This window comes from Eulemur rufifrons, chromosome 6, assembly GCF_041146395.1.
Source record: "Eulemur rufifrons isolate Redbay chromosome 6, OSU_ERuf_1, whole genome shotgun sequence".
Taxonomy (NCBI): Eukaryota; Metazoa; Chordata; class Mammalia; order Primates; family Lemuridae; genus Eulemur; species Eulemur rufifrons.
The window spans coordinates 97,550,490-97,689,513 of NC_090988.1; the positions used below are offsets into that span (position 1 = coordinate 97,550,490).

Genomic DNA, 139,024 nt, shown 5'->3' on the forward strand with positions numbered 1-139,024 from the left:
GTGAGATTGAGGACACTTGGGTTGTTGGCTCCTTTTGGACTCTAACATGTCACCTCCCCACCTGTCCACCTCTGAAACCAATAATGCCCCCTGTGAGTGTCATCTCTCCCAAGTGTTGGGCCCCCAGTACTCCGTCCATGGTGGTGTCTCTTGCCTCAGGACCCTCTCCAGGTCAGGGCCAGCACAAGTCCAAAAGGAAAACAAAAGGGACACCTAGGTGCCCCCTCCTCCAAGCCCCTCATTAACCCTTTCCTCTCTGTTTCCCCCGCAGGCATCCCTCTCCCATCTTCTGTCCGAGCCCGTAGCGGGGGAGGGCCGCCGCCGCCGCCGCCCGCTGCCCAAGGAAAGCCCGCACGTGGGCCTCTGCGCACCTTGCCCCGAGGCCGGCCCCATGGCACTGTGAGCCGGCGAGGTAGCCCCGCTCGGCGCGGGGGGCGCCCGGCCCCCTCCCCGCCCCATGCGCCCGTGGCTCTGAGGCCTGAGCGGGGCCGGGGGCCGGGCGGGGCCGGGGCCGCCGGAGGCATGGCGCCCGGGAGTCGGTGGCGGCCGCCACCGCCGCTGCTGCTGCTGTTGCTGCTGCTGGCGCTGGTGCCGGGCGCGGACGGCCTGGAGTTCGGTGGCGGCCCAGGGCAGTGGGCTCGCTACGCGCGCTGGGCGGGCGCGGCGAGCAGCGGCGAGCTCAGCTTCAGCCTGCGCACCAACGCCACGCGCGCGCTGCTGCTCTACCTGGACGACGGCGGAGACTGCGACTTCCTGGAGCTGCTGCTGGTGGATGGGCGCCTGCGGCTGCGCTTCACGCTCTCGTGCGCCGAGCCGGCCACGCTGCAGCTGGACACGCCGGTGGCCGACGACCGCTGGCACATGGTGCTGCTGACCCGCGACGCGCGGCGCACGGCGTTGGCAGTGGACGGCGAGGCCCGCGCCGCCGAGGTGCGCTCCAAGCGGCGCGAGATGCAGGTGGCCAGCGACTTGTTCGTGGGCGGCATCCCGCCCGACGTGCGCCTCTCGGCGCTCACGCTCAGCACAATCAAGTACGAACCGCCCTTCCGCGGCCTCCTGGCCAACCTGAAGCTGGGCGAGCGGCCCCCTGCGCTGCTGGGCAGCCAGGGCCTGCGCGGCGCCGCCGCCGACCCGCTGTGCGCGCCAGCGCGCAACCCCTGCGCCAACGGCGGCCTCTGCACCGTGCTGGCCCCCGGCGAGGTGGGCTGCGATTGCAGCCACACGGGCTTCGGCGGCAAGTTCTGCAGCGAAGGTGAGCCCCTCAGCGCCGCCGGGAGTGAGGGGCGGGGCCTGTGGGGCGCCCGAGACCCACAGGCTCGGGTGCGAGAGCGTGTGCGGCACGCGACGGTTGCGGGGACGTGTCCCAGTGTGGCGCGCGCGAGGACGCGTGTTTGGGGGAGGGAGAGAGGCGTGAGGTTAACCAGTGGGTGGGGAGGGGGTGGCCAATGTGGGCGTGGCCAGCGTGAGTCCTGTAGCGCCCCCTGGGTAGCCTGTCTCATCAGGTTCAGAAGGGGCTAGTGAGGTCCTGGGGGGGCGTTGGGGCAGGGACTGTGAGGCGCTGGTGACGGCTTGTGGGTGCGGTCTGTGTGGGCGGGGACCAGGAGAGGCAGTGGGTGGGGCCTTGTGGGCGGAGACTGTGGGCCCCCTGAAGGACAGTGGGTGGGTCCTGTGCGGGGGGCGGGGCTTGCGTGGGGTCGTGAAGGATTGAGTGGGGCCTGTGTGGGCGAACCCTGTGGGCGGGGCCTTGGGGCGTGACCTATGGGAGACAGTGGGTGGGGCCTTACAGCGGGGCCAGTGTGGGCCCAAGAAGGCTTGGGGCGGGTCTGTGTGGCCGGGACCTGTAAGGACCGGCTTGTGAGAGGCCGTGGGCGAGACCCTGGCCGTGAGGGGCCGGGCGTGGTCCACCGTGGGCCTCAGTCTGTGACGGTCCGCGGGTGATGGGCGGGAGGTGCAGCCTGTGAGGCCTGGGCAGGAAGGGGGATGAGGGCAGAGGCATGAGGGTGACGGCGTGGGGAGAAGGGCACGACGGCGAGGCGCTGGCAGGTGAGGGAGCGCAATGAGGGCAGGTGAGGGAGCGCAGGGATTGCGAGGCTGTGGCTGCACCCCCCCACTCCCGCCAGGAAGGCGGAACCAGATGTTTCTTTCTCACCACAGAATCGGCCTAGCCCCTCCGCGAGTGAAGGAAAAATGAGGGAGAGGGTGGCTGAGGCTTCTCAGGCTTGTGACTGGGAGTTGACAGTTTTGATGAGGGGCAAAGATGGCTGGTAGTGAGAGACGGAGAGTGGAGGCTTATGTTTTAAACATCGGAGCCCTGGAGAGCTGGGGTGGGAGATTCCTGGGCAGGACAGGGGTTGTTAGGGCTCTGGAATATGGACTTGAACTTGGGATAAGGACTTGAAAGGGAGGCTTATGGGAGGGAGGGAGGGGTCTGCCAGCACCCGGGCTGCCAGAGGCCGGCTGTCTGGTGGAGATGAGTGAAGTGACAGGGCCAAGTCGTTGGGTTGGGACAGGCCTGAGGTTGGTCTGTGGTTTCAGTGGGGATGAGGGAAGGAGAGATTTAAGGAACCTCTTTCATTTGCGTCTGGCTGTGCAGTGGGGAAGAAGTTCCCCATCTGTTTGGGGGTGGGGCATGTGCCTCTCCTTCATCCCTTGTCCCTGGCTGCTGTTTGTCCAGCAGGTATGTGCAGTCAGACCTGCTTTTTTCTCCCCTAATACCTCTAGAAGTTGTGGGCCACTCAGTGGTTATGTGTGTGTGTCTGCCCTCCGAGAGGTAGAGCCTTTTGGGGAGTGTGTGCATGTGCACGTGTGTGCCCACAAACCAGTGTGGCCCTGGGACTGCTTTGGGAGTGGGTGTCCTTGTGGCCGTGTGCTTGTGGACAGCCATGGGAGGAGCCGAGTCTGCAGGTGTGGCCCTGGGTATGGGAAGCCTATACTTTGGATAGTAGTTTGATTGTGTATTTGTAGTTGTGGTAGATGAACACGTAAGGAAGGTTTGAGGATTGTTTTTGTGGGGTTATTTAGACAAGGTTGTGGGCTATATCTTCAGGAACTGTGTGTATTAAGTTAATCTGACACCTTCTTGCCTTTTCTCCAAGGAGTTCAGGTGTTCCCTAAACTGTGAAATTGTGTGTTTGTGTGTGTTTGCCTGCATGCAGAGGCCCGAGAGTCTGGCAATGTGTATTTTATGTGTGAATGGGTCTGTGTGAACAGTAGTGTTTACAGATAGGAGCTAGCGCTTAGTAGAGTGAGTAGTACCCACGTGTGTGGGTGTGTGCTCATGAATAGGTACCCATGTGCATGTGATTTAACTTGAGACCTCAGTAAGACACCCAGAATCTATGAGGAATCTTTCTTTCCAGGAACTTAACTTGATTCTCTGATTCCTATGACTCCTCCCCATACGCTTTCCTAAGAAAACAGGATGACCCACCACTCTAATTTGATGGAGGGGAAGCTTGAGCTACAGAGGGGTTACAGTCCCTGGTTCATGGTTTCACTGTGGCTGAATTTGGCCTGGGTGTATCAAAAATGCAGCCAGAGGCACCCTGGTCAACCAGAGCGCTTGAATCTATTCCCTGAAAGGACTCCAGTGAGCCAGACAAGGTGCATGCTTCTGAATATGGCTTGTGTGCTTGCATGTCTAAGATGTGCTGGGGTACATGTGTGTGAGAGGGATGGCTGTGTGTATGATATGAGTGTGCTGGGTTGGTATCGAATGAATGTGTCAGCTGTGTTGGAGCTGTGAGAGACGGCAGTATATGTACATCTGACCCATTGTGTGTGTGTGTGCGCGCGTGCATATGAGATTCAGGTAAGAAAAGGGAAAGTGAGATATGAGGTGGGTGTCAGACCACTGGTAGGGTCAGGGTTGCCTGTGTGTGTGTGTGGTGTGTCTGTGTGATATCTGTTGAGAGAGCAGTGCTGAAGGGTTGTGTCTTTATGCATTTCTGTATTCCCTGCACCTAGTCTAGTACCAGGCACTTAGCGGGTGTTTAATAAAGGATTTGTGGAATGAGTGAAGAGATATTAATACGTATTTGAGGTAAGGGGTAAGGCCGTATGTGTATATGAAAATATGTATCGTGTATTTTCAGATATATGTTGTAGGTGGGCATGGGGGTTGGAGACACTGATTGCACCTGGAGATGACAGGCCCATCAACAACCCTCCTGATTCCCTGCCTTTCTCTCCCTACTCTGCAACCTCATTCCATCTTATATTCGTTTTTTATTTCCTAGGCAGCTTTGGTAATATCCCGTGCTCATTACACTTCTAGTACTTTCTCATCCAACCAAGGGGGAGAGGCATAGGCTCCCACTATTAGGTATTGGGGTGGGTGGAGGAAGACTTTAAGGGGAGCAGGACTGGCTCCTGATCTCTGAGACGTTTTCGGTGCCAGAGTCCCCAAGCTTTCCTGGAAGTTACAGTCACTTCATTACTATCTGCTTTGAGTGGTTCCCAATTGTTTCTGAGACTAAGGACATTTTTAAAAGTCAGTAATTCACAACACCCCTTCCAAAGTAGTTATTATTTTTATACCTGTTTATTGTGAACATAAATGACTCAGAGCTACTGTGAATTCAGAAAAGCTTTTAGATGACTTTGATGTTATATTTGCCATTGTGGTTAATAAAATATACATTAGAAAAATGGTTTTAACTTTATATGCAAGATGTTCCAATCTGCCTTCAGAGATCTGGCGTGCATATGGATTTGTGGATCCTTTGGAATCGCCCCTGCTTTCCTAGGGTCTGGGCTTACCCAGTGACTGAGAATCTCCATGCTAGGAGATTTGCTTGCTTTCTCCTGGGAGTCTGGCCACATGTAACTGAAGACGGAGCTAAGTATGAGGGGCTGAGAGTCTGTGTGCCCTTGCTGATTATCTGCCCAAACCAGGATCGAGTCGACCGGGATTTTGCAGTAGTTTACATGTCAGTGCTTCCTCATGTCACCCAAGTGTGTGGAGAAGGGGCTGAAAAGTGATCAAGAAGAAGGGATGTGCGTGTGTGTGTGGGAGACCTCCCATGGAATGGTGGCCCAAATGTTTAGGACAGAGTGTCAGGTGTGTCACCTTGCTCAGGAGATAAATAGGAAACTAGTGGTAATATGTGTGCTTACAGGGAGGTAGATACACAATGTCTTGTGTGTGTTTTGTAAGTTTGTTAGTGATTTAATTCAACAGGTACTTATCAAGGGCTCCTTTCGGATAGGCTGTGTGTTGGGCACTGCAAGGGAGTCAGATGAATAAAATGGACTCTCTGCTCTGGGAGGTGATTGTTAGATTGAGGCAGCAGATAAAAAAGCCATCCAGCCTGTGGTTAAGAGTGCAGCTCCTGCATCCAGACTGCCTGGGCAGCGATCTTCGACCTAAGTTCTCTCTGACCTGGTTTCCTTATCTGTAAATGGGGATAGTAATAGTACCTACCTTATAGAGTTGTGAAAATTAGATTAGCTAATTAATATGAAGTGCTTAGAACAGGGTGTGGCACACAGAAAATGCTCAATAAATAATAGTGAAAAAATACAATGGAGTGTGGTATATGCCTAGAGATGCAGTGAGTCAGTGTAGCTTAGTGATTAAGCCACAGACTCCTGTGGCTCAGATCTGGATTTATATTTGTCTTCTCTACTCACTAGGACTGTGATATCAGGTGAGTACTTAACCTTGAGACTCATTTTCGCTTATCTGTAAAATGAGGATAAGGCCACTTATCTCATAGGTTTGATGTGAGAATTAAATGAGTGTCTGGTACATAATTAGTGATGAGTAAATGGTAGTTATTATCACAAACAAAGTGCTATTGGAGTTTCAAGGAAGGGGAGAGTTTACAAGTTGGGGGAACTGGTAATAGGTTTATGAAAGGCATGCTGTTTACAATTGGCCTTAAACATTGATTAATAAGCTTGGTTTTGAGGAGGTCACTCCAAGCAGAGGAACTGGTATGAACAAAGGCATGGAAGGGCAGAAATGTATTAATACATCATATCTGTAGACGGGCAGCAAGGAGTATAGGGAAAATAGTGGAATCTAAGCAGGAGAAGCAGGTTGAGGCCAGGTCTTGGAGATCTGCCTTAAATCATTTAACTCACATCTATTGGATGCTGATTGGGTGTAGTGCATCGGCAAATGGAGTCACAAAAGAATTTTGAGCAGGCAAGTGGATAACATAAGAATTGTATTTAGGAAGCTGGCATTGAAGTGTAGAGGGATTATAGGTGGCAGAGTTATGTGGCAGAGAAATCAGTTGGAAGATAGTTCAGAAGCAGTATGGAAGCCCTGAACCCTGTTTGTCTTGGGGAATGGCAAGGAAGGCTGGTGGCAGTCAGGGGAGCAGGTTTGGGACAATAGATCACACACGTGTTGAATTGTGGTGCCCCTTGGTGTTCTAGGCTGTTGGAAATGTGAGACCAGAGCTTTGTGTTGAACGTGGGGCAGGAGACCAGGCCCTGGGAGCCATGTGCGTGGAGAGATAGTATCGGAAGCTCTGGGGTTGGAGGAAGTGGCCAAGCAGAAGGTGGGGAGAATCAAGCAAAAGACTTTAGAGGAGCATGCAGTTGGGAGGAGGCGGAAGAGGAGTGGCCACAGACCCAGTAAAGGAGCAATTAGAATACAAAGAGAATCAGATCACACGGTCAAGGGAGAAGACCGAGGGGACTCACTGGGTGCCTTCTATGTTTTATCTCATTTAACCCTCATGGTCGCCCCATGAGGGTAACTGTCTCCATTTTACAGAGGGTCAAAGTGAGACTCGGGGATGTAGGAGCCGGGATCTGAATCCCAGCAGGGGATTAGCCCATTAAAACACAAAACTTACCAACATTTAACACATTTCAGATGGAAATCTCTTCACATTATGCTACACACCTTTTTGCCTCCCTAAGTATAACATCTGGAATGTTATTTAACCTTTTCCTGATGACTCAGAGCAGTCATGATTCCCCTCAGGTATTACACTGGACTGTCACGCAGTGGTTCCTTTAGTGGGGTTTGTCCTGCCTGAAACGATGCCTGACTGCTGTGCTTTTGAGTTCTTATATTAGCTTTTTATGGTTTTTCAGTCTTTGCCCTTAGGAGGAGTTGTCAGGTAGCAACTGACACCTCTCTGTGTGTGTGTGTGTGTATGCTGGTGTTTGTGAACATGGAAATCAGCATTCCCAAGCACGTCAGGATTGTGTGTCACTAACAGTAAGTGGGCTCTGGTGAGGGTCTGGGAGGCTCTCCTATGAGAAAAATAACAATTTTTTTTTTTTTTTTTTTTGAGACAGAGTCTCACTCTGTTGCCTGGGCTAGAGTGCTGTGTTGTCAGCCTAGCTCACAGCAACCTCAAACTCCTGGGCTCAAGCAATTCTACTGTGCCAGCCTCCCAAGTAGCTGGGACTACAGGCATGCGCCACTATGCCCAGCTAATTTTTTTTTATATATATTTTTAGTTGTCCAACTAATTTCTTTCTATTTTTTTAGTAGAGACGGGGTCTCACTCTTGCTCAAGCTGGTCTTGTACTTCTGAGCTCAGGCAATCCTCCTGCCTCGGCCTCCCAAGTGCTAGGATTACAGGCGTGAGCCACCGTGCCCGGCCTAATAACAATTTTTAATGCCCAGGTGTTAGATGTCTGTTTTGGCTACTTAGACCTCTTTCTTTTCCCTTTTGTTCTGGTCTTAATCACTGTCCTTGATAACCAATCTCCTGAAATCTGGAGTTCATGTTAGGCAGGACATACCATCTATGACACTGTCTCTGTCTTCTGGTGAGGCAGGGAAGACTCATAAGTGTGAAAGTTGAGTAAATGAGGTCATGTATGTTGGATCACTATCAGTTCAGTTCTTTTTTTTTTTTGGGGGGGTGGGGACAGAGTCTCACTCTGTTGCCCCAGGTAGAGTGCAGTGGTGTCATTGTACTTCACTGCAACCTCAAACTCCTGGGCTCAAGCGATCCTCCTGCCTCAACCTCCGCAGTAGCTACAGGCGTGTGCCATAATGCCTGGCTAATTTTTCTATTTTTCGTAGAGATGGGGTCTTGCTTTTTCTCAGGCTGGTCTCGAACTCCTGAGCTCAGGCAATCCTTCTGCCTCGGCCTTCCAGAGTGCTAGGATTACAGGCGTGAGCCACCGCTCCCAGCCCCACTGTCAGTTCTAACATGAAGTATAATGGACATGACAGTTTCTATGGGTGGAAGCCGCTCCAGGCAGAATGGGATGGACTTCTCTAGAGAGCAGTGCAGAAAGCGCCTGCTCTCAGAACCCAGAGACAAGCTAGATGCTCCCAAGCGAAGATGGCAGAATGGTTAAGAGCGAGGGCTACCTGGTTTGAACTTGGCTTTGCCACTTGCTGGATGTGTGAACTTGGCAATTTACTTATCCACATTGTTCTTCAATCTCCTACTCTGTAAAATGGAGGTAATAATGTTGTTGTATGAACTAACTGAATGAATATATAGAAATCCTTTACAATGCACTAGGTATTATTCTAAGTGACTGATAAATGCTACTATGATTATTAACTCTAGCAGTCAGGGAAGGCTTCAGGAAGGAGGTGAGACTTGGCTAGATCTTGAAGCATGACAGAGTGAGAGTCATAGTGGTGGACAGGAAAGGGCAAGGCTTTCCCACCAAGAAAACAGCCCAAATGAGGAGTGTAGGGGCGGTGCGTTGAGTGGGTCAGGGTGTGGTGAGGAGACCAAGTTTGCTGTGCTTTGTGGGAGATAAAATCAGAACTATAGATTAGAGTCAGCTTCTAGATGTCTTGACTGCCAGACCATGAATGTAGCCCACTGGAAGTTTTAAGCTGGATCGACTCTGTCCCTAACCACTGGGGTGACCTTGAATTTCCACTTTCTCAATCTTGTTCTCCTCACTTCTAAAAAAGAGTAATAGTAATATCCATTTACAAGGCAGTAGTGATGAGTAAAAGAAGTAATGCCTGTGGAGAGCCAGGCAAAATTTAAGTGTGCAGTACATGACAAGTGTTATTTTATTATTCACTCAACAAACGTAGGAATGCCTTCTTCTGAGCCAGGAACTGTGCAAGCAGCTGGATATGGAGAGATGAATGAGACATTGTCCTTGCTCTGGGATATTTCATAGTCCAGTCAGGAGGCAGACATATAAACACGACTGCGATATAGATTCAATAAGTGAAATGCTACTAGAATGTACATGCCTGGAGCTGGCACACAAGAGGGCGGCTAGCTCTCCCATGTTCAGAACATAGACGGGCATGTATTCACCTGAGTCTTAAAGGAAGTGTTGACTTTCTCAGGCAGCTGTGGGTGGAGAAGAGTGTTTCAAGAGCAGGGAATAGTATGTGCAGAAACATGGCATATTAGGGAAACTGGAAGAAGGTGGGCAGTGGCTGGAGCCTGGATTGTCGCAGGAAAGGAGGGTGGAGGGAGGCACAGTCAAATTTCCAGTGGACTTTCCTGAGAAGTTGGACTTTTTCCTGTAGGCACTGAGAGCCTTGAAGAAGTTTCCGTAGGGTTGTGACATGGCTGGACCACTTTGGCAGTGTGTGGGGTATGAATCGCGGGATGAAAAGACTGGCCGTAGCAGGGATCATCTCAGAGATTATTAATGTTCTGAACAGAGGAGCTGATGAGGGCCTGGTCTGGGCTGTGCTGGGGGGTGTGGAGGGATGATAAGGGTCTCTAGCAGTTTGCTTTCACTTTTAGGGTTTTAGCAGATGGAATCGACAGGGCCTAGTGATTGGCCTGACGAAAGAGCAGGGCAGCTATCTGGGTGCCTCGCTTGATCAGGGAATGCAGGCAGGAGGAGAGGGTTTGGGGGGAAGGGTTAGGATCCCCACCTTGGACACATTGAGGGTGAGAAGCCTGTGAGACTGCTCTGAGGGCAGATGGGTACCTAGGGCGGGAGCACAGGAGAGAGGTTTGTACCAGAGCCACTGAAAGGTTCTGAGCGTGTGTGTCACTCACAGCAGTATTTACTAAGTACATAAGGTACCCGTGCCAAGAGGACCAGGCTGGGGATGGGCAGAGAGACCAATCAGGAGGAGGCTATTGCAGGAAACCAGGGTGAGGCTGGAGGCTATGGTGACCTAGGATGGCTCTGGAGAAGGGCAGAGGTGATTTTGTGCTCGTAGGCATGTTTCTTTTTCTGCAAAGAGGAGAGAGACAACACCACTGAGCTCATTAGGGTTGCAGTGAGGCTGACACATGATGTCGCACGTTGAGGGTCAGTATGGTGCCTGGCACATGGCTGATTAGCGGAATCTCTGGGGCCCAGTAGTGTGAGACATGTCGTGGGTGCTCACAAACTGCTGGTTGAAAGTGCTGGCCTAGGAGTTTGAGACCAGCCTGGGCAATATAGTGGACCCCATCTCTACAAAAAATAAAAATAAACAATTTAGCCAGGCATGGTGGCATGCACTTGTAGCCCCAGCTACTTGGGAGGCCGAGGCAGGAAGATTGCTTGATTCCAGGTGTTCAAAGCCACAGTGAGCTATGGTGATGCCACTGCATTCCAGCCTGGACAACTGAGAGAGACCAAAAAAAACAAAAAAAAAACAAAGTGCTGGCGTTTGCTAACACAGGGAAACAGGCACTTGGTTGTGGGGGTGGAGGTGTTGAGAATGGCCTCAGTGGAGTTTAGATGTCAGAGAGCTGGCCAAGCAATTGCTGAGCGGACAGGTGGCCAGCAGGCCTGGCACTCAGGGAGGAGGCTGGGGCTGCAAATGTAGTTTGGGAGTCCCTAAGCCATGAAAGTGAGTCGTCGCTGTGGAGACCAGGGAGAGGTGTGGTGGGCAGGTGACCAAACCTGAAGGGGCCCGTGTGGCAGGTGAGGGGCACAGGTGAGTCAGCAGAAAGCAAAGAGCAGCAGGGCAAGAGTGGTACCCGAGTCTCTCAGCACTGTCTCTTTGAAAACAAAAGCAAACCAAGCTTGGTTGTTTCACCTTTCTGAGCATAGATAGCGTGACGCATATTTCTAGCAGGTGAAAATACTTTTTGAAATATCTGCCTTGTTGGATTATCTAGAAATCACCATGCTGCCTTATTTGCACAGGTGCTAGCGAGATGATTGTGCTGACTGGCCAGGGCTTTAGCACCCTGGGACCAAAGAAATCCCGATGCAGCGGTCTGCACGAGAGCTGAAGGGTTTTCCTGAAGGCTCCTTTAACTAGCCAGCTCCCCCTCAAAATGTAACGTGATTCAGTTTATTTAAGAAAATTGTTGTATATGCAGCTTTTGGGGGATGCAGCTGCAGATAAAAGCAGCTCTGTGTTGTGAGGAAGTGTGTTTGTAATGCATGCAGACGTGGAAAGGCTGTGTGTGTAGGTTTAGGAAATGGCAGATAGATCGCAAGGGAGCTGTGTTCATCTCGGGGTGTGTGTCTGTAGCCACCAGCGGCAGTGTGGGGTGGTGGCAGTGTATGGTGTGCGCATCTAGTGTTATTTATTGGATCGCTGCAAGTCTTGTGTTTGCATTCAGCCTCTGTGTGTATGTGTGTGTGTGTGTATGTGTGTTATGGGGATGGTATAAGGTATGACAAATGACAGTGTTTGTTTTTGGAGTATAGCTACTTCCCCAAGAACAAATGAACAAATAACACAAAATGGGGTTGGAGGTGGGAGGAGACAGTGTGTGTGTATGTGTGCGTGTGTGCATGTGTGTATACATGTGTATGAAGGGGCCTGCGCATGTGTGTGTGTTTTCCCACTGGGTTGTATGTTTGTAGCTTGTGCTGTTTGTCTCTTCCCGCCTCTTGCTCCATCTGAAGGCTCCCAGAAGGTCAGCAGGTGGGCACGTGGCAGATGTCTGGAGCTGGGGCTGCCTGGCTTCTCTTACAAGGCAGACCAGAGCTCAGCCTGCTTGAGGAGTGGTAGCCTAGTTGAAGGAACTGCCTCTGTCCTCCCTTCCTTCCATCTTCTCTCTTGACCCATTTGGTGAGCCCCAAGGCCAGGCCTAGGCAGGCCTCCAGCAGGTAATGGCCGCTGGCCCAAAGGGCGTGGCATGACCTAGGGCTGGGGCCAGTGTGCCCCACCCCCCGCCACGCCCATGGCAGTGGCCATCCAGCCTGGGGCCCTTTGCCTCACCCAGCTGTTGAGAAGGACTTTATCCTAAAATCTGAACCACAGTCCGAAGGGGGCTCAGAAACTATCTAGTCCCCCCTCACTTTTTGCAGGAGAGGCACCAGAGGCTCAGTGAGGTTAGGCAAATAGGATGGAAGTCACACAGCCCTTTGCTGCAGAACTGACTGTGACCTGATGCCTTTTCTCCCTCGGGTGGGTGGGGCGATGCAGGGTGGTTGGGTCATTGTGTGCAAAGGCTTCAAGTGTGAGTTGTGTGAGAGGCTCTGTGTGCCACTGGATTGCTAAGTGCCTATGTGTGTCAGTGTGTCACCGAGCGTGAGTGTGTCTTGGGTAAGCCTTACAAGACAGCTACTGGTGTGAGTGTGTCCCCATCTGTCTCTGAGATGCAATGGAATGCCTGGAGGAGCCTCTTTAGAGGAGTCGGGAAGCCTGAGGCCACCCCTGGCCCTGCCCCAGATTCTCCAGGTGACCTTGAACAGTCACTTCCCTGCTTTGGGCCTCAGTTTCCTGAAATGTCACATGCGGGTTGGGCCCTCTCAGACGGGCTGGCTCTGTGTGTGCAGAGCTGAGTTGGGAACAGCTCTGTCTTTGCCTTATCCCTAGCAAAGCTATTCCTTGAGATTGTGCCTTCCAGGTTAGGGTATGCATGTCAGGGCCTGGGTGGGCTTAGGGATCTTGGGCCCCTCATTCCCCTTGGAGCCCCTACCCAAGGCAGCCTTGCTAACAGCCCTTTTTTCTTCTCTCTCTGCCTCTCCCTCCTCTGAACCTTGCTGCCTGCAGAGGAGCACCCCATGGAAGGTGAGTGAAGCTTCTCGGTCACTGGGGTAGCGGATCTATCGCCACGGGGGTCCTATGCGAGAGGTGTCAGTGGCCACCTGAGAACTCCTTTCCCTGCCATGTTCGGGTTTCTCCAGGGAAGAGTATCTGGGGACCTCTATTGGCTGCCTTAGGCCCCCCCGTGCCCATCCCCTCTTTATTGGTGTGGTGGGGAGAACTGCCAGGCAGAGGGCAGGCCCTCCCCTCGCCTGCTTCGCTCCAGGTGCCGAATGGCCTTTCTCCTTCGCAGGAGAGGGAAAGAGAACTCGAGGGAGGGGGTAGGGAGTGGTGGGGGCAGGGGCTGGCAGGATTCCGAAGTGCTCAGACAGGAGGGGTAGGGGTAGGCCCCGTTTTGCCCAGCCCAGCTTAGGGAGCTTAGAAGGGCTATGCTGCCCGGGGCTGGGGTGGGCTGGGTGTGGGCTGCTGTCCCAGAAGCCTGTGCTTGGGGAGAATCTGCTCTGGGCTCTGGTGCCTCTGTTGTAGGGCTTGGGTGGGCTGGAGTGCAGTGGAGAGCTCTGGCAAAGTGGGGTGCCGGGTCCCTGGCTCAGGTGATGTGGGGTGGGGGCTGCTTCTCTGCTCTGCTGTGATGACGCTTGTGGCAGGCCCCTAGCCCCTGCCCCATGGGCTGGTAGGTAGGGGTCGTCTGCTTCTTCCTTCAGCCCAGCTGGAGGGTAAGGTGGGGAGTGTGCCTCTCTGGGTCTCTCTGTCCATTCTTTTCCTATCTTCTGTTCTGTTTACCTTTCTCCCACTCTGGGTTTTGTCGTCTTCTTTTCTCCAGGGCTCTGTCCCTGGACCTCTTTATATCTGTTCTTCTCCACACTCTTTCCGGATTTCTGTCTTTCTCTGAACTTTCCCTCTTGCTTGGTTTTCCCCTGTTTCTTTCTCTTCTTGGGGTGGCCTAAGAGCAGGGAGAGGGAAGCCTGCGCTGGGCTCCGGGCTTGAAGGCTGGGCTGAAGGTGAGCTGTACAGCCAGCACGGGGGAGGTAGCAGGGCCCGTGCCTCCCTGGGAAGGCAGGTGTGGGAGGGCAAGCCTCAGCCAGGGCCCTGGCCCAGGCCTGCTGGGGAGGAGCAGGGAGAGTGCCGAGGATGCAGGATCCAGGGAATGCAAAGCGGCAAGGGACTCTTGGCCCCATTTTTGACTGGAGCCCATTTTTCCTTGTGGCGTCCATGGTTTGGCTTGTCTCTCTCTCTGGATGTCTCTTCTCCTTGGGGTCTCAAGTCACTGGTCCCAGCAGGCAGCACGTGTGTGTGTGCGCGCGTGTGTGTCTGCATGCACATGCATTCACATAGCTGTGCGTCTCTGTGTGCCTCTGTGCACGTCTGTGGACATACACTGTATACGTGTAACCCAGTTTTGTGTCTGAGCGTTTGGGTGTGCTGTGCACCTCCACCGTTGCGTCTTCCGTGGTGTGGCCCACATCTCTGTGTACCTCTGTAAAGTGTCAATGTCTTTGTGTGTCTGCATCTGTGTTTGCATCTCAGTGTGTCAGTGTTTACCTCTGTGTGCGTGTGTCAGAGAGAGAGAGTCTGCGTGTCTGGGTGGGTGCAGCCTTCTGAGGGCTGGAGATAAGATTTAGTGCTGATGTGACTTTTACTTGCTCTTGATGTCATGTCTCCTCTGAACAAACGGAGAGATGGGGGGAGGAAGAGAGAGGGGGGGAAAAAGGTGGAGGAGAGAGGCTTGGGGGCAGGAAGGAGGGAGCAGAGAGACACAGGCCAGAGAGGGAGTAGGTGAAGAGGTGGGAAGAGAAAGACTCAAGCCCGAAGCTGGGGCAGCTTGGCCAAGAGAAGAAAGCAGGAGGGCGCTGTGGGGAGAGGGGCATGCAGGGAGGAGGGGACAGGAAAGGGAGAACAGGGACAGGAAGGGAAGCCAGCTTTCCGGGGCTAGTGTGAAGGAGGCCTGTGGATGCCGCCTCTCCATTTCTTTGGGTGGCGTGCTGGACTGCTGGTTTAGATGGCGCACGGTGTGTGCTTGCACATCAGGGGCTGTGCAGGGGTGTGTATTTGAGGCCATGCATGTGTGTGCGTGTGTGTGTATACACCCAGCGTGTGATGCATCTCTGTGTCTCTGGGATGTGTCTGTGTGCCTGCTCGTGCATCTCAATCTTGTCCCCAGTAACCTGTCTTCCTCTGCTGGTGGTCCTCTCCCAGGTTTCCGCAGGAGAGTTGGGGGTGAGACTGAAAGTGGGGAGGTGGGTTTGGGAGGTGATGATTCCATGGAGGTGGGCTGGGGTCTCCTCTGTGGCACTGTGCTCTGGACCCTGCAGTTCCCCTTCAGATCTTTAAAGAGCCCTCTGTGCCTTCACTCTCTCTTCCCAGCACCCGACACTGTGGACACTGTGCCTGAGGCTAGCTCTCTCCAGGAACTTAGACGTCCTGCTCCGCAGCCCCTGCGAGCACCTCCTGTTTCCTCTTAGCCTCTTGTAGCAGGGAGAGGAGACCCAGAAGCAGCTAGCTCAAGTGCCCTAGGAAGGGAGCCCTGGCGATGTCATTCATCACTGCCAGCCTCCTCTCCAGCGGTGGGAGGAGGGGCTGATGCTCAGGTGGCCGTGGTGAGGAGAATACCCCAGTGGGGCTGGGGCCAGGAGGAGGCAGCAGAGACTTCAGATGGGGGCAGACTTTAGGGAGAGAACCCTCGGGTTAGCAGGGGCCAAGCTGGGCTAGACAGGAAGGGACTGGCCTCCCCTTCACCAAGATGGCTGGTGCTGTCACGCCTGAGGGAGCTGAGCAGCTGGTTGCCGTGGTGACAGAGGGAGACTGCCGAATGCTAATGAGGCTGTCGAGGAGCTGGGCAGTGAAAGGGTCTGGGGGGGGGACATGTGGCTCTCCCCACAGCCACAGTCAGGCCTGGGCAGGACAGACGGTGGGTTCCCAGGGCACCTGGCTCCTGGGCTGGGGTGGATTCCCAAGGGTGGGAGCCTGAGGGTGAGGCTGCTTCAGACAGGGAGAGTCTGCTGAGGGTTTAGGGCTCTGGGTCTGGGTGCTGGGTTTAGGGTGTTTGCAAGAAGATGCTGGCAGTTCTTGGGGAAAGAGTTGGTAGGAGGCATTCAGAGCAAGGAATGAGGAGCCTCGGTTCAAATGCTTGGGTCCCTGCCTGTGTTGTGGATTAAAACCTGTGTCTTCCCAAGAGCTGTTCTGTCCTGAGGCTGCCCTCAGCAGCGGTGGCCTCCTCCCCAACTGGCCTCAGAGGTGGGGAGAAACCAACGCCACCCCAGAGAGCTGGGGAGAAGAGGGCAATGTGGACCATCTGGCCACATCTGCCACAGGGGCCAGGCCTTTGGCCCCTGGCTGTGCCTTTCCTGGCCCCCTCGCTGCCTCTCCTCCTGGGACCTAGGGGTCCTGGCCCTCAGCTTCGTCTCAGAGACACTTGTAGCTCTTTAACCTTGATACTTCCACCTGGGCCCCAGCTTTCTCTCCCTGGGGCCCATGTCTCATCGCCACAGCAACTGGGATGGTTTCCAAGGGCGACAGTGGTATTACAGGGATGTTCTCTTCCCCACCCTGTTGGCCAGATGCCACAGGGGAGGGTGCTGTTGGGGGGCCCTGAGGTTTGGTGGGGTTGGCTGGTCACCTCAGGGAGCCCTCAGGGAGCCCTGGGGTCTCAGCCCAGCTGTGAGGCCTGGGCTGCCAGCTTCTCATGAGGGAGAGCTTTCCTTGGCTGGTGGCCTTTGGGGCCAGAGGTGCTGATCTAGTGGGCCAGATTCTCTGCCACTAAGGCTGGGGAGGGTACCTTGGGTTAGGGCTGACAAGGCTCTCTTAAGGGGCCCAGGGAATCCGGGATGGAAATCCCAGCTGATCTTGCTCTGTTTTCTATCTTCAAAATTCAGCTTTTGGGTCATCTTTGTGAAGTTCTGGACGAAGAAAGGGGATCCATAGAGTAATTTATTATGAATGAGGTGCTTTAACTTCTCTGACAGCTGGGCTCCCTCCCGTGGGCTGGGCTGTCTTTTTTGGACCTTGCTGACTGAGAGCTCTGAGCCGGGGCTCCCACTGTTCCCTGGACTCTGCCTTCTCCTACCTGCTTTCCCTTTAGCTTGTCCTCCTGAACCGCAGTTTCCTCTTGGAACCCAGGAGTGTAGGTTCCCTACTATCCATAGGGAGGGAGTAGCTGGGAGGATTGGAACTGGACAGATATCTTTCCGAGTCCCACTGTGGTGGGGGATTTTTTTTAGGCCCGGGTTCCTCATAGTCCGCTTCCTCCCCACTTCTCTGCCGGGGCCAGAGGGGTCATTGGGATAGGGGTGTGGGGGTGGGAGGCCCCCTTGCCCACTCAAGCCCACGCTAACAGGACACTCTCTCTCTCTCCAGGTGGCTTTGATTTTTGTGTCGTGTTTTATTTTCTCCTCCATCTGAATCGTTTTTCTCGTTGACCGTTTTTTTTTCTCTCCGCCTCCCGGAAGAAAAAAAAAAAGAAAAAAAGAAAAAGGAAAAAGCAGCCCTCCCAGCCTCATGCTTCTCCTCCTTTTCCTTTTTTTTTTTCCGGCAAGAAGAAAAAAAAGAAACCAAAATCTCCTCTCCCCCCTGCAGCGACTCCCTGCCCCCTCCTTCCTCGGTTCCACCTGCCCCTCTCACCCCTCTGCCCCCAGTCTCTCTCTCTCTTCCCCTGTCCTGCCCTCACCCTCTGTCCGGCATCGGGCCCCTCTCCTCAGCTCCCGGGCTGGGGCTCTCCCCGATGTCTGTCACAAGTTAAAAAGGGTTTTTAAATTGTGGCAGCAAAAGCTTTTTTCTCCCTTCTCTCTGGCTGATTTTGATGACTCGTGTTTTCTTTGTTTTTTTCCCCCTTTTCTTTCTTTTTTTCTTCTTTCTTTTTTCTTTCTTTCTTTCTCTCCTTCCCCTTTCCAAGGTCCGGCTCACCTGACGTTAAACAGCGAAGGTATGGTTTGAAGTTTTGGTTTGATTTGGATTGGATTGGATTGCCCCCAACCTACACCTGGATTTTCTGTTCTTCTCCCTGTCCCTGTCCCTCTCCTGTCCCCATCCCTTTCTCCACTTGTCCTGCCACCTTCCTTCCTTTCCCACCCCTTTCCTCTTCCATTTCTTAATTTTATTTGGGGGGTGTTGGGGTCAGGGCGGGGGGCTTGTCTGGTTCTGTGCACTCCCCCCCTCCCGCCTCACCTGCCCTGAGACACTCCATCCGCCCTCATCTCACCTTGGTTTCTGACATCAAGAGATGTTTGAACTCCTGCCGTTGTCTCCAGTCAACCTTTTTTTTTTTTGCGTTTTTCTAGTAGCGTACCTTGCTTTTTTTCTTTCTCATGGTGGTATTTGATTTCCTTCCACTCATTCTGATCATTCTTTCTTTTCTATGAACCCAAGTAAAAAGAGAAAAGCATGATCTGGAGAAAGAGGATCTTAGGCAGCCTCATCCCCCTCACTCTGCTGCTGTGGGATGTCCCATCCACACCAGGAATGAAGAGAGAAAACAGGGGACAGAGGTGTAGGGTCCCTCCCTTCCCGGGGTGCCTCCCCACCCCGCCCCACATGCCTTCACCCTTGTATCTTTTGAATGTCTCTTAATCCTATTTGACAGATGTTGACGTTGAGGACCAGAGATGAAGTGACTTGCTAGTGACTACACAAGACTTAATTGGTGGTGTGGTTGGGACTAGTAATTTAATTTTAGTCCCCCCTCGAACAAGTCCCCACCATGTTTGAAAGCCCCGGTGTTAAGCAAAGTTAGAGACAGAACCCAGAAATTCTGACTGCTCTCCTCCTGCTCTGGCCTCTCTCAGCCCTCCTCCATCACTGAGCTCAGGTTTTTGGCCTTCCAGACCCTTTTGGCACTGCCACACCTGCCCTGCTCAGCCCTCTGTTGGGGGTAATCTGGTGGAGGGACAGGGTGGGGTCTCCGGCCTGTAGGCAGGGAGAGCCTATAGGACCAAGACCGGGCTGTGGGGAGAGACTCTGAAATTTGGGATGGATTCACGTATGGGGAGGGAGAGGCGTGGGATTCTTGTAGGGATGTGAAATTATGGCAAGAAATGTGGGCAAAGAGGAAGTCCTGAGTGGGGAGTTGGGAGCAGAAGTGCTGGTTGGTTCACTCACATCCTTCTTGCCTCTCAGTACCTGGTTCTGGCTCTTGATCTGTTTGTCATAGGTGAAGGCCCCCGCCCCAAAGGACCCCAGAACTCCCCCCTACCAAAGTTCTGCAGCTCAGGTGTCGTCCTGGTTTTAGTTCTATGGATTTGGGATTAGGGTTGGAGTGATAACCCAGGCAGGGACTCCCCCCATCCCTGAGTTCCCTCATCCTGAAGCCATCCTGTGGATCTGGCTATGGGGTGAGTGCCCTGGTGCTGAGCACACACATTCACTGGCAGCGGTGGGCTCACTGGCAGGGGTGGGTGGAGAGTTCTGGCTTGGAACCCAGACGTGGTCACATGGGGCGGAGGCCTGTGTGCTGAGGGGTGGATGGTGGGGAGTGAGAAACAGCCCCTGAGAAAGGGTTTCCCACTCCCAGGCTGAGCTCCAGCTAGCCAGGCCCCCGCTTGGTGTGCACAGCCCTTCTGTGGGCACAGTGCAGGGGCAAAGAACAAACAGGAACCACAGGAAGCCCTGAGAATTCCCTGGGAAGTCCCAGGGCCGAGCTGGCAGAGAAGTGGACAAAGGCGACTTTCAGAGCCCTCCCTGTAGTGAATGAAGGAAGCAGTGTAGATGGCAAGTGAGAGACTTGAGGACAGGCAAAGAACAGAAGAGAGGCTTGGTGTGCGAATCCAGGGAAGTTTCTAGAGGAGGGGTACCTGTGTCAGGCTTTTGAGCAAGCTGAGCGTGAACTCTGACCCAGCAGAAAGGTGTGAGCAAAGGTGTGGAGGCGGGGTGGGTGTGGGGGAGGATGAGCCTCATGGAGGAGGCGGCCAGGAGAGTGAGTGAGAAATTGGAAGGGGGAGCTCAGGGGCCATGGAGCGCCAAGGGCCGGCCTGTGTGCCTGCTCTGGGGAAGACAGGCTCCGCCTGCAGTGAGGCCTGGTCTCCCCACCTCAGGCAAAGTGTGGGAGCTGGTGGTCATGAGTCTGATGGGGTCTGTGGGGGCCCATGGTCCTTGGTTTGTCAATTGGGTCCTTACCTAGAGGTCTCAAAGGTAAGGGAGTCCCCAGAGAACCCCCCCTCACCTGTATCTCCAAGCAGTGCCTCCATCCTGGAGAGGGCCTTTCATCACCTCAAGGCTGGGGAGGGACTGGCTGGGTAGCCCCCTGTGCCTGACTCCCCAATTCTGCTTCTCCAGTAGGGTCCTTACTGTTCTCCGAGGGGGGGGCCGGGAGAGGAGGAGCCGGCGATGTGCACCAGCCAACAAAAGGTTAGTGACCCCACAGTCCCCAGAGAGCCCAGCCCTCGCCTTGCTGCAGGCTAACTGCTTCCTGGGGGAAGCTAAGTCAACACAGGCGCATCCCCTTGCACCCCCCAGGCCTATAGGAACTGGTGGGTCTGCACCCCCAGTGCCATTCTAAGGGCCCCATTTCCTGCCCTGGTGTGAAGGGCCACAGACCTCCATTTCTTTCCCCAAGCCCAGTTTTCCTGATGGCCTCTTTCTAGAACACAGGTGCCTTTTTCTGTGGCAATTGTTCAGGCCAATCCCTAGAAAATATGTTTCTCTGGTAGAGCGACTGGGCAGCAAGGCAACCCCCCATTAAACCACGAAATTCTGGAAGCCTGCTAGGTGTCCAGCCCAGGGGGGCTCTGGTTGGGAGATGTGGCATCTGTCATCTGTAGGCATCATACATATCCTCTAAATGAGCCTTCACTGCCCTTTGTGGTGTGGGTTGTTGCCCTCAATTTACAGATGGGGAAACTGACACTGGCCAGAGCCCCCAAGGCCAGCACTGGGCACTTCAAGCATATCTTAGGAGTCTACCTCCTCTATCTGTACTGTGGCTGCCTCTTTTAAGAGAATGTAGTTCCCAAGAAGTTTACAGGCCAGTTTGACGACTCCTTAGGGAAGTACAGTGGGTGACAAGCACTGGGCTGGAGATGTTCTTTAGTCTGAGCTCTTCTGTCTGCCTGGATTTCGGCCACCCTGCCCCCTTCCCCAAAGTCTGGCATCTCCTCCGGCTGACCCTAGAGACAGCAGCCAGGCCATCCACACTGGCTACCCTGGACACTTCAGTGTTTCCTCTGTCTACACCTCCATTAGATGGCTTGTCACACTGCATCATAACTGTCCCTTCACCTGTTTGCCTTCCCCACTAGACTGAGCTCCCTGAGGACAGGGATTGGGTATTGTCATTGTATACCCCGTGCTTTACACAGCTCTTGGCACATACGTAGGCGTGTGCTCAGCAAAGTTACTTAATATGAGTGAATGGTCTCTGTTCCCACGGGGCTCACTGATGTTCTAACACATGACTACAATAAAGCGTGGTCCATGCAAAGTATTTGGAAAGTACAGACTCTGTTCAGAGGAGTTAATTTATTCATTGAGAGGGAGACAGAGAGACAGAGAGGCAACACACATAAAGTTAAGTACCAGTCCAAGAGTACCAGTCCATTTGAAGCTTTTCTCTTTCTAAGAGGTCCACAGAAACCTGGGAGGTGGGCTGATGACTAGCTCCATTTTCCAGAGAAGAAAGCCGGGCGCTCAGAGCCCAGCTTTGTGACCAGCCAAGGTCACAAAGCTGGTGGTGGAGCCAGCACGAGCGCCCAGGTCTTTCTCACATCACATTTCCTCTCCAGGGAGCAGTACAAGATGTTACTAGGCAGTAAGTGCCAAATGAGCAGAACAGACAGCTGTAGCACTCCAGCGGGGGAGGGGCGGGCGCTGGAGACCTTCCCAGAGGGGGCCTTTGAGCTGGGCCTGCGAAGGCGGCAGCTGCTCTGTCCCTCATGGTGCTGAGGCCCAGGCCCACAACAGCTACTCTCTAGCCACGTACAGTTTCACCGGGGGCACTCGAGGGGCTACAGACTCCCCAACTGTGGCGGGGAAATAAGGATCTGTTATTACCCCGCTTCCCGGGGCCAGGCGCTGTCAGCAGCGGCGCTGTGTGTTGCTCCTGCGCTGCTGGGAGTCGTAGTTCCCCGCTCGGCCGGCGCGGCGAGGATGGGGGAGAGCGCCCCCTGGTGCCTCAGGGCTTGTGCGTCCCAGATCGGGTACGTGCTCCGCGGAGCACCTGGCGGCCCCCACGCCCTAACCCCAGTAGAGTCCCCGACCAGTCCCTTGAAGTCCTGCCTCCGCCCCCACTCCGGTTTTCTGTCTCCTCGCCATGCTTGGGTTTTCCTGCCCACACTTGCTCCTCTCTCTTCTGTCTGCTTGCTCGAAGGCTTCAGGCGCCTTTGGGCTGCTGCTGCCCCTCCACATCCCTGGGCCGACCGGGGTCTTTGGCGGCAAAGGGACGAGAGCTGTGGAGGCTGGGGCTCCAGAGTGGCTGGTTTCGCTTCCACTCCGAGACCTGAGGCAGAGCCGCGGGGTCAGGGAATGGCCTCATTTCTCCACTTGGCCTTGGCAGCTATGGTTGGCCCCAGACTCGCCTCTCTCTTTTTTTCTGGCCTCTTTTGTTCTGTCCCAATCACTTTTTCACGTGGTTGCCTTATTCTTCCCTTTCTCTCTGTTTGACTCTTTCTTTAATGGTATTTTCTTTGACTGCAGTGAAGGTGAGGGAGTGGGAGGAGTGGCTTCTGGGAGGGACTAGTACGTGCTGCAAATCCAAGGTCAAACTCGGTCCCTTTTCTGGTCCTTGAGCCCCCTGGCTCTGCCGGTGCCTGGGCAGCAGGCCTGGTTGCTATGGAGATGGCAGGGCCCCAGAAAGCCTTGACTTCCATTCCCCAGAGGTCCCTGTCCCCTTTCCTTGCTGGCCCTCTTCCCCTCTCCTTACCTGTCCCCTGTGGGGCCTGCTCTTTTTCTTTATCCAGGTAGGTCCCCTTGTCCCCTCCTGTTCCTTGTCATCCCTGAGCCAGCTCCACTCATCTCTTGTTCCTGCGCTGGTCCGCCCTTCCCCCTCTCCGCCCTCCATTCTTCCCCACCTTCCCTTCTTGTCTCTGCTGGGGTCCTCACTTTGGCTTTCTGGCCCTTCCCCTGGCACCCTAAGTAGGCAGAGGGAGGGATGCAGAGTGTCCCAATGTTGCCCGGGCCCCCACCAGCCCTGCTGCCCTGTGGCCTCAGGAAACCAGGCCTTGACAGCTGCAGCGAGTGCTGTGCCAGGCTCTGGGGCAGCAGCTGGTGCCTTGGCATCCGGAGGCAGCGAGGACAGAGTCTGTGGGCAGCCTGCCCGGAGGGAAAGAAGCAGCTTGTGTGTGGAGGGGAGGGGATCTGCAGATTCTGTGCTCAGAGACCCCCCACCTCGACACGGAGCCTCCCTGCCCCCCAGGGGAAGGCAGGGGCCTGCTGGTGGCCCTGCATGCATCGTGCCTGCTCTTGCCCAGGCCTTGGGGGCATCTGCTGAGACCTCCTGCACTTAGATAGCTTGGTTTCTTCAGAGAGACCCTCAGGGACACAGTCTTGTCTGCCCCTCATCCACCCCGTGAGGTAGGCAGGACCACGTGTATGTCAAGGGTTGCTGGCCAGGAGAAGCATGGCCCTCTGGTCTCTCCTGACTCCATATCCAGTTGTCTTCCCTCTGCTTGTGCTCTGGCTTTTGAAGGTATGGGGCTGAGAACCCAACTTCCCGGTACCACTGAATCATCGTCCTGTCACTTGTCACCAACTCACAGAACGCTAACAATCCTTCAGGCTCTCCCAGTAGTTTTTGTTTTTGCTTAAAAAGTGCCAATGAAAGGGCCCTGTGTGGGGTGCCTGTGTGCACATGTGCACACGCATGTAGGGGCACACGCACAGAGCCAGGCCTGCCCTTGCACTCTTACCCCATCACCCACCGGGGACACACAGGTCGCATACCTGGCGCTCGGGCTGCTCAGAGGCTCTCTGCCTAGGGCCTGTCTGCGCTGTCCTTCTCAGGCTGGAGTGAGGAGTTGGGGTGGTGGTGATAGCAGGCATGATGGCCACCTCTGAAAGCGCCACTCTGCCACCTGCTGCTGCCTGGTGTCTATCCCTGTCAACTGCATTGTGTCTTCCCTGCCCGTCCCCATTCCACCACCTCCCATTCTCCTCCTCTGCCCTCTGCTGCACGACAGGCCTACTTGTTCCATCCCATATGGTGAGGCTGAAACTGTCCCAGGGCCCTGAGATTGGCTGTCACCAAAGGAGGGGTAGGAGTCCCTTGGTGCCCAGCCATGGGGGAGGAACTCCCAGGGAGAAGTCAGCTAGAGCCTTGTTTCTCTTCCATGTCCCTTTGTTAAGGGGAGTGGCCAATGGGAAGGCTGCTGGGGAGGGGATAGTGAGACCCTCTGCTTTGCTTGGGCCTGTGGCAGCGTACTTACCAGCAGTCGGTGGGAGCCACTTAACACCCTCTTAGTTTGGAAATGGACATGGGAGAAATTGACATTTTTACTTTTTTTTTTTTTTGATAGAGTCTTGCTCTGTTGCCCAGGCTAGAGTGCAATAGTGTCATCATAGCTCACAGCAACCTCAAACTCCTGGGCTCAAGCCATCCTCCTGCTTTGGCCTCCCGACTAGCTGGGACCACAGGCATGTGCCACCACGCCCAGCTAATTTTTCTATTTTTAGTAGAGAAGGGGTCTCGCTGTTGCTCAGGCTGGTCTGGAACTCCTGAGCTCAAGGGATTCTCCCACCTCGGCCTCCCAGAGTGCTAGGATTATAGGTGTGAGCCACTGTGCCTGGTCTGAAGTTGACTTTTGACAGCAGAGATGGCAGGGTCCCTCTGAGAGGAGGGTTGACAGGCTGAGGGCTGGGAGCCCAGGGCTCCTGGTGTCCAGGACCCATGCCTGGGTTGCTGGAGGGGGCGAGGGAGGCACTGGCATACCTTAGCCCACTCAGCCTTCCCCCGTCTTCCCACACTGCGGCATGCAGGCAAGGAGGAGTTTGTGGCGACCTTCAAAGGCAATGAGTTCTTCTGCTACGACCTGTCACACAACCCGATCCAGAGCAGCACTGATGAGATCACGCTGGCCTTCCGCACCCTGCAGCGCAACGGGCTGATGCTGCACACGGGCAAGTCGGCCGACTACGTCAACCTGTCCCTCAAGTCTGGGGCCGTCTGGCTGGTCATCAACCTAGGCTCGGGTGCCTTCGAGGCCCTTGTGGAACCTGTCAACGGCAAGTTCAACGACAACGCCTGGCACGACGTCCGGGTTACCCGAAACCTGCGCCAGGTAGGGGGAGCAAGAAGAAGGCCGGGGGTCAGCTGACCTGGTGTGTAGGGGAGTGGCGAGAGGGGCCTGCGGGGTGCAGGTTGGAGGGGTCAGTGCTGGGCAGTGAGATGTGTTTCTGGAGAACATGGCTTAGGGCTGTGAGGGTCCCAATGTGCAGCTGCAGTGTCATTCGTCACAGGCTTCAGAGACCAGGCAGCAGTTCGAGGAGGAGGCTTCAGAGCTGCCCGTGGGCAGAGTTGCAAGGGCAGGGGAAGGGCTGGGCTCCGATGGGTGGGAGCAGCTGGTGTCTCAAGGGTGGGGGCCAAGAACTTGGGTGACTTGGCAGGAGGGTGATTCAGGAGATGGGAGGAGTGAGTCAGAGCCTGAGTTGGTGGCCCGGGGTTCCATGGGGTGGGGATGGGGCTCTCGGGAGTAGACAGGCTCTGGCCTGGTGGAGCAGGTGTGGGTGTCCTGACACTAGGGCAGTAAGGCAGGAAGGCAAGCCTGAGCTATGAGTGGGGGCAGGATGGGCTCTGCCCTCAGCCACGGCTTTTCTAGGGTAGAGGCCGGGGGTGGGGGGCGTCAGAGTGAGGTGGAGACGCAGCAGGAAGAGAGGGAGAGCAGGACCAGGGAGGATGTTGGCCCTGTGTCTCCTCTGGGCAGGACACGCCCTTCTCTTCCCTCCCTTTCCTTCAAAGGAGCCAGGCCCTCCAGCACCCCATGGCTTGCATCTGCCTCTCTGGCTGCTGGGCTGGCTCATTCAGGTGCTGGAGGAGACCCTCCTGGGTGGGCCACTGCAGACAGGACAGGCCTCTTCCCTGCAGTGTCCCCTCGGCTTCTGTTCCCAGATGCCCCCACTGGACAGGTCCTCTTAGCAGTGACCCTCTTCACCTCTCACGAGGCCCAGGGAGGCTACTGCAGTTGCGGCCATCTCTCTGGCCAAGGTTTGCTTGGTAGGAAACCTCCCCAGCTTGTTTTTAGCCCGAGAAGTTCCCTTTCAGGCAGGGTCCTGACCCTTCTTCCCAAGCAGGAGAGGCTGCTGTGGCTCCTGTGGTGGCTCCTTTCTCTACCTTCTGACCCTGGGTCTCAGGTGCTCGGGCATTTGCTGGTTCTTCTTTCTCTTGGGTGCTGGTGGCTGGGAAGATCTTCCAGCTCCATCTCTCGAGGTCTGTGGGAACCAGGAAAACCTGAGAGCCTTGTCCTCAGAGGCTCTGTCCTGCTCTCTGTGGCCATTCTCTTACTAGTTTCTTCTCTGGACTTCCTGGTTCTGGCAGTGTGGTGGCCACCCTTCCTTGTCTGTCCTCTTCGTCATCATCTTTGTCTCCCTCCTTCTCCTCCTCTTCCTCCTCCCCTTCCTCCCACTGAAAGGCTTGTCAGCTAGGCTCAGCATCCTGGCTCACTGCCCACTCTTTTTACCTGGACTTATTTGACACCACGGGAGATGATCTAATGGGGATTCCTCCCCGGTTCCTGCTGGCCCCGTCTGGGAGGGCGTTCAGACTGATCCAGCCACTCCCCCAGCCTGCACTCCCAGCTGCAGCTGGGCTCCTGCTGCTGCGCCTGTTCTTCGTGGCCCTGAGTTCTGAAGAGTGGCATGCTTGGTGGAGGCCCTCTCCTCCATGCAGTGCCCGTCTTCATGTCACATCATCCCTTTCCCCATTCAGAGGGCTGTATTGTGTTGTCACCACAGTCTGAACACACCTGAGTGTGTCATGTATACATTTGTGATACTTTCAGGTACCCCACACATTTTGTTGGTGCTTCTTACTGTGTACTCTCCCCTAGGACCAGTGCTGTCACCTGGTACTGCCTTTGGCTAGATGTTGCAAGCCCAGAGTCCCTATCCATACATCATCTGGCCAACGAATGTATGGTGCATCCATTCTGAGTACAGAGGGAAAAAAGACATGGTCTCTGCCCTCCCAGTACTTCGGCTCTTGATGAGTCTGTTGAAAGTGAACACAGCAAGGCCATGCAAGTGCCAAGTGAGCAGCAGAAACCTTCAGCATGCTAGAACTCGGGAGATACCCAAGAGGAGGGAGAGGTTTGTGGCTGGGTGAAGTGGGGAAGCCACACAAAGGAGGTGACACATGGCCTCGGCTACTCTGAGTGTAGACAGTGACCCGTGGTCAGCTTTTCCTGGGGCTCATAGGATCACAGGTCCAAGCTGGTAACTGACGGAAACCGCTTCCCCTTGGAATGTTCTACCAGGTGGCTTAGAGCAGAGGCAGGTCATGCTGACCCCAAAGCAGGTTTTCAGGACCACAGACTGCTTAAAGCCTTTGATTGAGAACTCTCTTTGAAGGGTTTTTAGGGGGATTTCTTTGACACCTGTCCATGCCCATAAATGTGAGGTGTAGGAACTGCAGATGGGCAGCTCTCTTTTGGTCATCGTGGGCCCTTGCTCAAGGCCTTACCTGTGGCCACATCCATCCTCGCCAGGCCCTTTGTGTGCCTGTTTTTCAGGGCTTCAGAGAGTAAGTTAGTGGAGTCTGTTGTCCCTAGAGCAGTGTTTCTCAGTCATTCAATTGTGTTGTGCCCCCCGGGGACATTTGGTAGTGTCTGGAGACATTTTGGGTTGTCATAACTTAGGGGGTGCTGTTGGCATCTCGTGAGTATAGACCAGGATGATGCCAAATATCCTACAGTTGACAGGACAGTCCTCACAACAAAGAATCATCTGACCTCAAATTTCAGTGGTGCCGATGTGGAGACACCCTGCTCAAGAAAGTTTATGCAGTGTCCAGATGACATCCTGGGATTGGAAAAGTCCTTTATGTGACTTGAGGGGTGATTCTAGGTGGAGTGGTTTGAACCAATGTCCGGTCTCCTCCAGGTTTTGTGGGCCAGGAGATAGGACAAGGAGGTAATGTGAGAAATGACATCTGTTTCAGCCTTACAGGAGAGATGGCCAGGATCTGAGGACACTTTGGCTTCCATGGTGTTTTCCCCTCATGTGACCAGAATGGCTGGGAAGATGATCACCTGGGTAGGGCCTGGCCCAGAACCGGCACTGAGGGGTCTCCCTTTCCTTTGCTTCTGCAGCTGTGGAGTGGGTCAAAGGCCAGCTCCAAGGACTGGAAGGAGGTAGAATTTTTCTCCCTTTCCCCCTGAACTAGGTAATTATCCCTGGAATCATCTAGAAGCCCTTAGAACATAGCACTTAGGACCAGAGGGGGGCTGATGTGATAGTGCCTTGCTCTTTCCTTTCAAGCAAACCCTTGAAGCCACTGTGACCAGTGGTGTCTTTTGGGGGATCTTGGCAGGAATGATTATCTCTGAGGATGCCCTGAGGCCTATTTTTAGTCCTGGGCTTGCTTTCCTTCCATACCCAGTGTGCTTCCCAACTGCTTCCCGCCTTCATGCAAGCACAGTGTGCAAACCCATTTTATCATTAGCCAGCACCAAATTTGGAAGACAAGCTTGCTACCAAAATATCACATGGTGCTTCCTCCTGCCCAGCTTGAATGAATCCTCTCCTCAGTGCAGAGACTCTCAGGAGCTCCCCAATGCCCCAAGGATCAAGTCTGCAAGGATGAAGTCTCCAAAGATGGAGTCCTCCAAGGATAGAGTCCTTCAAGCATAGAGTTCCCCAAGGATGTAGTCCCCCAAGGATGTAGTCCCTAAGGATAGAGTCTCCAAGGATGGAGTCCTCCACAGATGGAGTCCCTTAAGGATGGAGTCTTCCAAGGATGCAGTCCCCAAGGATGCAGTCCTCCAAGGATGGAATCCCCTAAGAATGGAGTCCTCTATGGATGAAGTCCCCTAAGGATGGAGTCCCCCAAGGATGCAGTCCCCAAGGATGGAGTTCCCCATGGATGGAGTCCCCTAAGTATACAGTCCCTAAGGGGAAGATGGAGTCCCCAAGGATAGAGTCCCCCAATGATGCAGTCCCCAAGGATGGAGTCCCCCAGGATAGAGTCCCCCAATGATGCAGTCCCCAAGGATGGAGTCCCCCAGGATAGAGTTCCCAAGGATGGAGTCCCCAAGGATACAGTTCCCCAAGGATGGAGTCCATCATGCATTTAGGGCTCCTCTCCCTACTTCCTGCCCAGGTCTCTCACCCTCTCTGGCATGGCATACACCTGTCTCTGGGCCTAGCTGTGCTGCTCTCCATGTTCATTTAGGCCAACTTTCCTAGTTTTTCCCTTTGTTCCCACAGTTCTTCCATGGACAGCACCCATCCACCCTTCTTTTTGCCTGGTGAAATCCTAGAGCTAGTGTTTTAGTCAGACAGACTGGGTTCAAATCCCAGCTCTGCCAGTAGTTGTTTGAGTGACTTTTAGGCAAGTTATACAACCTCTCTGAGCTTCATCTTCTCATCAGCAAAGTGAAAACGAGCCTTTTGCTAACTAATGAGGAATGCCTTAAAGCACTCAGCACAGCCTGGCACAGCGTGAGCAGCGAAGGACTCACTGCCGCCATTATCATTAGTTGTGTTTTTTTTCAATCTTTCAGGCCCAGCTTAAATGCCACCTTCTTCATAAAGCCTTCCTCGATCCATCCCCTTAGCCAGCCTCCTCCTTGGCTGTGTTCTTCAAGTCCTTGGGAACTTGTATTCTAGCTCTCTCATCACATTCTGCCTGCATCAATATTTATATTCATTCCTTGTCTCTACTTCTAGGTGGTAAGCAAGTTGAGGGCTTAATGCCTGCAACTATTGAGTGTTTTTAGTTATTTTTCTAATAGTTTTTTCTGATTCATTTATTCTTTTTCTTTTCTTTTTTTTTTTTTTTGAGACAGAGTCTCGCTCTGTTGCCCGGGCTAGAGTGAGTGCCGTGGCGTCAGCCTAGCTCACAGCAACCTCAAACTCCTGGGCTCAAGCAATCCTCTTGCCTCAGCCTCCCACGTAGCTGGGACTACAGGCATGCGCCACCATGCCCGGCTAATTTTTTCTATATATATTTTTAGTTGGCCAGATAATTTCATACTAATTTTTGGTAGAGACGGGGTCTCGCTCTTGCTAAGGTTGGTCTCGAACTCCTGACCTCGAGCGATCCACCCACCTCGGCCTCCCAGAGTGCTAGGATTACAGGCGTGAGCCACCACGCCCGGCCTTTTATTCTTTTTCTTGAAGGCAATTGGTAAGGTTTTGGACATGAGGACCCATGCCCCAAAGTAGTAGACCTAACAACTTCATATGAGCACTGAACTACTTCTCGTCCTCCTGGAAAAAACTCCAATTTGCTTTACAAGACCAGAAGAGCACCTCTCCTTCCTGCTCCCTGCTCTGAATATCCACAGGCCTCTGTCCCTTTGTCACAGCATTTCTCAGGTTGCACTGTAACATTTCTCCCCAGCTAGCCCCTGGGTTCAAAGGTTTCATTTCTCTTTAGTGTCTGACCTAATTATTATGACAATCTGGTGAGGTGGGAGATAGTATTCCCATTTTGCTGATGAGGACACTGAGATCTGGAAGATTAAAGAACTTGCTCAAGGTTATCTAGTTAGGAAGTAGTGGAACTGGAAGTCTGACTTCGAACCCACTCCATTTCTTTGCCTCCAAGCAAGGGACTGGTTGTTGTCATTGGTGCAAAATGCAAAGGAGGCTGTAGTTTGTCTCGTGGTTCTGTCATTCTTGGATGTTCTCAAATCTTGAAGCCATTTGAGTGTTCTGCTCATGTCTCCGAAAAATGGGTCCCTATTATGTCTGAGTGGAGTGGATTCCTCTTTTCTTTACCCTGAGATTCTCTTGCTCAAGCTCCACAGATTGCCTTCATCCCAGATTTTTGTGATTTGTGCATATGATCCGCCTCTTGGATTTTGAGGGAGCTGGAGCTACACTCAGATTTCAAGGTGGAGATGGGATATAGTTCTGTCCAAAGGCCCTTGGCCTTGGTAAGTGACCACTTGACATGATGACTGGCTTCTCCCCTCTATGACTTTGATGCCGTTCTTACTCATTATGCATTGTTATTCTTGTGCCCCCAGGCTCCAGGAGCTCTCTACCTGCTTTATCTCACTGCTCATAAAGCCTTCATTGCTCATCTGTTAGTCTGAAGCCTCAGCTCTCCAGATCCTGGGCCTTTGGGGAGGCCTGGGCTGCCAGGTACCCCTTTTCCTGTGCCACCAGGAATGGGCTCCAGTGGAAGCTCCATTCTAGTATTTGACCACAATTGTCCCCTTAAGCACGGTCTCCATGGACTGGGTTCTGGATGCTCGATCCTTAGGCCTGGAGGGGCCCTGTCTCACCCACTCTAACCGTGGTGTTGTGCAGAGGAAGCCTGGATCTCTTGACAAATTAGTGGAAGGCCCAGGCTTTGAATTCACATTTCTTCCCTCTCAATCCTGATTCTTAATTTACTGTTCTGCTTGTTAAAAATGGAATCTTCTCCATGAAAGTTGAAAGCTTTTTTTTTTTTTTCTTATTTTATTCTCCACAACCAGTTCTAATTCAAAAAGAGTAGTAATTGGATCTTTAACGCCAATGCCTTTTCCCCCTGCCTGTTTGACTAGTGCAGTGATACCAGACAACTCTTACCCATTTGGGCACAATTGGTTTAGCTGCCCTGAAGCTAATTGTTCCTTGTTCTGACTAGTTGGCCTCTTTATTTTATGATAGTCCTACCAGCCGGCAGTACTAATCCTCTTATCACACGTTATCCCCTGGCTCCAATCACTGCACCCACAATTAGACTCTTCTCCTGCTATGTAAACTGCCTCTGCATCACTAATAATTAATATTGGTTATTCAGTACTTCTTCTAGCTGCTAAATATTGAATTCTGTTATTTTTAATTATACAAGGCCCTTATTAATTATGTTACTGAATTAGTCCTGTGCCCACTGGTTATAGCAACTCTCTAACTAATGGATCTGTCCCTAGAATACCTTTCTCACAATCACATTCTCGGGCATGCAGTTTAGTATTTAATGGACATCAAAGAATAATGTGCCTCTCTCTCTAATACTCTTAAGTAAAGCTGCCTCAGTACCTTTGACATCTCCTCCCCAAAGACCAGGGTGATTTGGAAGGTGGTTGTTGTTGCTGTCTTTGGCAATGAGAAGAGAAAATGAACTGAGAACCATATGAGAGTGGGGACTCTAGAAATTGGGGTAGAAGAAGCTGGCTTATAGCTTGGGGAGGAGGGGGAGGAGTAAGGGGTTTTAGAGGTAGGTGGCCTTCTGTGTTGCTTTTTATGGGTACGGGGGAGTGGATTTCTGGAGCTGGCTGCGGGGAGTGGAGGCTCAGGGTTTATGGGTATACCTGGAGATAGGCGGGGCTGCTGGGACCAATTCCAGGGACTTGCAGGGATGGTGGGGGTAGTGCTTAATTCTGGGAGGGATGGGAGCGCAGAGGAGAGTAAGAGAATGGGAGTGGGGTGATTGAAGAGCTTGGAGAACTTTTCAGGAAATGTGGGCTCTGAAAAAGTCAAGGTGGATAGGTGGGAGGAGTCAGCTATGGATGGGAGGACGGGTGTGGGGGGGGCTGATTAGATATAATATGAGCGTGAACCCTCTGCCAGCCCACGGAGGGCAAGGTTTCCCTCCAAGCTTTTCTGGTGGCGACTCACTCTCTCTTCCTTTTTCAAGGATGAGGAGCAGGAAAAAATAAATAAGAGGAGCTGCCCCTCCCCTCAGTGACTCCCTGGATCTATTTGCCTACCCTCCATCCGCAGGAAAAGCAGACACCCATGTTCCCTCCTGTTCTCCTTGGGAACCCCTTCCTTTGCCTCCAGATGAAATTGCCTCTCATTCTCACCAGTCCCTTTGATTCTCCAGGGGTGTTGCCCACTCTTCTCCCAGCCTGACAGCCAGCTGGCCCATCACCAACCTGTTAATCCATTAACCTGACATGGCCACTGGTCAGCCAGTTGGCCAGCACCAACTCAGTTTTTAGCCAGTTCTTTGGAAGGCCATCTGGGTGATCAGTTAGCCAACACACTCGTCAGTCCGTGACTTGACTCAGCAGTCCAACCCTTCTCACACCCCTGTTCCCTCCCTCCCTTCCCCTCGACTCCCTAACATTTCAGCTGATAGGATTTACTAATACTGCATAATTGGGTCTGCTTCTTAATCCCCTGCCTTCCCTTTCTCACCCTCTGTTGGAAAACCCCGTTGCCAACTCTGTGTGTGTTACTAACACGCTTATAACCCAGGGGACCAAGGCATGGGCAGGGACAGGTGGGGCAAGGTATGAGTGAAAAACCGAACTAACCTTTCTGTCTCATCTGCGGAATGTCGACCATCCTTAAGTCTTTGCTTTCTTGGTCCAGTTCTTTTGTTGTTTTCTTCTCTACTAACCAAGGTCTCTAACTGTTCCCCTTCTCTGCAGACGGCTCTTCTGGGAGGGGATGGGTGAGGGGAGAGGAATCCAGAGGAGGGATGGGCGAGGGATGGGGAGAAGGGACTTAATTTTTTTGTGTGTTTTATTTCTCCCTCCCATTATGATTTAATTTTCTTTAAACAAAATACTTCCGCTGAACCTAAGGTGGGAGGGTTTGAACAAACAACCAAATATATATGGATATATATTTTTCCTCCTTCCTTGAGTTTCACAGTTGGTCATTTTATTTTTCTTTTCTTTTCATTCTGTTCTTTTGTTGTTGTCTTTGTTGTTTTTTTTTTTTTTTTGACACCCCCCTCCCCCCTCCCCCATATCTCCGGTGAAGCACGCAGGGATTGGACACGCTATGGTAAACAAACTGCATTATCTGGTAGATATCACTCTAATTGTCTTACCGTTTGGTTTGCCGTGGGTTTTTTTAACTGTTCAATTCTCCCTCTTTTGTTTTCTTTCCCTGTTTAGTTTTGGTTGTTTTGCTCTTCCAATTGTTTTTTGCGTCCTGGACAATCTTTAGATTTTGCTTCTTTCTCTTTTAGTTTTCTTCTTTCCCTTTTCTTTCTTTTTTGATCCAAACTCAAATCCAAAAGACAAATGGAAATCAAGGAATTTGGCCTGTCCCTCCCCTAATCCCTGACTCTTGAATTTAGTCTCCTGGCCAGAGAGACCTGGGGGCAGGCCCCACGCTCATTGGCTCTGGTTAGACCAGCCCTGATGCCAGGTGGCTTATTTCTATTGCTTTATTTTGTTCTTTTCTTCCCTCCCTTGTTTTTTTCTCTTTGATTTAGTTTCTTTCTTGGTCTCCTGAAAATCCATGGAAAACACCATCCCATGACATGCTCTGCTCTGCTCACTGTCAGCTCCCTGGAAGGACCCCTCAAGTGGGGGGAGGGGGTTGGGGGTGAGACCCCTGGTGGCAGCCAGCTGGGCAGGTTCCCCAGGTGGGGGGTGGCCTTGGGAGATGCAGAGCTAGCTGGGACCCATCTGGACCTCATTCAAATCACCAGTTCATGTGAGTTTGGGGGCTGCCCCATGCTGGCTGCCAGGAGAAAGGTGTCACCCCGTCCCTCACTTCTCAGCCTTGAGGGTTCCTGGTTCTGTCTCCCCTACATTTTGCATGGCACGAATGGTCTTTTCTCCCCACCAGGGATAGCGTCCAGTTCTCCCCAACCGCTCCGCTGCTCTGACTAACACTGATTCTCACTCTCTTCCTTCCCCTCGCCCCTCCCCTCTACTCCCCTGCCCTCCCGCATGGCCTCTGACAGGGGTGGGTTTCCTTCCCTAATCAGGGCAGTGAGAGGAGTCGTCCCCGCAGGGGTGGACCTGGGGTATTGGTTTTTTTTAGTGTGGTTTTTTTTGTTTTCGTCCTTGTCACGAAGCATCTCTGTTTGGGTTGGGCTCAGTCCCGGTGAGTGTCGGTGTGGGTGTCTGTGTAAATGCAGCTGGTGTGTGTTGGTGTGTGGGTGTGACTGTGTGTAAATGTTGGCGTGACATTTCGGGGTGTTAGTGGGAAACTGTACTCTGTGTGTGTGAGACTCTGCTGGTGACTCTCCATGTGTAAGCGCTGGTGTGAACTGGGGGCTGCGTGACTGTGTGGGTTTTTGAGCCTGGCGAGGACTGTGCGGGGGCGGGCTGCGGGGGCCGGCCCTTCAGTCTAGGTGCCATGACAGGCGGGAACAGGGGAGGAGCTGGGCCTGGCCCTGTGCTCCTCCCTCACCTCAGAGTGTGTGCCCGCAGGCCCTGCTGCGCGCGATCCCCTGGGATTCCCTCATGCCTGCCCAGTCCTGGCTCTGCGGCAGCAGCCGGTTAGTCATCGCCTATTAATAATGCAGAGTGATTGAGCACCAGGCTGGGGACCCTGCAGATGGACGTGTCTGCTCTCATGGGGCCAGTGCTGCTTGGGACAGCTGCCTGGCTGGCCCAGCCTCCTGAGTCTGTGTGGCTGTCTGGCTGGTGAGGAGAAGGGAAGGGTAGTTGGGGCTCTCAATCTGAGTGGCTCCCCAACTTCCCCAGGAGGTTCTACCTCTGGGGCCAAGCCTGGCCTTTCTGGACACTTTTGCAGGCCCTTGTTTTCCTGTACCCATGTAGACTAGTGCTCACAGCCAAAGCCATCTCAGCCCTCCCCAGTTGGAGGCCTCGTGTGGCCACTCCCAGTGGTCCTAGTGTTCCAGTGGGCCATGTGGGGGTCCCAGCCCACCCCTCCACAGGCTCTGTTCCTCCAGCTGCTGCTTCTAGGAGTTAGCTGCCACTACTCTGTTCAAGCCAGGCCATTGAGTACCTGTCAGGAGCTGGCCATTTGGAATTTTCTTTACAGAGTGTCACTGGATAGCCAACCTGTGAGTTTGGGGACAGAAGGGAGGCCACCAGATCAACCCATGTGGTACACCCCAAGCCCCTGGGGAATACCATCCTAGAATTAGCACTCAACAGACCTTCTCAATTCAGTTAAAAATTGAACACGTGGGCTGGGGCTGCTGAAGCTCACTTCTGCCATCTGCCAAATGGGCTGATAACATACCTGTATCACCCATGTCATGGGGCCGGTATGAAGATCCAGTAGGGTAATGGAAGCAAAAGCATTTGTACTCTGTAAAGGACATTAGAATTTTATTAAGCTTTATAAAACATTAACTAATTATCTCAGTGTTTCCAGGGCACGGATGTTTTGTAAAGAAATGATTCCCTTCCGATAGTAAACCCTGGAGAATACAGCATCTCTGGCCCCACAGGAGATCCTATTACCATCCCTTCTTAGGAATCAGTCCCAAAATAACTACACGAAACCCCAGACTGCTTCAGGAATTGGGCTGGGGAGGAGGAGGAGGAAAGATAAATGACTTGGTTAAGTTGGTTAAGAAGCAAACAACCCTGTATGGTTTCAGCCCTGGGAAGGAAAATACCTGCTAAATTCTAAATCTCTAAAGTCCATACTTTCCTGCCTGAGCAACACTGATTGGTAAACAGATCCAGTTGCCTCTTGGTGGCCTCATGATTGTTCATAAACCTGTGCTGGGGATGAGTCTTTCAGGCCAAGACTGGAGTCAGAGTGGGCACCAATAGCATTCAATGTGCTCTGATTTCCAAGGCATCCGCCAGAGAAGTTCTGTTTAGTTTTGAGTTTATTTTTACTAACTCGTTCATATGGACTCTTTTCTTGTTGTTTGAGTACTTCTCCTTGGGGGACAGGGTAGATATAGACCAAAAAGGCCGACTGGTTGAGAGGTTTGGATTAGGTGCATTCAGGCTGATGGAGTTTGCTTGTAAAAATAATAGTTCTCTGTGTACACTCGGGTCTTTCAATAGCTTTCCCATTTTGAATATCATTTAAACTTGATGAATGCCTGGATGGCAGGCAGCAGTCAGAGAGTGCTTCCAGTTAACAGATGGGGAAACTGAGGCCCAGAGAAAGCACCTTGCCTGGGGTCATATAGCGAGATATGGAGGAGTTTCACTTCAGTCGTCTCACTTGATGCTCAGAGTAAGCCTGGAAGAAGTGGAAGTGACAGAAGTCGCTAAACTCCTTTACAGATGGGAGTCAGAGAGGAGAAATGAGATTGTCCTGGAAAACGGAAAGGGCTAAATGACAGCCCAGAATTTCTTTCTTTCTTTCTTTCTTTTTTTTTTTTTAAGGCAAGCACGAAAATGAGGTTTATTGAGGAGAGAAAGATAGGATCATAGAGCAAGAGTAAGGCACAGGTTTACAGAGTGTGATACATACGCCACAGATGACGACCAGACCTGTTGTCACAGAAAAGTGAGAGCAAAAGGAAGGGCAGAAAGGGAGAGCCCAGAATTTCTGACCTGAAGTCTTTCCTCTCGGTTCCCAAACTGTATCAAATTTAGACATGGAGACTCACAGTCAGTCTGTAACTTCTTGGTGTGTCTTTCCATCTTGTTTCTCTCCTTAGCTTCTGTCCCCCACACAGAACAGGTGGCTAAACCACTTAGTAGCGCAAGCTTGACCTCGCTCAGCCTGGGGACCCTCTCTGCCTCTTGTCTTCATCCTCTGCTCCCACCCACTCAATCCTAAGGGGATGCCAGGACCTTTCCCCGGGCTAGTTGCTCTTAAGCACCTTGGGCCCCTGGACCCCTTTGAGAATTTGATGACAGCAATGTACTCACAGGAAAAAAAAAAAAAGCCCTTTGTTGCAGTTTTTTGTACAGTGTCAAAGGTCTTGTAATTCCCGAAGCCTAGCCACCGGCCCACAAGCTAAAAACACTTGCCCCACAGTCTTATTCTCCCCAGAATGAACCCCCCTCCCAAGGAGGTCAGTGGCCCTGTGATCACTGCAGGCAACTGGGAGAGGTTCCAGAAGATGGCAGAAGGGTACCCCCCTTTTCCTCAACCTCTCATTCTGGGGCACATTGGCACGCTGGACACGGTTTCCTGCCCGTGTGGGGCTATTTATGGCCAGGACCTAGTCTCATACCCTACCCAGCCTGCTGCAGGGGAGCAGAGCACAAGAGAGGTGGGCTCAGCAGGGAGGGCTGGGAGCCCACCCAGGTCACAGGCTGCCCCCTGCAGCCACCTCCAGCCTGCCTCCCTGCCCCTGGGCAGGGCAGTGGGCTCCTACTGCCTGGTGTTGCTTCCCCTGTCCCCTGCCTGAACATGACTCTTCCAGGGTAGAAACTCTGGCTCCTTCCCCTTGGCCTACGCAGTACCCACTTGGCCTGGCTTGTCTGTGTTGAGGGGGTTGGCAGGGCTTGGGTGTAGACCCTCTGCTGTGTCCCGATAATGCTGTTTGGAGAGGAGACAGCCAAGACTTCCTCCCCACTGCCTTGGTTGTGGTGTGTGTGCAGGTGTGTCTGGGGCTCGGTGATTGGTGGCAGATCAGTGGTGGAATGAATGTACGGGTCGCTCGCTGGTGAGGAAAATAGAGTCTAATGTCCCTTCCCTTTCTTTCCAAACCCCTGAGTGTCTGTGTCTTAGTGGTTGTTCCTCTCTGCTCCTCCATTGGAAGGAAGTTCCCCCCTTCCTGCACCCTACAGCTCTTTAGCCTCCATCTCTGCTCCTTCCCAGGCCCCTGCCCTGCACGCCTTCTCACGCTGCCTTTCTGGCCTGTCCTGCTGGGCCTGGCCCCACCCTGCTCCTCTAACCTGCACGGGTCCCAGTGGCCGCTCTGTGTGCCTTGCATGGCCCCCTCCCTTCCCTCCTCCCCCGCCAGCCCCACCCCTTCCAGAAGCTGCGTGGGGCGGGGTTGGGGGGCAGGGGCATCATGAACCCTGGGGTGGAGGGGGACCGGGGGAATTATTCCCCTGTTTCCTGCTTTTACTAACGAACCTGCCATTTTTGTGTCTGGACTTTGATTTGTCTGAGGGAACAGTCGGGTTTTACTAATCTAAGTCATCTCCCTCCCTGCCTTCCCCAGAGACCTTCCTCCATTCCCTCCACCCTTGGCTTCCTTTCCACCCCGTGCCCGTCTGCCCTTAATCCCTCTACTGCCCTCTCTGGCTGCATCTCCTTAGTTATCCTGCCTCCTGCTATCCTCTGCCCCGACCCACCCCTGGGCCACAGGGGGGACTGAGGCCACCCCCTTCCAATAGGGGGCCATGGGAGTTACTTGCACAAATCCACGGAAGCCGTGGGAATGCACCAGCCTGGAGGGGAATTGAGGAGGGTGTCCCCACTGCCCACCAAGTCAGGTCCTTCTAACTCTGAAACGGTGAAGGGAGGGCGACCTTGGCAAATGGAGTGGGTGAAGAGAACCCATAAGGTGAGGGAGGTGGCCAGTGGCTGGTGTCCTGGCTTCTGAGGCCAGGGAGGAGAAGACATAGCTGAGGGGCTCAGGTGGGCTGGAGGAGATTCTCTTCCTGGGGAGCTTTGGGGCCAGCAGAGCCTTCTCCCTGCACAGAAGCAGGGGTGCATTTGAGGATCTGTTACCAAAGAAAGTTACAGGCTCCCCAGGCATTAGGTTTATAGATGGAGACACAGGCAGTGTGGCCCAGTCATAAGGCAACTTGCAGTTGACCTTTAATGACCATGTACTGTATCCCCTGGACTGTGCTGGGATTCGTGGGGTTACAGGGACACATTGGGCTGGTGCCTGCCCTTCAGGAGCTGACCAGTTGAGGTGACCACACTTGGGCTCAGGAACTAATCAGCCTTGTCCTACCTAAGGCCACTTCTGCCTTCTCCAGAAGGTTCCTGGTCTCTCACTACAACATCAGGAGGGGCAGAGCTGGAGGCCTGGATGGAGCTGGGTTTGCCCCAGGGAGGTCCCCTCACCCCGTCACCCTTTCCCTGTCTTATCCCTACCCCTTCATCCTGGTCCCCTCTTCCCTTTCTCCAGCCTCTCTCTGCCCAGTCTAATCTTGTTTGCATGTTTTTGTGACTAATATTTTGACCCTTCCCTTTTCTACCCATACCCCTACTTCCCAGCCTCAGGGTAGGGTGGAGGGGAGAAGAAATAAACAATAACGACCAGTCCTCCTCTCAAAATAAGACTCAGAGCTTTCACACGGCCCCCTTCCACAAGGACACCCCATCTACCTTCTGCCCCTGAACCTAGTTACCCTTGGCACAAAGTTTGATGGTTCTCAGGAGGTGGCCAGTGCGGCTCAGCTCTGCCCCACCCACTGCAGGCTCCCGCTGAGCTTGAGGGGACTCCAGGGTCCTGGGAGTGCGAAGCTCCCCTTACCCAGGTTCTGCTTATGTCCCTTGGGAGTTCCTCCCCCTCAGCCTCAACAGTGGAGCCCTGGAGACCAGTTGCTGGAAGATGGCTGGCGGCATGTGCGTATGGACTGGTGTGGGTGGGGACATCACAGGATGTGACTAGGGGGTCCCAATCTCCAGACTTTGCCAGAAAAGGAGGTACAGAGGCACATCTGGGGAGTAGGAAGTAGGGGTGAGCTGTGGCCTGTAGAAGGACAGTGTTGGGCTAAGCATGAGCCAGCTTCCTGCTTTCTCTCTGGGGGTCCCCCCTCTTCCCAGCTGGCCTCCCTCAAACCACTGCCCTCCCAGAGTGGGGGTTCATGGTCCCACAGCCCCAGCTCTTACAGACTTGCTGGGTGTCTTGAACCCTTATGGGCTGTTCATAAGGCTAGACTTTTCAAGGACCAGGTGGGCATTTCCCTGGGGCATTGGTGGGGTCAGAGAGTTTCCTGTCCTTGTCATGCCCTGCCCCACCTAAGGTCACTTGTGCCTTCTCTAGCCCACTGCTGAGCACTTCTGCCTTGTGGAACACCAGGTACTCCCCGATCCCTATCTATCTTCCTGTCTTACTGAATTTTCAGCACCCAGGGGCAAGGTATTCGTGAGCTTAGCCCTGTCCCCCTCTGTTCCCTGACCTGGCCCGACTCCCTAGCGTAACAGTGGTAGTGTCAGTAGCGAAGACAATGAGATAGGAAGAAAGGAAGGGCTGCCCTCTCCTTTGGAGGCAAGAGAGTGACCTGAATATAAGGGGACCTGAGGAGTGAAGAGATAGCCTCAGGAAGGGGCTGGAAGTGCCAACCCTGGAAACTTGGGTGGCAGGGGTGGGACTTGGCCCTGTGGGGTTATGCAAGCCCAGGAAGTTCCAAGACTTGCCAGGAATATGTGAGCTCTTGGTCCTCACACTGCTGTCTTCCATCTCCCTACTGGGCTCAGACTTACAGGCCTTCTCAGTGCCCAGAAGGAAGGGCTGCAGGGAAGTCTGAGCCACCAAGACCCAGGGAGCACTGGTATTCCCTAACTCACGTGAAGCTCTGCAATCACGTGTGTCCACAGAGAACCTGCAAGAGGAGGAAAGTGAGGGCACCATTTGCACTCCCCCTATGTCCCAGAATGGGGCCCTGTCCTGGAGTCCCTATTCCCGCTCAGAGCGCATTCCGGGAACTATTCTTGAGGCTGCTCATGGTGAGCTCTGCAAGTACCCTCCAGGCTCCTGCCTGCTGAGCTGGGGCCACTGGGCAGGCCTTAGCCCACCCTGAAACCATCAAATCTTGTGCTGCCTCCTTTTCCTCCTTCCCTCTCTTCCCCCACTGTTCCCCCTCTGAGACAAGCAGACATAAAAATGAGGGGTCCCCCTCCCCTGCTGCCCCCTGGCCCCTCCCTTGCCCAGCCTGTGGTTCTTCCCAGGGAGTTGATGCCAGTTGTCTCCTGTCTCTCCCCCTCCCTCCTGGGCTGGGCAGGTGACCATCTCAGTGGACGGGATCCTGACCACCACAGGCTACACGCAGGAGGATTACACCATGCTGGGCTCTGATGACTTCTTCTACATTGGGGGCAGCCCCAACACAGCCGACCTGCCGGGTTCGCCCGTCAGCAATAACTTCATGGGCTGCCTCAAGGATGTGAGTAGGGCTAGGAAGGGGCTGGGGTAAGCCCAGGAGCCCTCTGGCCCCTGTGGTCAATGTGACTTAGCCTTAGCTGGCTGACTGCCCGGGTCCTCTGTTCCTTCCAAGTCCACGGTGGGAGACAGCCCCTCTTTAAAACCTAAGGCCTGGGCCGGGCGCGGTGGCTCACGCCTGTAATCCTAGCACTCTGGGAGGCTGAGGCGGGTGGATCGCTCGAGGTCAGGAGTTCGAGACCAGCCTGAGCAAGAGTGAGACCTCGTCTCTACTAAAAATAGAAAGAAATTATATGGACAACTAAAATATATATATATACAAAAAATTAGCCGGGCATGGTGGCGCATGTCTGTAGTCCCAGCTACTCGGGAGGCTGAGGCAGTAGGATCGCTTAAGCCCAGGAGTTTGAGGTTGCTGTGAGCTAGGCTGACGCCACGGCACTCACTCTAGCCCGGGCAACAGAGTGAGACTCTGTCTCAAAAAAAAAAACAAAAAAAAAACACAAAAAAACCTAAGGCCCATTGACTTGGTCAAGAGGCTTCTGCCTCTTGTTTCCCTGAGCCTTGGAAGCCCCCATCCTCTCAGAGGACCCTCAAGGCAGCTGTGGTGCAGAGGAAAGAATGGTGGATGTGAAGACCAAAGACCTGGGTTTGAGTCCCTGCACTTCCACTCTCTAGCTCCGTGACCTTGGCCAAGTCACGTGACTGATGCTTAGTCTCCTCATCTGTAGATGAGCGGTCAGTACCTACTTCTTAAGGGTGTTGTGAGGAGTGGATGAGAGTGAAAATACTTTGTCAATTAATTAGAAAATGGCACCAGGTATTGGCGGTGATTGCCGGCCTTGTCATTGTCATGAACTGCCATACAGCACCCCTGAGAGCCCTCAGGGCTAGCCGCCTCACTGGTGCTGGGCCAGAAGACAGGACAGAGGAAATACATGGGGCAAGGGAGCCTCTGAGCAGGAAGCTGTAGAACCAGGCCCAAGCCAAGTGATCTGGTGGCACTGAGCAGGGGCTACCAGGGGTGGTGGCCGGGTCCCCTGGTGCTGGCTGCTACTAGGCAGGAGTAGCCAGGCCCTAAGCTGCTTTGCCTCTTATCCCTGACCCCACCCTCCCTGCAGGTGGTCTATAAGAACAACGACTTCAAGCTGGAACTATCCCGCCTGGCCAAGGAAGGGGACCCCAAGATGAAGCTGCAGGGAGATTTGTCATTCCGCTGTGAGGATGTGGCTGCCCTGGACCCCGTGACCTTTGAGAGTCCTGAGGCTTTTGTGGCACTGCCTCGCTGGAGCGCCAAGCGCACTGGCTCCATCTCCCTAGACTTCCGCACCACGGAGCCCAATGGGCTGCTGCTCTTCAGCCAGGGCCGACGGGCTGGGGCTGGGGCCGGTGGCCACAGCTCCGCCCAGCGGGCCGACTACTTTGCCATGGAGCTGTTGGACGGCTACCTGTATCTTCTGCTGGACATGGGCTCCGGGGGCATCAAGCTGCGGGCGTCCAGCCGCAAGGTCAATGATGGCGAGTGGTGCCATGTGGACTTCCAGAGAGACGGGCGCAAAGGTCAGGAGCCCTCTGGGCCCTCCCCCTCCCCCGGCCACTGCTCTCCACCTCCCCGACATCCTCTCCAGCTCTCTGCAGCTGGTTTGCTGCTCACACCGTTTCCTGTATTCCTCCCCTGACACTTCTCCTCCACCCTCCTCGGGTCCTCCCATTGTCCTTTCTGTCATCACGTTGGCAGTCATAGTGTTTGACATCAGCCAGACCTGGACTCATACCTCAGCTCTCCTACTTGCTGCCTGTGGGACTCAGTTTCCTTATCCGTGAAAGGAATACTTACGTGAGGGGTGTGAAGAGGAGAGAGTCAGGGCACATGTGTAGAAGCATTAGCACGGTGCCTAACACAGAGTGGACATCCCATTGTCCTTTAAGAAAATATCTTCCCAGCCACGCCTCCCTTCTATCTGGAGCCATTAAACTTTCTCTTAGTAGCGTACTCAAATATTTACTGAGCACCTACTATATACCAGGTGCTATCCAAGGTGCTGGAGATAGGGACAGCAGGAGCCCCTGTTCTGGTGGCAGGGGGAGAGAGACAGGCAGGAAGCAACCAGGCACTCCTGCCTGGCAGTGAGGGCTCTAGAACATAAAGCAACAGGGCAGAGAGTGCTGGGGTGGGGCAGGTGCCAGTTCTCGAAACTTCTGTCACTTGTAGCCACCCTCTCTCCTCCACCATACTTTCAGTCTTTCTTTCCAGTCCTCTTCTTGTTTTCTGTCTGTGAATTCTTCTGTCTTTATTTTCCTCCACCTTGTTGAACATGAGAGAATTATCCAAGAAAGAGAGAATTGATGTAAATGGGAACTGACACATCATCCAATTTAAACGCTTATCAACATTAGCTAAATTTTTGTGCTCCTCAGCTGTCACTGAGCTGGGCTTGTGAGTCTGGGTGAAGTGACCTTTCCTCCACACACAGGAAGGGGGGGTGCTGTGGCTCCCAGAAGTGTTGGCTTCTCATGGGCTTGCTGTTTCTTCCTCTTCCTTCCTGAAAGAAATGTTGTCTTCCCCGGGCTTCACATTAAATGGTTTCACCCCCAGGTTGTGTGTCAGGACAGCAGCAGGGGTCCTTCACAGAGCCCAGGGTTTCCACACAGGTGGTCAGTAACTCCCCAGGCTGGGAGTCTGCCCTGGTCTTGCAGAGCACGCCCAGGCTCCTGCTCCTCTGTGCCTGCAGGAAGTGGCCCTGTTAGCCTCACAAACCGGTCTCTAGAGCCCAGACGCCAGGGACCATCGTCTTAACCAACTCCAGACGTTTCTGATGGCCCTGGTTCATAGGCACACAAACACAGACTTGGGGCAGCCATCCCAACAAGGCTCTCTTAGACCTTTTCCCTGTTTTTTTCCTCTCTTTTTTGGAAATTGTGGTAAATTATGTATAACATAAAATTTACCATCTTAACCATTTTTAAGTGTACAGTTTAGTGGCATTGAGTACATTCACATTGTTGTGTAACTATCACCATCATTCGTCTTCCCAAACTGAAACTCTGCACCCATTAAACACTGAGTCCGCATTCCCCCTCTCCAGCCCCTGGCACCCCCTATCCTACTTTCTGTCTAAGAATTTGATGACTCTAGGGACCTCGGTTAAGTGGAGTAATATAGTTCTTGTCCTTTTGTGACTGGCTTATTTCACTTTGCATACTGTCAGAATTTCCTTCCTTTTTAAGGCTGAATAACACTCCATTGTCTGTGTATACAGCCTGTTTCCATTGTCTGTGTATACAGCCTGTGTTTATCCAGGCACGTGCTCATGGATGCTGGGCTTGTTCCTTTTCATGTTTGGTGGGACCCTGGAGTAGAGGCCTGCTCTCACTTTGATTTCCTCTCACTGAAGCTCCATTACACACCCCTTTCCCCACCTCTTCCTTTCCCTCCCTCCTGCTCCTCCAACATTCGGTTCTTCTGTTGAGAGCCCCAGGAGTCCCCCCGGTGTGTGGGCAGAGCTAGCGTCAGGGGAATCTGGCTATAAACAGAGGAGTGGGTGATCCAGTGCACCATGTTTGGGGCCCTGGTGGGGAAGTGACCCCCAGCCCTGGGAAGTGGGTTTAGCAGCGGGACCCTGGGGCATCTGACACCTTGTACAGAGAGAACAGGCAAGGGACCATGTTATTAAACAGGGGCACAGGGGTTAATGGCGTCCCTCGTTCAGGTCAGATTTTGAGCAGAGGAGAACACATCCTAAGAATGCACTGTGTCTGTAGAGAGGCCCTGATTCTGCCCCTTTGTTTCACACCCCTGTATTCACACTCTGATCTCCTGTACCACCTCCCGAAGCTCCCTGCCAAATTCAGACCTAATGTAGACCCAAACCCTCCTCACCTCTCTTTAACCCCATCAAGATAGGCAGAGTTCTTTCTTTTTTTTAGGAATTCTTCCAAATTGGAAAAAGGAAAAAGGAAGGAAAACATATGGAATAAAAAATACAAAAATGCAGTTTCTAGTGTATAGTTTTCTGTAGCTTAAGATGTCAGTAAAGGCTTTGAAGCTTCCCCCGATCCCAAATCTTTCTTCTAAGATAACCACCCTCTCCTTCCAAAGAACTCCTCCAACTCAAAAGCCCCGTGTCTGCCTCCTTTCTCCTGGCTGCCAGCCTGCCTCCCAGCTATAGAGCCGATCGGCCTGCGTGTTCTGTCCACCTGCATAGTGCGGGCTCCAGGCCGAGGTGGACGGCCAGTATGGGCTCTGAGGTCATGCTGCCTGGGTCATGCTTTGGCTCTGCTCCTTCCCTGCTGTGGCACTTTGGGCAGGTTCCCCAGTCTCTGTAAGCCTTGCCTGCCATTTCAAAATGGGATCGTAAACAAATAATTTCATAGAGTTATTGTGAGACTTAAGTGATATAATATATTTAAAGAGCTAGGTGCCTGGCATGTAGTCATAAAAGCTCAATAAATGTTAGAGGGGAAAAGGCCCTTTGGGTTTGAACGCTTCAGCTTCCTTAAGGTTCTCTGCCTCCAGTTCCGGGTCCAAGGGTCTGGCTGGTAGGAATGACCCAGAGAATGATCCAGCCCTTTCTGAGCTTAAGCTTTTGGGCATGTCCACCTCCTTCCTGAACATCCTCTGAGGACTTGCTCTGGTGGGGAGGAGGGGTCTGGACGGAGGCCCACAGCTTACTGCAGCTGGGCTGGGGCTGGGTCCCACGAGCTCCTGAACCTGGGGACTGTGTCAGGCGGTTTCTGCAGCAAGGCGGATGAGGCTGAGCTTCCAGCCTGGGGCGGCTGCTCATCCTCCTGAGCCTGCTGCAGGGTGCAGGGTGGAGGGGCGCAGCGGGGATTGGGGGCCTCCCTGGCAGAGTCAGGGCACCCCTTCTGGCCTGTGGCTTCATTCCAGCCTGCCTTCTCTTGGCCCCCAGGCTCTATCTCAGTGAACAGCCGCAGCACACCGTTCCTGGCCACTGGGGAGAGCGAGATCCTGGACCTGGAGAGCGAGCTGTACCTGGGCGGTCTCCCTGAGGGGGGGCGGGTGGACCTGCCCCTGCCCCCAGAGGTGTGGACGGCGGCGCTCCGGGCTGGCTACGTGGGCTGCGTGCGGGACCTCTTCATAGACGGGCGTAGCCGAGACCTGAGGGGTCTGGCCGAGGCACAGGGGGCTGTGGGCGTCGCCCCGTTCTGCTCCCGGGAGACACTGAAGCAGTGTGCCTCAGCCCCCTGTCGCAATGGGGGCATCTGTCGAGAGGGCTGGAACCGCTTCGTCTGTGACTGCATCGGGACCGGCTTTCTGGGGCGAGTCTGTGAGAGAGGTGAGGCTAGTCTTCGTCTTGGGTATCCTTGATCCCCACCCCTGTGCCCCTCCTTCTCAGGGTAATCCCCACTCTTCACTCCTGTGCCCCTTCCTCCCCAGGGTGCCCCTCATAGGCCAGGCCTAGCCTTGTCACCTTGTAATGATCTCTGGTTTTCTCTCTCTCTCCACTGGCCTTTGCCTGTCCCCCTCTTCCCTCTTTCCTGACTCCTGGGTCAGAGGCCACGGTCCTGAGCTACGATGGCTCCATGTACATGAAGATCATGCTGCCTAATGCCATGCACACAGAGGCAGAGGATGTGTCCCTACGTTTCATGTCCCAGCGGGCCTACGGACTCATGATGGCCACCACCTCCAGGGAGTCTGCCGACACCCTGCGCCTCGAGTTGGATGGGGGGCAGATGAAGCTCACTGTCAACCTTGGTAACCACCCCGCCCTGCCTCCTAGCCCCCTCCCTGGCCCTGTCTCTGACCCATACCCCTCTCTGTCTGGAGAAGCCTGTGGTGGCACCAGCAAGAGGTTCCCTCAGCAGAGTTTGGAGGTGGGGAGGTGCCAGCCTGGGTCAGAGCCCCTGAGAGCTCTGTCCCCGGTGAGAGGCACAGTGCAGGGCAATGCTCTATGCTTGACAACACTGTGGGGGTGGAGCCCGGAGTGGCCAGGTATGTCTGTGGTCTGATGACTGTCCTCCCACGGCGCTCACGTGGAGTCTTTTTTTTTTTTTTTTTGAGACAGAGTCTCGCTCTGTTGCCTAGGCTAGAGTGCCGTGGCATCAGCCCAGCTCACAGCAACCTCGAACTCCTGGGCTCAAGCGATCCTACTGCCTCGGCCTCCCGAGTAGCTGGGACTACAGGCATGTGCCACCATGCCCAGCTAATTTTTTTTATATATATATTTTTTAGTTGTCCAGCTAATTTTTTTCTATTTTTTTAGTAGAGATGGGGTCTCACTCTTGCTCAGGCTGGTCTCAAACTGCCGAGCTCAAATGATCTGCCCGCCTCAGCCTCCCAGGGTGCTAGGATTACAGGCATGAGCCACCATGCCCGGCCTCACGTGGAGTCTTGGTGGCGTCTGCCCTGCACACTCATGTAATGGTATAGCTCATTCTTGGTTGTGGGCTCATCCACTTGCTCATACGTTGGTTCATTCATTTGGGAAGCACTCACTGACGCCCAATGGTGCTGAGTCAGTGCGTGGCAGATGCAGAGATGAGCAAGACCTGGCCCCTGCACGCAGCCGCCCTTGTCTGTTCTGCTCCGTTTAAAGAGCCGTCTCTGTGTTGGCGTTTATAGGTGCACATGTGTACACTGGACACATGGGACATGCCGTCTTCCCCTTGTCATTCCATGTACTTTCATGTTTGAGCCCCATAGCTACTCTATGAAGACACAAGATCACCTGGCAGACCTTACTATCCGTGTTTATAGATTCTGAATTTCATATATTGACTTGTCCAACATTGCAAAGCTAGTGATGGCAGGGGGAAGAGCTAGGACTCAAACCAGTTCATTTGCCTTAAAGTACAGTGCTTTTCCCATCGCCTCTGACAGGGCTGGGGGTGGAGGGGCATTAGGCTGCTGGCCCTCCGTGCCCATGGGTGAGAGCAGGCCTCGGCCCCACTTCACCTGCAGTCCCCAGGGTGTCTATGTGGGCCGGACCATGAGGCTTGGCAGGCTCTCTCCATGGGCTTCGGCTCTTGTGGTCAGTGCAAAAAGGAAGCAACAGGTTCACTTATGCAGCTAATATTTATGGGACACCTGATAAGTGCCACACATGTTCCAAGCCAGGGCTACAGCAGTGAATAAGCAAAGTCCCCACCTGTATGCAGCTTTCAGAGCAGGGGAACTCTGGGAGTGAGAGGTCCTAAGCTGTTCAGGGTAGGGTCAAATCTGTCCATTTCATACTGGCCTCTCAAAGAATACGAAAGTGTAGCACTGAAGGACCTGCCATGTGGGAAGTCTTCAGGCCACTACAGTCACCTCTGTGTCCTGGGCCTAGAGGAGAAGGAGGGTTTTTCTGAGTAGATTAGAATCCTCAACTGGAGAGAATACAGAGATTTGAGCTTTTAAATATTTATCCAGAGTCCCAGCCTAACACTGGTCTCTAGGGCATTTGGGGGACAGACTGTGGCCTTTTGGGGGCCCATTACCTCATTATTATATTTATACTGTATCCTTTCCTTTTTCCCTTTTGGCCACATGGCCTTGGTATTCCTTGGACAAGGACTTGCCGAGAGAGGCGGGGCTGGAGGTGGGGAGGTGTGCAGGTGGCCAGTGCAGAGTTGGTGTGAGGGGTTCCTTGCAGCTCTGCTTCTAACCACAATCGCAGCCTGTAAAGTGGGTGGAGGGAGGCAGCTCTGCAGGGGAAAGCAGGCCAGGACACGCCCTTTGGCCGAAGCTCCACAAGTCTGCACAGGGTCCCCTGCATCCCTGAAACTGTCCAGGGAGGAAGGCCCAGCCCAGGACCCCATGAGTGGCTTATGCCTCTCAGACTGCCCAGGTCTGTGTACCCAGCATTCGATGCCCCTGCCTTCACCCCGGCATATGTGTGTTCTTCATGTGGCTAAGCCACATGGCTCTGTGCTTGATGGGGACACAGCAGGGAAAATCTGGGCCTTTGATTTTCAGGGAAGGCAGATGCTTCTTGCTGCTTAGATTGTCCTGGGCCCCTGGGAAGAAGCTGTGTTTCTTTAGATTAGACAAGAGGAAGCATCCTTGGCCAGGAAAACTTGTCCTGGTGGGCCCTTGGGACCTTTCACCTTAGGACGTACCCTCTCCTCTCTGTGAGCATGCTTTTCCTCTGTGCCACACGAGTACTCAGAAGTCAGAGAACAAGGTGGCCCTCTTGGAAGACCCACTGTGTTAAGAATAGGCTTCCCAGACTGACAGCCAACAGGACTGTCCTTCCACCTACCCCTCACCCCTGGCTGTGCCCCTGCCCCCACCCAGGGAGATGTATGTGCTGCAATGCTATCGCATGGTTCATGACAAGCTGTGACCAAACATTTGGTGCAGATGCATCTGTCTACAGACACCTCCTGATGCGTGTACACAGAGGTGTGTGGCCACTGTGTAGGTGTTGTGGACACACGGGTGGTCCCTACCCAGCAACCCAGCCTTGGGCTGTAATGGGAAGAGTGCTGGGCTTAGGACCAGATGACCTAGGGTCTAACCCTGGTATCTTTCACTGCTGGGTAAGTCATTTCCCATATAAATACTCTGGGTTTTTTGTTTTTGTTTTTTTTTTTTTTTTTGAGACAGAGTCTCACTCTGTTGCCCAGGCTAGAGTGCTGTGGCGTCAGCCTAGCTCACAGCAGCCTCAAACTCCTGGGCTCGAGCGATCCTACTGCCTCAGCCTCCCGAGTAGCTGGGACTACAGGCATGTACCACCATGCCCGGCTAATTTTTTCTTTATATATATTTTTAGCTGTCCATATAATTTCTTTCTATTTTTAGTAGAGACGAGGGTCTCACTCTTGCTCAGGCTGGTCTTGAACTTTTGAGCTCAAACAATCCGCCTGCCTCGGCCTCCCAGAGTGCTAGGATTACAGGTGTGAGCCACCGTGCCCGGCCTGTTTTTTTTTTTTTTTTTTTTGAGACAGAGTCTCACTCTGTTGCCCAGGCTAGAGTGAGTGCCGTGGCGTCAGCCTAGCTCACAGCAACCTCAGACTCCTGAGCTCAAGGGATCCTCCTGCCTCAGCCTCCCGAGTAGCTGGGACTACAGGCATGCACCACCATGCCCGGCTAATTTTTTCTATATATATTTCTTAGCTGTCCATATAATTTCTTTCTATTTTTAGTAGAGATGGGGTCTCGCTCTTGCTGAGGCTGGTCTCGAACTCCTGAGCTCAAACGATCCGCCCACCTCGGCCTCCCAGAGTGCTAGGATTACTGTTTTTTTTTTTTTTTTTTTGACAGGGCTAAAGTGCAGTGGCATCACCATAGCTCACTGCAACTCAAACTCCTGAACTCAGGCGATCTTCCTGCCTCAGCCTCCTGAGTAGCTGGGACTACAGGCATACGCCACCATGCCAGGCTAATTTTTTCTATTTATAGTAGAGGTGGGGTCTCAATTTTGCTCAGGCTGGTCTTGAACTCCTGAGCCCAAGCGATCCTCCTGTCTCGACCTCCCAGAGTGCTAGTATTACTGGCATGAGCCACTGCGCCCAGCGTCTCTGTTTTTTTAATCTGTCAGATGAGGATACAAATCTCGTGCCTGCTTTCTGTGGTGGTTTTGAGGCTCCAATGTAATAATGGGAATGAAGACATTATACAAGACATTATATGCAAGGCACGCATGTAGAGACCCCCAGCCGCCTTAGAGGAAGACCACACTGAGACAGGGACCTAAGCTTGGAGCCGGGCCTGGGGCTTGCTTCCACATAGCATAACCCAGTCTGGCCCCCACCTCGGGAGCCTCATTCTGATCCCCACCTGCCTACTCCCCAGGGCCTCAGGGCCTCACGGACAGGAGCAGCGCCAAGGCCCCTGTCCAGGCTGCATCTGCTGGCGAACTGGGAGAAGCCTGGGAGGCTTGGTCTCCGGCTGTGCGGTCTGGTGCTGTAAGGAGGCACTTGGTGGGCTGAAACAGACTCAGGGCTGGGCCTGAAGAGAGAGTGGAGGCTGCCAGTGACCACTTGGCAGGACAGCTGGGAGGAGGCCTCAGTGACACCCTCAAGAAATGGGATATTTGCGAGACAAGAGAGGGCCAAAATGGCACTGCTGCCTCTTTCCAGACAGAGGATCCAGAGGAACCGGATCGTGCCTCCAGCCCCCACCACTCCTGCAGACACTGAGCGAGGTCCCTGAGCTCTGCTGTCTCCAGCCCTGAGCAGGGCAGTTGATTTTCTGTCCCTAGGGGATGGTAGAGTCTCCTGGATTCTTTGCCCTGTTCCAGTGTGACCTTGGTCCCTACATTCTGCCCTGTGTCTGGTCTCTGGGGTCAGTGCCCAGCCTGGCCTGTCCCCTTCTCCCCTCCCTGGAGTTGTCCATCACTAGGTGTGCCTGTGGGGTCCCGGCTGCTAGTGCAGCTGACATGAAGGGTGCAGTGTAATTAGGAAATCTTTGAGTTGCAAGGGGTCACCTCTTTCAACCCCCTTTATGTGAATTGCCTGTGCATTTCCCACCAATGTGGGGAGATCCACCCCCCACTTCTATGGCCATTCTGATCATTGGGTTGTTTCTTAACGTCACCCTACCTTTCTGAAATTCCCACTAGTTCTGCCCTCTTGAACCAAACAGAGCAAGTGCGACTCTTCATGTTTTAAATCAGGTTAAATACACATTGTATCCCAAAGCTCTTTCCCCCAGGGGCCATGGGAGCGTGCACTGCCTTCCCACCTGGTGCTGGTCAGTAGTCATCGAGATCGGGCTGCTGGGAGCTGGCTCTGAATGAGGGCTGGATCTGGAGTGCATGTTGCCACTCTGTGATGTCGCTTAGATGTACTGGAGCCGTGGGCCCACCCTCTCCAGTCTGTGGGGTGGGGCCGGGAAGCCCGTGTTCTTCCCCCGAGTTCCTTTTCATGCAGACTGCTCTCTGCCATTGGTCCCATCACATGTTCATATGACAACCCTGGTCTCTGTGTCCAGTCAGGCCTTGGTGGGTCTGTCTCTGCAGACCAATCACTTATGCCCATTCCCTGCACTTGAGGCACAGGTCACTAGTTAACAGGTTACTGCTTAGTGTTCCCTGAACTGTGCTTGGGTGCATGTGTGTGCTGAAGGGGCTGGGTTTCTCCCACTCCTGCTGGGCCCCTGGCTTTCCTCTGGGGTGGGGCTGTCTCCCCCCACCACCCACCTGTGCCACCCATCTTCAAGGTGTGTTCATTCTCCTCAAACCCCACTGGAGTGGGGGCTTCCAAGGGTGGAGTAACTGCAGGGGTGGGCCGAGAGCTGACACCTCTTCTCTAGACAGATGGACCCCCCCCATTCCTGGTGCTCCCCTGATGGGGAAGGGAGAGAATTGAGCTCCTCCCTCGGGCCTTTTCCCAACAGGGGCCTGGCCTGCCCTTCCAGCCCCCTTTTTTCTTTTTTGGACCCTTCATTGGTGAAGACTCTGCTGGCCCTGAGAGAGCCGCCGGGACCTGACTCCAGGGCCTGGCACTCTTCCACCCTCACTCCGATATCCTCCCCTTCCCCCACTGTCCAGCCTCTCCTCCCCTCTGCTCCCCTGTTCTTCCTCTTTTCTCTCTGCACCCTCTCTGCCTCCTTCCTCTCACTGTGACTTCTCACTTCCCTTGTGTCTGCCCTTTGGCCTTTCTCTGCCTCTTCTGCACCCCCATGGTGCCAGGCTGTGGTTCAGGGTCCTGGCTGCTCCCCCCACTCTTCTGCTGCGGTTGACAACGCGTGTGGAGCTCAGCTGTACTGCCCGAGGGGCCATGGCCCCCAGAGCCACAGGGGCCATTGGTTTATCTCCACTGCAGGAACCTTCAGGGGCCCAAGGGATGCCAGGTGCCACCCTCCTCTGCTTCCTGGGCCATGGGGCATGTGGGCAGAGCCTGTTCAGGAAGGAGTGACAGGAGGCCAGAAGATTGCTGTTAATTGAGGGCTAGAGACAGCCCCTTTCTGAAAGGCAAAGGCTGGCCCAGTGCACACCTGCTACCCTCTCCCTGCTCAGGATCCTCCTGTTCCAGCCCCCCAACTCACAGGGAGGGAAGTCAAGGCTGGGAGAGAAGTGCTCTGCTGGAGGCCACACAGCAAGTTAGTGAGTGTCCTGTCACTCTGTGCAGGGGTTTCTGCAGCTACAGCCAGCACCTCTCCCTCGGGCTGAGTCAGGTTCTGGGTCTGGTGGAGCAGTGCAGGCAGCCTTAGGGCCTTCAGCCTGAACTCTACAGGACCCTAGTTCTCTGTTCCCTCTGCAAGGGCTGCCTGACTCCCACCTTGTGGGTGGTGTGTTCAACCAGAGGGATGGCCAGAGGCCCCGGGGCCTTGGGCTGTAGGCTCTGCATAGACATGTGCTTCCTGATCATCTCTTGAAATCAGAGTGCAGCAATGCCGGGACTAGGCAGGGGCAGGAGACTGCCTATGGTGCCTGCTTGTCCCTGACTTGCTTTGTGTCCTCAGAGAAGCCATATTTTGGGAGCCTCAGTGTCCCCATCTGTGAAGCCTGGGCTCCTCCCTAGGAAAGCAGATTAATACTAGGTCCTCTTCAGGGTGAATGACCCCCCCCATCCCTAGGGACAACCTGGAATCCCCCAGGATGGGAAGTGGTAGGAGGAAGATTCCTGCAGGGGTGGTGCCAGCCCCTGGGGCTTTGGGAGGTATATGGCCTCGGGAAGGGGGCCCTGGGGCAGACCCCTCCATTTAGCTCAGAGCCCAAAGGGGCACAGGAAGTGACTTGTCACACCTGCTCTGAGCAGGGGGTCGTCCCAGAGCAGGGGATGCAGGGACTCTGGCCATCCCCATCCATCTCCCTCCTGGAGACTGGGGAGATGTGGGGTTGGTCAAGCCCCTAGCCCCTATGGTCCCCTGTATGACTGGGGTTCCCAAGGTGCCCGTCTCCTTCAGACACCAGAGGCCTGGGCCCTTCTAAGAAGAGGGATGAAAGTCCTCCTCCCATCACCTGACTGCCTTGCCTCCTGGCTCTGGGGAGGGTTGGAGCCCTCTTGGGGGCAGGAGGGACGGGGGTCCTACTGAGGAAGGGGAGAGGGCACCTGGGCACGCGTGGTCCCCGGAAAGTGGCCCTGGGGGGGAACCCCCGCCCGCAGACACCCCTCCCTGTGAAGGATGTAAAAGAAAAAAACTTGTTCTGCCTTTTTGTCTCCCCTCCCCTCCTCTGCCCGCCCCATGGCCCCCCCAGACTGCCTGCGCGTCGGCTGCGCACCCAGTAAGTGGCTTCCCTCTTCTTCTGCAGAGACCCAAGGGAACTGGGGTGCTGGACGCTGGGACTGAGGGAGGAAGGGTGGGGGAGGGGAAGCCTCAAATGCTGGCTTGAGTGGGGATTGGGTGGTGGGTGTGGGGAAGGGGACGGTGTTGGGGGCCGGGGGGCGTGTGGTTGTGGAGGGCAGAGGGGACCAGATGAAGCAGCACCTAGGAGAGCTGGCGGAGGGTCCATGACTAGGACGCTCACTGGGTTCTGGGAAGGGGAGACCAGGAAGCCTTGTCGCCCAAGGCCGCAGAAGGGGAGCAGGAGGTAGAAGTCCAGGGCTGGGGCAAAGACTTGGGTGGCACCTGCAGTGGTTGCTCCCTGTCCTATTGGCTGGCAGGGAGGAACCTGGGAGGGGCTGGGGATATGCCGCTGCATCTCCAGAGGTGGCCACAAGGGGGAAGCCGAGGCACATGGGAAAGAAGATGAGGGCAGGAGGGGAGCATGTCCAGGGCCCTGGGAGTTCAGCCCTCCACGGCTCAGCTTCTGTGTCAGCTGAGGGACAAGTTTCTGCCAAATGGGGGCTTGCTCACGGGAGGGAGCACGTGAACATGGTGGGCACAGGCAGAGAGGCTGTGTGTGCTCGGCGCCCCTTCCGTTATGTGTGTGTGGTGTGGTGTGCTGTGTGCCCCTCGGACTTCCTTCAGCCCCCTCCAGCCCTTGCAGGAGGGAGCCCCAGGGGGTGGCCCAGGAATGACCTGGGAGTGCCGCAAAGTTCAGCAACATTTTAAAGATAAAAGATAAGTATGTTTTGTTTTAGACTCTGGAAGCTGATAATCCTGGTTTGAACAAATGGTCATAATTCCTAGGAAACAGAACATTCCCCTTTCTAGCTGTGCTGCACAATTATGGGCTACGCATGTGTTTGCATGACCAGTGTGTGGAGTTAACCAGGCAGAAAGGTCACATTGGGTCCCACCGTGGATGGGGGAGCTGGGTGTTTGTGGAGGATGAAGCTGTGGGTGCACATTTACTTTTGGGTGCATGGTGAGGCTGTGTAAATTTTGGGGAAAGTTTTAGGTCTGTGCTTATACGCTGCGAATTTAGCTGCTAGCTACGCACACTGAAGGCCCTTAGGAGTCTGGGGGAAGAGTGTGTTGGTTGTAGGTAGGAGTGTCTGGGTGCAAAGCCTCAGGGCACAGCTGCAGGGGCCCCAGTCACTTCACATTCCGGGTGCCTGGCCCCCTCTGAAGTTGGACAAAGGGCGGTACGGAGCATCTGGGTTTAGGACTGGGGGTGTGAAAGCTCTGAGCATGCACACACTCTGGGTAGGTGTGAGGCCAGGCTGTGGGTGTGTGTACTTGTGTGCACAGGTGAGGTTGTGTGTGGATATGTGTGTGCACACGTGTGTGGGTGGGGAGGCTGTCTGTGTGCCTGGGGTGGTACCGGAAGCCACCTGTGAGTGTGTGTAGGTGCCATACTCACTCCCCCCTTGGTGCCACAGGTAAAGGCCCGGAGACACTCTTTGCGGGGCACAAGCTCAATGACAATGAGTGGCACACGGTGAGGGTGGTGCGGCGTGGCAAAAGCCTGCAGCTGTCTGTGGACAATGTGACCGTGGAAGGTAGGTGGTCTGGGCCTAGGGAGGTGGACACATTTCTGTGACTTGTGCTTAGCCCCATTCTACTTGGTAACCACAGCCTGGACAGTGTTCTGGCGAGCTGCCTCTGCCATTTCTCCCTCAGGGGTGGTACATTATGGGGGTCTGGGGCCCAGGGACCATTTCAGTGCCCTGCAGGCAGCATTTCCCTGGTAGCCTGCCGGCCCTGGACTCCTCCGCGAGCTGTGCTTGCTGCTAGCACTTAGCCGAGGGCATCTCTGATGTTGCTCACGTGTGGCCCTTGTATGGAGGGGAGGTTACTGGGAACCTGAGGCTCAGCCCTAGAAATGATCCTGCGGCCTGTGCCCTAGAGCCATCCCCTTCATCTCAGTCTCCTGTCCCGAGCAGGACAGATGGCAGGAGCCCACACGCGACTGGAGTTCCACAACATTGAGACGGGTATCATGACGGAGCGGCGATTCATCTCTGTGGTGCCCTCCAACTTCATTGGGCACCTGAGCGGGCTGGTGTTCAATGGCCAGCCCTACATGGATCAGTGCAAGGATGGCGACATCACCTACTGTGAGCTCAATGCTCGCTTTGGCCTGCGTGCCATCGTGGCCGATCCTGTCACCTTCAAGAGTCGAAGCAGCTACCTGGCACTCGCCACGCTCCAAGCCTATGCTTCCATGCATCTCTTCTTCCAGTTCAAGACCACGGCCCCTGATGGGCTTCTCCTGTTCAACTCGGGCAACGGCAATGACTTCATTGTCATCGAGCTGGTCAAGGGGTGAGGGGCTGGGCATTGCACTGGTGTCAAGGAAGTGGCCCCCTTCCCCTGCTGAACCAGATGTATCTCCCCCAGCCAGTGGTGAGGGTGTCTAGTCCCCTCGAGCCACAGGTCGTGATTGAGGTCTCCAACCACCAGCCAAGATGGAGAAGCACCCCCTGTCCCACTCTGCTGACTCCCCGGCTGCTTCCTTGCCCGGGCGTCCAGTTATGGCTGTTCTCTCCCCACTGTCCTGGCTCAGGCTCTCCACCCTCTGCAGGCAGAAGTCAGCCTTGCTCCTCTCTTGCCTTAGAGGACCCCACCCCAGAGCAGCCCAGTCCCTGCCTCCAGAGGACCCTGTTGTCCCATGAGCCTCCACCATCCCCTCTTCTGAGCCTGTGTCACAGGAGCCAGCTCCTCAATGGCCCTCCCTCCCCACATTCTCCCCATGACAGGATCTCACACCATAGCCCTCTTGCCATTGGTTTTGGTCCCTCTCCAATGGGGTCTCCCTCTCAACCCCCTCTTCCCTTGGCCTCTAGGACCCCTGCCAGCCATAGCTCCTCTTCACCCCACCTTCCCAGCATCACCCCCACCCTGACCCAGTGTCTCCTCCCTACTGTGGGGCAGGTACATCCACTACGTGTTTGACCTGGGGAATGGCCCGTCCTTGATGAAGGGGAACTCAGACAAACCAGTCAATGACAACCAGTGGCACAACGTGGTGGTGTCCAGGGACCCAGGCAACGTGCACACGCTCAAGATTGACTCCCGCACTGTCACGCAGCACTCCAATGGCGCCCGAAACCTCGATCTCAAAGGTGGGGCTGGGGCCTCTGGAGAAGGCCTGGCCCTAGCCCAGACACCCCCTCCCCCCAGCAAGATTGACCCCTCCCAGCTGCTGCGTCCCTCTCCCCCTGCCCCTAGCTTCCACTTCTCTTTCCCTTCTCTGCTCTGCCCACCTGACATTGTCCTGTCAAAGTTCTGCTCAGCGCGCCTGCGAGTCTGCTTCTCAACACGGAAAGCCTGGTTGCAGGGGTGCTTGGTGGCGTCCTAGAGCTAGGAGTAGGTAGCCCAGGCCTTCCAAGGACCTCTTGGACCTCTGAGGTTGATAATCCTGCCTTGGTGGAGGGCTGCAGTGAGGAGGGAGCTCAGCACCTCCCTGGGCAGACAACGAGAGGCAGAGGGAATCCCTGAAGCAACTGTCCTGGGCACCGGGCTGGGTCAGCTCTGAGACTTTTTGGACCCAGGCTTCCCTGGTGTGTTCAGGGTGACACAGGGTCCCATGTTCCCCAGGGCCTCTTCAGTAGCCATTGAAGCGGTCATTGCCTGCCCCCAGAGTGACTGACTGAGTGAGAGCAGGGAAGAGGAGGGTGAGCTAAGAGGTCTGCAGCCTCTCCAGGGTTCTCCACTGGGGGCAATGTGAGCTATTCCTTGCACATGCCCAAGGCAGCCCTCAGCCCCATAGGGACCCCTGGGTGTCAGTGTGGTTCAAACTGTTAGAGCTTGGGGAGGGTTCTCAGAGACCCCTGAATTCCATGCCCTGCCCTAGTCAGGTCTGAATCTGTTGGATTTTGCAGCATAATGCTGCGACTTCTCCTTGCTCCCAGAAGGGGGCGATGTGTCACAGAGAATCCGAAGTGGCAGCGAGCCTAGGGGTTATCTTGGCTGGTCTTGTGTTGCACTGAGCCAGTGACCAGTGTCTTAACTGAAGCTCTGCTCTGGGCTGGCCAAGGCTTCCAGGGAGTTCAGCTCCATGGAGGTGGCGGGTGTCAGGTGTCCCCAGGACAACTTCTTCCCAGAGTCCCCAGGACAAGCCCTAGTTGTTGGGGGAAGGGAGCTGGGCTTAGAACTCCCTAGGAGAGAACTCAGAGTTGGGAGAGGCTTGAGGGAGTTCTGAGAATGGGAGACTTCAGGAGGGAGGGAGTGGAGGTGGAGGGGATGGGGCTCTGCATCTATGAAAGGCCCTGATTACAGGCCGGAACTGGAATCAAATGTGTGGGAGAGAGCACGGAGCAGGTTCCTTCAGCTGTCCCCCCACCCCCCATTCCCCCAAGCATCTGGGCTTCTCTGGGAGGGGAGCAGACAGATGGCAAAATGAAGAAAAAAGAAGGAAGAGGTGGGGGGCGGGGATCTGCAGGTCGCTGGATCTCTGCAAGGGATCTGGAGTCTGGACTGGGAGCTTGAGAGGGCTGGGAAGATCTGACGGCCAGATGCCGGTGCCCTGGGAGGGGAATGAGGGCCTGGATGCCTCAGTTGACCCCACTCCCTTTGCAGGGGAGTTGTACATTGGCGGTCTGAGCAAGAATATGTTCAGCAACCTGCCCAAGCTGGTGGCCTCCCGGGATGGCTTTCAGGGCTGCCTGGCCTCCGTGGACCTCAACGGGCGCCTCCCAGACCTCATCGCTGACGCCCTGCACCGCATCGGGCAGGTGGAGAGGGGCTGTGACGGTAAGTGGAGGGTGGAGGAGTTAGGTGTGACCCTGCTGGCTGCAAGAAGGCCAGCTGCAGAGGCAGAGAGGGGCAGGTAGCCTCTGCTCGGCAAAGTGGGCTTCCTTCTCAGGCCTTGTGGGGCCTGTGCCACAGTTCTGGGGCAGGGGTACAGGCAGGTGAAGGGACACTTGCCCTCCCTCTTACCTCCCACCCTGTAGTCCTGGAGTTCCTCCCATTCCCACCCCCGTCCCCCTTATCAGTACTTGGCCCTTTCAGCCTGGCAGAGCTCAGAGTAGGACTTCTCCACCTGGTCCTGAAGCTTCCGCACCTCCTGGGAGGGAGGGGGCTTGGCTGAGCTGGGGGTGTTCCCTCTCCTGCCCCTTTCAGGCCCCAGCACCACCTGCACCGAAGAGTCCTGTGCCAACCAGGGCGTCTGCTTGCAGCAGTGGGATGGCTTCACCTGTGACTGCACCATGACTTCCTATGGAGGCCCTGTCTGCAACGACCGTGAGTGCTTGGAAGGGTTGGGGGGTCAGGGGAGATCTGGGCCCATTCCCAGCCATAGAGACTGCCAGGGAGGAAAGAGGGTCTCTGGGAGCCCAAGAACCATGCTGCTTGCTTCCTTCTCACCCCTTGTCTTGAGAGGCCAAGGGGAGCTGCTGGCTGCTGTCCCTTTTCGGAGTCTCCTGGGGCTGTGCAGGATTGCTGCTGCCTGCATCTCTGGGCCAGTCCATTGATAGATGGCCTTTCCTCCTCACCGAGCTGGCGGGACTCTGCTCCCTTCACCCACAGCCAACGGTGTCAGCCTCTGTGGGTGAACTTGTTGCTGTCCTGTGTGATTTTGGTGATGGCTTTACATGTTGTACCTGTACCTCACACAGACACACTATTTACAGGGAGGGGGCAGTTATCAACCTGCACCCCCTCTGCTCTGGTGCCCTCAGAGTGTGCAGTGGGAGCCCGTTATTTCCTACCAGGAGCAGGCCCACACCCCAGAGGGCAGGCTTGGGAGGTTCCCAGGAGGCCAGGCTGTTGGACATCTGGTTTCCCTGGACATGGGCGCTGCTGTTCCCTCATTCTCCCCCTAGAATCCTAGCTGCAGGTTGTCCCTTTGAGCCACAAGGACATTGGTGGTGTCCTTGATTGGTTATTCTCCCTGGCTGGGCATCTGCTTGCTAACTTGCGTATTGTTTTAGGCCCCTCCCAGAGAGGGCAGCTTCAGCAGCAGTTTTCAGTCCCTAGTGGCTGGTGGCCGGCAGCTGGTCAGAGCCTGGCAGAGGGAGGGCAGCGGGGGCAGGAACAGGGTGGGGGGAGGAAACCTTCTATTTTGTGGGGTGCTTTGGAGTTTCCCTCCAATGATCGGGTCACTGAGCAGAATGCAGTCTCCTCAGACATCGCTCAAATTGTCTTCCCCGGGGTAGCCTTGCTGCAAGACCAAGCAAAAAAGTCAGCTGCCTGGGAAAAGACACACACACACACACACACACACACACACACACGGAGGGGGTATGGAGCTTCTCCATTGTACAAACATGGACTGAGGCCTGGAGAGGACAGTAGGTTTCTGGAGGGTAGTGAACAGCAGATCTAGGGTGAGAACCCAGGCCAGTGCCTTTGCCTCCATACCACACTGCCGGACCTTCGTCACCTGGGTGAGTCTTGAGTTCCTTATAGGAGAAGCCTATTAGTTCCAGGGATTGGGGCTCTTGGTTTTTCCTTTGCCTTTGAAAAAATGTCCAGCGCGTCTCCTTCAGCACTTTCCTGGCACAGTCAGCCCCGTGTACCACCACATTCTACTCTGTCCCCCAGGGTTTTCCTCATCTCACCTGCTGCTCTCTGTGCCTTCCAAAGCTTCCCAGACAATGGCCAGCTCAGGGGCCCTCCAACCCTGGCTGCCATGGTGTAAAGATGGGGCTGAGGTTGGGCCTGTTCCCAGCCAGGTAATTCAGCTTTGCACAGATCTGGAGATGATGGTAACTTTGGAACTTATTAATAGTAGTAACACTCCCCACTGATAGTTTAGTGTTTGCAGCTTATAATGCCCTTATAATTTGATCCTCAGAGAAGGGAGTGGGATGGAGACCTCCTCCCTGGTTAATTGATGAGGAAACCCGGGTCTCGGGAAGAAGCAGGACTTGCCCCAAGTCATGGGGGTGGGAGGGAGAGCTCAGCTAGGACCTAGGTGCTCCCGACTCTGTTGTTCAGCTCTGGGTGGTGGTGGTGCTGCCCCTGGTGTGCATTTCTTGCCAGGGTGGAGGGAATCAGCATCCAGAAGTGCTGCTGCCTACCTCACTGCTTTGCTCCCACCCAGTGGAGCCTTCCAGGAAGGGGGCATAGAAATGGATGTGGGGAGGTGGGGGGGCGGGGCTGGCTCTAGAGGGACACGCTACCTTTTGGCAGGGGTGGGAAGAGCACCTCCTCCGGGTTCCAGGCTGGTGGGAGGCAGGGATAGTTGGGGTCTTGGGAACTGTCACCATCCCCAAGCACTGGTCTTCATGCCTGGCAGCATAGCCTGAGCAAAGCTGTGGAGCTAAGACAAGGTGGGTGCAACCTGGGAGCCTGCAAGGGGCTTAGCGTGCTGATCCTCCGAGTGGCGCTGAGCCTAGTGACCCTCTGAGATCTCCACCCCTGAAAGGCAGGGCAGGAATCTGGGGAGCAGGGCTCTGCCAGGGCTTTTCAAATCACACCCCTCTGCTCCTGGGGCTGCTCGTCCTTTGAACTTGCCTCTGCTTGACATTTCGTGCTCTTTCTATGGCTGGTCTTCTTGGGGCCTTGGTGATGGACAAGGCCATGCAGGACCCCAGCAGAAGAGAAGGAGGGGGGTGGGATCGGCCACGGTGGAAGGAGCAGGACCGGCCCTCTGAAGGTTGGGGTGGGGTGTGGAGCTGTCTGGTCTGGGAGGGCCCAGGGTGAGGCGAGGTCAGACCTTCCGTTTCCTGCTTATGCCTCAGTTTCTCCGTCTGTGACATAGGGACTCCCCATGGGGATGAAGGGATTTTTGTGTTTCTTCAAGGCTCAGGAGCCTCTGCTCTGGGAAGAGAGGAGAAAAAAAAATCAGAAGGACAGAACCCATCTCTGCAATGAGAGGCAAGTGGAGAGAGAAAGAAAAAGAGAATATGAAATGAGAAAGAGGGGATAAAAGGAGAGGCACTTCCTGACATGCAGCCGAAGCCCCAGGGCTGAGGCTTGGGACCGAGGTGCTCCTTTCCGGCTCACTCGCCCACTGGCCTACTCGAGGCTCCCGCCCTCCCAGGGGGTCAGCTCCTCACCATCTCTGCCTCCCTGTCTCTGTTTGTCTCTGCAGCCTCTATTGATCTCTTGCACACCTCCATCTCTCCCTTTTTTCCTACCCTCTATGCCTCCCTGTCCCTCCCCAGCCTCACCCCCTCCACCTCTCTCCAGTTCCCACTCACTGGTATTGATTGGCCTCTAGGCGGTTTCCCTTCCTCTCCTCTCGCCACCGGCTCCTCCCTCCTTCCCTCTGGGACCATAAATTTTCTGCCTTCTCAGAGCTGTGTCAGTCTATATTCCAGATCCAGGGGCACAAGGATGGGACAGAGAGAGCAGGAGGACACAGCGTCCGGGAGCCCCCGCCCTGCTCCTCGGCCTGCAGTCTCTCTTCCTTCGTGGGGCCATGCACCGCTCCAAGGCTCCTCTTGGGTGCCTCTGAGGACCTGGTCCTGGCATCTAGCAGGGGTGCAGGGCTGGCAGCAGCACTGAGGGAGCTGTCCTGGGTCCTGACCGTATCCTGGAGCTGGGGGCAGCACACAGGGCTCTCGGTGACAGTGTTTGCTCCCAAATGGAGTTCAGAATCAATAAGCAGGAGCCAGCTCTCTCCTGCCTCTCCCACCCTCCTCTCTCCCAGCCCTCCCCTTTCTCACATAACCCCCCCCTTCTTGCCCCTTCGTTGCCCGCCCTCCTCCTCACTGTGCTAGAGGTTTCTTTGGCTCCCTACAGGTGCGCTCTGCTCTCCGCTTCTCTCCCTCTTCTCCTCTGCTCCCTCTCTCCCCACACCCTGCCCCTGGCCCCAGCAGGCTGACATGGGCCTCAGACGATGGCTTCCAGATGAAGGGAATGGAGTCTCCCCACACTTAACCTCTGGGGCCATGACAAGTGCTTCCTAGAGGCCCCCAAAAGTTTGGGGGTGCAGATCCCAGTTGATGGGGTACCCTGAAGTTTTCCTCAGTTGGACATAAATGGTCTGGGAATGGTTTTGTCCTAAGTAGGACGCTCAGTGGACAGGTGTCCTTGAGACCCCTCATGGAGGGAGAGGTTGAAGCTGGGGCAGTGGGAGTGGAGAGTAAGGATTGGAGGTGTCGGGGAGAGCATTGTGCAGAGAGGTTGGGGAGCACCCTTTGTGGGGAGGTGGTGAGGAGAATGTATGTGTGTGTGGCCTGTCTCATTCTGAAATACCTTTGGGGCTCTGGGTGCATTGTTTGTATGCTATGGATGGCCCTATTTCAGAGGTGAGCTTCAGGGGAGGGGCAGGGGTGTCTATGTGTGTGTTGGCCATTCATTGCCTGGATCAAACATGTATGTGTGCGCACATATGCGTCTGTGAGCATGCTACACACTCAGCTGAGAGTGATTCGGTGTGCCAGTGTCTGTGAGCACATGCATGCATATATGTGTCTGAGCCTGTGTGCGTGTGCCTGCCTGCACACTGGTGCCTGTATGGGCACGTGGGTGTCTCCATACCCAAGCCGGTCCACATCCCAGCGTGCACGTGTGTTCCGAGGGGTGCGTGCAGAGGTGGCGGCCGCATCTCCGCGCTGGACCTGCGAGCGCTATTGGGGTGCGTCCAGGTGGGAGGGGGGAGTGGAGGAGGAGGAAGAGAGCGGCCTCTCTTGCTAACCTCAGTCCCGTTCAATTATTCAGCAGAGCCCCTTCTCGGGGAGGGGGTGCGGGAGGAGAGCGCGCGCCCGGGCGCGGGGGAGGGGCGGGGCGCACGCAGAGGAGAGGCGAGCGCCGAGCGGGCTAGCCAGGTGCCGCGCGGTGGAGCTGCCCAGCGCCGCCCGCCGATCGGGAGCCGCTTCGGTCCCTCCGCCCTGCCCCCTCCTCCTCCCGCGCTCCCCTTCCCCTCCCTTCTCCACTCTCCTCCCTCCCTCCCTCCCTCTCCCTTCCACCTCTCAGCCTCTGCAGCAACACTCCGCTGCCTCCATCTCTCCGCCGGAATCTCTCAGGCTCGCGCCTTTCCTCGGCTCAGCCCCGCTCCCCTCCTCTCCCCTCCTCTCCCCTCCTCTCCTCTCCCTTCATTCCCCCTCACCCGGATTTGCTTCCCTTCCCCCTTCTCCCGCCCCCCCCTCCCCCGGCCGCTCCCTCCTTTCCCCCCGGCCTCCGTCGGGCGGCAGCGGCAGCAGCAGCGCGGCCGGCCCTAGTCGCCGTCGGTCTCCCGCTTTCCGGGAGCCGGGCCTCGGTCTCTCTTCTCTCCTCCAGCCGCACCGCCCCGCGCCCCGGCTGGTTTTTCCGCAGGATTTCCCCGCTCTCCCTTCCCTGCTTGGCCCCTGCTTTCCCCTCCCTCCCCACCCAGCACCATGCCCCCTCCCCCGGGCGCTCCCCCGGGTTTCTGACGGCCCTCCGCTCCGACCCCGCCGGGATGCGGAGAGACCCCTAGCTCCTCGCGATGGACCCAGGCGTCCTGGACCTTGGCATTGCCGCTCCGCGGACCCCCGATTCCCCGGCGGGATCCAGTTGATTTCGTTGGCTCCGGACCGAGGCTTGGGCTCTGGTTTTCCTTCTCTTCACCCCTACCCCCCTCCCGGAGTTCGGAGCTGGAGGGGGGCTTCGCGGGGCTACGCAGCCCCGCGTCCCCGCCCCCGGCCATGGGGCTGTGAGGCGGCCGCCCCCGGGCCGAAATGCCCCCCGGGGGGAGCGGGCTGGGGGGGTGCCCGCACCGCCCCCCCACCCTGGCTGGGCCCCTGTCGCCGCCACCGCCGCCGCCACCTCTGCTGCCGCTGTTGCCGCTGCTGCTGCTGCTGCTGCTGGGGGTGGCCGAGGGGGCCCGAGTCTCCTCCAGCCTCAGCACCACCCACCACGTCCACCACTTCCACAGCAAGCACGGCACCGTGCCCATCGCCATCAACCGCATGCCCTTCCTCACCCGCGGCGGGCACGGTAAGTGGCACTGCCGATGCCGGCTGGCCCCCCCTCCCCCCGGGCCTCCCGTGTGCTAGTCCCAGGCCCCCCGCGGGCCCCACCCCAGCTGTGCGCCGGGAGCCGGCCCTCTGCTCTGCAGCCGGGAGCCCCCTCACCTCCGGTAGCCAGCTCCCATCAGCTTGGCCCCACCCTCGCCTCCATCACTCTACTCCCGCCATCACCCTCATCTCCGTCTTCATCACTTTGCTTCTTTCTGTGCTCACCGTCACCTCCTCATCCCCCTGTCTGGTTTGTAATCACCTTCCTATTTCGGTCCCCCCATTGCCTCCCTCTCTGTCCTTTCAGCCTCGGTACAGCTCTGCCTTCCATCTCTCTTCCGCATCACCTCCTCCATCTCTGCCCCTTGTCATTTCTCCATTTGTCTTACCTCCACCCCTGCCTTACCCTCACCTTCCCACTGCTGGTCTGTGGTCCTCCCCCTCCCTCTCACCTCCGTCTCCTCTGTCATTTCTGCCTCTTTCACCTCTTCATATATGTCTCTATTTCTCTTCTGTCCCAACAGCAACCTGCCCTTCTTTTCCCATTACAGGTCTTCCACCTCCTCGCAGATGATCACGCTCCACTGTCCCGCCATTCTCCCATCCTTGTCCTCTCATCTCCTGTTTCACCCCTTCATGCTGCCTCCTCTCTGCCCGGCCTGCACCTCTGACCCGCACATCTCTCACCTCTGCTGCCCTAGCTCTTCTAATTTCTGTTCCCAGGCTCCCCTTCACCTCCTATGTCAGTCCTCTGTCACTGTCCACTGACTGTCACCTCTCATCTCAGCCCTTCATAACCGTCCGGCTCAAAACTGACTTCACCTTCCTTCTCACACGCCATCCCCTTCCGTGTCTGGCTTCTGTCTCTTCTCATTTCCACCCTTCATCACCCCCATCTCAGGCCCCTCATCACTTCATATCTTAGATGTTTAAGATTCCCTGGATGCCGTCTCTTCCCACCTGCACCTGTCCCCTTCCGTGTCTGTACCCCCATCACTTCCCAGGTTTGCACTTGTCCCCTTCCACCTCTGTGCCCCCATTACCTCCCACGTCTGCCCTATCACTTCCCACCTCAGTCCCTGCTTCACATGCCATCTTGGAGCTTCCGTCACCTCCCATCCCAGAGACCCCATCACCTCCCATTTTAGTCTAGTCATCACTTTCCTTCTCTGTACTCCACATGGCCTCCCATCTCTGTGTCTTGTCATGACCTCCCGTAGGTACCCCATGGCTCCCATATGGTTCCCCTCATCACCTCCCATAGCTGTCCTCCCGTCACTCCCCTCTCTGTGCCCCCCATCCTCACCTTCCATCTCTGTCACCTCCCACTGGGGTACTCTGACACCTCCAAGCTCCCATCACCTCTCATCACTGCCTTCGTCAGTTCTCCCCTGTACCCATGTGTCCTACATTTCTGTACCCCCATCCCTTCCCTTCCCTGTACCTTTCTCACCTCCTGTTTCTGTCACCTCTCATTTTACTTCACTTTTGTCCTCTGTCATCCTCCTCCCCTGTATTTTCATCCCTTCCCATCTGTGCTCTCTCTGCCTCCACTTACATCATTGTTCTACACGTGTCAATTCTTGCTTCCCAATCTTTGGGCCACCATATCACCTCCATTTTTTTTTGCTTCTTTTCTGGTCTTCTTCCCTTTTCTCCTACTTCATCTTATCTCTGTTTTCATGCCTTTATTTTCTCCTCATCTAATTCCCCCTGGAGCAGCCTGTTCAAACTCTCTCCCTTATGCCTTTCCTTGCTCATCCCCAGCATAGTTTCCCTCCTCTCTTCTCTGAGAAGTGGGGATCCTCTCAGCAATTATCTCCAGTTTCTTCCTCTTCTTCCATGTCGCACCCCATACTTTGCTCCTGATCTTAGCTCCCTCCCCTCCCCAGGAACTCTGGCTCTCTCTACCTTCCTCCTCCTTTCATTGTCCCCTTATGCCTTCCTTAAGGCCCAGTGTTGCTCCCAAAAGTACTCAGACAGGCCATGGTCTTTCTGAGCAATGAGGCATGAAGGGGCGAGATGGGAAAGGGGAGTCAGGTACAGGGGGGCAGCCTAATTGGGTGGAGAGGAGAGAAGGTGAAAGAGGAAGGCAAAGGAGAGAGGAGCTGGCCCGGGGACACTAAGCAGGTTGGGAAGAGGGTTTGGAGCTGGAGTGCCTGAGGAAGGTTCCACGAAGAAGCAAGAGTTAGGCAGAGGGAAGGCAAATGGATAGAAGAGCAAGGGGAGGGAACCTATGGAACGCTGGCCTTGGGACTGCCTTAGAGATGGCCACCCCCTTGCTGTGCAGAGGAGGAAGAGGGCCGGTGACTGCCAAGTGCCTCACGGAAGTAGAGGAGGAGCTGGTGGGGAGGCTGTTCCAGGAGAGCAATGGTAGGGGGTGGCTGGTGTGGAGGGGCCTGTGAAGGGTGGGGCAGCTGAGAGGAAGAAGAGGGCCCAAGGAAAGATGGAAGGGTAGGGACGAGGCCACCTGTCCAGGCTGAACCCCACCTCTGCTCGCCTTAACCGTGGAGGTGGTGAAAGGACAAATTCCTATGAGACCGCAAGCTTGACTGGAGGAATAGGCCAGATCTGGAGGCCTTTCTAGGCCAGACTTCCTCTGCCCCAGTGTCTCCCTAGCATCCCCAGTGTGAGGGAGCCCCTCTTCCTTCTGCACCTGCTTCCACACTTCCTTTCTCTTGGGGTCTCCATCTGTTTCTGCCTTCCCTCCCCCTTCCTCCTCTCACACTTGACCCATTTACCCTTCCATTCCCCAGCCCCTCCTGTTACATAATGTCCCTACCTGCCAGACACCCATGGACACTCCTGCCCCTGATGTCTGTCTGGGGTGTGGAGGACTGGCATACCTGGGTCCTAAAAATGGGCCGAGGGGGTGACACTCCTGGACTGACCCCCAATTCTGGTTTCAGAGTCCTTGAGGGTCCTCCCCACCCCCAATCTTCATTTCTGGTACCTTCTGGAGCCAGGAATGGAGTGGTCAATCCCAGCTCGATTCTGCGCCAGTGTCTTCCAGGGGTTCTGGGTTTATCACCCCGCGCATAATGGGGGCTAGCATTTATTTTGATTCTGAATATGGATGTGTTAACTTGGATTTCTGACAGGATGGTTTTTGGCCCAGCAGGGGGTTAAGAATTGAAGAACTATGTTCTGGGATTTTAGATCTAGAGAGCTGAGTTCAGGGATCTGGCCCTGTAGAGATCTTTCCCTCTGAGTTGTGAAGGTCCATATACAAAGAGCTGGCGTGGGCTGTGAGCCCTGGGACCAAGGCTTTTCTGGATTGTGCCAGAGGTTCTATCCTGTCACAATTCTAGATCTTCCAGAAGGCTTTTGTCATGGCTTCTGATGCTGCAGGGATACAGGCAGACAGAGGGTGTGCACGTGTAGTTTTACCCACAGGGGCATCACTGCATGGGTGGGTTTTTACATGGGATGATTATGTTGTTTGGTCTGGGTTAGCTAACCATTATTAATTGTTGGTTGTTTTTTTTTCTAGAATGCAAGTGTAGTGTGGGGCTCTATGGAAGATTCTTGATCATTTAGAGTGTTTCACTGGATTCAGTGAATTTCTCGGTCTAGGAGGCATTGAGGAGATGATGTTGGGTGTGGGTAGAATGTGGCACCTCTGGTCCTGGGCTTCAGGTGTGTAGCATTCCCTGAAATGTATGCACAATTCAGCTCACTAGCAGCTTCCTAGGGCGGTCAGAAACAACTGGTCTGGAGCCCCCTTGGGCAACATTTTGGGCTTGGCTTAGGCCCCTTTTATCTCTGAACCCTTTCTGGAGCCTGTCAGAGATTCTAGATGCAGTGCCCTATCCTGGGCTTCAAGTCTCCTAGAAGGCCGGCCATGCTTTCCTTGGGGGAGTCCGTGGGCAGGGCAGAGGACAGCTTGCCTGAGAGAGGTGGGAGGTGTCTTCAGAGCGGGCTGTGGAGGGACCTGGTGGAGGCCCCGCCTCCCGGCCCTGGTGTCTTCCCCAGCCTCAGCCCTGTGCGCCCTCGGGTGGCAGCTGTGGTGCTGGGGAGAGAAATGTCTCCCCAGGGTAATTACTGCCACCCCAGTCCAATAAACCATTCATCCTTCACCTCTTCTGCTCAAGAAGTGTCTCTCCGCCCGCCTGTTCCGGTCCGGGCCCCCCCCCCACCCCCGCAGTGTGATAAACGCCCTTAGGCTTTAACAGGCCCGCCCAGCATAGTAAACTGGCTGCAGAGTGAGCACAGCTGGGTAATATACACGGGGGAGGCCTGGGCTGGCCTGGGCTGGGAGGGCTCGAGGGTGGGGAGGCCTGGGGATGTGTTCGCTCTGTCCTGCTCTGAGACAGCCCCTGCCCTTGGGCCACCTGCGATGGCTCGTCTTTGTGCGCTCGCCGCCAATTCCCAGCTGCTTCGTCTCCTGTCGGGGTCTGCCTCTCCACGTTGGGTCTTTGTGTGCAGCTGGGTGCGTCGCCGCCTGTGTGTGGGTGTGGGGTCTGGCTGTGCGTCACTAGGGACGTGTCTGCTGCGAGCCTGGGTGGTGGGCACCACCTCTGATCACCCCTGCCTCACTGCCCAGCGGGCATCAGGCCTGCTTGTGCCTCGGCCCTCTCTGGCACAGACAGGGCTCTGTCCCTGGTGATGTGCTGTCTGGGATTGTGGGTGGGAAAGTGAGGAGAAAGGAATTCTTTCCCCCTAGATCTGGGGGACTTGGGGGCAGCCTCCAGTCTGGGGTTTTCTTCCTTGGACTGACGGACCAAGAAACCCAATAAAATCCTCCTCTGACTGGGAGGCCCTCAAGCCCGGGGTGAAGAGGCTGCGGCCTCTGGTCAGGGAAGCATGGGTCCAGGTATGTGAGGAAGGTCAGTGTCCCAGCTCCCCTGGCCCTCCCCACCTCCCAATTCAGACGTGCAGTTTGTAAGCCGGAGGGGGGGAAGGAGGACCCTGGGTATTACGGTTGCCATGGAAACAGCTGATCTGGAGTGCTGCAGTGTTGGGAGTGGAGAGACTATTGCCGGCTGAGGCCTACTGGGTTCCCCACCTCCGGGCCCTGCCCTTTCCAGGCAGGTGACCATACTGGGTGGGGGTGGGGCTCTCTGTGTATCCTGCCACCAGCCACCCTCAACTTGGGGCCCAACCTGAAGGTTCAAGGCTCACCATTCCTTCTAGAACCCCTAGGTAGAAAGGACACCTGGGGCTGGAGGGGGCAGAGACAAGCTCCCTTTGTCTGCTGGGGGTGGTTCCCCAGCCACAGGCTGGGGTGAGATATCACTTATTAGTAGACTTGTAGGTGGCTCTTTCCCCCTGCCCTGCCCCCCAGGGGACATCTCTGACTCTCAGGCCCTGTCAGGGGAGGTGGAGAGCGTTGATGGTGGGTGGTGCTCTGGGGAACACAAGGGGACTCATGGCTCTGCTTCCGGGAGCCCCAGCCCCCTGCTGGTCTCATCGCCTCTCTGGGACTCAGGCAACAGCCTTCCCTTCTCTCCGCAGCTCCTCCCTGTGCCTGTAGGCAGTGCCTCTCTCCAAGGCATTCAGGAATCCCCCTGTCCTGTGGGGGCCTAGGAGCTCCTTGGGAAAGAGCCCCCTTAACCCTGATTGCCTGAGTCACTGAGATGAGGCACCTCGAGGTAACTGAGGGGACCTGGCCCCATGTTACCAGCTGGGCCACCATCTTGGCTGAGGCAGATTGCTCCTTGGAAGTGCAGCGGGCACCCCCAGGACTCCCTGTGCCAGTCCAGAGCTCCCCACCCCCAGAGCCGAACTTTTCTCCCTGCCATACTCCAGGCTTTTGCCCCCAGGCCCCATCTACCCGTCTCCTTCTCTCCGGCTAAGTCCTCCCTTGTACCCCTCTCCCCCCAAGAAGTGCTTTGAGAGGAGTCGTTAGTGGCTAATTATTTAATTAAGAATTTTATGAATCTCATCTGCTCCATTTATGTTCTAAAGAATGAGAGAGTTTTCTCTTCCCTTTCCTTCTCTGCAGGCCCCAGAGTGCTAGTTCTCCAGGCCTCCCAGACAAGGCTCCCTTCCCAGAAACTGGGTGACCAGCCCCCCACCCTCACCACCAGGGAGCTCAGTCAGCCGCAGGAGGGAACATGGCGACTAATGGGGTTTATTTTGGGGCTGAGATCGTTAGGGACCTCACACCGCCCCCAGCAGCCGGCTGGCAAAGAGGAGAGGGAGAAGGGGAGAGAGGGTGGGGTGGGGGAGGGCTAGGAGAGGGAGCCTTCATCTCAGGCTCCCACTCTCCCGTTTCTCTCACCTACACCCCTCTCTGTCCTTCTCTGTCCATCTGTCTCTGCCTCCTTCCTCCTCTGGCTGTCAATCTCCCCCCCACCCCATGTCTGTGTCTTCCTTTCTGGGCAGGGCTCCAGGTCCTCGCTGCTTTGGTACCCAGGCAGCCCCCTGGTTGGGGTGGAAGCAGTGAATCCTGGTCAAACCAGGTGGGGATGGCAGGGCAGATGTTGGGGGCACCAGCTACACAGCGTCAGAGCTGCATACAGCCCTGCTTATCTTCCTGCTGTCGCCTAGGGCTCCTTTCTGCCTTGGTGCCTGCTCAGCTCTGGCCCCAAAGAAGCACACACCTTGAATCTGTCACCCATGCCAGCCCTGGGAGAAGTGGAGCTGGTCAGGACCAGGCCCCCTGGGTCCTCCCTGCCCAGGGCACTCTTGTCTTCTCCGTCTCCTTGCAGCCTCTCTCTATTACCTCTCTGTTTTGCTGTAATTAAAGCTAGAATTCTTGATGAGGCAGCTACATCTGTCTGTGCGTGTGCACAGGCTCTCACCCGGGCACCCGCCTGCCAACTGTTCCCTGGGGTTGCAGGGCTGGTGTCTGCCATGGGTATAACAGCCCAAGCCCCACACCTGGACCCGGGGGTCCCAGTGGCACTCTGGTCACAATCCTGAGGACCTGCTGACCTCGCTCTCCTGATATCATTTCTCCCTCTCTCCCCTCTCTCTGCAGCTGGGACCACATACATCTTTGGGAAAGGGGGAGCGCTCATCACCTACACGTGGCCCCCCAATGACCGGCCCAGCACGAGGATGGACCGCCTGGCCGTGGGCTTCAGCACCCACCAGCGGAGCGCTGTGCTGGTGCGGGTGGACAGTGCCTCCGGCCTTGGAGACTATCTGCAGCTGCACATTGTAAGGACCCAGGGCCCCGGCCCTCTGACCCCCAACCTTCCCAACCCCAACTGCACTCAGTCCTTCACTGCCATGGCATCAGCACCCCAAGTCTTTCCCTCATGGGGAGCCCTCATAACCTCTGTTCCCCCATCCCTGGAGCTTCCTAAGAAGTTCTGCTTCTGAGACCCATTCCCCTCCCACTTATTCACTGAGACTCCCAGAGCCACCCTCCCATGGGATTTGAATATCCCCCAGCTCCCCGAGACCATTTGTGTCCTCTGACATTCCTGAACGTAGTCAAGGGCCTCCTCGGGCCCTCCAAGCCATTCTCCTGCAGCCTTCAGAGATGTCCCACACTTGTGACTACCCCTAGGCTGCTGTCTGCTCACTCCTAGACCACCTAGGGTGGCCCATGGTGTCCCGTACCTATACCTGCCCCCTCCTGCATACCTTCCTGTCCCAGGGCAGACAACCCTCCCCATCTCTGCTGCTGCTTCATCCTGCCTCCAGATCCTGCCCCTGCCTCTGCCCTACCCTTGACCTCTGCTCCTATGGCCTTTGCCCTCCCAGCAGTCTCACATCCCTACCCTGGCCTCTGGTCCCACCCAGCTCTGCCTTCTCTCCTGGCCCTGCTCCCTGACATGACCTTGGCCCCATCCCAGGGCCTCCCTCTGGGCCTCCCATCTTGGCTGTCCTGTCTAACTCTAGCCTGCGGCAGGTCCTCTTCTTTCCTGGCCGTTTCCCCCTGCCCCACACCCTTCCCTATGGCCTCTGGCCTCAGCCTCTCTCCTGACCCCTCCCCATGGTCTTAAATTCTGGGCCTCTGCCCCCATCTCTAGCTACATATTTCTAGTTCCTAATAGCACCTCATTTCCCTGCCTGCACCCACATGCCAACCCTGGCCAGGAGCCCTGTGCTATGAGGGTCAGGCAGGCTGGCTAGGCTCTGTGGGCTGGAAAGGTCTGGGTGGGTGGCCCCAGGCTTTAAGGGGGACAGGTTTGAAAGGGGAGAGAGGAAGCCAGGGGAGAAGGCTTGTTTGTTTGGGCTCTGACTCCTCTGAAATGCTTGGGAAATGCTATGGGCCCCTCCTTACACAACAGCTTTTCAGCATCCCAGGTTTATACCCCCAGCACCAGGGCATGAAGGAAGGAGGTGAGGGGAGATGCCCTGTGGGCAGAGCAGAGCTGGTGGAAGTGGCACCCGATGGGCTCTGGGCAGGGAAGGGCGCAGAGGGAAGAGTCACAAGTGGGGCAGCGGGGCAGGCCTGGGGAAGAGGCCTGGAAGTTCTGTGTCTGTGTGAGTGAGCTGGACAGTGTCTGTATTGGTGAGTGGTGGCCCGAATGTGAGAGACAATGTGGCTGTGGATGACAGTGTGGGGCTGGGTACATGATGACAGTGTGTCAGGAGTGACGGCTGTGACTGGGTGACAATGACAGAGACTGAGTCTTGGATCCGGTGTGTAGGTATAGATGTATATTTCCCAGCGGAGTGGTGTTTGCTGGTGTTTTCAGTCACTGTCTGTGTGTCAGGGTGTGACCGTTTCCCTGTGTCCTTCTCTGAGTGAGGGCTGCTCTTCCTCCCTCTTCACTGTCATGAGAGGCTATGACGGTAGCTTTGGAGCAGATGGCCTGGGTTTGAGTTCCAACTCTGCCATGTCCTTGCTCTGTCTCTGTGCAAGTCCCCACAGCTCTCTGAGCCTTACTTAGTTCCCTCATCAGTGGGGTGGCATAGTAAGAGGACAGAGGGATGCTATGAGGCTGCAATGAGATCAGGTATATAAAGCACTTAGGGCCTGGCCCACCTACAGGAAGCACTTGGTGTTAGCTAGTATCTTGATCATCTCTGATTGGCCCCCTGGGCAGCGTCTGTCTGTGTGTGCCATGTGTCTCTGTGTCCACTGGTTTAGGGGACAGGGTTCCCTGGTGCTGAGGAGAAAGGGTAGGGGACCAGGGTGTTGGGAGAAGGGATTTCCTCTTTTTCCTTCCCAACAGCCACTCACAGGCCTCACCTGGTGCTGGTGCTGCAGAGGGCAGGGTGGAGGGGCAGGCCTGGCCCTAGGATGGGGAGGCCTGGCAAGGGTGGGGGGCACGAGAGAAGCCAGCTCTGAGGGGGAGAGTTGGGCACCAGACGGGCTGCAGCCCTTGGGGGCAGCCCCAAGCCCCCTCTTCCCCTGGTGACACATCAGCTCCCACCACAGTGTCATTAGCAGCTCTCAGAGAGTGGGGAGGCGGCAGCAAAATAAGAGAAAAGCAATTTGACGTTTCTAATAAAGCGTCGCTCCACTTTGCCAAATTAATTTTGACTCCCATAATTATTTGCTGTAGGAGCGGCTGCGTTCTCCCCACCACCGCCTAATGAGGTAATTGGGGAATTAGGAATTAATGACTTTAACAGAAGTGACAACTGACTTCACATTGGGTGAGGCTCTGGGGAGCTGCCTCTCCCCCGGAGTGCAGGGCTCTGAGCTTGGCTGCCTCCTAGGAAACCCAGGTGTCCTGCCTTCCGGTTCCGCAGGCCAGCTCTCTTGGCTCCAAGGCTGTGTGTGCTCCTTGACCACTGTCACTGCCCAAGCTGAGCCTTGTGGGGAGAAACCTCCAAGGGGCAGATGCTATTCTGGGTGATATTATTACTAACAATAGTAACGAGGCGGATTGGCTGTTCCCTTCCCATGTGTGGGGAGCAGATGATCAGCCCGTCTCCCTGGGGATGTTGTCAGTCTGTGGGTGGTGGTGGGTGGGGTTTGCTAATACTCTTTGTTAGGCAAGTCCAGCCTCAGTTTCCCTGCTTTACTGCAACTGAGGAGAGACACTGCATGTGTGTGTGTGTGTGTGCATGTGTGTGTGTGTGTGCGTGTGTGTCTGTGAGGGTGTACACGTGTGGATGTGTGTGTGGCTTTCCCAGGTTCCAGGAGGGGGAGGACTGGATGCCACAAGTGGGAAGGATAGAACATGAGTCTCTAAGTAAGCCACAGCTGCACACCCTGCCCCCCAACTCTCTCTGCCAAACCCCAACCCCCGTAAGCCACCCCTGCCCCCACCCCCAGTGCCACCGAGCCTCTCAGCTCCATTAGATGCAGGAGGTGGCAACTGCATGGCTGCTCATGCCCAGGCCGGAATGGGGCAGTCTTTCAGGAAGACCCCAGGAGTGTAGCATATTTCTGTGATGGGCTGGGTCCCTGTGACTATGTGTGAGCAGGGGGCCTGAGGGAGCCTGTGCGAGCGTTCTGTGCAGGAGACCTGGGTGGATTCAGGAGGCTTCGTCCAGGAGTGCTGCTGGGAGGTGCAGGGGAATGAAATGGGGGCTCAGCCTTAGTGCCCAGTGGGCCTTTGCTGGTTTGGTTAGATGCCTTTGGTCTTGAAGGTAGCTCGGCCAGCAGCCTCTCAGATCACTCCCCACCCCCACCCCAGCTCTTTGAGCCAGGGTGGTGGGCAAGGGGACAGAGCACAGGCTTTGGAGTCAGGCCAGCTGGGGTTCAAATCTGGGGATTCCCTCTCATGAGCTGTGAGATTTTGAGATGTTACTTAACCTTGCTGAGCATCAGTTTCATCCTCGATAAAAAGGGAAGCTATGAGCTTCCTCAGCGGGTTGCTGTGGGGACGATGAGAGCACGTGTGCACAGTACCCACACAGGGCCTGGCACGTTTTAGGGCTGAGCGAAGCTCTCCCTCTCACTCCAGCAACACCGGCAGAACTCTTCCAGGGCTGGATCCTGGGTGGCCTCTGCAGGGTCCCCCATGGGCCTGGGTCCCAGAGATTGTTCAGGCTCTTTGTTTCCTGTCTCCAGGCCTCAGTCCCTGTCTGTTCTCTGCCTGTCCTTCCCCAGCCCCACCCCATACCCCGATACCCCGTGCTCCCCTTTCCTTATTAAGCCTAGCATAGTTTGTCCCTCATCTCTTCCCATGCCCATCACCCCCAATCACACAGTCCAGACCCCCGTCCTCCACCCCCATGGCTGCAGAGGGGCCGCCCCCACACTCAGAGCCTGACCTACTTTGGGTCTGAGAGGCTGCCAGGAGCAGCATGCGGATGCCCTGGTGCCGGGGCCAGGGGCCTGCTCAGTGCTGAGTATGCAGGGAGGAGAGGCTGGAGCTGCGATTGGGGAGAGGGTGTGGGGTAAGGGGTCAGACCTTCCTCAGGCAGAGGCTGGCTTCTCTAGACTTCTCTGTTGGTCTGTGCCTTGGTGAGGCCTCTGCCCTCCAAGCCAGGGCTGGCCCCAGCTTGGTCTGATATCCCTGTCTGGGCTCAGTGGCCCTTGCACAGAGTAGGCATTCTATAAATCTTTGTGACTATTCAAGGCAAACCAAAAGGCAAGAGACAGGTGCTGCTCCCCAACCTCTGAGCTTCAGGTCACTCCCTTGCTGCATACGGGGAAGGGAGCGAGCCTGCCCACTTCCTTGAGCGGTTGAGACCTGGGAAAGGTGCCTTGTAAAGCTGTAAAGTGCCGCGGAGCTGCGGGCCGCTGATGCCCACAGGAGAGTCCGCTAGAAGGGCCGAATGGCTGCTCTCTCCAGTCGCCGACCTCTACCTCCCTGTCCCCAGGAGCAGGGCACCGTGGGGGTGATCTTTAACGTGGGCACGGACGACATTACCATCGACGAGCCCAACGCCATCGTAAGCGACGGCAAATACCACGTGGTGCGCTTCACTCGAAGCGGCGGCAACGCCACCCTGCAGGTGGACAGCTGGCCGGTCAACGAGCGGTACCCAGCAGGTAGGCGGGGCGGGCCCGCGGAGGAGGTGCGGCGGCGGGGCGGGGCAGGTGGCGGCCTCTGATAGGAGCGCTGCCCCCACAGGGGCGGAGCTAAGCGGAGAAACTTCTGGCGTGTGGTAGGGCGGGGCTATGGGGAGGCGAGGCTTGCCGGGGCGGGGCCAGGGTGGGGGCGTGGCTAAGGAAGTTGGGATTTGCGGGGCAGGGCGAGAGTGTGGTGGTAGGAGTGCGCCAGCTAGCGGGAGGATGTCAGGCATAGAGGGGAAGGCTGCAAGGCCAGGGTACAGTTGAGGGGGGGGGGGTAGAAGAGGAGGGAGGGTAGAGGTAGGGAGAGACTGATGCGATTGAGGAAGGGATCAGTTTAAAAATGAAGGACAGGCAGAAATGGGGAGGCAGATGCGGAAACCTAGGAGAGGAGATCCAGAAGTAACATAAAACGTACCGTGGCAAGGAGGCAGGGCTGTTCCCAAGGACAGAACAAAGGAAAGAACCAAGGTCTTTAAAAACAGCAAGTCAAGGATCCATGTTAGAAGATCTAGTTAAGGAAGAGAAGTAGCTCTGAGGCCCAGAGAAAAGGAACCCCAGTGTCTTAGGGAGTAAGGGACACAGTGAAAGGGAGGGAGAGACAAGGAGACAAGTGACAAGAATGAAAAATAGGATCAAGTGCATTCATCAACCTTCATTGATAACCTGCTAGGTATCAGGGCCTGTTCTAGACCCTGTGGACACAGAGGTGAGCAGGACCTGGCCCCTGCTTGCAGGGAGCCTCAGAAATGCAAACAGACCCAGTTCAAAGGGTGACAGCTATGGTGGCCAAGGGCAAACCAAGGTCTGAGGAGCACAGGGGAGGGATGGGGCTGAGGACATGAAAGAAATGAGGAGGCAGAGACAGAGCCTCAGAGTGAGAGGAAACCAGAGGAGCCGAGTTGGAGAGATATGGAAACGGTACTGAGACATGCAAAGATAGAGGAGAGATGAGAGAGATATATCGAGATGGCGCCATACAGACCCAGCCAGGGAGGGGAGAGGTGGACAGGGCCTTGGGAGAGCGTGGGGGAGAGCCCACTGCAGGAGATAACGAGGGAAGGAAATAGAAGCACTGCAGGGAGAACTGCAGAAACCCAGAGATGCCGAGATACAGACTGAGCGACACTGCAGTCATACACAGGGCCTGACGGAGAAGCAGAGTGAACATCTGTGACCTCCCTTTCTCTCCTAGGCAGAGAGGCAGCCAGGTAGAGGCAGAGAAGCTGCCCCATGCAGATTGCAAAGGGGGTGGGCTGAAGGGCAGTGTGCAAACCCTCGTGGGCTCACCTATGCTCGAGTAAAGATGCCAGTACAGGCTTACGACTCCCAGTCATGCAGGCTTGCACCCAAACATTTTTGGGAATCCCCCTAATAAATACAGAGGCTGACGTACATACAGCCAATCCCAGATATACAGACTACTGTAGACATTCATATGGTCAGACAGACACATGAGAAAACAGCTCTGCAGAGGGATGCCGGCCTATGCCAGGGCCCCTGGGCACACCAACTCCCCTATACTAAGTCCCCTACTCAACCCTCACCCCAAGCAGATACTGACAGCTCAGGCTGTGTAGGCATGATTGCTCTATGGGCATCAAACTTCTCTCTCTTATCAGATGCATACACACTAGGGTAACCTTTGTAGCCATGATGACATCAGTCTATGTAGGACAGGGCTGGGATTGGGGGTCATGAAGGCCTTTACCCTGTCAAGCCAGGACAGGGTCTAGAGCTTCTCCCCTTGGAGCCCAGCAGGCTAGAGGCCAGGTTGAAGGAGTTATACCTCCTCCCTCCTGCTCAGGGACCCCTGGCTGGCGGGGGAAAAGGCTGCTGGGTGCCCCTTACCTGCACAGCAGAGTAACCTGAGGGCCTGGTGGTTGCCTGTGTGCACTTGAGGGCCGATCCTGAGCAGCACCAGCAGGTCAGCTCAGCAGTTTGTGGGGCCCAGAGAGTGAAGACAGTCTGATTCTTAGGGTGCAGAGACACAGCCCGTGGATTCGGGTCAGCAGGACCTGGGTTTTAGTCTTGGATCTCCTATTGGCAAGCTGTCTGACCTTGGACGAGTCATCCAGCCTCTCTGAATCTCAGTTTCCACCTCTGAAAGGTGGTAATGACACCTACCTCATAGCAATACTGTGCGAATTCCATGAGATAATCTAAGGAAAGCGCTAGAACAGAGGTGCTCGATAAATAGGTCTTTTGTTATTTTTATATACTCAGCCTCCCTCCAATGGGGCAGATATACATTCGTCTCCTCCTGTCAGGACACACATACATGAGCATGCACATGCGTGATTGAATGATCTGTTTTCAACCTAAACACGAGTGTCCTGAATCTATAAGGAGATTATAGATTATATATCTGTAAGCAGATAAGGAGGCACTATCCATGCACACATGAACACATGGTGTGCACCTTCATGGGAGGTGTGCACAGGTAGGCCCAGACCTGCATTTCTCTGGGCAGGTGAGCACAGCTGTGCAGTGGGAGATGGGAGGGAAAGCCTCTTGGCCCCACAGGTGTGAGCTGAACAGTATGTGAATGGCCAGATTCTCCAAGGAAGTCATTTCCCTTTCCACTAGTGTGGATTGGGATCACCCTCAGCCCACAGAGGAGCACACAGATACTCCCAGGCACAAGCGCGCACACACACTCTCACGTGTTCTCCCTCCCCGTCTCCAGGGGCTGGAGATTGGTGAGCGGAGAGAGGAACAGGTGGGTGTCCAGATGGACAGCTGAGGATGGAGGGGGATAGAGTTGTGGGGAGGAGCATGAGGGAGAAAGGCTGCCGGGCTGGCAGGGGAGCAAGATGAGCGAGATGAGTTGGGAGCTGGGTCTGGGTGCAGGGCAACAAGGAGAAGAAACTGGTCTCTGAGCAGAGAGGGGTCAAGGTGAAGGCCAAGGCAGAGGAGGAAGCAGAGGAGGGCTAGGGGTGCCTGCAGGGGAGGAAAAAGGCCTCTGAGACGGCCATGGGAGAGAAGTGGGTGGTGTTGGGAGATGGTCCAGCTCCCACACTGGTCACTGCACATGATGTCACTGATAGTGGCTGCCAGGTAGAGAGGGAGTGGTGACCAAGGTGAGGAGGCCTGAAGTGCCTTGCAGGGAGTGCAGTGAGGGGGTTAAGGTGGAAGGTGGTGGTGGAGTCATGGTGTGAGGTAGGGACCAAGGGGAAGCTGGGAGTGGAGCATGAAGGCAAAGGGAGTTGAGGTGGCTGGAGAAGTGGTTTAAATCTCACTGTTCACTGCGTGTGCCTTGCCGGGTGACCCCCCTAAATGCCGCATAAACCCTGCTTAACCCATCCCTCCCACTTCTAAACGTCCTCTAAACGCAGCAACCAGCTGGGCCACTGATGCCTCCCACCCCCAACTTAAACCTGCTAAATGCCCCTCCCCCACCCGCCCCCACTTTGGGATGGGGAAGGAAGGAGGTCAATAGCTTGACCACAGAGAAACTTGTTTAACCTCTGACCTTTGACCTTCCAGCTGCCTTTTCTTTTGTGTCCCTTTCTTTTTCTTCTCTTTCCTCTCTTTTGCTTTGGGTTGCTCCTGCCCCAGGGTGGGGCTGGCTCTGGGTGGGAGCCTAGGGAGGGGGCCCAGGGAGAGGAGGGACCCGGCATTTCTTTTCCTACCTTCCCCTCTTGCCGTTGGATGTTGCTGCTTACTCTGAGTCTCCTGAGAAATGCATAATTACTTTTCTAACTCCTTTGGACTTCGCCGCCTGAGAAACCTACTGTCTTTCTAAACTTTTCCAAGGAAACTTTGATAACGAGCGCCTGGCGATTGCTAGACAGAGAATCCCCTACCGGCTTGGTCGAGTAGTAGATGAGTGGCTGCTCGACAAAGGTAATTAACCAGAATTAATTAATTAATTAATTAACTTTAAAAATACTATCTTAAAGGTGCAGAGCTCTCTCTTCCCCCTCCGTGCCTTTGCAGGCGCCCACCCCTCAGTGAAGGGATGATTGTCCAGCCAGGATGCTCCTTTCCCCTTTGTAGTCAAGGGTCTGTGCATTTCAGAGTAGTGGTTTGGGGGCAGCAGTGGGGATTTTTTAGAAGAGGGAGAGTTCTTCTTCTCTTTCTAAACCTGGGATTGAACTAGGGTAACCCACAAGATCTCTGAGCACGGCAGCTCCCCAGTGTGTGCCAGGCTGTACACCACCAGCAGGCTGGGAGGGCAGGTTGGTGGGTAGGTTCTTTTTGCCTGAGGCTCATCTCAGAGATTTTGTAAAGGGCCAGCTGAGGGCCACAGGCCTTTGGGAAGCAGGAAGGGCTGATCTAAGGATCCAAAGGAGGGTTAGGAAGGCTTCCCCAGGGTCATGTGAGGAGAGAGGGGAAGAGTGGGGGCCTCAGATCCTATTGGAAAGACCCCCAAAGAGAGTGCCTGTGGGGCCACTATATCTGGAACAGGCCCACCTTAGTCCAGAAGGCTCCTAGAAGCAGTGGAGGTTGAGGAGAGACTGAGAGAGACAGGGGAGGAGGTGGTGGGCCCACAGGGATTTCTATGCCTGCCTGGCAGAGGAGGGGGATGGGGTAGACTCCCTGTGAGGCCTGCATGTGGCAAGGTGTTACTGGGAGGGAGAGGAGAAGGAGAAGGCTCCTTGTCACTAAGGGAAATTGGGGGCCAAGGGCAAAGCCATCCCATTCCCTTGGGGGGGGGGGGCGAGCTCTGTACCTCTAAGGCTAAACTCTAGGGGGGAAGTAGAACTGTTAAACCTCCACTTAACCAGCTGATAACTGTGCTTTTAAATGTCCACTGGGGCCTTCCCCAACTAAAACCCCCAAATGTAACTTCCAGCCCCCCACACTAGCGGGGCCTAAACATGCTGATAACCAGATGTGATAAATCCATAACAGGACAAAAAGTTAAAGGGACTGTAACAGACATCGCTAAAACCTACAGCCCCCAGCCACACTGGGCTGCTCTCTCCAGCGGGGCGAACTTTAACCCTTTGAGGAGTTCATGGTGGGTGGGGCCAGGGGCAGGGGCCACAGGGACTGTGTTTGCTAACACTGTGGCTTCCTCTCCATTACCCACCTCCCTCTCCTGGAATCAGAGAGGCCAAGGGAGCAGCCTGGGCTGAGGCTGGGACAACTTGTGACCCCAAGGGTAGGGAGAACTAGACAGGCCCTGCTGGGAGGCAGGGGAGCTGTGACAGGTGAGGAAAGAGCTCAGGTTTTCCTTCCCTTTCTCTGTAGGCCTGAATTTCCTCTTCTAGAAAATGACAGATTGGGCTAGATCTGCAGTTCCCAAAGTGTGGAAGGAGGAACTTGCTTTTTGTGTGGCCTTGGCCAAGTGCTTCCTCTTCCTGGGTCTCAGCTCTGTCCTCAGTGAGCCGGGCGGGCACAGGGGTCCTCGCTCAGCCCACTCATAGCCATGTTATGAGGATGAGATGGAATAAAGAGCAGAGAAGTGTTTGAGAGCAAGGCCTGGGGCTTCTTGGAGGGAACATTTTATTGTCAGTGCCTGGCATATGGTAGGTGCTCAATAAATATTTATTGGATGAATCCATTTTCTAGTTCCAAAACATGTCCTATGGAACAGTATCATGAGATGCTTGACAGTGAAGAGGTTTGTGGTAAAATGACTTTGGGAAGTGCTGAATCCTGTTTCTTCCTCTTGGAAATGCATACATACAGTAGTTTAAAAGAAGCTCCAAGAAGTCCTTTAAGAAACAACCTGTTCAGTTGTGAAACGTTTGCTTCCCAAACTCATTTCACCACTGTGACCCTTCTCCCTTTCGTTTTCCTCAGAATTCTTAGTCTGGGAACAAAGTGGGATGCAGAGGACCCGTGGCCTAGCCCAGAGCTGCCGCCACTAGTCCTTTACCTCCTGGGTGCCGGCTCTCCCATGGAAGGTTGTGACACTGGTCCAGGGGCTGTCCTGTCCTGGGGAGGCAGTGAGAGGGCACTGGAGGAGGAGGAGAGGCTGAGCCGGGGTCTGAGGAGACACACCAGTGGCCCGTCATTGGTCAGAGTCCGGACAGCTGGGTGGGTGTCCCAGAGAACCTGTGTTTCCAAAGAGTGGGCTTCACAAGTTGGACTGTCCTCAGCCCAGGTTTGGGGGCAGGGCTTCCAGGCACCTAACTCTAAACCAGATCTTTAACGAGGCACTAACCAGAGGCTAACAAGGGCTAAGCCAGGTCTAAACCCCCCAGCGCCAGAGCTGAAGGTCCGGGGAGACGAGGGCAATGTAGTAGGCCCTCTGCCCAACCCCTCTCCCCTCAAAATAAGCGGCACCAAACCAAAGTTAAATCTAAACTTAAACATAATAAATATCTTTTCTAAAAACCAAACCAAAACAACAAACTCAGAGGGTTAAACTGACCCCCAGATCCACTAAAAACAAACGGAACAGACAAACCCCACCCAGGTGGGAATTCTGAGGTGTAATACTGCCAAGTGCGGAGCGAGTTTGGAGCTGGAGCGGGTTTTTTGGCTGTCAGCGAGCAAAGCAAGGTCCCTTTAACATTTGCCATTTCTGTGCTTGCACGTCCAGGCGGGGAGGACGGGCTCTTTTCTAGGGCCTGGTCCCTGGGCAGTGGCTGGGCCTTGGCAGGGGAGGAGGAGAGAGGGGAGCCTGACCAGGGGTCGAGGGGCCTGTCATGGGCGGGAGGCCAGCCTGGAGCAGTGCTGCTCCCACACAGTCACACTGTCACACGAGTGCCCTCAGTCTCACCTCCTCCTCTGCTTTCACACGCACTGACTCCACCTTGGCCCGGCAGCCGCCTCCTCTGTCTCTGCCTCTTTGTCTCCTCTATCTGCCGCTTCCCAGGGCTCCTTGGCTCTATGGCTCCGGCTGGACACTGGGGTGGGATGTTTGGGCAGCAGAGGAAGAAGACGGGGGCCGAATTAAGGGAAGAGGAAGAAGAGGGGCGATGACCCTGGAGCAGGAGAGGAGAGGGGATGGGGAAGGTGGAGGAGGCATGTGCATGGTGGGAAGGGGGGCTGGGCTCCCTTTCCCCTGCCCATGTGTGCCCTGGGCACCCTCCCCTTCTGGGGGCCCCACCTTGCTGCACTAGGGGCTGTGGCTGACGAGGACTTTCCCTTTGGTTGTCTGCCCCTTCCTCATTCCACCCCCCACTTGCTGGCTTCCTCCTCCGTTCCTCTTTCCTCCCCTTGGCTTCTGTCCATTCTCCCCATCCCTTCCTGGTCCCCCCCACTGCCTGCCCCTCCTCTGTCTGTCACCCCGCCTTCCCCTCCCCCCAGGCCGCCAGTTGACCATCTTCAACAGCCAGGCTGCCATCAAGATCGGGGGCCGGGATCAGGGCCGCCCCTTCCAGGGCCAGGTGTCCGGCCTCTACTACAATGGGCTCAAGGTGCTGGCGCTGGCCGCCGAGAGCGACCCCAATGTGCGGACCGAGGGCCACCTGCGCCTGGTGGGGGAGGGGCCGTCCGTGCTGCTCAGTGCAGAGACCACGGCCACCACCCTGCTGGCTGACATGGCCACCACCATCATGGAAACCACCACCACCATGGCCACGACCACCACGCGCCGGGGCCGCTCCCCCACGCTGAGGGACAGCACCACTCAGGTGAGGCCCCCTCCGGCTGGGGGACAAGGGCGGGGCTTCAGGTGGGGGATAAGGCTGATGTCTGCATTGCGATTGTGGTGCCCCCATGAGGGTCTGAGGGGTCTGGTGGGATCCAGAAGGATGCTGTCCCTGCTGTTTTTGTCATGGCAATGGGCAAGGTCACCTTTCAGGAAGTGGCCTTCACCCTGGTGACAAGGGAGATTATGGATGTGGGAGTGGTCACTCTTTCTAGAGGAACCATTCTCAGAGTTGAGGGGAAATTTGGTACCCCAGCTACACCAGGGAAGACCGCGCCACCTACGAGATGGGAGTCTGGGCTGGGGGCAAGGGTGGAATGGCCCTTTCTGTCCCCGAGTAAAGGCCATGCCTAGTGCTGTGTGGGCAGCGGGTGGGAGATGGATGGTACCAGGATGGCCCTGTTCTGGGCAGAGGTGACAGCACTGGAGGGGCTGGATGCAGTCACCCGGCCAGAGGCTGGAGGGGGCCAGGAGCAGCCTCTCCTTGTTGCTTTCTCCCTGGCCTCGCTGTGCCCTGGGGGCAAAGCCTTCGGATCCCCTCAGTTCTTTGGCAGAGAGAAAAGGGGTACAGGCTTGTCTCTCGGGGATGACCCTGGCTCCCTGCAGCACAGACTGCAGTGGGAAAGGCCCTGGCTGCAAGTCCATTGCCTTCACCAGTCCTCCCCCTGTGACATTGAGCAGGTGCCACTGCACAGTGGGCCCCGGTGTCCTGCGTGTCTGTGGGTCTGGGGGCTGTCGGTGCAGACAGTCCCCTGTGCTTTACGCTGCCCCAGGACTGGCCCCTGCTCAGGTGCTTCCTGGGCCAGGTCAAGCTGAAGGGATGGAGGAGGACATGAGGGGCTGCACTCGGGAAATGCAGCTCTGCCGGGGCAGGATGGGCCTGGCTTCCCTGGTGGCCAAAGCCAGTTGAGCATGTGTGACTTCCTAAGGCCATCAGGGGCTGGGCTGAGCTTTCTGGTTGGTTGTTGGCACCAGTGCCTGCTCTGGTTGTTGGCCTGGGAGGGCTCACACCTGGCACGTGGGCCTTGCTCAGCCACCTGCCACCAGTGCTGCTTCCTTCCCCACCCCCCATCTCACTGCCTATGCTCCCAGGGGGAGGGAGGGACCTAGAGATGGCCGTGAGGACGTGCCCTATCTCTACCACCAGTCCATCAGCTTTGCCCACTAACTGAAGGGTGGGCTTCACGAGACCCCAGGCCCCTCCTCCCTGCCAGTCTGTGCTGCAGGGAGCCAGGGTCATCTGGGAGAGACAAGCCTGTACCCCTTTCCTCTCTGCCAGGGAACTGAGGGGATCCAAAGGCTTTGCCCCTAGGGAGCAGGGAGAAAGGCCTGGGCTCCACCCCAGGCTGGGCACCACCATGCCCAGTGCCCTCCAGATCACAGGGAAGGAAGGGCTATCTGGCCTCAGGTGGACCACCAGCTGGAAGAGCGGGGTGGGCCCAGCAGTCACAGCTGTGATGAGGATGCACCCAAGATGGAGGCTGGTGGCGAGGGGGCAAGAATGCAGAAGGGAAGGTGGGTCCTCCCAGCTCTACCTTGCCTATGGGTGAGGGCTGCAGTGTGTGAAGATGAAGGGCTGGGGAGGAGGCAGGATATGACCCTTTGACCCTTCCTGTCCTTGGCCTTCAGCCTGGTCCTCTCTTCCCCACCTGCAGTCCCTCGGACTCCCTTCCTGCCTGGACTTTTTTTTTTTTTTTTTTGAGACAGAGTCTCACTCTGTTGGCCAGGCTAGAGTGCCGTGGCATCAGCCTAGCTCACAGCAACCTCAAACTTCTAGGTTCAAGCAATCCTCCTGCCTCAGCCTCCTGAGTAGCTGGGACTACAAGCATGCGCCACCATGCCCGGCTAATTTTTTTTTTCTGTATATATTTTTAGTTGTCCAGATCATTTCTTTCTATTTTTTTGGTAGAGACGAGGTCTTGCTCTTGCTCAGGCTGGTCTTGAACTCCTGAGTTCAAATGATCCACCTGCTTTGGCCTCCCAGAGTGCTAGGATTACAGGCGTGAGCCACCTCGCCCGGCTGCCTGGACTTTTGCTTCCATCCGGGGGTCTCTTCCCTAACACCGCCCAAGTGCCCCACCCCCCCCTTACGCTCACTCATCCTGGGGATTCTCTTTCTTTGCAATCAGGAGGAGAGAAAATGCTGACAAAGTCGACTCCTGTTGTCATGGCAACCATAGCCCTAATTATTGTGTGCAGCCCGTTCCCTTCTCTCAGGCTCCAGGAAAGGGGGTGGGAGAGAGATGAGGGGTGATGGGGTGGTGAAGCTGGGGCCAGGAAATCCCTCCAGGCCTGTCCCCACTCTGCCCTGCCAGTGCTGGCCTTCCTACGCCCCAGCCTGGGGCATCCTGGGCCCCCTTGCTCTGGCCCTGCAGACCGAGGTCTGGTGTCTGGTCTCCTCACTTCCCAGAAGTAAAAAGCACAACCTGTGCTGTTTCATTGATCCTCGGAAGCCGGGGCAGCTGCAGGGCTGGCGCTGTTAAGTTTCCTTTGCACAGGAGGAAATGGAGGCCCAAGGTCACCCAGCAAATGAGGGCAGAGCTGGGACTTGGACCCTGTTGTCGGTCTCAGCCCAGGGCTCTGTTCCCTGGACCATTGCGGTGCCTCAGGAGGCAGCTGTGGGGTCTGCTGACCTCTCTGGACTCCTCTTTCCCCACCCCTCCTCTCGCCCCAGAACACAGACGACCTCCTGGTGGCCTCGGCCGAGTGTCCGAGTGACGATGAGGACCTGGAGGAGTGTGAGCCCAGTACTGGTGAGTGCCTTTCCCCCCTCCCCTGCCCCGGGGCCCTCCGTGACGCTGCTGGGAGGGGGGCGACTGTCCCTGCCACCTGGCCCAAGCCCCAGAGCCTGCTGCCAGGCCTTAGCTTTCCTTGATCGGTCCCCTTCCTAACATCCCCCAGGTCCCTCAAATGCCCTCTGGCAAGGTGCCTTCTTTGTTCCCCACCCCTCAGAGGTAGTGAGGTCCTTAGCCTGGGGTCCTGGGTTGATAGCCAAGGGATGCTGGGAGGGAAAGAGGGAGACTTTTCCTTAGAAAGATGAGTAACCGCAGCTCCCATGAGTCCTTGGGGTGGGGGTGGGTGGACAATGCAGGCCTAAAACTCCCATCAGCTCTTGGGTCCAGAACTGCAACTCCCATCTGCTCTGGGGCCTGGTGCTCTGTTGGTCACCAGAGAGGAGGCCTCTACTGGATCCTGGACCCTCCTTATCCCCAGTCTCAGGGAAGTGTCCAGTATACTGGTCTGCAGAGTTCCCAGGGTGGATGCCGCCAGGACTGCCAAGGCAGGACAGTTACAGCACAGCTACTGCTCTGTGCCGGGCAGTGTGCTGGGTGGGAGGTGCCCCTAGGCCAGACTTGTGGTCCCCTGGGAACATGGGGGCCTGAGGTCTGGCCCAGGTTCTAGTGGGGGCCTGCTGTAGGAGGACAGCGGGGCTGGGGGGGCCTTGCAGGCCCCTGCTTGATGCTTCCAGCTGGAGTCAGCAAAGTAGGGGTGCCCTGAGTGCTGCCTGAGAAACACAGGGTGTGGAGTGGAGCAGCGGGTGCCAGGGCTGCTCATCTGAACAGGTTGGGGGTGGCCGAGAGCAGCTGGGGAGGGTGAAGCACTTGAGGCTGGCGGCTGAACTGAGAAAGGACTGGATGTGACCAGATTTCCCAGTGGGGAAGCACAGGCCTTGGTGGCGGCCAGACGAGTTCACTCGTGGGAGTGCAGGGCCGCCCACAGGTCTCGCCTGGGCTCCCGGACACTTCTCGTTACCTTGCAATGGGTGGTGCCTGGGCTGTTGGTAGCAGAGGTTGGAGGTTGAGGCGGTACCTGCAGGGCTGGGGGAGGGCATGTGGTCAGGAGGTGGGCAGTGGGCCCTGGGTACATCCTGTGGCCTGGGGGCCTCTGAGCTCCAGAAGAGGCATTCGAGCTGAGGTGGGTGGGCCATGACCTTGCAAGGAGTGTGGGTAGAACAAGAAGGGAGCAGGACCTAACCATGGACCATGAGCCTTGGGGCAGAGGCTCAGCTTCAAGGATAAAGGACAGAGGGATTTCTGGGACACATGTCCTCTGCTCTGAGAGGCTCCTCTGCTGGGGCTGTCCTTCCATCTTGGTGGGCAATCTCAGCTCAGGGATGTACACTCCGACCCCTCCCTTGTTTTGGGAGGTTCTGGGCATCCGCACCCCCCAGGCCTGCTTCACCCCTCTAAGCTCTAGGTACTTACTGAGGGCTCCTGTGGCTGACAGGCACTGCTCTGCTAGCCCAGGCCTGCGGAAGTGGCTGTGGTGGATGGCCCCCTGAGAACCCTGGATGGGGCTCTGGGGACAAAGGTCTGTGTGGGTCATGAGAAAAAGATGCTGTGTGGCCCCATCACATGTGTCTGCACACATGTGCCCATGTTCACATGCTCTGGGACAGGAACTCCCAGGTGACAGGAGTCTCTGTTTTCCCTGGACCCTGCAGAGGGGCATCTGGGGCTAGAAGGTCACCACACAGAACATGCAATGCACACTGGACCCCATCAGGGCCACATTCTGTCCACCGGGTTCCAACCTCCCTCCCAGCCCTGGCTTGGAGTCTCGTCAGGGGCTTCGGTGTGACGCCAAGTGTGTGCCCTGGTGGTCTCAGCTCTTTTTGGCTGCATTAGGGCGGGGGGGTCAGGAGAAGCTGGAGCCAGCAGATCAGCTGCTCCCCAGTCAGGGCTCTGTGAGGTCACCAACTGCTGGGCCATCCTCCTGGGAAAAAAGCCAAGTATGTGAGGAGCGGATGGAGGGTGTAGGAGAACTAGAAGCCAGGAATAGGGAGGGACTGGCGGCCTGCCCAGGACCCAGCTTTAAAAATAAGGCTAGGAGGGAGGGCAGAGTGCACACTGGAGCCCCCAGAGGAAACCGCCGGAAGCCACAGGCTCTTCCCCAGGCCTGTGTTGCACATGTTTACACGTCTACACTCCCATCACTCTGAAAGGCTTATCACTGGATCCTTTTCATCCCAATGAGAGGCCAGGCAAGGACCAAGATGACTCCAGGGTCCCCCAGGCCATGTCCCCCAAGCCATGCCCCCCAGAGGCTCTCTAGCCAGAGCCTCTCATGGGCCCCCATGTGATGAGGCTTCTCTCTAGCAGAGGGCCGGGCATCCCTTGGCTACAAGGTCAGTGTTAGAGGTGGGGGCAGCCTGGGTGGAGGCAGTGGCTGTCCAAGGCCTGACCCCACAGGTGTTTGCACCCCTCCCCCCTTCCAGATTGATCCTTGTCCCTGGGTCCAGGTGTGGGGTCTGGGATCATCCCTGCCGACCTTTCCACCCATCCGCTAACTGGGCTTCCCCACCGACCCCAGGCCCCACACCTCCTCCCTTGCTCGGTCAGACCATCATCTACACAGTCATTTTACCTGAGGTTGGCAACCCAGCCAAAGAATATTGTTTAAGTTCTTTTAGAGCGGGGCCGCCTTTAGGGGCAGGCACCGTACAGCTGCTAATGTGACCCACCACCCCTTGTTGTCTCATCTGGCCTGACCCACACACTGTGTTCTGGGCCTGGCCCCTGTGGGGATCTGACTTTGTACACCCTGAGACACATAGGAAGATTACACACAGGCTCAGACCACAGAGGCACACGTCTGTATACACATGCATGTGCTTTGACCAGAGGCATGCATACATACATCCCTGCACACACATCGACGGACCCACCGGCAAGCTCACGTGGGCCCACTTCCACTTGCACACATACGTTAAAACCTAGAAGAGCACACACCATTCATGCCCAGACCAACAGAGGCACACACATGCTTAGACCTCAAGAAGCACGTGTGTGCTCATACCCCCCAAAGTCCATACACACAGATACATACCTCTTGAGACCCAACACATGTACACATGCACAGTCTCACAAAGGCACACATGTGTACTCAGAGACACTGAGTCTTGCATGTGTGTGCTTAGAGCTCCAAAAATACCCACAGAGGTGCTCAGACTCACAGGTGTACACCTGCTCAGCTCCCAGAGGTTTACACTTAGAAGAGTGCTCAGTCACACAAAGACGTGCACACACTCAACCACTGTGTCTCAGATTATCAAGGTCCTTGCATGTGCTCTCAGAGATATGCACGCACGCATGCTCAAACCCATGGAGGCACTCACACACTCACAGCTATTGACATACATGCCACATGTTCAGAGTCACAACACATGCTCAGTCACATAGCCACACTTGCATATTGCAGACACTTGGAATGCACGGGTGTATGTTCAGACCTGATTGTGTGCACATATGTGCTCAGACCCAGGGAGGCACATGCCTTGTGACACGTCTTTGGGCTCAAAGAATTACACATCCATGCTCAGTTCACAGAGGCACACACATGAATGTACAGATCTCCCCGTGTAATGTACATTCACACAAGTGCTCAGACCACAGAATCCCACACCTGTGTTGAGATTTAAAGACACGTGTTTTAGAACCATAGAGACCTGTATGCATGTTCAGATCAGGCATGTACACAATGTGTTCTGACCCACTGAAGTGCATGGGTGCACATACACACAGGTATTCACCGAAGTGCAGATCCATGCCCGGACTCACAGAGGCGCATGTGTGTTACAGCTCTACCCAAGCATACTCACCAAGGTGCACATGTACATCTTTAAAGGGATGTACTCATGCACCAACGTGTGTATTCAATCCCACACTGGCATGCCCACACACATACAAAGGTGGATATATGCACTAAGACTCACAAAGGTTCAGGTGTGCACATTCCAGGGAGGCTGTGTGTGCTCAGCCCCAGGGGTCCACACACATGCACAGTTTGTTCAGCCTCACAGACCTGAGGGGTCAGCTCCTGAGAGGCCCACTGAGCTCATACCTGCAGAGGCTCATACTTTCACGCATACTCATGTGCTCAGACACACACATGTGCTCAGACTCCTGCAGGCATGCACACATGAACTCAGTCCCACAGTGGTGTACACACACGCATGCTTGCCTGCTGAGACGTACATATTGGTTCAGACTCACAGAATACATATGTACACACAGACCCACAGAAGCGCAGGTACATATGCTCAGGCCCCCATAGAGGTGCGTGTACACACACACACACACACACACACGCTTAGGCCTACATTGGCTCACACAGGTGCTCACAGTATGGGTGCACTTCTGTGCTCCAAGGTCCCCATGCAGCAAGGTACCCAGGTAGTGGCACATAGAAGGGTACACAGATATCCTCAGACCCATGGGGCATGCACACATGTTCAGACCCAGTACAAGGCATGCCTGTATGTTCACACTCAGCTGAGTACACACAGCTGTTCAGACCCACACGTACACACATATGTACTCAGATTCACCCATGCCCATGTGTGCTCAGACCCACAGAAGCAGCCTCTTGCTCTCACCCCAGGTACACACCCCTACTGAGGCATCGCCCCATGCACACATGAATGAGACCCTCAGAGGGACACTTGGACTTAATTCCACAGACAGAATTTGCTCAGACCCACAGAAGCACAAATGTGTTCAGATTCCCAGAGGGTCTCAGGTAACACTAGTTACTGTAGTAGACAAACCCACACATCCATGGTTTAACACACACAAATACATTTCTCATTCACCTAAGTTATAAATAAGGGTTCCTGATCGGTGGGCAACAGTGACTCAGGTGACATCCCAAGTTGCGGCGGAAGGGGACCCAGCATGGATTCATGAAGGGGAGGTTTTTACCGGCCAGGCGTGGGAGAGGTGCCCATTGTTCCTGCTCACATCTGTCGCCTGGAGCTCAATCATGGGGCCCAACCTAGCTTCAAGGAACGCTGGGAGGGACGGCCTTGCTGTGTCCCCAGAAGGAAACAGAAACAGATTTGGGGACCAGTTAGCGAATTATTTGCCAGTCTGGCCTTCGGGTCATCAAGAATCCATTTCACTTTTCCTCCCACCCCTAGAACATACCCACCCCTCCCCAAGGGAGACAACCCAAATTCCCACCCCGTTAGGGCATTCATCTCAAAGCTGAGGGTGTCTGGGAGGTGGCAGCCCACTCCATCCCATCCAGACCTGGCTCCTCTGGTCTGGGGACCTGGGTGTGGTGTGGAGACCAGTGAACTGCAAAGATGATTTATCTCACTGCCCCCACTGCCCAGCACACACCCAGAATACAGTGGCGGGGAGACAACGACCCCGACTCGGCCTCCCGTTCAAAGAAGGGAAAGATGGAAGACACCCAGTGGCCTAGATGCGCACAGGCCGCCAATGCTGCCAGCATGGAGGCTCTGCCCCTGCGGTGGGCTGGCTTCCTCATTAAACCCCTCTGCTCTCTGGAAACTCCCTCTCCTGGCTGGGGCCCCTGGCCCTGTCTCTGGGGTGTTCTCCCCAATCCTCCTCCTCCATGGCCATCTCCGAAGTGGGCCTCCTTAGGGGTGCTGTCGCGTTGCAGCCCACCGCTACTCATGGTATATTTGGGGTCCCAAAGGAGGTTTTACAGCCAAAGTAGCCCCACCCAGAGTTCTTTCCTAGGCACAGCTCTCAAGGCCCGTTTATTTCCTTGTTGCTCCCCCTGTGCCTCTTCGTCTTCGTGCAGTGATGACTGTCTTGAGGACTTTGAAACAATAGGTGGGGAGGCCACACCCTAAGCTTGATCCTTGAGCAAGGCTGAGTGCCCTTATGAGAAGCTTTGCTGGGCCTCAAACCCTTTTTCAGTTTTTCCTCCTTACTGTTTAGGGTTTGGAAGTGGTGGCTCTTCTGACTCTTGCAGGACCCACGTTTCTGGGCTGTCTAGTCCCTTCCTTTCTGCCTGCAAACCAGCCAATTCTGGCCACAGTCTGTGTCTTTCTTGTATGATGTTGCTAAAAGCAGGCAGTGAAAGCCAGCATGGTCACCGGGCCCTTTCCCAGCCCTTTCCCTCGGCGCCTGAGTAGGTGCGCGCCCACCCTCTAGGTCGTCACAACCAAACGGTTTGCCACTGCATGACATGGGTCTGCGTCTTCTCAGCCTCCACACCTGGCTCCTTGGATTGTCACATGAGTGCCAGAGGTTTTTGTTGCTGTGACATCCATGTCTGGGGCCGGTGCCTGTATCAGCTAAAGTAACTTTTGTTTCTGTAATAGCTAAGCCGCACATCTCAGTGGTTAATTCAAGAGAAGTTTCTCACTTGGGTGTGCCCTCCCTGCGTGCTCCGGCTCAGCAGGTGGCTCTGTTCCAAGGGGCACTTTAGGAGCCCACACCCCTTCCAGCTGTGGCGCCTCTGTTGTCAACACATGGTTTCCAAGGCCCCTGTAAAAGAAGGAGTGTGGAAGATGGCACACAAGAAGCTGTTGGGGGCGGGATGGCAGTGCCCGCTACTCAGTCACATGGCCATGCCTAGCTGCAAGGGGTGCTGGGGAATGTAGTCTGGCTGCTCAGGGGAAGGAGAAAATGAGTTTGGTGAAGGACATGTTCACGGGTGCGCACCCCATGTGCCCAGACCCACGGTGGTGCAGTCACGTGTTCTCAGGGTACATTCACACGTGCACGCTGAGCTCAGACCCAGGCTCAGGGGCCAGCGGGCCATGCCAGAGCCGGGGTTCCCCTCACTGACATGCACACTCGTATGCTCAGACCTAGCGAGGTTCACGTACACACTTGCACACATGTGCTTAGGGATGTATGCCCAGGTACACAGAAATACAGCCCCTCAGGGTGTGTGTGCCTGTGTGCACACACCACAGTGCACCTCCCTTTCTCTGACCTTGAAACTACCCTGGCCTCTGCCCTATGGTGCTGGGGTTTCAGGGTAGGGAGGGCCACCATCCTTCAGGCCACCACACACAGTGGCACAGGTGGTTCTCTGCTCGGACAGGTGAGTAGGGGCTGAAATCTGGCCAGTGCTCTGCTTCCCAGCCATGTGTCCTGGGTCCCGGGACAGGGCTGTGTCCACTGGGAGGAGAGAATGGTTCTTTCCAGTTTTGCAGAGGTACTGTTGGTCAAGGTGTGCACCGCAGGGCTGTGTCCGTATTGGCTGCCTTTTCTCTAACCCATATGAAATGTGCTGTAGGCTAGTGGCTGTCTTGCCCCTCACAGCCCAGCCAGGGCTCCAGCACTGGTGGATGGGGCCTAAGCTAGCTAATTGCTTCGTCTTGGACCCTCTCAGCCTCGGTCCTAGACTCCCCCTTTGTGGGTGGGCACACCTTGCTTGGGTGGGAATGGGGTTCTTGGGTAGATTTCTAATTAGGGGCCTTGTGTGCCCTAACAGCAGAAAGGGCCCAGCTTGCTGGGCCAGCAGCCCCCAGAGGAAGGAGAGTTGGGAGGAAGGGGTGCCCAGGAATGGCTGGTGGTCTCCTTGGTCAGAATGGAATTCTCTAGCAAGTGGGACGGATATGCACTGAAATTCAGTTTTTCTTAGGATGCAGAGGAAGGGAGGGTGGGTGGCGTCTGTGATAAGTGTGCACCTGTGAGGATTTTCCAAGTGCTACAGCTGCCTGGAGTGGGGGAGGGGCAGAAGGCTGCCTGGGGTCCTTTCCAGACTTTGGTGGCTCCTAGGAGCACCCTATCCCAGTGTGCATCCTTGGCATAGAGCTGGACCCCAGGCACCATGAGTCATCCCGAGTCTGTACCCGCAGATCCCAGCGGGAGGGACAGCAGTTGGGCTTTGGGCAGTGAGAAGTCTCTGAGGGGTCCTCCCCTCCTCCAGGCCCTGCCGACTCCTCACCAGGCACCCTCTTCTGACGCTTCCTGAACCGAAGGTGTGTGACCCTAGGAGAGCCCAGCACCCGACACTAAGTGTGACTTGGCGGCCCCAGAGGCCAGGCCAGGTTGGGGAAGGAAGGCTGCGAGTGTTCTCATGGGCTCCCCACAGCCTGGTGTCTTGTAGAGAGGGAGTGGAGTGCAGGACGCCTGAAGGACACAGGGAGGAAGCAGGGCGGGAGACAGGCTGTCATAAGAAGGGTGCACCGGTAGGGGGAGGTAAGTGAGGGCAGGACACCTCAGGAGATGTGCTGTCGTAGCGTCGGGCAGAGGAGGGCTCAGGGAAGCCCCAGAGGAGCTGCAGATGCAGGGACAAGGCTGGGACCCAGATATGGAGGCCAGACAGGCAGCGGCTGGGGTTGGAGGGGCAAGAGGTCAGTGTGAGCAGGCCTGGGAGGGCTCCGGGGGTCCTGAAGGCTGCACAGGAGGATGCAGGGAGCCTCTGGTCCCAAGGGCCATCAAGTTGGGGAACATGGTTGTGGGGGACTCAGGCTGGGCAGGACTTGTCTGTGGGCCCAGGCCTGAACCCCCCACGTGCCCTGGCCCTGCTAGGGGTGAGCAGTTGGTAGAGAGCTGAGGTTTGTGCCCTGATCAGCCTGTCAGCCCCTCTAGGGCAAGATGTAGTCCCAGCAAGGGCCTCCTGGTCTGTGCCCTGGGCCTGGCATTTCTCTGGGGCCCCAGCTATGGCCAGCGGTCATGAGGCAGCTAAGGCCAAGCCTTGACCCTGGAGTGTCCAGGAGCAACTGATGGCTCAGTCTAAGATGGAAGGTGGGGGTGGCAGTGGGTGGCAGCTGGGCCGCGGAACAGGCTCCTGCCAGGCTGAGCTCTGAGCCGTGCCTGCCGCCTCGGAGGGTGGAGGGGGTGGGCTGTTCAGAACTCAGGGATTCCTTAGCTCAGGAATCATGTGGCCCTGCCCAATGCTTTGCTCTGGCGTAGGAGAGAGGCTCCCACCCGCTTCCCCAGATACCTAGCCTGGCCTGGCTCAGGGGAAATGCCTGAGGAATATCGTTCCTCTTCCCCTGGAAAATCATGATGACCCCAGCTCTGGGCCAGGCCCACTGCTATGTGCTAGGGAGACAGACAGATGGGACTTGAGCCTTCGGGCCTTCCCTGGCGGTGAGTCCAAAGATGTACCTCCAGGACAAAGTAGGGACGTGGTGTCAGAGGCACCCAAGGCAGGGAGCATCCTTTCGAGATCTGCATGGAAGAGAAGATGTTTGGCTGGACGCTGAGGTGTCAGCAGGGGAAGGTGTTCTGAAGAGAAGGCAAAGGTCAGGGAAGAGGGCAGGTGGTGCGGGCCAGCAGGGAGACCCCCGATGCACTCAGGGTCCATGCAGGAAGGAAAATCCTGCCATGGTTGGGCCAGGAACACCCCCCCTGGAGGGACCACTGCCCTCCTCCGGAAAGCTGACAGTTGAGTTTGCCCCTCACCCAGGGACCAGGTTGCTGGGCTGTCCTTTGGTGGGTCTGGGGCATCAGGTGGGGATGGGAGGACACACTAGGTTCCTCCACAGGATAGAGGGCCCATGGGGGCAGGCCTTGGCCTCACCCTAGGACTGGAGCACAATATCCTAGTTTTACAGATGACAAAATTGAGGCCCAGAGAGTGGAAGAAACTTGCCCACAGTCACACAGGAACTCAGGGACAACAGGTGTGCGGCCTCCCAGATTAGCATCTAAGCCAAGCATCAAGCAGCCCCTGCAGCTTCCTGGAGGCATGTGTCAGGGGAGGATTCAGGCTTTCCTGGGCTCCTTGTGAGACTGGCCCTTCGCTGGCCTCTGAGACCCGCAGAAGGGAATGGAGAGTCCATTTGTTCACCTTGCCTGACACGAACACCTGGTGACCTTGGGAAGTCCTGCCCATGCAGGTCTAAGCATCTGCATCCATGGCAAGCCAGGGTGAGACAGTCCCAGCACCACAAAACATGCTTCTCTGCTCTTGGCTCAGTTTTCCACTGTGGCTGAGTCTGTGGAGGGCCAGGCTGGGGCTTCAAATTCTGGGGTGTAGGTGGGCCCCAGCCCAGGAGATTGGAGCCTGGTAGGAAGAGCAGCCTGGGGCAAGGCTTTGAGTTCAATGGCAAGATCTTGGCTGTGGGCTGGCTGGTGTGGCCAAGGATGGCTCTGCGAGATTGCTGGAGCTCTATCTGAAGGGTCAGCATAGGTGTTTGGCTGTGGCTGGGTGGGTGGGGGAAGGAGAAAAGCTCTAAGATGCGGAGGTGGAATGCAGCTGGCCTGGCTGTGGTGGGGCTGTGGTGGGGCAGGGGGGACCTGGCAGTGGAGGCCCAGGGATGCTTTCACCAAGGGGCTGGGGGACCTGTGGGCATGATCTGTGAAGACCACACCCTGCAGAGACCAGAGGGAGGCTCTCAAGTGTGGGCAGAGCTTAGGCTATGCTGGAGGGAGAGCCAGGGAGGAAACCTGCAGCCCCACCAGGCCCAGAGGTGCCCCGCAAGAGGAGTGAGGCCTCCTGCCAGCCACCTACAGCCGGCTCTAACTTCCTTCTACCGAAGGCCAGGGGTCGCACTGTTTTGATTTGAGAGGAGGCCCAGGAGGCTGATGGGAGTTGTATTAATAGTTGTTGACCTAGGGACTGATGGGAATTGTGGTCCACACCCCTTCAAGGGCTAATGGGAGTTGTAGTTCTCACCCTTTGGGGGCTGATGGGAATTGCAGTTTCTGCCCAGTGGACTCCAGTTATCAGACCCAGGGAGGGGGAGACCTACTCTCCCCTTCACACAGCCCTCCACGCTAGTTCCCCTGGGCCCTGTTTTAGCAAGTGCATCCCTCCCAGATGGCTGTGTATGTATTTTCTTTTCTTTTTTTGCTTTCTTCTTCTTTCCGTTGTTTTATTATTGTTTTAACAATAATAAGAGGGCCAGAGGCCATCAAGCCCTGGCCAGGTCCTGGCGGCCCATGGGGGTTCTGGGGAGGGGGAGGGGGGAAGTCAGTGGGGGTCAGAGGTGGAGGGTGAAGAAAGTTGGGGAGTTAGGCTTAGCTCAGGAATCTCACGGCCCTGCCCACTTTCCTCCCTTACTCCGTGCCCCTTCCCCCCTCCCTGCGTCTACATGGCTCATCGCTACCGCTCCCAGAGTCCTATGGGACAGGACCCTGCTCCAGTGTGTCTGAGCCCTCCCCGTCTGCTCTTCCTCAGGGGCCTCCTCACCTCCCACCTTCACTGTCCTCTCTCCCACAGCCTTCCGCGCCCCTTCCCATGGCCATCCCCTCCCAAGTCCTCTCACTCATGTAGCAGTCCCTACATAGCTGCCTGTCATGCACCTCCACTCCAAGCCCTCCTGCCCACTATTCCCTCCCTCCCCCACATGCTGACACCAAGTGGCGGTAACAGTTCCTCGGCCCCAGCCTGCACGGTGCAGATTTCAGCTTTGTGTGTAATGAGGGGAAGAGGGCGCTAGTGAGGGAGGAGAGAGTGTTCAGGAGGAAGGAAGATGGCCAGGGAGACAAGAGCGAGGGAGGGAGATACCAAACAGATAGAAAACGTTGTACGGAAAAGTTGTTTTTTCTTATTTTTTTCCGGGAGAACCCGCTTACACAGCTCTGTTTGTAATTTTTTTCTTCATGCTAAAATCACACGGCCTATTTGTTGATGTAAGTTGCCTGAATTCCGTGGTATGCTATCTTCTTTTTTAAAAAAAAAAGCAAAAAAAAAAAAAAAAAAAAAGCAAAAAAAGAGAAAAATCTAGAAAAAACCCTAAAAGATATTGTTGTTAGGTTTGTTTAAATGCTGCTGTTGTATCTGTTTTTAAAGCCTTAAAACAGTAGAGTTTTTTTTTCCGTTTCTTTTCAATTTCCTTTTCTTTCTGTTCCTTTTGGTTTCTTAAGACAAACAAAAGACCAAAACCCAGAGTCACAGAACCCGTGCGTGGGGTGCCCAGGGCATCCGAGCCGCTGCCCGCTTAAAGCGCAGTGCTCCGGCCGGCTGGCGGGCGGGCCCGGCCCGCTCTAGTCTCCGCCAAAGCCAATTGGAACCGATTTGGGTGTGTGAGGCTGTTGTTTCTCTCTCTGTGCCGGCCGCCTGCGCCCCGGCCCTCGCTGACGCCCTCTTTTTTCTCTTCTCTCTCTTGTTCTAGGAGGAGAGTTAATATTGCCCATTATCACGGAGGACTCCTTAGACCCCCCTCCCGTGGCCACCAGGTCCCCCTTCGTGCCCCCACCCCCCACCTTCTACCCCTTCCTCACGGGCGTGGGCGCCACCCAAGACACGCTGCCCCCGCCCGCGGCCCGCCGCCCGCCCTCCGGGGGCCCGTGCCAGGCTGAGCGGGACGACAGCGACTGCGAGGAGCCCATCGAGGCCTCGGGCTTCGCCTCGGGGGAGGTCTTTGACTCCAGCCTCCCCCCTACGGACGACGAGGACTTTTACACCACCTTCCCCCTGGTCACGGACCGCACCACCCTCCTGTCACCCCGCAAACCTGCTCCCCGGCCCAACCTCAGGACAGATGGGGCCACGGGTGCCCCTGGGGTGCTGCTCGCCCCCTCCGCCCCTGCCCCCAACCTGCCGGCGGGCAAAATGAACCACCGAGACCCGCTGCAGCCCCTGCTGGAGAACCCGCCCCTAGGGCCCGGGGCCCCCACGTCCTTCGAGCCGCGGAGGCCCCCTCCCCTGCGCCCGGGCGTGACCTCAGCCCCTGGCTTCCCCCATCTGCCCACAGCCAACCCCACGGGGCCTGGGGAGCGGGGCCCGCCGGGCGCAGTGGAGGTGATCCGGGAGTCCAGCAGCACCACGGGCATGGTGGTGGGCATCGTGGCGGCGGCGGCGCTCTGCATCCTCATCCTCCTCTATGCCATGTACAAGTACCGCAACCGCGACGAGGGCTCCTACCAGGTGGACCAGAGCCGGAACTACATCAGTAACTCGGCCCAGAGCAATGGGGCAGTGGTGAAAGAGAAGGCCCCGGCTGCCCCCAAGACGCCCAGCAAGGCCAAGAAGAACAAAGACAAGGAGTATTACGTCTGAGCCCCCGGCACCGCGCCCCACTGCCATCTGCCCCTCCCGGGAGGACCCGGGAGAAGGGTGCGGCCCTCTCCCTGCCGGGGGCCTGGGAACCCTCTCCCTGGCTGCCTCAGGCTTCTCTCACGAAGAGGAAAAGCAAAAAAAGAAAAGGAAAAACCCCGTACTCTCCCCTTCCTCCTGCCGCCTGCCTGCGCCTGTGGCCGGCATCTCAGTCCTGGGGCTGACTGTCCCTCTCAGCCCTGCGCCCGCCAGGCAGGGCACGTGCTCACAGCCCTGGGTTGATTTATTTTTTTAAGGGGGGTAGTTTTATTTTGGTGGGGTTGGGCGGGAAGGAAGGCTGGGGGTTTTGTAAAGTGTCCGCCACTTGTCCTGTTAATTTTCCTCAGTTTTTCTTCTTCCTCCCTCTGTCCCTCCTGCCTTCCTTCTCCACCCAAGCCCTCCAGCCCCCATCCCAGGCTTGCTGTCTCTGTCCCCACCCTCCTTCCCCACTTCTTTTTTTGTGTGTCTGGTTTCTCCCTTCCTTTCCTCCCTTTGGGTTTCCAGAGTCGGTGGGGGAAGGGTGGGAGGGTGGGCCCAGTGGCCCAGTGGGCGGTCAGGGCGTGGTGGGGCAGGGGCTGTCCCCAGTGCCCCAAGTCTCCTCACCAGGAGTGGCGCTGCCTGGTGCTGCCGGGGAAGGGGCATGGGCTGAAGGCCTGTTCTGTGTGTGCTGCCGGGCGACGTGCATTGATGGGAAGCTGCTGGAGGAGCAGGGGTGGGGGGCGGGGGGCGGGAAAGGCAAATGCAGATATATATTAAAGACAAATACTCTAGATACCACGAGCAGTGGCCTGCGGCACCTGTTGGGCACGGACAGCAGGGAAGAGGGAGCGAGGCGTTGTCCGAGGACTGCTGGGGTCATTCTCTGCCCACAGGCTCCCTGCTCCCCCAGTTTTTTTCTCTCTTTGTTAACAAATGTGTCTGAGTCTTGGAAAACACCCCAACCCCGGAAATGTGTGGGAAAAAGAAAACAAAAACTTTCCAAATTCCAACGGTCCTGTGCAGTTTTTGGGGGTGGGTGGGTGCTATTAGGTCCTGGCTTTGGGCTGGGGTCTGGGCCCACACTGGGGTCTGTGAGAGCTGGTAAGTGACCCCAGGCCTTTGGGCTGAGCATGACTTTGGGCTCCTGAGGTAGCAGCTTGTCTTTGTCTCACCCCTGTGTCCTTGCTGGGTTGAGGACTGGGACAGGAAATATGGCTGGTCTCTGGCCTGGTTCCAGAGACCTTAGCTTCTCAGGAAGGCAGACGGATCCCCAGGGCTTCGTGTTGCCTCCTGGTGGCTGGACAGGGCCCACGCCTCTGGGGCAATGTATACCTAATCCTTGCCACAGCCCTTGGAGGAGGTGGTGATTTCTGGAGTTATGACAGCTTCAGTGGCTGAGTCCAAGTGGCCTCCAGTTCTCCTGACTCCAGGGTCTCTGCTCCTTCCCCTGAGCCTCTAGGCAGTTTGGACCCTGGGACTCTCCCTGCCCCCATATCTACTCTGTTGACTTCGAGCTGCTACTGGAACTGAAGCTGGAGGCTGAGCTGGCCACCTCGTCCACGGTGTTCACTCCTTCATGGAGACCCTGACAGGTCCATGGTCCCGGACATGTTGAGAGATTGGTGTATGTTTGTTAAGCCCCTCAGTTGTAAGGAACAGAGACCCACATTTGCAGCACAGAGAGTGAGGTTGGGTCTGGGTCTCAGGGGTGGCAGTGGTGGGCTGTCACGCCACTGGACACATGAGATGCAACTCAGCCACACTCTGTCACTCAGTACTTCTCCCTGGATCCACCTGTCCCCCGACCTTCCTCCCATCGCCCTGGCCTCCCCTCCTGGCTTTGCTGCTGGTGCCCCTGGTCGCCATTGCCCTGGGCTGCCCAGTTCTGCATCATGATCTTCCATCTGTAGGTGACTCTCCAGGCATTTTCCACGTCTGAAGCCTGGTCCATCTTTAGGCCCAGACCCCTTGATGCCCACAGGAGCCCCACCCTTCAGCTGGGGGCCGTCCCTTAGTGGGCGTGGCAGGTGCCAATCTCCAGAGGCCCAGCTTGCCCTCCTGTCCCTCTCTCCCCTCCCTGCACCCCAGACACCCAAGACAAGCTTTTGTCTTGGGACCCTCCCCACCATGGTGCCCTCTAGGATTTCTTGAGGTTCTTCCCCCAAAGTCCTATCAAGAGTGAAAGAGCAGGTCCTCCCCGCCTGGCCCCAGCTGTGGCTTTCTGTGGACTCGGCCCCTCCTGCCCTCCTGAACCAGCCTGGGGTGAGGTTCGGTCCCTGCTTGTCCTCCAACTGCTCACGGTCTTGGTGCCCAAGGTCAGTGCTACTGAGGTCAGCTCTAAGCACCTGTGGGAGTCTGGGAGAGGCCCTGACTTGGGGCAGTCTTGCCAGAATGTCCTGTGCCTGTGCTGGGGATGGGGACCTCTGGGGTCCCCTGTTGCTGTTCTCTCTGCCCAAGGGACAGAGACTTATCTCAGGTTCCCCTCTTCCCACCACCACTAGGCAAAGAAAACAAAGACAGGCAGGCAGGAGCTCCTTGGTATCAGGAAAGGAAAGAACATCCTTACTCCAGAAATTTCTAGAATGACCCTGAACAGGGTGGGGGGAGTCTATCAGGGTGGAAGGGCAGAAAGATGGACAGTCTGGGAGTTGGAAGGATGGGCCTCAGTCTTGCCATATGACTGTGGGACGTGGTCTTTCTCTCTGCGCAAGGAGGCTAAGAGCTCCTGTCACTCAAGGGCTTGGTTGTAAGAGGAAAGATTCCTGGACCTGGTCATGGACTCAGTTTACCCATCTGTAGGAGAGAGGCACCTCAGTCTCAGTTTCATCGTCTTGTGCTTCTGCTGTTGAACTTAGCACCTGGGCCTGATCTGAGGCCCTGGCAGTGACCCAGGAGAGTCCCAACAGCCCCCGGGGGTGGTTGAGATTCCGGGCACCCTGGCTCCTTGACAGGCGGTCCTTGAAGGAATATGGCAGGAGATTCCACCTTGGGGCTATCAAGGACAGGGGCTTGGGGAGGAAGTTCACAGACCTGCCCTGGCCACACAGGCCCCCAGGGCAGGGAGCACCAGCCCGGCCAGTGTGGGACTCTTCTGGGTGGCAGCCGTCCTTCTGGAGGCAGATATGGAGCCGAGGGGCCTGGTGCTGTCCCCTCCCCACACATCCTCCCTCGTGAGCTTCAAGCTTGGAGGGAAGCAGGAGAGTGGACAAAGTGGGTCCCAAGCCACTTGCCTTGTTCTTGCTGCCTAAGGCCTCCACCGCCATGGGGGGAGACTGGTGGGGTTGTTACGGGCTCGTCTTCCCCACACCCAGTTCTCTTGGCTCCTTCACTGTAGGGGGCCCAGCAGCCTCTGAGGTCGGGAGCCCCCATGTTGGGACCAAAACAAAGGGTGGTCCTGCTGTTTGGGTGGGCAGCACCCCTGGGTGAAGCCTGTGGCTACTGCTGAGGGAGACTCCTTATCCCTTGGCAGGAACCCACTCTGCCTCAGTGATGCTCACTCCCAAGAGCCTCCAGGTCCTGTTGAGCTGATTGAGGGGTGACATGTTGGAAGCCAGTAGGCCCTAGGTCCTGGAAGGGCTGGGAGCAAGGCCACTCGGAACATGGGCAGAGGGGCAGCCCTGACCCACTAGGTGAGCTGGAGGGATGCCCTGGGGGAGAGGGGGAGCCATTTCCCACCAGCCCTGGGTTCTGCCTTCTGGAAGCTTCTAGACATCCTGGGGCCCCAGGAATGCTGAGCAAGGGTGAGCAAGGCCCTGGGGCTCAGCCGGCAGCAGAGAGACAAAAGATGGGCAGGCTGGGACACCTCGCCTTCGGACATCTTTACAGACAAGATCCCTGCCCCTACCCCTTTGCCCTGGGGTCTTCCCTGAGGGGTGACCATAAGCGGATGGCCGAAGGACATGACTCCACAGAGGCTCAGGGGCTGCAGCTGACAAGACCAGGCTAGGGAGTGGTCCCCACCTTGTGGGGGCAAGGAGCTGCCTTCTATTTCCCCATCCTGTGTGTGCGCACATTGCAGGTGTGTGGGGTGGGGAGGGGACAGCCCTGCACTGAGGTGCCTGGAAGCAGTGACACAGGCACAGGTGAACCCAGAGACCATCTGAGCGTGGCCCCAGGGTGGCACAGCTGATGGGGACCTGGCTAGGCAGTGGGTGGCTCCTGCCTGCTCCCACATCTCTGCCGCACTGCACTGTGCTTCCCCGTGAGTGCGGGTCCTGGCTCAGTTGAGAGGAGCGAGGAGGCCCTGCCACTGCCCTGGAGGAGCGCTGCTAGACACCAGATTGTGAGGCTGGTGAGGGGAGCACAGCGGTGTTGCGGCCGGAGTCGGGCTCTGGAGACCTACCGACTACAGTTGGAGTCCTGAGACTGCCCTCTCCTAGCTGTGTGTGTTGCAGGCAGTGGCTCCGAGCCTCAGTTTTTCATCTGTAAAATAGGGGCAATATCTACTTTACAGGGTTCAGAAAAAGGTGAAATGAGAAGATGCTTTGAGGTGCCTAGCACGGCCCCTGCAGCCTGGCATGAGGGGCAGGAAACTGGCCTGGGAAAGGCGCCCCTCCGGCAAGGAGCCCCCGCACAGTCCTCCTTCCCCAACCCTGGGGGACCCCGGTGCGCATCACTGGCATGGCTGGAGGCTCGGGGGTCATCTGCTCATTCGTTCCTTTATTCACTCTTTAGTCCGTCCTCGCACCAGTGTGACTCTGGCCTGGCTCCCTGTGGGAGCGGGGACATGGGGTAATGGGACCACCCCAGCTCTCTGGGAACTCGCAGGCTGGCAGGGTGGGAGGAGACAGTGCGAGGCGGTGACCATGGGTGATAGTTTCACTAGTGCCTCCAGCCTGGTCCTGGACCCCTGGACGAGGGTCGCTGTCCTGGGTCTGGGAGGCTGAGTGCCATTTGTCGGGCATGAAGATGTGGCGGACGTGTGGCTGGGGTGTGGAGAGGCGTGGGGAGGGGCCGGAGTGGCTGGGGCCAGGCTGCCAAGGGCCTCCGCGTGAACCTGAGGAGCTGAGACCACTGCTCGTGTGGAGCCAGGGGAGGTCCTGACTGCGGGTGACGGTCCGTTCCCAGCTCTGTGCAGGCGGATGGGTGGCCGTGGGCAGTGAGGAGGCAGCACGGGGCAGGGTCCATGGGGCTGGCCCCTTCCCTAGGCCTGGGCCCTCTCCTCTTCACACAAGGGAGCGTCGGGGTGATGGCGCACCAGGCGCCTCCTGCCAGCCAAACTGCCCGTCGCCCCGTCGGTGTTGAAGGGGGCTCCTCAGACAGTGAGGGGGCAGGAGGGACATCCAGGTGGGAGAGTGAGGGTCCCAGAGGACAGCCACTGGCCCCCTGGAGATGAGACCTTTTGCTTCCCCTGCCCTCTCCAGAGGACAGAAGAAGCCGCCGCCTCCTCTTCCTCCTCCTCCAGCTGGGCTTCCCAGGAGGCTAGAGCTGTGTGGAATGCAGGACGGGGCACCCCTGTGTGCGGTGAGCCGCCTTCTTTACCGCCCTGTTCAGGAAACACAGCCGGGTGTGTCTCAGGGTGCGGAGTGACCCTACCCTTGCCTGCGGACTCAGGCTCTTAGGGGGCCCAGGAGTCAGCTCCCAGAGCACAGGATGGTGGGCAATGACAGCCCGTCAGCCATCCGAGGGCTTCAGTGGTAGAGTCTGGGGCTGGTGAGGGCTCCCGACAACAGCCATCACACCCCAGATCTCCCCTCACAAAGGGCTACCCACTCCCTTCCCCTTGGCCTCTCTGGAGGTGGACCTGTGGGTGGCTGGGCCACTTGTGCCTCGAATGGTGGAGTGAAAGTCAGAGAACAAAGCCACATTGTCAGCCAGGGACCCAGCTCTGAGTTTCCACTTTCCCAGAGATATGCTGTGTGACCCTGGGCCAGTCCTATCCTTCTCTGGGCCTCTGCCGCGCCCCCCTGTCCACTGATGAGGGTGGGTGGCCAGACCGCCCTGGAGTGAGAGAGGGAGGGAGGGGTGGTCCGGGGCCTGATCCACTCACTGGTTCTGCACATCTTGGATGGTGTCGGGCAGTGGCAGGTTCCGGGTCTCAGGCAGCAGCAGTGTGGCCAGGCCACTCAGCACTGGCACCGTCCCATACACCAGCAGGGGCAGCGAGGGCCCGTGCGTGCTCAGCAGCCGGACCAGAGGCCCCAGGCAGGCTCCCCCTCGGGCTGCCATCTGGCCCAGGCCCACTGCCCTCATCCTGCGGGTGCAGATTCGCCTGTGAGCACTGGCTCTGCCTGCCCATGGCCTTGACCTCCCACCCTGGCCCAGGGAGGCCCAGGCAGCCCTGAGACCACAGGGAAGGGAGATGCAGGACATGAACATCCGGGTCTGGGGAAAGCCACGCCTATCTGGCATCCCAGCCCAGGGCGCCCCTCTCCTGGGGCCCAGGCACAGCCTCACCTGAGCACCGTGGGGAAGAGCTCGCCATTGTAGATGGTGATGCAGGTGAAGGCGGACCCCATGCACCCCAGCCCCATCACGGCCAGGGCTGAACGTAAGGCCCCCAGCTCTGTGGATAGGCATGGGGTTGGCAGGGCAGGTGGGGGCCCAGGGCCATACGGGGGCTCCCTGCAGCCCAGGGGCTTCTCTCCTAGTGTTTGTGAGTCATCTCCACTTGGGTGTTCCGGGCCCCATGTGTGCACCATCTTAAGTGACCTCATGCCTCCCATCTGCTCCGACCCAGATGCCCTCAACCCCATGTCCCTCCCCTGCAATCCATCCCTCAGTTCTGTCGTATCTCCACACCCTTTCCCAATGCTGCCCCCTCCACTCTGACCCGCAGCCCCTGCGCAGGGACCGCCATCTCTCCCTACCGGCCCCAGCAGGCTCCTTCCCAACTGAAGAGGGGCCAGGGGTCTCTGTTCCCGGCTCAAGCCCCCCAGGTAAGGGAGCCTTGGGCCGGGCGCTTGCTCACCGTGGGGCACCAGCGTGTTGGCCAGGATGCAGGCCCCCGACAGCACCAGGGACAGGGCCTGCAGGGGGCGGCGGCCCAGGCAGCCCAGGAGCAGCAGGGCGCCCGCCTTGGCTGGGATGTCCACCACCCCGATGAGCACCTGGAGCAGGAAGATGTTGCTGCCCAGGCCCTGCAAGTCCATGACCAGGCCGTAGAACGTGAAGCCAAAGGCGAACCTGGGGGCAGCGGGCAGGGGGTCAGGGTGGGGAGCGGGCTGCTCACTTGATTGTTTCTTCTCAGACCGGATTCCCTGGCCCTTCTGCTGCCGGCTCTGTGTGGTGGGGGAGGGTCTCCCAGGTCCCCTCGCCAACGTGGCTTTCCGTTGGGTTTGGCTGATGGAGGCACTGGTGAGAGGCCAGGGCGGGAGGCGGGGAGAAGCCAGGGTGTTTCTCCCTCCCTCTATGTTTGGGAGCTTTGTCTGGGAGTGACTATGTCCCCTCCATGGTTCCAGCTGCCACTAAACAGGCCCTCCCTCCGTGGTCTTTGCTGGGTGGCCCTGAGACCTGGCTCTGATGACTCCCTCCCTCCTCCACGTCCCTCCAACCAGTGTGGATGTGCCTTTCTGCAGACGCTGTTCCCTGGGTCTCGCTAAGTCCTGTCCGGCTTATTAAAGCTGCCTGCTGAGCCCCGGCCTGGGCTGTCTCCTGTCGGGGTCCTCCTTGGGAGGCCCTCTCAGGCCGGGGGGACCAGCAGGAGAGCCAGCAGAGGCCCAGGCCTCGCAGCCAGCCGATTCCAGGTCCCCTGCTGCCAGCAGCCCAGGGCAGCCAGAGGCGGAGGCTGTGGCCTGGGTGGGGCGGGGCTGAAGGGCAGGTACCAGCACAGCATGGAGACGCAGGTCCGCAGGCGCAGTCCGGGTGTGCGGAACAGGGTGCCCAGGCTGGAAGGAGCCTGGTCCACACTCAGGTCCTCCTGCATGGCTGAGAGCAGGACCTGCGGGGTGGGGGCGCTGTTGGCACTGGGGGTGTCAGGCGGGCCCTTCCTCCTGAGACCCTCTTCCCAGGGGGCCCCGAACATCCAAGGGGCCGGGGGAAGGGCCCAGCCCCACCTCACCTCGATGGTCAGGGTGTCCCCTGCTGCCCTCTTCCCGTTGATGGCAGCCACCCTCCGAAGCTCGTGCAGGCCACGGTCAAGCCTGCCGGTGGTGAGGAGCCATCGTGCCGACTCTGCCAGCCACCTGCCATGGAGGGGGCATGGGATGGCCACTGCCTGTGGCCTCTAGGGCCTGGCCTGCACCAGCCTCACTGCCATCTCCTCTCTGCCCACAGGGGTGGCTTCCCTGGCGCCCACAGGCCCCAGGCTCGGGGAGGCTGAGGACCGGACGGGCAGTGAAGGGTGCGGTGGCCTGTGGCAGCCACTCTGTTGGCCCCCTCTGCCTCCCTCCCGACACCACAGCCCTTGCCCCGCCTCACCAGGAACCGGGCCCACGTGGGCCTAGGTGCAGTAAGGTCCCCCACCGGCTGCGGGACCACAGTCTACAAGGCCGCCAGGGTCCCCCACTGTCCTGGGGCTTGCAAAATGGGTCCAGTGTCGGTGTAGGAGAACCAGGAGCGGTGCCCTGGAGTCTACATCACTGACCTTTGCCCTCCACCCTCCACCCTCCACCCTCTTGGCGATGGGGGTCGATCTGCCATGCCAGAAGGCCGCTGGCAGGCACGATGGCCTCCCTGCAGAGCCACCGCCTAAGATGTGCTTGTCTCCTGCTCTGAGGAGTGTCTGTAAATTAATGGTTACTCCTTTCCAAGCTGTTGGGTTGGGAGAGATTTGTGAAGTCAGCCTTCCTCCTGGTGCGGGTACGGGCGCCTGCCCTCCACTGGGCCTCAGCTGTGCTGCTTTCTGCGGCGGCCACGACGGCCGAGCAGCTACTGAGTGCAGGGAGGCGAGCCGAGCTCAGCCGGCTCTCTGTGGGGTGGATGGATCCAACTCGCTCTTCCATCCACCCATCCACCCACCCATTCACCCATCCAACAAATAGTTTTTGTGCACACTAGTGCTTGGCAAGGGCCATGCCTGATTTATTTCAGGGCAGTGCAGACATTTCCCAACCTCCTATACCTGCCAGCCCTGCGTGGGGACCATGGAGTCCCCTCTGATGACTGGGTCCTGCTCCCTGTTCTCCAGCAGACAGACACATGCATCAGTAATGTCAGTCTACGAGGCAGACTGGGGCTGTGCCGTGTGATTGTGTGTGTGTGTGTGTGTGTGTGTGTGTGTGTTTAGTATCTTTGCATCCCACCCCCAGCCTGGCCTAGTGCTGCCATGCCTGGCGCAGAGGAAGGGCTCAGAAAATGAGCCTGCAGCATGGCTGGCCAGGCAGGCACGGACAGGTGAGGGGAACGGACCAGGAAGTGATGGGAAGGGGGGAGGGAGAAGGCTGAGTAGGAGAGGGAGGTGCCCAGGAGGAGCAGGGGAAGCGTCCTGGGCACGTGAGCCCCACATGGAGTGGCCGAGCACCGTGCCAGGCCCCCTCCCAGTTCTCCTCCAGCCCATGCACCCCGGCCAGCAGCACACCCAGTGCTCTGTCCCCGGGAAAGGAGAGTCTTCCATTCTCCCGGGTGGAGAGTGAGCAGGGTGTCCTCCCAGGAGGCGGCGTGGAGCATGGCACCCACCATGAATACACAAAGCAGAGGAAGAAGGGGGCTGAGACTAACAGCTGCAGCATCGAACAGTCCCGCACACCATAGGCCACTGCAGACGTCAGGACCTGGCCTAAGCTGAAGCCCAGAGAGTTCAAGGTCATCATCAAGGCTCGGGCCTGCGCCGACGTCCACTCCATCACTGCAAGAAGACTGAGTGGGTCAGCCCTGGAGCCTGCATAGAGGACCCCCCGCATGGCACCAGGTCGGGGACCTACAGAGTGTGCTTGTGTTCATCATGACGCTCGCGAGGGCACAGGCCACCAGGAAACGGAACAGGCAGTACAGGGGGAAGGTGGGGACCAAGGCAGCCACTGTGCCCGACATGGCCATCTGAAGGTAGCTCCAGCTCAGCACCAGCCTGCGCCCGAACCTGCGGCACACACACCGGAGGGCAGGGGTTTGTGGCTTGCCGTGGCACTGGCCGTGGGGGTCTGAACCACCGAGAGCCCGCCCTGTGCTTGCCCACTGAGCGGCAGGGGATACTGAAGGCTGCTCAGGGCCAGACCCACTTCTCCACCCAGGAAGGCTCGTGAGCATAAGGAGAGTCCCTGAGGTGAGAGCCCAAGGCACGCTCAGTCGGGCACGAGTCCCTGTCACCAGGGGCACTCAGCCAGCAGCTAAAGGCAGGGGCATGGCCCAGCAGGACTTAGTGGTGAATGTTTGATGGGAAGCAGTGATTTTCTACAACCCACAGAGTAGACTTGGTGAACCGCAGGCTCAGAGAGGGTGTGAGACTTGTTTAGGTGGCACAGCTGCAGGGTGGCAGGTCAAAGACCCACACCTAGCAAGCAGGGAACTTTCTAGACCTGGCTGCGAGAGGCCAGTTAGTGGTCAGCAGGTCCAGGGGCCTAGGAGAGCGGGGGCAATGAGGGGCAAGGGTGCCTGCCCGGGCCCAGGGTACTCACCTGTCTGAGGCTGGGCCACTGAAGGAAGCTCCCACCATCATCCCGGCCAGGTAAATGGTCTGGGCCATGGGCTTCAGGGCTTGAGAGTCACACACCAGGTCCCACTGGTGGGAGAGGAGGGGGGCTGAGCTCAGGAGGCCCTTACAGCCCCAGTGGAGGGACAGAGGAGCCAGATGGGAGGCCCCCAGGGAGCTGGGTGTGGGTGGTTGGCCTGGTGACCTCTAGGGTCATAGAGCAGGGCCCCATGGAACAGTGAGGGCACCTATGGGCATAGCTTGGCCTTGTGAGGAACATCCTGCCACCCCTTGCCCTAGGGCCTCCATGGCTCCCTATTGCCCAGAGCGTCCTCCTTCTCCCCTCCACTGGGCAGCAGCCACCCGAGCTGACACCCCGGCCCCTCCCCCAGAGGCTGCTTCCCTCCTGTTCTTTACAAAGAGGCCCGGGCTTGACTGATGCCCGTCTGGGAAGCAGCCTTGTGCTGCCCCGTACCCTGTATGCCTTGGCCTTGTGGAATCCAGTGAATTGTCACTGAGTCCTCTTGTGACTGAGGTGCCTGGAGTCACAGCTGAGAAGTGTCAGCAGGGCCAGGACTGGGTGAGGCCAGAGAGGCATCCAGGTGCCAACGTCCAGAGGTGCCCACTCGGGTGCCCCTGGCACTTCCAGGAGCCTGGGGCCATCCTTGCCCGTAGGCTGCCTCCTGCACCCGCTCCCCTGCAGGACCCCGCGGCCGACCGGGACTGAGAGCCGGCCGGGAGTGGGAGAGGCCTGGGGAGGTGGGTCCTTCCCACGACAGGCCCATTTTGAGTCCAGCCAACCGTGATCTGTGACTCTGCCCTCCAAGGTGCCAGGAGCTGGGGCGGGGGTGCGGGTGGCCCTCACCTTGGTCACGATGGTGGCAGTGAAGGTGCGGCGGTCGTAGACCCAGCCGTCCAGGCACGGCTCCGTGGCCGCCTCGCTCCAGTTGGTGGCCGTGGTGTTGGGGTCCAGGAGCTGCCACTGTGGTTGGCGGAAGCGGCGACACTCGTGGGGCCCCTGGTTGGGGCCGGGTGGGATGGAGACGGCCAGGAGGGTCTCGGGGTCCAGGACGCTGACATGGGAAGTGCTGTTATCCAGGAGAGACACCCAGCAGCGGTGGCTGGGCACAGCTGCCGAGAAGTTCTCCAGCATGGTCTGAGCAACGAGCCACATGATCGGGAGCACCAGAGCCACCGTCTGGAGAGCCTGGTACCTGCCCAGGCCGCCCACTCTGTCCAGGAGTTCTGAAAATGCCATGGAGCCCTCCTGAGGGGCCCAGAGGAGGTGCCCACTTCACAGGGGCTGGTCCAGGGCAAAGCGGGCGACTCGACGGGCGGGCCTGCCCCACAGCGGTGCCCGCGCCAGCCTCCCCTGCCCGGCAGCCAGGAGCATGTCAGGGCCCACCGGCTTTGCTGACTCGGGCTCTCTGGGCATCTGCCCACTGGCTGTCACTTGGGGTGGCTCCAGCTGGGACCTGAAGCCTTGAGGTGTGATCCTGAGGCCACCAACATCCCTCCAGAGACGTAGCTGCTCCAAACCTCCAGGAAAAGCTAAATTTGGAACATGGGGAAGGTGGAGACTGAAGTCACCCAGACTGGAATTAAAGTGTCACCAGGTGACACTTATGGAATAGGGTTTAGTAATCATTTCCTTGGTCAAAGTTTAACTCGGCCTTGAGGGAGGCACGAATGCAAAAGAACAGCGATTTCTCTGGCCTTCCAGGGGCCACTCCGGCCTGGTCTTTGACTGATCTGGGGGACGCCTGGGCTGTGCTCACTGGGTGCCTGCCCACCCACCCCTCCCAGTGCCCTGCCCGCCTCACAGGGTGATCCAGGAGAAAGCAGACCTCGGCCCTCCTGATCCTGGGGCTGTGGCAGCTGTGCGGACCTTTGTGTGTGGCCGGTGTGGGCGGCAGCCAGCCCAGCCCCAGGCCCTGCCCAGCCCGCCCAGCCTCACTGCCACTCACCTGCTGTGGCCGCTGGCCCGTCCCACCCTTCCTCTGCCGTCACCCTCTCCTGAGCCCTTTGGGGCTTCCCCAAGCTTAGTGTGCTCAAAGCCATCCCAGGATCCCTGTCCCCTCCCCAAATTTACTCCTCCCCGGAGCCCCAACTTGGCTGTGGCCTCCCATCATGGGTCCCAACCCGGAAGCCAGTGTCTGTTCAGGCCCTGATCGTTTTGCTCCTAACGTTCCTTCTCCCCACCCCTCCCACACCACAGCTGTCCCCTCCCTGGGCTTCCTGCCTCTACACTGCAAACCCTCAGGTCAACTCCTGCTTAAAAGCCAGGGGAGCTCCCAGTCAACGACAGCCAGCGATGCCTCACCCGGGCGGGGGCTGGCAGCTGGTGCGCCGGGGGGTCAGGGAAGGCTGGACCGGAGCCAAGAGAGCCTCCTTGGTGAGGACAATTCATTCTCCAGGCTAAAGCGCCAGAGAACACAAACCAGCAAAAAGGTGTGTGCATACCTGTGTACACGAGTGTGCGCACATGCATGTGTGTGCACATGTGTGCAAAGCAGCAGTGCCCGCAACCCTACTATTTATTCTCATGTGCCTGGGCACAAGACTGTCCATTTGAGGAATAGCTCCCCTCCCATCTGCTTCTTTCTGCCTTACCTGCCCTTCCCTCTGCCCCTTCCCATCGCCCACCAAGCACGACCTCTTCGCCTCCCTGGACTCTGTCCCCCAACTCATCAACCTCCCACCACGTGCCCTGTGCTGGCCTGCCGGGGACCTGCCCTTGCTCACGCTGTGCCCGTGGCCTGGAATGCTGTCTCCAGGCCTGCCCTCAGGCCACATCCTGCATGTCCTACAGGTGTGTCTTCTCCAGCGGGCTCTCCCTGCTCATTCCCGCCTCTGCTCGAGGCTCAGAGTCATCCCCGGAGCCCCACTGTCACGCTGTCCTGCACTCTCCTATTATGGTCCTTCTGGTCTTATTTCCAGCCAGTTCCCGGCAGGCAGGGACCCTTTAGAGCCTCTTTGGAACCCAGCACTGATCGGGACAGCAAATGAAACCTCCATGAAGACTTGCTAAAGTACATGAGGGTTTTGAAAACATTTTCCATCTTTTCCTGACTACAAAATTAATTTACATACCTCCCCTCAAATTCAGAATGTATTGAAAAGTATAGCTAAAATAAAGATCACGGTTAAATTCATCAACCAGTAATCATGATGTTTACATTTTGGTGTAAATACATCCAGGCTTTGTTTTAGTAACTTACATGTTCAGCTTCATCAGTCTGGGCTGCTAAATAAGCTCAACATCTCCTTTTGTAAAATCCAAAAGGAAAGCCTCTGACTTTTAATCGGTGATTTTAACCTCTTCACATTTATTGTGATTACTGACATGTTGGGACTTACAATATGTTTTCTTGTTTACTATATTGTCCCTCTAAATCTTTGTTTCCTTGTTCCTATTTTCCCCTGAATCTGTTGAGTCTTCCTGTTCTATTTTCCTGCTGTCTTGGGTTGTCAGTTGTATGTTTTATTTCTGTTATTCTTATATTGGAACACACAAACTAGGAGCTATTTTATACCATCTCCTCTTTTCAAACCTACCACCTCCTCCTCCATTCTCTCTCTCAGTCGATGGCCTTCCTTATCTGGATAAGAAAATAGAAGCCATCAGAAGCCAGCAGTCTGATTCTCGCACCAGCCCACCCACCTCAGTGCCCCCACATTCTGCCTTCCCCCGCCCCATCCTCTCTCCTCCCACCAGCCCCTCACTGTGCGCTTGCAGCCGACCCCTTTGCCTTGCTTGCGTCTCCCTTCTCCCTCTGGCCGCCGTTTCCTCTCTCTACTGGGTAACGCCCATCGGTGTAGAAATATGCCGTTTATTTCCTCCGGCCCTCCCTGCAAATCCCTTTTCCCTCTTCAGTTACTGCTCACCTTCTTTGCTTCCATTTGCAGCGAGATTCTATGAAAGGATTATTGACACTTACCTCCCAGTTTCTCTCTTCCCGTTCGTTATGGGATTCCTGCCAATCAAGTTTTTGCCCCTGTCACCAATGGCCTCCATGCTGCTAGATGCAGTGACATTTTCAGTGCTCATCTCACTTGAGCCATCGGTCTCCGATGATCCTTCTACCCCGACGATGCTTTCTTCCCTGGGCCTCGGGGACTCGCCCGGTTCTCCTCGGTCTCCTTGGCCAGTTCCTCCTCTTCTCCCCACACTCTTCGTGGTGGGGGTCACGGGGCTCAGTCCTTGGCCTTCTTCTCTGTCATCTGGTCCATTCACATCTTCAGCCCGGACCTCTTCTTGGAATACTAGACTTTGAATCCAGCTGCCAGATGTTAGGTGCCCAGTGAACCTCTCACTCTTAGCATGGCCGAAGCTGAGTGCCTCCAAAATGTGCTTCTCCTGCAACGGCCCATCTCTGTCTTCGGAAACTCCGTCACCCAGTTGCTCAGGACGATACCCTGGAGCCATCTCTGACTCTTCTCTTCCTTTCTCACCCCATACGTTTCCCAGGAAACCCGGCTGGCTCTGCCTTCAAAACCTGCCGGCGACATGCTTGCCTCTCACCTCCTCCACTGCCACCACCTTGGCCTAAGCCGCCATCACGCGTTCCCTGGGTCATTGCAGTGGCCTCTTCATTGGCCTTCTTGCTTTCTCCTGTGAGCCCTTACAGTTTATCTTCCACACACAGATGGAGGGATTCCATTTTATGTCAGTCAGACCACGTCACTTCTGTGCTCAAAACCTGCCAGCGTCTTCCCATCTAACTCAGTAACAGCTGAAGTCTTTACAAGCACATGCCCTCGACTGCCTCTCTCGGCTCATCTCCTCCTGCCCTCGCCCCCGCCACTCCAGCCCCATGGCCTCCTTGCTGTCCCATCCTTGCTGTCACCCTGGATGTGCCAGGTGCGTCTCTGCCTCAGGGTCTTTGCACATGCTGTTCCTCCTGCCAGGAGCCCTTGTCTCCCAGTGACCCCCACGGCTCACTTCCTTCACGTTTTTGTTAAGAGGTTCCTCCGGGTGCTGTCTGGGAACACAGTTCTTCCCAGCTTGTGGCCCTGTACTCTGCACCCACGCTTCCTGTGAACTAGCCACAAGCCCCACCTCGATGGCAGAGGCTGGGGGCAATGCCCTTCCTGGCTGGGTGGCTGCCTCTCGACCCATCCCCATGCTCTGGATGGGAGGGCAGGGGTGGTGGGGACGGCTGGCCATCTGTGTTGCAGGGGCTCACACAACTGTGTTGCTGATGCTCTGTTTTCAAGGAGGGGATGTCACAACTCCCTTGTATGCTGAGGGAAATCAACTGTTAGGAAGGGAAACCTTGGCGATGTTGGCAGGAGACGGGATATTTGTCAGAGCAGAGTCCTTGAGACTGAGAGGGGACAGAACCCAGAGCACAGAGGAAAGCTTGGCCTGGGAGTTCCAGCCGCAGGAGGCAAGGGCCAGGGTGTGCACACGGCCGAAGCTGTGGGCAGGGGGGGACGAGAGAGGTGGGTGGAATAAGAAGCAAGGCTGGCGATGGCGAGAGGGGAGGCGATGGAGAAGGGGAGGCGGTGCCAGTTTGAGGACGGAGGAGAGGTGGGGGAGGGTGCCCCTGGAGGTCTGCGATAATATTTTGGCTCTGCTTCCAGGCACAGGCACAGGGTGGACACAGGGTTGGGTTTGGCCACGGAGAGGGCCCGGCCAGGCAATGATGGTGGACAGAGACGGGGCAGCTGAGCCGAGCACTGTGTGAGGGAGTGGCTGGGAAGAGGTTCCCAAGGAGTCCTGAGCGGTTCAGAGGGTCATGAGGATGCAGAGGCAGGGAAGGGGCAGAGGGAGCCACTGGGGCTGGGGAGGAATTGTTATGGTCCGTGTCTAGAGTGGGAGCCTGGGGTGGGAAGCCGGGGGACGGGCAGCTCGGTCAGGTTATGACCACGGGCTGAGCGGCAGGTGGAAGATCAGATTCGGGAGTGGGGAGGGGCCAGGAGCAGAGCAGTGAGGCCACGGAACAAAGGGGGTGAAGGGGGTCACCTTGCTGGAGGGCTCTCCGCCTAGAGCCAGGCTTGGTGCGTATCGGGCATTGTCACTGGTGAGGTGGCATTGTTTCTGAAAATGGGCACAGGCAAACTGTCGGTCAACATGGTCGTCTTGGACTTGGGGGTGCACTGTGGCCATCTTTCTGGCTGGATCGTAGAGCAGGTTTTTCGTGATTCCTCCCAGCCCCCTATGTCCTGTGGTGACAGCAGCTGCCCCTGGGCCCAGGCCAGGCAGGAGAAAGGGCAGGCAGGAGAGCTTACTGTCCGTGACTCAGCAAGGTCCACAGGCCAGCGGGTGGCGGGTCCAGGCGGGTGGCACGAGGAGATGGCAGCCAAGTGGGCTGGGTTTGCTCAGCGCCTGCCAGGTGCCCCTCGCCCCTCGAGGTCCCCTGGAGCTCGGGAATCTATTATGGAAGGATCAGAACCTCCATCTCCTCCCTCCCTTCCTCTCTGTGGGCTGGGGTCTATGGGATGGATAGCACTCCTGGGAAGAAGCTCTGGGTGGGTCCCTTTGAAGGGGTCTGCCAGCCTCCAGCTTGTCACGCCTTGCTCAGAGCCTTAGGTGACTCCCTGGTGCTTCCGAGAGAAGGGCAAGGTACACAGGAAGCACCTTTTCTCCCTTGCTGTCTCCATCACGTGGCCTGAGCCTGGACCACATAGGGCACCGACTCTTGGCAGGCCGTTTGCCCGTCTGCCCTCCTTTGCTCTTTCGTCTACCTGAATGCTGTGCCCACCATTCCCCCGTCCCATCCCCCCTCGCCATGCTGCTTCCCCTCCTGTTCCCCAGCACCTCTAGAGCAGTCCCCACCCCACTGGACCTGCCTTGAGTCAGGTAACGGGCTGTGGGTTTCTAAGGGCCGGGCCCGAGTTGCCGAGTGTCCCATGGAGTACTTGGCACACAGGCCAGGGCCCAGCCAGGGCCGGGACAGGTGTGGCTGTCCTCACAGTCTCGGTTTGCATCCAGACTTTCCAGGCTTTGATTTCCTCATCTGTGAAAAGGGCATGATGCCCTGCACTTTGCAAGGGGGTCTTTAGGACAAGGAGTGATGGTTCTCTGAGAGTCCTGCTCCAGCCATCGAAGTGTCCATGTGAGGGCAATGAAAGCCTCAGACCCCATGATCCACGTGATTCCTGGAATTCCAACTCCCCCAGAACCCGATGTTCTGGGTGATGCATGTTCCGAGCTGCTGTTCTGGGCGGGAAGGTTGGGCCACTGTCTTTCTGAGAAACTGCACCCACTCCTCTCCCCATCACTACCGAACGTGCCTCAAGTGTGGCCACAGGCTCAACTCAGGATTCCCCAGAGAATGACCCAGAGATGCCTTGATATTAATGATGGTGATGATGGTGAGGACAGTGGTGATGATGGTGATAGGGATGGTGGTGGTGATGGAGATGGTGGGGATGATGTGATGGTGATGATGGTGATGATGCTGATGGTGGTGATGGTGATGATGGTGGTGGCGATGATGGTGGTGAGGGAAATGATGATGAATGATGATGATAGCTACTGGTCATTGAGTCTTTCCTATACGCTGGCCACTATTCTAAATCTTTTCCCTGTATTAACTCATTTAACCCCTCCAACAACCCTCCTAATTAGATATGCCATTCTTTTTTTTTTTTTTTTGAGACAGAGTCTCGCTCTGTTGCCCAGGCTAGAGTGAGTGCCGTGGCGTCAGCCTAGCTCACAGCAACCTCAAACTCCTGGGCTCAAGCGATCCTCCTGCCTCAGCCTCCCGAGTAGCTGGGACTACAGGCATGCACCACCATGCCCGGCTAATTTTTTCCATACATATTTTTAGTTGGCCAGATAATTTCTTTCCATTTTTAGTAGAAACAGGGTCTCGCTCTTGCTCAGGCTGGTCTCGAACTCCTGACCTCGAGCGATCCTCCCGCCTTGGCCTCCCAGAGTGCTAGGATTACAGGCATGAGCCACCACGCCCGGCCATAGATATGCCATTCTTACACGTGTTTTTACAGATGTTGAAACTGAGGCTCAGAAAGGTGAACCTAGGGCACCTAGCAACTCTGCGGCAGAATCAGGACTCCGATCCAGGTCTGTCCAGCTCTAATGTCTGTGTTTCCAACTGCCAAGGTTGACCAAAGGCTTGTGGGCAGCAAAGTGGGGTGCCAGGAAGCCACTGAACACTGCCTGGCAGGCACCCCTGCCTCAGCACCCTGCTCCCGCCCCTTCTCCGTGGGGTCCCTTGTGTCCTCTCTTCCTGAGCCCCAGGGTCCCCTGCCCCTAGTGCCAGCACCTCCCTAGATGGAGCCCCCAGGCCTGGGAAGGGAGCCCTTACTCGCTCATTCTGCCAGCTTGGCCTCTCGCCCGTGGGACCAGATTCTAGCTTTACACTTGTATAGCTAAGGGGCCCAGTAAGAGGTTTTCCCAAAAGAAAAGCAAACTTCCCCCCAAGATAACTTTCAGAGTCACCCCTGGAGGAGCCATTTCCATCTGTGCTGCATGCGTGTGGCACCTGCCCGGCACCCAGCGGGCACTCAGTCAACAGTCCCTCCTTCCCCTCCCCGGCACCATTCTAGAGCATTCACAGGCATCACTTGAGTTAAAATGCATTTTCCTCTGGACTGAAGGCTGCTGGCCCCTGGGAGCAAGCAATGGCTGGCCATCTGTGTGTCGCGCCCCCCATGCAGAGGCTGTGTTGTGGGGAGGACAGCAGGGGTGGCGGCCACAGGCCACTGGCTCAGCACCAGCTCGTGCAGGTGGCCAGGGCTTGGGGGAGCACATTCATGGCTTTAATTGGCCCCCTCACGTGAGCTGCCGAGGCCCTAACTACAGGCCCTGCACTGTGCAGTCCCTTCTGCCTGGCTTCCTGGGGCCCCCGGCCAGAGGGGTCCTCCAGCCATTGAGCAAATCTGCCTAAGTAGGTCAAGGGGAGCGGCGGCCACTCCGCTTGCCTTCCCTTTCATGTGCCTGGTGGCTCCTGTGAGTCTGGCCTTCCTGCTCCAAAGGGACTTTGCTCTCCTTGCTGTGTCAAAAAGATGTTTCATGTTAAAATTCAACGGAGAGATGTTAACCAGCCATCGGAACCAGGCTCGTCAAAACGGGAGCTGTTCAAACAGGTTGAACTTTGCACGTTCTGTGCTCGTGGAGGGTCTTGCCCGCAGCCGGCCGCTTCCAGTTGGCACATTTTAATGAGACTGGGTGCAAATATTGCCCCCAGCCCTCGGTGCCATTTCCTTGGAGCCTGTGCCGTGGGGCTCCTCCCTGGGGCCCGAGCCGAGCTGCAGGTTCCCACAGTCCTCTGCCTTTACTTTGGGATTACAGCGTCTTTACTGGAGGAGTCACACGCTGGTTTAGCCAATCTTAGGAACGCCTGGCCTTCTAGCACAGAGCTGTCTCTCTTTGATTTTGTGACTTGCAGCCTATTGTTAAGAGGAGCAATTTTAAGTGGCTGCAAGGACAAGTGTAGCTGTGGGGAGGGCGGCGGAAGGCATGATGTAGATTTTGGCAAAACTCCTGTCATCTCATCGGAAAACACAGAGACGGGGTTTGGCTGGCGGTGTGCAAACACACGGTGCCAGCGGGAGCTTTCTTTTCTGCTTCTGTGGATGAAGAAAGAAGCCACACAGACCAAGACCAGAGTCGCCAGAGCCGGCCACGGCTTTCCCAGCCCCCACGAGTTCTCCCTAACAAGAGACACAGCTCAGGCCAATGGGTCTATGCACACTCGGCGTCAGGCTGCCTGGATCTAAATCCCTGCGCCACCCAAGCTCTGTGGCCTTGAGAGAGTTGCTTACTCCCTCTGTGCCTCAGTTTCCTCCTCTGTAAAATGGGGATGATAATAGTTCTGATCTCATAAGGCTCTTTCGAGGACTAAGCTAGTTTATGTAAATCACTTAGAACAGTCCCTCGTACACAGGGAATCTTTATATGCATTGCTATTATAATTACTGTCATTATTTTTGACCAAGAGGCCTGTGGGAAACACATGGAAGCTTCCAGAGGCTTAACCTGAGAAAGGGTCTGGGAGGCGGGCTGGCCCTGGGCTGACCGGACAGGCATAGACGCTGTTGAAGGACCAGGCGCCAGCCCGTGCACCGCTGGCGAGGTTGCGTGAACCCGGGGGACCTTTGCACATATGGCCAATGCGCTTGGTGGTTAAACAAAGACCTCTCGTTTTTCTGAAAAGAGCACTTGTATCACAGATGTCGGGAGAACTGGACCTTCAAGAGCTAAATACGACCGGCTCACTCGCCGTCCATGCTGTTGGAGCAAAACTTGGGAGGGCGCAGTGGGCTGGGGGTGCGGCGGGCCGCGAGCTCCTGGTTATTTCCCGCCCTGCTGGCGTCGCCCTCTGCCCCGGGGCTCGTGGCTCTGCCCAGTGTCTCCCTTGGATGGATCTACACCGTGGAAACACAACTGTAATCCTCGACCTCCATCTGTACGGGCACGCACGGACACGCAGACACACGGCCGTGCACGCACGCAGGCACGCACGGAGGCACGCAGCACGCACGCACGCACGCAGGCACGCACGTGCGCACGCACGCACACACGCGCCGCTCACCTATCTTCACGGTTCAGGTGTCGGGGCCGGGCGGGGGCAAGTGCAGGCCTTTGCGAAGAGAGTCTGGAAGGCTGTGGAATAACAGGGAAGGGCAGGGGCATTCGGCAGGGGTTCGGGGGACAGGCACTCACACCTGTGGCTGGGAAGGAGCCGAGTGTTCCCACGTGGGCAAGGACCTGCCAGGCTCGCTGCATCGTGAGGGCATGAGCGAGGGGCCAGCTGGTGCACGTGAGGCCGGGTCACACGGGGCCCAGGGGTCTCGTAAGGCCTGAAGATTGAACCCATGATTAGACTGGGGCGACAAGTTTTCGGGAAGAAGAGGTGGCTGGCGGGCATCACACCACATCGGGGGTGCATGCACAGGTGCGTGGACATCCGGTCTGTGTCCCCAGTGACGCTGGGAAGGGGGGTGCTGCCAGGCCTCCCGGGGATTATTGCTAGCTTTGTCGCTGGTGTTCTAGGCAGCTGGTTCTCTGACAACCCCATGTCCATTCTGAGCGGCCGAATGTGGCTGGGAAAATACACACAGCCCGGCTGACGGAGCCTACTTTAAGTTCACGGCCAGACCCAAGTGGGCCCTCCGTGTGCCTGGAAGCCTGACTCTATTTCCCCATCTGCTCCCTCCTACTCTTTTCTCACCTCAGCCCCTCCCCTCAGCCCCCACCCCTAGACTCAGGAGAGGATGTACATCCTCCCAGCCCCCTCCCCTCCCAGGGCACAGGGTGTGCCTGGAACACACAATATGGAGTGGAAAGAATAAGTCCTAGAGGATGGGGGATCCCACGGTGGTGTCACCAAACAGCATATTTTGGGGGGATATATAAGTAGATGGCACATTTCTGGGGGTTTGATTATCATTTTAAAATTTGATTATAAATTTTAATTTGTAAGTTTTCTTGAGCATAACTGACCACACATTTAAGTGTACAGTTTAACGGGTTTTTGACACAACTGTCTCTATAATGAAGATATTGAACACCCCTCACCCCTAGACTATCGCTGAGCGTCCTGGTCCCCCTCCCTCCTCCCCCTTCCCCCTCCTTCTCCCCCCATCGGGCAAACCCCAATCTGCTTTCTGTCACTGTGGATCACTTTGCATTTCTAGAGTTTCATATACATAGGAATTTATATAAAGAGCATTCCATCGTGCGGTGGATCGGAGTTTGTTTATTCATTTGCTGATTCATATTTGGGCTGTTTCCAGCTTTTGGGAATTGCAAATAAAGCTGCAATAAACATTCATGTACAAATCTCTGTACGGGCATGTGTTCCTGTTTCTTCTGGTAAATATTCAGGAGTGGAATGATCAGGTGTACGTTTAACTTTTTAGGAAACTGCCACGCTCTTTTGCAAAGTGGCTGGCCACTTCACGTTCCCACGTCGTTCCACATGCGTGGCGGCACTCGGTCTATTTAATTTCTCCCGTTCTAGTGGATGCACGGTGGCATTTTGTCATGGTTTTAATTTGCATTTTCCTGATGATGTTGGTCATCTTTTCACGTGCCTATCAGCTATCCACATATCCTCTCTGGTGAAGCATTTGTTCAAACATTTGGCTCATTTTAAAAACTGCATTATTTTTTATTGTCGAGCGGTAAGCGTTCTTTCTACTTTCTGATAGAAGTCGTTTGTTAGGTATAGATTTTTCCACTATTTTCTTCAAGTTTGTGGCTTGCCTTTTCATTTTTGTATCAGTGTCTTTTGGAAAGCAAAAGTTTTTAGTTTCTATGAAGTCTACTATATAATTTTTTTCTGTTATAGTTCATGTTTTAGTGTCCTAGTTAAGAAATATTTGCCAAATACGAGTTTCCTAAGATTTTCCCCTGTTTTCTTCTAAAAATTTTATAATTTTAGCTCTTACATTTAGGCCTATGATACAGTTAAAGTTAATTTTTGGATATGGTGTAAGTTAGGGTTGAATTTCTCCATCCTTCATTTCCTTTCTCTCCCCTCCCCTTCTCTTTCTTTCTCTTTTTGTAGATGGCTCTCCAGTTGCTCCAGAATCCTTTGTTGAATGGACTATCCTTTCCTCATTTAATTAATTTGGCACCTTGATTGAAAATCAATTAACCATATATGCATGGCTCTATTTCTGAACTCTTGATTCTATTATATTGAAAAAAAAGTTCTCCAACTCTGTTCCTTTTCAAAATGGTTTCCGCTGACCTAGGCCCCTTGCACTTTCATGTAAATGTTAGGATGAGCTTGTCAATTTATACCAAAACATCTGCTAGCATTTGGGCTGGGATTTCATTAAATCTGTAGGTTAAATTGTGGAGAATTGACATCTTGATAATACTGAGTCCTCCATGACCATGGTATATCTCTCCATTTATTTAGGTCTTCTTTAATTCCTCCCAGAAATGTTCTGTAGTCTTCAGTTTATGGGCCTTGTCTCTTTCTGTTCAATTTATCCCTAGGTGTCATATTTTTTCTCCATGCTGTTATTAAATTGTATTGTAGTACAATGTTCAATTTCTGGTAGTTACTAGTATACAGAAATACGATAGATTTTTGTATATTGACCTTGTATCCTGCAACCTTGCTAAACTCATTTATTAGTTTTAATAAAATTTTTGTAGATTCTTTAGGATTTTCTACATAGACAATTATGTCTAAAGATAGTTTTATGTCTTCCCTTCTAATCTGTATGCCTTTTATTTATTTTGCTTGCCTTCTTGCACTGACTAGGACCAATGTTGAATAGAAGTGGTGAGAGTGGGCCGGGCGTGGTGGCTCACGCCTGTAATCCTAGCACTCTGGGAGGCCGAGGCAGGTGGATCGCTCGAGGTCAGGAGTTCGAGACCAGCCTGAGCAAGAGCGAGACCCCGTCTCTACTAAAAATAGAAAGAAATTATATGGCCAACTAAAAAATATATATAGAAAAAATGAGCCGGGCATGGTGGTGCATGCCTGTAGTCCCAGCTACTCGGGAGGCTGAGGCAGTAGAATCCCTTGAGCCCAGGAGTTTGAGGTTGCTGTGAGCTAGGCTGATGCCACGGCACTCACTCTAGCCCGGGCAACAGAGTGAGACTCTGTCAAAAAAAAAAAAAAAAAGAAGTGGTGAGAGTGGACATCCAGCGTCATTCTCGATCTGAAGTGGAAAGAATCCAGTCTTTCACCACTAAGCACGGTGTTACCTCTAAGGTCAGAGGATGTCCTATTTAGGGCACAGATGTCTTTCATCAGGTTGAAGCAGTTCCCTATATTCCTAGTTTGCTGAATGTTGTTTATCAGGAATGAATGTCGAACTTTGTCAAATACTCTTTCTGCATCTATTGAGATGACATATGATTTCTCTTTTTTAGTTTGTTAATAATTTAATTTGTTAACCTTGATTTCCAAATGTAAAACTAACTGTATTCCTGGGATAAAATCCACTTGGTTGTGATGTATTGGCCTTTTTATATGTGTATATTGTTGGATTCAACTTGCCAAATGTTTGTTAAGAATTTTTATGTCTATATTCATAAGAGATATTGGTTTACAGGTTTCTTTTCTTGTAAATGTCTTTTTCTGGTTTTGGTATCAGGATAACGCTGGCCTCACAGAATAAGTTGGGAAGTGTTATCTCATTTTCAATTTTCTGCAAGATTTTTTTGTGCAGAATTGTTATTATTTCTTGTGTAAATATTTGGCAGTGAAGCCATCTGGGCCTGGAGTTTTCTCTGTGGGAAGGCTTTAAAACAGAAATCCAATTTTTAAAATAGATTCAGGGCTAATAAGGTTATCTGTTTCTTCTTGAGTGAGCTTTGATAGTTTGTATCCTTTAAGAAATTTGTTAGTTTCATTTAATTGGTCAAATTTATTGGTAAAATACTGCTCATGTCATTCGCTTATCATTTTAATGTCTGTAGGATCTGTAGTGATGCTGCCTTTCCAGTTTCCGACATTGGTAACAAGTGTCTTCTCGCTTTTTCCTGACCATTATGGGTACAGTTTATAAATTATATTGATATTCTCAAAGAATCAGCTTCAGGTTGCATTGATGTTCTTTGTTTTTCTGTTTCTGTGATTTCTCCTGTTTGTTATTTCCTTTCTCCTGCTTACTATGGTTTAATTAACTCTTCTTTTTCTACTCTCTGGGTGGAAGCTGAGACTTTCCTCTTTTCCAGTGTCAGCATTGATGATGTAAATTCTCCTCTAATCACTACTTTCGTTTCATCCTGCACGTTTTGATATGCCATTTTTTCCTTTTCACTCAATTCAAAATATTTTCTAATTTCCTTTGAGATTTGATCCATAGATTATTTAGAAGTGTGTTGTGTAGTTTGAAGAGGTTTCTTAGATATCTTTCTTTCTTTTTTTTTTTTTTTTTTTTTTTGAGACAGAGTCTCACTCTGTTGCCCGGGCTAGAGTGCCCGGGCATCAGCCTAGCTCACAGCAACCTCAAACTCCTGGGCTCAAGCAATCCTCCTGCCTCAGCCTCCCGAGTAGCTGGGACTACAGGCATGCACCACCATGCCCGGCTAATTTCTTCTATGTATATTTTTAGCTGTCCATATAATTTCTTTTTATTTTTAGTAGAGATGGGTCTCGCTCTTGCTCAGGCTGGTCTCAAACTCCTGAGCTCAAATGATCCACCTGCCTCGGCCTCCCAGAGTGCTAGGATTACAGGCATGAGCCACTGCGTCCGGCCCTAGATATCTTTCTGTAACTGATTTATAATTGAATTTCATGATGATTCAAGAACACTCTTTGTATGATTTGAATCCTATAAAGTTTACCGTGGTGAGAGAGGAGGCTGGGGGCCTGTGAAGGCCAGGCCAGGCAGGGTCCTGTGGGAGGGGGCGGCAGGGGAGAGAAGGGTGATCTTTGGCATGAGCCGCTGGAGGGTTTTGATCAGAGAGGGGCTTTGGTTTGAACTGTGTTTCTTAATAAGCACTGTGGCTGCTGTGTGCAGGACAGTGTGGACATCAGGGACTTGTTTAGGGACCAGCTATGAGAGTGGTAGGAACCAGGGTGGCCGCCAGAGCGAAGGAGAAGTAAATAGATTTGGGGGCTGTGAGGACATGGCGCGCAAGGGGTAGGAGAGGGTGGATTGAGACGTCTGGAATGGGGACCGCAGGGCTTGGAGGTTCCCTGAGTGGGACGTCTGGGAAGGCTGTGGGGTAACTGTGGTGGGGCTACAGCTATCGGGGGCTCAGGGGGGTTGAGATGGGGGTAGGAGCCTAATGTGCCAGAAAGAGGCTGGCACTGGGTGTCGGGGCCGGGGCCGAGCCGTGTGACTGCAGACGTGTCGGTCCGGCTCGCTGGGTGTTAGCTTCCTCCCGTGCCCGTCGAGAAGAGCTCGGCCTCGGAGATGTCGAGGCCTGTCCGGAAACAGCCCCATCCCGGCACAGCAAGGACCACGGCAAGGTCTGCACATCTGGGCAGAGGAAGGGGGTGAGAGTGGGGTTCACACTAGAGGGTCCCCAGGCCTTGCCAGTGCGAGGCCAGCGGCCTGGAGTGGGGTCTGGGCTCTCTAGCAAGGCCCCGGCAGAGCTGGTCGGTGTCAGGCCGCCGAGGGCCAAGGAGACATGGGACAGGATGAGATGTGCCACGGGCAGCCAGGGTGGTGGCACAGGAGCTGCTGAGGGTGGCTGAGGCCCTGTGCCCCTGCAGGTCCCTGGGTCCCGAGGTGCTTCTTGCTGTGAAGGTGATGGTGTGCTGTGCAAGGCCCTCAGCAGGGGCCTGGGGTGCCCAGGTGCCCAGGAGCCTCCTCCTGCCCCGCAGCCTGCCTGCCTCAGCCTCCCCGCCCCGCACGTCGCTACGAGGAGTCTCATGCCTAGTGTGGTGCCCTAGGCAAGGCTTTGAACGTGTTCTGGGAGCGTAGCTGCCCCTCCATCCTTGCTCTGCCCCTCCTCCCATCTTCCTCCTTGCTCTGCGGCCACCATGGGACACATGTCCCTGTCCCGTCCCCCAAGCCTCCCACCCTGAGCGATAAAAGGAGGCATGGAGAGTGTTCAGGGCATCACCACCTTGTTCAGAAAGTAAACAGGAGCTGGCACCAGCGGCCTCCCCAGCTGTCTGCACGCGAATCACTCCTGCTCCTTTAACAGCGAGAGCGCACACACCTGCACCACACTACACACACACACACACACACACACGCACATGCACACACGTGCTCACACACGCACATGCTGACACACTCATACATTCACACATGCCCTCACACACTCACACTCACGCTCTCTTGGTGCCCTTCCTGCCTCAGTTGGGGCACCAGCGGCCTCCCTCAGCCAGCCAGGCCCTTCCCGGTGCCTCAGTCTCCGTCCCCCGGCTTTTAATTCTGCCCAGGCCCAGGTCCTGTCACTCACTAGCTGATGTCGGGCTCCTGGCTTCACCTCTTTGAGCCTCAGTTTCCTCATCAGGAAGATGGGCAAGGGCTGGCTGGGGCGACCGGATTCCTGGGACAAGCAGCAGAGGCTGTGATGGTCACAGCCTGGGGCGGAGCTGCTGCACGGTGGCTGGACACACCACTTTGGGGCCAGGGAAGGGGGTGTGGGCAGGGAAGCAAGCGCCCAGGTCACCACCACAAAGCCCCCCTGCCTCACCTTGTGGCCCCAGCCCGTTGGCCAGAATGGACAGGTCAGCCGTGGCATGGAAGCTGGCCTGGGTCACATGGCGGCCAAGGAACCTGAGCAAGAAGGTGGCAGTGGCCCGGGCCAGGATGTCCACTGCTCTGAAAAGGGCCGGGAGGAGGAAGATGTCACGGCCCAGGCTCTGCAGGTCAGGACCAGCCTATAGTAGGAGAATGTTATGGAGAAGCCACAGAGCAAAGCCAGAGTTGGGCCCCTGCCCGGCCAAGGAGCGGGCGGGGTGCTCCTGCAGCGTTGCTGGCACACAGGCTGTCCTGGGAGGGCAAGGCCACCCAGGGTCGGACTCATCCCGGCAAAGACGGGGAGGGTAAGGCCTTCATCGGTTCCACACATGGGCCCTGGGTCAGGGGTGGTGACAGGCCAGGGCATCGCCTCCTGGGCTCCTTGGCCACTGACCAGTGGAAGACTCGGCCCTCTCTGGGCAGCAACCACACCCACCGTCGGGGGTCTCTGTGGGTACCCCGAGTGCCCCTCAGTTTCTGCCGAGCCTTCTCAGGCTTTTTTCCAGTAACAGGCCACACTCTGCCCCTCTCTGGACTCTAGCAGCTGGTCTTGAAAGCCGGGGTCCCTGGGGCACTCCGGGCTGCACTGCCCAGGCCCTAGTCAGGGCGGGGAGTCTATTTCCCGGTCCCCGGGGGTGCTGCCCCCCTCGCTGGTCCACAGGACCAGGAGAGGGACCCAGAATGCCAACCCAGCCCCTGCTGTCCCCACCCTCCCCTCACTCCCTCCCTCCCCTCCCCCATCTCAGAGGCTGCTTCCCAGGGTCCCCCACCCCACAAGCTCCTGAGGAGCTGAACTCAGAGGGTCTAAATTTCCACAGTTTGGAGATGGAATTGGGATCCACAAGTGGATTCAACGTGAAATTATTCTCGGCCACTTTTAAAATCTGTCCCCACCCCTGCTTAACCCCACAGTTTCTCAGCTTTTCCCTTCACGGCACCTGATTGCTTCACCCAATAGACATCTGACAACACGGGCCCCACAGCTAGGGAGTAAAATCATCGCAGTGCCTGCGGAAGCCAGCACGTCCTGAAGTTCATGCGAGTGACAGTGACTTGGGAGCCAGGCTTGGCTGGTGCTCAAAGCCTTAGACAGACAGCAACCGGGTTAACGTCAAGACAAGAAAACCCACAAGGTGAGCCCTCCAAGCCTCTGATTTGACTAACGAAGGTTGCAGAGAACCGGGGAAGCCTGGAAGGTTCTCAAAACAGTGGCCCTGGTTGTTGGCAGTGCCCAACTCCTTCTGATTTCTCAGAAAAAAAAAAAAATTTAAGCCAAAAAAAAAAAAAAAGCATTTGATCCATCTTTGTTCTAAGACATAGCAAATATTTGCCATCACAAGCCATATGTGGTTAAATATAGCATAAAATAAACGTTTTCCTAATCTTTAGTTTCATTTCAAGACAAAAGTTCCAATCAAACCTGATCCATACTTTTAATACGCTTTTTGAAGGTCACTTCAACTGCACTTGTTTTAAGGGCGTTTTCCTGGTTCCAGGTGCCCCTGGGTGCTGAGGTGGGGCTTCCCGGGGCAGGACAGGGGCTGGTGCAGTGTGGGGCCTGGGATGACGGAGCCTGCGTCAGCCTGGGTTCTGCAGCCTGGGTTCTGATGGCGGCTCCGTCATCTTGCGTGGGGTACTCACCGCTCTGGGCTCCACCTTCCCCATCTGAGAAGTGGGCTGCTGGGAGGGGTCAGAGAGTGCCAAGGCGTGGTCACCCGATGGGAGGGTGGCTGTTAGGAGGAGTCTCCAGTGTTGACAGCAGTGGTCCTCTTCGGCCATTCTGGTCCCCTGGCTCTGGGGACCCGGGTTCTATCCTGGGCTTCCGCCTGACCTCAGTAGCCTGCTCGGGAGGCCCCTCCTGGCCCTATCTCTCCCGCTGGCTCCCCGCGGGTGTCGGCCTGCACACCCTGCCTGTCCCACTCAGAAATGCACCCCCATGAGGCCTGCAGGTGCTGTTTTCCCTGGACACCCGTCCCCACCTGTCCCCAGCCCTGTCTCTGGGAGGGACCACCAGCTGGGCGTACATCACCAACAGCGTGACGCAGCTTCTACAGTGGAGTTTGGGCCCTCGGAACAGGTCCAGCACCGATCAATGGTCCTTCTCAGAGGCCACCACCTCCTCCTCCATGCTGGACATCACCACCTCCGGGGAGAACGGGAACACATCCCTGTATCAGGGAATGGTGGCCAGGTGGGCGGAGTGATGGGGGAGCCCTACGGGTGGGGGGTGGGGGAGAAAACTTTCTCTCTGTCCCCCTAGATCTTCCACAGGCCCGGCCCACCTCCCCTACCCCAAGGAGGGGGTCTTGTGCCCCAGCTCTGGCCCTCTGAGCTGTAGCTGCAGGATGCTCTTGGCAGGCGCTCAAAGCCACACCATCCCTCCTCATGCCTCCGGGCTGGGACCAGGGCGCACCCACTCTGGCCACCCCAAGTACCCAGCAGCCCCTCCTGCACCTCCGGGCCCTGCCTGCATGGTGCTCAGCGGGGTGCTGCCAGCTCTGGCTCACCCCCTTCTGGAAGCCTTCCCTGATCCTCCCACCGTGGGGGGCCCTGTGTCCTCTGCTCTCTGGCAGCACATCCTCCAGCACCCGCTTCCTCTGCGTGGCTGCCTGCACATAAGTACAGCCGCTTCCCAGATACAACGAGAACCGTGAGGCGGGTGTGCAGTACGTGCGGGCTGAGGCCGTGGGAAACACAGGTGTGAGGCAAGCGTTGTTGGTAACGGCGGTATTGTCATTGGTGGCGGTGATGGTGGTGCTGATGTCTTGGAGAGGTGCTGAGGTGACGTTAGTGACGGCGTTGGTGGTGCCGGCAGTGAAGGATGGTTGTGATGCTGTTGGTGACGGTGTTGGGGATTGCACTATTACCGATGGTGGCAGTGGCGGTGGTGGTAGAGATGCTGGCGGTGATGCTATTGGTGGCACTGACGGAGGTGGTGGGGGAAGAGGTGACACTGGGACAATACAGGTTCTACACCAGGGCATGTCCTTCCCTGGGTCGAGTCTCACACTCTGGGTCATAAGCAGCAGCGTCTCACCTCGATGGCCTGTGTCTTTGGGGCTTCCTTGTGGCCATGGACCCCGGCCGCCTTTCTGAGCTCCTGCAGCGCTTGGTCTGGTTTCCTGTAGCGACCCGCCAGTGGGCGGACTCTGGCAGCCACCTGTTAAGGCAGCGGGCGCGTGGCTGGGAGTTCACGCAAGCCAGGCTGTCCCCCCCGGTCACGTGGGAGGTGGTGGGCAGGGGCCACCCAGATGAGAAGAGTGAAGGAAGGTCAGGCGCTGCCGACACCAGGCAGGAACACTGCAAGTCCCTGATGAGGCTTGTGCGGTGGGTCACACCTGTGATCCCAGCACTCTGGGAGGCCGGGGCAGGAGGATTGCTTGAGCCCAGGAGTTCCAGACCAGCCTGAGCAAGCGCGAGACCAGATTTTTAAACAGAAAAAATTAGCCGGGCATGGTGGTGAACACCTGCAGTCCCAGTTCCTTGGGAGGCTGAGGCAGGAGGATCGCTTGAGCCCAGGAGTTTGAGGTTGCTGTGAGCTAGGCTGACGCCACTGCACTCTACCCAGGGCAACAGAGTGAGACCCTGTCTCAAAAAAAAAAAAAAAAGGCCCTGATGGTTTCAGAATGGAGCTGAGTCCCAACGGCTGACTGCCCGAGTCCCTGTGTCACCCCCATCTGGATTCCCTGGCTGCTAGAAGCCTGTCCACCTGAGCCCCTGCACAGCCCGTGCACAGGCTGCCTGGGCGTGGGGTGCCCCTCGATGCTGGGGCCATTTCTGTGAGACAAAGGTCACGTGGTGTTGCATTTTTGTGTTTTATTTTTTTTAAGCACACTTAAAACATCCCCAGGCAGAGATGAGTGATTTTGTCAAACCAGCCTGCTCTTCCCCAACCACAGGGGCGGACGGGCCAGCAGAAGCATTTTTCTGGTGAAAGGCACAGAGTCTGGCCAGCCCACCGGGGCTCAGCCCTGTTTGCGGGGAAGCTATGAAGGGCTTCTGCAGGCAGTTTGACATCGTGGTTAAAAGAGTAGTCTGCCTGGGTTCAAATCCTGCCTGTGGCAGTCACCTGCTGTGGTGACCTTGGGCAAGTGACTTAGCCTCTCTGGGCTTCAGTCTCTCATCTGAAAATGGCAGTAATAACATCGTCTTCCTTATAGGTGTGTTAATACGCATCTGGTATTACCAACTGCACCTGGTACACACCTGACAGTGTGGCCTGAAAAGTGTAATTATGGGATGGCCTTCCTCCTTGCTCATTGATCCTGTTTATACACTATAAACTCCAGGTGGCCAGAGGCTTCTGTCTGTTTTGTTCATTTGTGTGTTTCCAATGCGGAAAACTGTTTGCTTCCTGTATCTCTTCCCCCACTTCTGACCCAAGGACATATTTCTAGACCCCAGGGCTTTTTGCAGCACAAAAATGATCACGGTAAGGATGTATCTGCTGGCAGGTGGGGACTGGTGCCCGTGCCCAGGGGCAGCAGAGCCTGGGGGACTGCTGAGCGGCTGGTTCAACTCCGGCCGGAGGTTGGCCTGGTGCCTCCGGATCTTCCAGTTTTTCAAAAGAAGGTAGAAATTCTGTTTTTCTTTGTTTTAGAATATCTGCTGATTTTTAAATGTTAGCAACTAGTTACAAATACTTTTTTAAATTGCCATTTGAGCCGATGCTGTGCTGGCACAGACCTCTGGCTGAAATGCTGACCCCAAACTCAGGATCTGGAGTGTCTCTCCCCAGCAAGGGCCCTGTCACGCCATTGCCCTTCTGTGGTCCCCACGTCTCGTGGCCTGTGCCCAGCCAGGGCAGTGGGAGTGAGGGGACTCCCTCCCACCCGGATCTCCCAGGGGAGGGCATCGCCGGTACTGACCAGCAGATCAGGGAGATGGCAAGGGCAGTGACGCAGCCAGCTGGAGCGCTCGCCAGTCCCGCGGGGCCAAGGCCAGGCCGGCCAGCGCCATCTGGCCCGTGCTGTAGGTGCATCCCAGCATGGTCAGGGTGACATCCCTCCCTCGGGTCGTGGTCCACTCCGTCACTGAAGGCGACACAGACACGTGCAAGTGAGGCCCGTGGGGGGCGTGGGGCCCATCCTTCCTGCCCACCGTGGCCGGAGCAGACTAGCCCGGGACTCACTCGGCGTTACTGAAGGCAGTACGATGCCAGCCACTGCAAAAGCAGTCAAAACTGCAGGCCGCCTTAGACGAGGAAGGTGAGGGCAAAGTCGGTGCTGGTGCCAGTCATGGCCACCTGCGGGCAGCTGCAGCTCAGCTTCCGCCCAAACCTGTCACAGGACACAAGCCTGTGGGACCTGGAGAGGGGTCCCTGGGGACTGGCACGTGTAGGCAGGCGCTTGCCTTCTGAGGGTTCAACAAAGCCCGGGGTCCTAGTGCAGGCAGCTCCTTCTTCTCCAAGCTTCTAGGAGAACGGAGCTCTTTTGTTGTGAAAACAGCAGGTGTCTCTCTCGTAGGGGCAGTGCAGCTTCATGGTCAAGAACACAGGCTTCAGCATCAGACACCTAGGCTTGAGTCTAGCTCTGCTCGGGCTAGGTGACCCTGGGCATGTGACTCAAGGTCTCGGAGCCTCAGTTTCCCCATCTGTAACATGGGAGTATTCATCATGACATGCCTCATAGGGTCGTGAAAATCAAGACATGAGCAAGGGCAGGGTGGTGGGCAGGCCAAGTGCACATGGCCTTGGGCAGGGAGTCCACTCCTACCTCACACTGTGGCAGGCGGTCTCCCGAGATGCATGCGGAGCCACGGCCCGTCCCCCGTGCCCTGCGGCCTCCAGGCCGGCTTAGCCCAAAACAGCCTACATTCAGTGCCACTGAGGTTCGTGTTGGTCAGAGCAGCGACGTGGGCAGAGGCTGGCCTTGCCCGAGCTGCCAGGGCCGGCTCCATGTGCAGGGCTGCCCCCAGCGCAAGTCGGGGCAGCACATCAGGGGTGGTGTCGCCTGAGCAAGGGCAGGAGAGGGACCCCCATCCGACGGCTTCGACTTTCTCAGGGTACGTGAGACACGCGTCAGCTGAGAATGAGGGACAGTGGCGGCGGCTGGTGTCTTTAGAGGGATGAGAATGTCCTAACCTGGCTGCTGAGACCCCGGCCCCAGCCTTTGTCCACCTCTCCAGGCCTGTGTGACCTGTGAGATGCCATTTGTCCCCTGACTGCCCATGCCTGACACCCTCTCGTCTCCTCCCGTCTCTCTGTATAGTCCTCTCTGGGCCACGCTTTAGGTCTCTGCTCAGATGTCACTTCCGCCAGGCAGCCCTCCCACGCCCCCATGTTGCTCTGGCCCCACCCCCGCCCCTGCAGCCCCATTATTTGTATCTTGTAGCACATCTGTACCTGGAGTTAAAAGAAAGAGGGTCTGTCTCTCCTGGAGACTGCCAGCTCCCTGAGGGCAGGGGCTGCACAGCGTCTGCATACAGTTGGTGCTCACTAAGTGTGGTGCAATGGCTGAAGGTTGATGTCTCACAGCACAGCCTAACTTGGCGTGAGGTTCAGAGCCAGGTTCTTGGGAGTCTCTGTCCCCTGGGGCCTGGTGATTGGCGCCAGACCCTGCAGCCCTCTCTTAGGGGACGTGATGTCCACCTGACATTTCTGTACCTTCTCCCCACACCTGTGATTCTGTGTTGAGGGGGCCAGGAGGGGCGGAGACACTCACCGGTGGGAGAGGAGACCCCAGGCGAAGCTTCCCACCAGGACGCGGCCATGGAGACGGCCGAAGCCAGCGGCTTCAGGCTCTGGGAGCCGCACACCACGTCCCACTGCAAGAGACGGAGGCGTGACAGCCGGCTCAGTGGACATGGAATAGTGGCCTGGGTGTGGCTGAGGGACCCCTGGCCAGCCTGAGTCCTTGGGCAAGCCACTCACAGGGGGTCACTAGACTCTAGTGCCACGCAGGAGGAAGAGCTCTGCCACCAGCAGGGCCTCAATGCTCCACTGGAAGCCCGGCCACAGGACAGAATGTGACACGGGCCTGGGCCGCCTGTGGCGGCCACTCCGTGTGGGGTCCGGTTGTCCAGTCATGCAGATGGCAGGCTCTGATGAGCAGGACAGCCTCGGAGGAGCAGAAGGGGGAGGAAAATTAACAATTTTTTGTAGAAAGAATTTTGGCAGGCAGTGTCTGGCAGTGGCAGGGAACGGCTGGGAGAGGTTAAACCACAGGCTTGAATTCTGCCTCTGCTGGGTGCTGGCTGGTCACGCTCACGTGTGTTACTGCCCTGGCTGGCCACCCTCTGACGCCCTGTCCCTGGGCTGTGAGGATGACTACAGAGGGCTCAGCACGGTTCACCGTGAGTTTTGCGGTGGCTCCAGCCCGGGCCCGGGCATCCGTCGTATGAACACCCCTGCAGCCTCCTCCCAGGCCCACACGCAGGTCAGTCCTTCACTGAGGCCCGACAGCACCACGCACCTCTGTCCATTCTGCCTCTCGCCCGAGACTGCAGGAGCCTCCGGTGAGTCCTGCCCCTTCTCCACCCTGCAAAGTGACCTCTTGTAAATGCAAACAGATTCATCTCTTCCCTGCTCCAAACCCCCCATGACGTTTCCTTTGCACTTAAAAGAAAATCCCAGCTCCTCATCTGGCCACAAGGACATTCAGTTCGGTCCCACCCGCCTTCCATCCCCACCCCACCTGTGCCCGGGTGCCCTGGGCATAGGCTCTGCTCCTCCCAGCCCCACTCACTCTCCCGCCCCGCCCCTTGTCCCAGCCTGCTCTCCTGACCTTGACATGGCCGATTCCTCCTCTCACCATCCAAGTCTCATCTTCCATGTTGCCTCCTCGGAGAGGCCTTCCCGGCCACCATGCCTGAAGGCGCCTGCCTCTTCTTCCCGCTAGCAGGGCTTGCTTTTTCCTTCATGCTACTTATGTATGACACAGGTTGCTGTCCTGATTGCCCGGGTCAAATCAGATCCCAGTGCACTTTAGCTGTGTGTCCCGGGAAAGGTTACTCAACCTCTCCGTGCAGCTGCAAAGGCAAGACCCAGCGCCACCAAGACCTTCTGCCCTCCCTCGCCTTGGCAGGGTTGGGGTGGGGCAGCTGTCCAGTAACTGGTTGCGTCAGTGCCAAGGTGTCTGGTGTCCTGAGATGCTCCAAGGGAACGCCTCCTTGTCTACCGTCCAGACTGACCACCAGGGGTGGGTCATGGGGCATCGGGGGACAGAGTTCACTGTGCCCAGGCTGCCCACAGCGTCCGGACCAGGGAGGGCTGAGCCACCTTCTGGGTTCTCCAGCACTCAAAGTGAAAAGTTGAGCAGATTATCACACACACACACACACAAAAAGACACAATGCCGTGGTGTTACGACTTACAGCTGTGGAAGAAAGAGCGGCCGCCTCAGTGTGTCGGTTGCAGTTTAATCTCAGCGCGGCTTCTGGGTGAGAAGGGCAGGCTCAAGTGTCAGGGCCGAGGCCTCAGTAACTCCCCGCTGGCGCGCTGATCTCATTCTTAAACCTTTAGAACCTTTATGTGGGGCCCTTTAAATTAGGAAACCGTTGGCCTCACCTAAGCCGTCCTGACAGTCAGTTCAAGCCAGGCAGAGGCCTGGGACGGCCTTTCCCTGCTGGGCAGGGGGTGGGGCTCGCCCGGTGGGCGAGCGCTGGCGGGTGGACCCAGGCCTGTGCTCTTTTCCTTCCTGAACCGTGCCTCCCACTAGGCAGCGCCAGGGAGACCAGCTTGCAGACACGCTATTTCGGGAAGCTTCTATTCCAAGGTTTTAGGTTGCCTTTAATAGACGGTGAGCTCCCTCAGTGTGGAAACCATGGCTACCACTTCCTGGCATCGCTTAGAAGCCCCTCATGGGCTCAGAGCTACGGAATTGAGCAAAATCACACCTCTGTGACCCGGTGTCTGAGGCCAGGGTGGGGAGGAGTGAGGCCATCCCTGCCCCAGCACCCACCTGGGCAATGCCTCTTGGTCACAGCTGCTCCTGGCCCCGAGGGCTTGCTGTGTGCTCCGCCCTGCTGCCTGTGCCCTCTCGTTCACTCCTCACAGCAGCCCAGGAGAGAAACGGTGCTAATTCCCTCGAACAAGGGAGCTGAGGCTCAGAGAGGGCAGGCAGCTTGCCCAAGGTCACACAGCGGAGTCCGGATTCGAGCCAGACACCAGAGCCTGAGCTCTCTTCGATGCCCCTGGGCAGCTGCTGTGTGGCCCAGCCTGTCATGGACCAAAGCCCAGCTGAAAGCTGAAATTCAGGATTTGGGTCAGAATTAGGGTCAGCCTGAAGTCACTGCCCAGAGTGTGAGAGGGAAGCGGCTGAGTCAGTTCCGGAGAGAAGTCTGAGAAGTGCTGGAGGTGCGGGTAGGGTGTGGGTGGGTGTCTGGACCCCGAACTTCCAAGAATGTCCCAGAGGGCCCAGCCAAGATGGCGGGCAGCCAGGATGCCGGGATGCAGGATTCTGGGCCGGATCTCCAAGCCCAGGCTCCTTCCTGACTGTGCCTCTCCAGGCAGGAACTCATGAATTTTAAAATAGCAAACAGAGATTGGGGGTGGGGGAAGAACCAACCCAAACTAAAGCACAGGAGGCTGCAAGAGCGGGGCTGGCTGGGCACGGCCCGTCCCAAACAGCCCAAAGGCCAAATCTTACATGCAAAGAATTGTGCTTCATTCCTGGGTAGTGCGAACACCCTCCTAACTGGGGCAGGCCTGGGCCTCAGAGGCGGTGGCCTCCCCTCCTGGCCCCTGGTTCCTGGTCTGTGAATTGAAGAGTTGCTATGTTGGTGTTTGCAAACCTCAACATGTATCAGAAACCATAGGAGCCGGGGCTAAAATGCAGTTTCGGAGCTCCTGCCACTGGGCGAGGCTGGACCCAGGGATGTACATTTGAAAATAAGCCCCCAGGTGATTCTGCTGCACTGGGCCCCAGGCCTCGCTAGAGGTGGCTGCTGAAATACAAGGTGTCCAAGAAGAAATTCATTTCTCTTTCTCCTTCCTCCTTCCATATGTTTTTTCTTCTTCCCTGCCCTTTGCCTGTTATGGACACCCCAGGCTTTGCTTACAGCAGAAGGTCAAACCTCCCGGATTTGCCAGAAGGCTCCCGGAATCTCCAACTGACTTTCCCCTTCCAGGCCAAGGAGTTTTTAATTGGTATTTTCTGTTTTTCTGGGGTTGCTGGGGGCAGGGCTCGGTGCAGCTGCTCTGCCACCTGGTGGTCACACCTGGGAGCGCAGCATTTCCAGAGGCAGGCAGGTCGGTGCCCAGGTGCCTATTCTCCAAGGGTTCCCAGGCGCACGTGGGGTGAGGGGGGCTTGGGGAGGAATGCAGGCAGCCCCAGATTATAGTTGCCAAGCCCTTGGGGTGTTTCATTAAATTAACTCATTAATTACACCTCTGTTAATAATTAACAGGGGGTAAAATGAACCTCTGTTACTCATAGAGCCAGAATTGCCTTTGGAGTTGACTTTCCTAGCCAAGGGCTCCCACCAATTAAGTCTCATGCTGAGGCCGGGCGCAGTGGCTCATGCCTGTAATCCTAGCACTCTGGGAGGCCGAGGCAGGAGGATCGCTCGAGGTCAGGAGTTCAAGGCCAGCTTGAGCAAGAGCGAGACCCCCGTCTCTACTAAAAAATAGAAAAAATTATCTGGACAACTAAAAATATATAGAAAGAATTACCTGGGCATGGTAGTGCGTGCCTGTAGTCCCAGCTACTCGGGAGGCTGAGGCAGGCAGATTGCTTGAGCCTAGAAGTTTGAGGTTGCTGTGAGCGAGGCTGATGCCACAGCACTGTAGCCAGGGCAAAAGAGTGAGACTCTGTCAAAAAAAAAAAAAAAGTCTCATGCTGTACCGCTGA

At 56.1% G+C, this 139,024-nt stretch overlaps 2 protein-coding genes across 15 annotated transcripts; one reads left to right on the plus strand and one right to left on the minus strand.

Moving 5' to 3' along the window:
- Positions 1-522: 522 nt before the first annotated feature.
- Positions 523-100,621, plus strand: NRXN2 (neurexin 2). 14 transcript variants are annotated; one of them, XM_069470224.1, is made up of 22 exons: positions 523-1,252; positions 12,821-12,838; positions 17,700-17,729; positions 20,075-20,146; positions 24,707-25,008; positions 33,599-33,643; positions 41,380-41,541; positions 42,659-43,097; positions 46,448-46,834; positions 47,053-47,256; positions 54,629-54,655; positions 56,139-56,258; positions 56,643-57,024; positions 57,634-57,824; positions 59,281-59,454; positions 59,824-59,943; positions 72,499-72,680; positions 77,202-77,373; positions 81,154-81,243; positions 84,607-84,932; positions 87,624-87,702; positions 99,735-100,621. In XM_069470224.1, exons 1-22 carry the CDS (start codon positions 523-525, stop codon positions 100,619-100,621), a joined length of 5,139 nt encoding a protein of 1,712 aa, XP_069326325.1. The 14 variants fall into 14 exon arrangements, with proteins under 14 accessions (XP_069326325.1, XP_069326329.1, XP_069326326.1 ...); XM_069470228.1 differs by having other exon boundaries at positions 100,317-100,621; XM_069470225.1 differs by having other exon boundaries at positions 33,599-33,622.
- A 5,436-nt stretch (positions 100,622-106,057) lies between these two features.
- LOC138385026 (solute carrier family 22 member 12-like) lies at positions 106,058-112,398 on the minus strand. Its single transcript, XM_069470661.1, has 10 exons — positions 112,006-112,398; positions 111,127-111,230; positions 110,437-110,591; positions 110,192-110,360; positions 108,636-108,759; positions 108,400-108,515; positions 107,547-107,761; positions 107,033-107,141; positions 106,626-106,829; positions 106,058-106,121 (listed from the first exon to the last, which is right to left on the minus strand). The coding sequence occupies exons 1-10, from the start codon at positions 112,396-112,398 to the stop codon at positions 106,058-106,060; spliced, it is 1,653 nt and encodes a 550-aa protein (XP_069326762.1).
- Positions 112,399-139,024: the final 26,626 nt, after the last annotated feature.

Coding starts and splice junctions, on each gene's coding strand:
- NRXN2 (XM_069470224.1), top strand. CDS start 523: ATGGCGCCCGGGAGTCGGTGGCGGCCGCCACCGCCGCTGCTGCTGCTG. Junction 59,455..59,823: donor GGTGGAGAGGGGCTGTGACG/GTAAGTGGAGGG, acceptor TGCCCCTTTCAG/GCCCCAGCACCACCTGCACC. Junction 87,703..99,734: donor GGAGTGTGAGCCCAGTACTG/GTGAGTGCCTTT, acceptor CTCTTGTTCTAG/GAGGAGAGTTAATATTGCCC.
- LOC138385026 (XM_069470661.1), bottom strand. CDS start 112,398: ATGGCATTTTCAGAACTCCTGGACAGAGTGGGCGGCCTGGGCAGGTAC. Junction 110,592..111,126: donor AGTGGCCCAGCCTCAGACAG/GTGAGTACCCTG, acceptor TGTGTGCCGCAG/GTTCGGGCGCAGGCTGGTGC. Junction 107,142..107,546: donor CAACACGCTGGTGCCCCACG/GTGAGCAAGCGC, acceptor GCCTATCCACAG/AGCTGGGGGCCTTACGTTCA.